General features: G+C 43.7%; 4 protein-coding genes across 11 annotated transcripts; 1 reads left to right on the plus strand and 3 right to left on the minus strand.

The window, feature by feature from the left end:
- The first annotated feature begins 21518 nt into the window (after nucleotides 1-21518).
- On the plus strand, nucleotides 21519-36900 carry golga7 (golgin A7). Of its 2 annotated transcripts, none has more exons than XM_080003430.1 (6): nucleotides 21519-21579; nucleotides 23294-23419; nucleotides 27428-27580; nucleotides 31683-31784; nucleotides 33632-33684; nucleotides 35858-36900. In XM_080003430.1, exons 1-5 carry the CDS (start codon nucleotides 21571-21573, stop codon nucleotides 33671-33673), a joined length of 432 nt encoding a protein of 143 aa, XP_079859556.1. In that variant the 5' UTR covers nucleotides 21519-21570; the 3' UTR covers nucleotides 33674-33684; nucleotides 35858-36900. The 2 variants fall into 2 exon arrangements, with proteins under 2 accessions (XP_079859556.1, XP_079859555.1); XM_080003429.1 differs by having other exon boundaries at nucleotides 35861-36900.
- Nucleotides 36901-39459: 2559 nt separating this feature from the next.
- loxl2b (lysyl oxidase-like 2b) lies at nucleotides 39460-81097 on the minus strand. Of its 3 annotated transcripts, none has more exons than XM_080004010.1 (14): nucleotides 80937-81097; nucleotides 79200-79554; nucleotides 78380-78555; nucleotides 66078-66289; nucleotides 62962-63178; nucleotides 60847-61030; nucleotides 58658-58809; nucleotides 57792-57959; nucleotides 50344-50509; nucleotides 47927-48167; nucleotides 45300-45415; nucleotides 42304-42440; nucleotides 42098-42209; nucleotides 39460-41139 (listed from the first exon to the last, which is right to left on the minus strand). In XM_080004010.1, the coding sequence occupies exons 1-14, from the start codon at nucleotides 81078-81080 to the stop codon at nucleotides 41069-41071; spliced, it is 2451 nt and encodes an 816-aa protein (XP_079860136.1). In that variant the 5' UTR covers nucleotides 81081-81097; the 3' UTR covers nucleotides 39460-41068. The 3 variants fall into 3 exon arrangements, with proteins under 3 accessions (XP_079860136.1, XP_079860137.1, XP_079860138.1); XM_080004011.1 differs by having other exon boundaries at nucleotides 79200-79534; nucleotides 80937-81071; XM_080004012.1 differs by lacking the exon at nucleotides 80937-81097 and adding an exon at nucleotides 80055-80087.
- A 1782-nt stretch (nucleotides 81098-82879) lies between these two features.
- Nucleotides 82880-87002, minus strand: cyb561a3a (cytochrome b561 family, member A3a). Of its 2 annotated transcripts, none has more exons than XM_080004523.1 (8): nucleotides 86891-87002; nucleotides 86555-86669; nucleotides 85759-85869; nucleotides 84938-85142; nucleotides 83959-84167; nucleotides 83656-83810; nucleotides 83352-83520; nucleotides 82880-83256 (listed from the first exon to the last, which is right to left on the minus strand). In XM_080004523.1, exons 2-8 carry the CDS (start codon nucleotides 86585-86587, stop codon nucleotides 83230-83232), a joined length of 909 nt encoding a protein of 302 aa, XP_079860649.1. In that variant the 5' UTR covers nucleotides 86588-86669; nucleotides 86891-87002; the 3' UTR covers nucleotides 82880-83229. The 2 variants fall into 2 exon arrangements, with proteins under 2 accessions (XP_079860649.1, XP_079860650.1); XM_080004524.1 differs by having other exon boundaries at nucleotides 83634-83810.
- A 4985-nt stretch (nucleotides 87003-91987) lies between these two features.
- On the minus strand, nucleotides 91988-104188 carry hdr (hematopoietic death receptor). Of its 4 annotated transcripts, none has more exons than XM_080004619.1 (10): nucleotides 104103-104188; nucleotides 101896-102046; nucleotides 101527-101655; nucleotides 101266-101377; nucleotides 100856-100947; nucleotides 98152-98247; nucleotides 96706-96746; nucleotides 95811-96083; nucleotides 94931-94967; nucleotides 91988-94205 (listed from the first exon to the last, which is right to left on the minus strand). In XM_080004619.1, exons 1-10 carry the CDS (start codon nucleotides 104121-104123, stop codon nucleotides 93910-93912), a joined length of 1248 nt encoding a protein of 415 aa, XP_079860745.1. In that variant the 5' UTR covers nucleotides 104124-104188; the 3' UTR covers nucleotides 91988-93909. The 4 variants fall into 4 exon arrangements, with proteins under 4 accessions (XP_079860745.1, XP_079860746.1, XP_079860744.1 ...); XM_080004620.1 differs by having other exon boundaries at nucleotides 95841-96083; nucleotides 98152-98250; XM_080004618.1 differs by having other exon boundaries at nucleotides 98152-98250.
- Nucleotides 104189-107767: the final 3579 nt, after the last annotated feature.

A 107767-nucleotide genomic window follows, 5' to 3' on the forward strand; every position in this document is an offset into this window, starting at 1 on the left:
TGCAAAGAGAAGTCAATTACAATATGAATTGTGCCAAAGGCCTTGGTCTTCTTTATTTAGCTTTGGATGTGATTATTTTCAGGTTGCCCCTCGATTCCCTAGTCATTTCAAATATTTGTTCGCTATGAACAAATTGTTTGCGATTCTTGCATCTAACTCTATTTATTTATACATTATTATACATGCTTCTGACGTGTATAATAATGTGTCTCTACCAATCGTTTCAGTCGTTTTCCATCTGTCCTACATGACAGTGAGGAATGCATGGATAACGATATGACAAATTCAATATTTGTCAGCTAAAACTGAAAACAAAAACCTGCCTTCCCAACATGTCGATCTTGAGTTGTTCAGGGTTCTGCATTGTCAAAGCAATGTGGTTTCCGCCTTTTCAAATGGAATTATCAAATACAAAATATGTAGACGTTTTAGCATGACTGTCAATGGGATTACAAGGCAGGTTTCTCCCCATTGTTCAATTTTCCAAAACACAAAAATAAACACCATATTAAAAATCAAAAATCAGGAAAATGGTAGGGTTGTGTAACATGTGTGCACTGAGAAGGAAACGGGCTAAAACTCAATTTGTCATCAGTATGGTCCTTTAAGACATCTATCTATCTTAAAGATCAGTTTCATTGATGCAATATATTGAAATAACACCGTGGTAATAACTTAGTAAGTACATAGTAATACTTTATAATTTATACCCTATACCTATACCAATAATTTATCCAATGCATAGAATCGCATTAGGTATATTCTATATACATATTTTGGTATTTATCTATTTCTGTTCTGCATTTTTGACTATTTGTAGATATTTGCTATTGTTTTTTTTGTTTATTTTATGTTTTCAGAATGGTAAGTTTCTTTAAAATCGACTTGGCGAAATAACCTCGTACTGATTCTAACTCTGTGATTTCATGTCATCTTTGACTACTATGATTGTCGGATTGCAGAAAGGACTGCAGGGCTAGATAAGAAGAGACACAGATTTCAGCATTTGTGCTGGCCTGAATATGATTTTGCAGCTTGTTTTGGGAAGGAAAGATTTGGCTATCGGTAGTGCCAGGAATGGAATGCATTGCTATGACAATTCCCTCCTCCCTGTTGAGCTAAACATTAGTAGGGGGGGGCAAGCCTTGAGTGAGCAGTAGAGTTATGCGGGTTATAAGCGCTCTAACACACGAGGCTATAAAACTGTCCTGGTTTAACGGAATGATTAATGCCTCTCAGACGGCAGAACAAAATATGAGGTAATCTGACTCCGAATCCCAGTCAAAACATGCCCAATATGAGGGCAACGCACACGGCATTAGTATAGATTGGTAGCTTTGGTTATGCTGCTACCTTTGTTGATTTTTTAAAAGCAGAAGGGATTCACATTTTCTATTAAGATGCTGCTTACTGCACATACATATAACCTCATTTGTGTATGTACTTTTGGAATCAACTTTAAAGTCCTTCTTTATAAGGCTCTAAATCTCTTAGGTCCAAACTACATTGTAGAGTTTCAATTACCATACATTCATGCAAGAACACTTAGGTCCCCAAATGTTGATTTACTAGCAGTTCAACATCACAGTGCAGAAAAAGACAGGAGATGCAGCTCTCTGTAGCTATGCCCCAAAATGACACCAGAGATCGAACACGCAAGCTCAGTGGATTCCTTTAAGCGCCATGAGAAAACATACTTTTTAAACTTACAGTAGCTTTTAAAAATCCAGTGTAGGTAAATTCCTTCCACAACTGCTGTTTTATATATTATTTTTTTACATGATTTCCTTTGAAATTATTATTATTATTATTATTATTATTATTATTATTATTATTATTATTATTATTATTATTATTAATAATAACAATAATAATAATAATAATAATAATAATAATAGTTGTTATTTTTATTGTTTTTATTGTAATTGTGTTATTTTGGTGTTTATTGTTATTGTTACTGGTTTATTATTATTATTATTATTATTATTATTATTATTATTATTATTATTACTATAATAATAATAATAATAATAATAATAATAATAATAATAGCGGCAGGCAGCAATACACAGGGTCCAGTTTATTCGTTTTAGGTACATATTACAATTTCTTGGTTTCTGTAAAATGCATCACAAGTTACAAACATCAAACATTGTGGAGTTACGTGATGGAGTAACTGCCATAGTATTTTTTTTTTATATTGTGACTGACCTTGAGAACTGGATTTTTGGACAAGGGCTTCTTTATTGTCTTCGAGTTTTAGCTATTTTTCGGTATCTGGAACAATAACAAAAACAAACTTTGTTAATTACATTTCATAACAATAACAATAAATACATTTTATTTTATAAATATAAAAGGTAATTGTTAGTACTTAGTAAGTAGTAGTAAGTAGTAGTAAGTAGTACTTCATTGTATTTTTTCTATGAACAATCTACAATTGGAAAATTCAGTTAAATAGATTACTTGTCTATATTGTAATGCAGACAACATTTATGAAACTTTAACATTAATTTGTCATTAGAATAATTATGAAAGAACTTGTCAATACTTAACACTTTCTGTCTTTTCATTTAAATCTGCTATGTTCAGCTGTAGGAAACTATTTATACATGACGTTTCATTAAAACAGCTGTTTTAATTTTTTTCTTTAAACCAAACTTTGTCATTTTTATAACATACCTTGTTGTATGTAATTGAGATTAAATGCTCTGTGATTATATGCAATGACGTTTGGAGCAGACTGAGGGACTCTTTCTGATCGTGACAGATCAGATGTCATTGTAAACCGCTGATTCTTTCTTAAATCACTCCTCAATTGAGGGGGCTGGGCCAGCTCAGGTTGGGAAGAGGGTGAGTTCAAGTTCTAGTTGTTGTTTGAGATAGACCCACCGCATCGGCTCCCGGGGCCTAATCCCCGCTGTGCGCTGCCGAACCGGAGAGCGAAAGAAGCTCCTGCTGTACGATTGGCTGTTCATGTTGTGTTGTTGTAGGTACAGGAAAACGGTACTCTGGAACGAACTGTATCAAAAACAAATTAAGAAATAACTCAGAAATTTATCATCGTTATCGGAAAGATTTTATTGTGAAAATTATCTACATTGTTTAATCACCCAGCCCGACCATGAAATACCAACAACATGGTATTTCTGTGATTAATAACCATCGCACGGCTTTTTTTTTTTCCGATACCTTGCTGGATCTTGAACGCACCACTCAGTCCCACATTCCAGTGGATTTTACAAGTTTTTGTCGGTTACCTTTTATTCTATTTTTCATTAATCTGGCAAAGTAATGTGGGCCACGGATTTAAAATATCAATCAAACAGATCTACTGACATCTACCAGGTAATGTCAGTAGATCACACGTCATACACACGTCAGTCGATAGTTTGGTAACATCTAAACACTACAGAGTGACAGAGTCCACGCCACACACTGGACATGGTCCAACTGGACATTCTCAATCGGAATCTGTACATTAATAGTAAATAATATGATGACGTCATAAAGGGTCTTACTGTAATCACATATTGTTTATTTTAGAACTAGACGTGTGACTTGTCAGTTAACCAATACCAACTGAATATTTTGAGTCAAAGTTGTTCAGTTTTTCACTTATATCTGCACCGTATGTGAATCGATTTGGATTAAATTTAAACCAGGAGATCCTTATTATACAGCGGTTAAACCACACTTCACCGCATCTGTAGGTTATGCCGAAGTATGTCTTCCAGATAGTCTTATCTGGGTTGGACATATTTCGCCGTCAAATGCATTGGCTCGTCTCTGTAATATCAATCTAAATTTGGTCAGTTTTTCACTATCTGCTTGAATCGATTTGGATGAAACTTCAATCACAAGGTCCTTGTGACAACACAATTCCAATAAGATGTCAACTTTGTTCATGTGCCATGCTGAAGTTGGTGTTCCAGATAGTTTATTAATAATAATAATAATAATAATAATAATAATAATAATAATAATAATAATAAATAAAGCTGCAGGCAGCAATACACAGGTTCCAGTGTCGACAATAATTAAAATTTTTCGAGTTCTTACGGAACATAGCATCAGTTCATGCTGTCGCTCCTCTTTACATCGGCATTGCTACTATAACGTGTTACAATTTTCCAAATTTCCTTTGAACAACCCATCGGCTGATGTAATGATGTGGTGACGCAAGTTTTTTCCGAGTTCTGGTGACACGCAGAATTACTAAGACAAGCCGATACACTTGTGTATTGTATTGTGATATACGTGTTATTACTTTATCCTAAAAGTTAGAACATGGCTGTCTCCTACCTGTAGTCCACAGAGTCCTGCCTCACAGTGTGTCTGTGGAAGGAAATCACTCCGTGTGGAAGTTCCCAACAACACGGTTCCATTCAAACAGATTAAACACTGCATGTCCCTTACAGACATTTCATCAACTTTTTAAACCAAAATAAAACAGACACGATTGAGACCCGTTGTTCTGGAGCTGCAAGCGAACTTCATGTATAAGGACACTTCATGTATGAGTATTGGGCAGACTCGGGGGGCCTGGTCGAGCGGGCTCCGGAAGGTGAGGGGAAGTCAGCATGGTAGACTGACGCTCCCCGCCTCTGTGCCAGCTGTGGCCAGTAAGGAGAGGGAAGTGCTACGCGGCGTCCAGTGACTGTAGAGATACAGCGGAGGTGGCTGAAGGGGGCGGTGAGTGGGGAGCCTCCCCAAGGGGCTTCCCTGGCCCCGGTGTGTTTTCCTGAAGGGGACTTTCCCCTCAAACAGTCTCGAGATGACACTCTGTGCATCGTGTTCGAACGGGTAGCGAAGATTGATGGGCTGCCAGTGCGCCCAGGCGCCGTGCTCATGCACCCGTACTTTTAGATGATGAGGGACAGATTATATCGGGTGAGTTGCGACACTCAGTCAGGAGAGGAGCTCACCCAGTTGTTAGTACCAAAAAGCCGCCGGGAAATGCTTTGCCAGGCGGCTCACAGAAACCCGATGGCTGGTCACCTTGGACAGGAAAAAAACGCTGCAGAGGATAAAGGGACACTTTGACTGGTCAGGCATCTGGGCTGACGTGCGCAAGTGGTGCGCCGCCTGTCCAGAGTGTGAGCTGGTTAACCCGCCGGCCACGTCAAAAGCACCGTTGAGGCCCCTCCCCTTGGTGGAGGTCCCATTTGAAAGACTGGGTATGGATCTCATCTGGCCGTTAGACCCCAGTGCACGTGGCTATCGCTTTGTGTTTTTCCTGGTGGACTACGCAATCCGATACCCAGAATCAGTGCCGTTGCGCAATATTTCTGCAAAAAGTCTTGCACAAGCACTCTTCCAGGTCATCCTGACCGACCAAGGCATCCTTTATGTCATACACACTTCGGGAACTTTATGAGCTATTGGGTGTCCGCTTAATCTGGACCAGCATGTACCACCCCTAGACTGACGGCCTGGTGGCCGCACGCTGGGCCACCTGTCATGTGAGAATTGGCTCCAGGCCCAGGAACAGCAGCGGCTACTGTATGACTGAGGGACGTGACTGAGACAGTTTTGAGTGGGAGACGGGGTGCTGGTTTTACTCCGAACATCTAGCTCTAAATTACTACTCCAGGTGGCAAGGACCCTTCGTGGTCACACGGTGAGTCGGGATGTGGATTAAGAGGTCGAACGGCCTGACAGGCGAGGGACGACTCAGGTGTATCACGTTAACCTCTTAAAGGCGTGGAGGGAGGCATCTGTCTCACTGGCCACCTCGCGATCGGGACAGACAAGTTGAGTTTGCAAGTTCCAAAAGCTACCACTTTTGGACCCCGGCCCATTCACATGGCCAGCTCTTGCTGGGTCAGGCAGCAGATGTGGCCGCCTTACAGCAAAGGTTTGCTGATGTATTCTCTTCTCTGCCAGGCTGAACGTCTCTCGTACACCACAATGTAGAGACAACACAGGAGTGAAAATACGTACCCGGCCGTACCGACTGCCTGAGCACAAACGTAAAATTGTGCAGGCAGAATTGAAGGGCATGCTGGGAATGGGGGTAATAGAGGAGTCCACTTGTGACTGGTGTAGCCCCATCATGCTAGTTAACAAGCCCGATGGGACAGTCCGGACTAGAGTAGACTACTGGAAGGTGAACAACGTGTCAAAATTTGACGCCAACCCAATGACCCGGGTCGACGAGCTACTTGACCAGTTAGGCATGGCACGACAGCTGATGGCGGCACATGCAGCAGGTGGGGGCAGTACTCGAGTCCCTGAGGCAGGCGGGGCTTACTGCCAACCCTAACAAATGCTCGGTTGGGCAGAAGGAGATACAGTATCTGGGGTACCACTTTGGTGAGGGGCTGGTGCGGCCCCAAGAAGATAAGACTGCGGTGATTGCGGCCAGCACGAGACCCAAGTCAAAAAAGGAGGTAAAGAGGTTCTTGGGGCTGGCTGGTTACTCCCGGAGGTTCATCCCGGACTTCTCAAAGTTGATCACCCCTCTAACCGATTTAACTTGAAGGAGGGAGTCACAACTGGATCAGTGGACGGAGCAGTGTCAGCAAGCATTTGAGAGGATTAAGATGGCCCTCTGTGGGGCGCCAGTATTGCATACACCTGACTTTACTCTCCCTTTTTTGTCTCCAGACTGACGCGTCGGACAGCGGGCTAGGGGCAGTGTTGTCCCAGCAGGTGGAGGGGTCAACCACCCGGTCCTTTACATAAGCAGGAAACTTGCAAACCAGGAGACCAAATATAGCAGCGTGGAGAAGGAGTGCTGAGCCATCAAGTGGCCGGTCGGCACCCTCGGCTACAACCTCCTGAGGTGCCCTTTCACCCTCTGTTCGAACCACGCCCCGCTGCAGTGGCTCCTCTGCATAAAGAACACCAATGCGCGGATCACCCATTGGTACCTGGCTCTTCAGCCAATTAAGTTCAAGGTGATCCATAGGCAGGGGGCACAGATGGTGGTAGCTGAGTTCCTTTTGAGCTTGGGGGGGGGGTTGGCTCCCTGGCCTAAGTCGGGTGGTTGGGGTATGTGGCAGACTCCGGGGCGTGGTCGAGTGGACTGCGGGAGGCGAGGGGAAGTCAGCGTGGTAGACTGATGCTCCCCGCCTCCATGTCAGCTGTGGCCAATTGAATGACTGGCCAATCACAGCAGCTGAGGAGGTTTCTTATAAGTCTGTTTGTCTTGCAGTGGGGAGAGCAACGGCAGGGAAGGTGCGGGAGCGCTCTGGAGGAATCCAGACCGGAGCCAGTCCTTAAAGTGTTGTCCTCATTGAATGATCCACACTAGAGCATTTTCTGTCTAGGACTGTGAGCAATAAAATCCACCTTGCCGGCACTTCTGCAAGGAAGCTGGGTAGCTAACGCGCTCACCACTTGATGTAATTTTTTGGTGTGGGCCATCACACTCACCCCCATGTCTTTTAACTTTCCATGTAACCATAAGGTCATGTTATTTAGTCTCATAGCCAGTGCCTGGGCTTACATGCAGGTGCACACGATGTTCCCCGGAATTTCCTGACATAAGGATCTTTGTTGAATGTCACACTTGTGTCATAGAGCAATGTTCAGCTTTTACACTATCCACAGTAACTGCACCTTTGGTGACATCTGCGGTAAAGGCTACCACAGAGACAATAAAACCAACCACCTGTTCTAGAAGAGAGCCCCCAGAGATTGGGGCTCTCTTCTAGAACAGATCCCTGGTGCATGTTCTTAAGACTTTTTACCAGTACTCAATAAATACTCATCTTCTAATCACTGTCTTTGTCTCTCTCAGTCCAGCCGTCAAGTCCAAACTTACTAAATTAACCATCACACAGAATATGTTTTTGATTGTTTTCGACTGTCACAATGTGTTGGCTCGAATGCCTCAAAATAAGGAGGTACACGGCAACGGGTTAGATGCAAATAGCATGCGTTCATATTTACACAAAGGGTAATATAAAATAATAATAATACAGTATAAAATATCCAACGAAAAGACCCGTTAAAAGCCCCATCAAGTAGGTAAGGCGATACACACACATGCACACACACACACCCACACACACACACACACACACACACACACACACACTCCGAATGTGGTTCGATATGGATGAAACTTAAACCACAAGATGTCTGCCATGTCCCAGCTATAACAAGACCTCAACCATGTCCATAGATCCTGCAGTTGTTGTGTTCCACATGTTTAGCCAGAGAAATATAGAGGAGAAAATTAATAATAAAAATCCGAACAATAATTAGAGGGTTCCAGCCCTGCGGGCTAGACCCCTAATAATAATGACTTTAGGTGTCCAGTCGGCTGATGAACTCTGTGCCATGTTGGACAGGGACATGAAAATGTAATTTCTCGCTAATTTTCAGCTTGTATGTGTTGTCGAATTAAGTAGTGCAGTAGTTTGTTTGTTCGTGCTCCACACTCAAAGGTAGTAAAACAGGACAGTATGGGTTGTGGTCGGGGGGATGATTCACATTTTGGGGCATCAAGGCTAAAGGAGGCTAATCTAATTCAAGCGCGTCACAGTGGAGCAGTGCAGAGGACAGACACCTACAGGAAACGGTGACTTAACCAAGGGACTTTACGACACCAAACTGATAAAAGACACGCTAAACAGGATATTAAACAGCTAATAAATGTTAAAGAGGCATGTATTTTCTTCTCTTTAAATGCTTGCCAGGCGGCTCCAGGAGGAAGGGAGATTGTTTGAGTTTCCACAGGCTGCGCTGTGATCACTGCTGACGACCACATTTGTGACGCAGTGACTCACACGGAGGTGAGGTTATAATGGCACATCATTACATTGGTAATTTGGTGTGGTGTTGGGGGGTGGGACTCCTGAGTGCTGCACAACGGACGCAAACCACATGGGACTTATGCATCGTAAGTGAAGACGCACTCCCGCTGGAAATACGGCAATTCAGTGCATTTATGCATTGAATATGAAATTCTAATTAAATATCAATATCAAATTGCACTGAACTGCTAACTCAGTATTTGCAGCCTGACCCCAATCTGTAGTGTTCTGTGTTCAACAACATGTAATGAGAAAGTGCAAAGGGGGAGTTTAAGGGCAAATAGGACATAAGCAATTTCGGGCACAGGCGTATCACCTCAGCAGAAATTGCATATAGTTTGAAAATAACACGTCAATGTAACGCAGTTGTCCGATTCCTTTAATTCTCTTTTTAAAGTGCTATACAAACTCACTATATGTGCTCTTTAACTCCCTATAATGTGAAAATATTTTTATTTTATGTGAAGGAGAGACCCAAACACACAACACGGGGAGACGGGAGGCAGACAAAGGATGTTTATTAGCCCACACGGTGGAGCTGGCCGGAGCGACCTGGTCAGGTAGGGATGGAGCAGGGCTGGTCAGGGATGATGATGACCGGGAGGAGGGGTCCAGGATCCGGGTGGAGAGACGGGGAACCGGGCTGGATGGAGAAGGACGGACAGCATTGGTCGACGAGCGGAGACAAGCAGGTATACCAGGCTGGCTGGAGAGGGACGAACAGACTGGGTCGACAAGAGGAGACAAGCAGGTAAGGGGAAGACGAAACAAAGAGACATAGACTAGAGACTTTAAACAAGCCCTTGGAACTAGGAATGGAGCCAGTAGCTGTACAACTCGGGTAAGCTAGTTGACGGTCTGGCAAAGAATGACTGGGAAGCCGGAGACTAAATACTGTGTGGAGTGATGTAGGTAATTGATCCCAGGTGTGTGCAATTGGCTCAAGGGGGGAGCTGCAGATGAGGCAAGAGCGGCCTCTAGTGGTGCTGGGAGGCTGTGGGCCTAACAATATCGGCAGTTTACCGAATGCAGCTAGCTACGCTGGTTTATGAAATTCACCGTGGTGCCATTTGACTTCTTGTGTTTGCCCGATCTTTGCATTCTTTTAAGGCAATGCGGAACCTGCCACAAAACAATTTGAAAAAGGAGCACAAGCATAACACATACACGGTACATTGAATGGTTGTAAAGAGAGTCCTTGCTACGCTCTGGTGACCTCTGCTATCTGGTGATTGTATCGCTTAAACTACAGTACCTTAGATTCATTCACAATTTCTACAAACCATAGCTTCAATAGTTTAGTTTAATATACATTAGCTTTTGATTCCACTTGAATCAACTTGTTTAACTGTTTATTCGTGTTCGGGGCTCCCGAGCTTGTGTTTGTATCGAATACAGACCGGCGTTTGCCAGAATCTTCAATTTACAGTTATCTGCTAGTCATTTTCTTTCTTTTCTCCATCTCTCGCTTTTGGCTCTCGCGAATGTGTTGGTAAAGCTTCGCCAATCTCGGACTTCACCAGTGACAAGCTACACCTGCTGCAGGCTACACCGGCTATGAGCCACAGCAGCTAATGACTAGCAGCTAATGACTAGCAGCTAAGCGGCTACAAGCTACAAACAAACCGACACATTGCGTGCTGCTCTGACACAGCGGTGAGTATGGACTCGTGCTCCTTGTGCACCTGCTCCTTGAGAGGTTGTCCCTGCTGGAGGGACATGTCTGTCAGTTAGAGCAGAGTAATTTGATAACTTTAGGTATGACGGGCACCTCAGATAGCGTGGGTCAAACCGGACCGCTAGCCCGGCTCGTATTTGCTCTAAGAACTATTACTATTACTAAGAACAACTGAGGAGTGATCTCGGAGATGGGAGCATGCTGTGATCTTGCGAGAAGACAGAAGTGAATACAGATCCAACATGGCAGCGCCCTGCTGCTCTCACTAACAAACAAGACGATCTAATCCCGTGTGCTGTAAAGGTAAGTGTCTTGGATGAGATTAACAAGAAGCTGGACATGCTTGGTCCACTTCCGAGACATTACCGAGATCAAAGCCAGCCTTGATATCCTGCACCGCACAGTCGGCGAGATGCAAAAAGACAACGCAGATTTAAAAACCTCTGCAAAGCGTTTCACAAGAGGTGGAGGTTCTAAAGAAATAAAATATAATAATGAAAGAGACTCTCCTTGATATACAGTCCAGAAGTATGCTGGAGAACCTCATATTTTCTGGAATCCCAGAAAACACAGAGTCCCCAGAAAACATGGTGAAAGTTCATCCACATTCCCTATGGACACTGAAGCAGATCACCCTCCACTGGGTTCACCGACTGGGACACTGTGTGGGGAACCATCCCCAATCCATCATTGCCAAGTTGAAACACTTTAAGCACAAGGACCTGGTTAAAAGCAAAGGACGGGAGCTGAAAGGAACCACGCTTGGTATGAACGATCAATTCCCCCGGGAGATCACGATAGAAGGTGCTGTACCCCATCCTGAAGGATAACCGGAGAAGGGTAAACAAGTATCGCTGGTTGTTGATAAACTATATATAGACAATCTGTTATTTCAAGACTCCTCCACCACACCCTGGTTATTTTGATCATTATGTATGTATTCCAGTAATTATATACTGCGAGATGTAGAAATTAGCAGGCTATCCATGTCAGGATTTAAAATATTGCTCACTCTCATCATCTCACCCTCCTAATCCCCCCTCCCTACTTTGTAACGGGTGTGGTTAGGACCCAATTGCAGCACAAAGACAGGCAGGGATATTTGGTAATGTCTTTTATTTGTAGAGCAGACGGAAGACAGGCAGGGGGCAGGCAGGATACATCGTCGGGGACAGGCAGGTTCGATAATGAGGAGTGCAGACAGAAGACAGGCGGAGTGGCAGGCAGGATACTTGGTCGGAGCGAGGCAGAGTCGGTAGCAGGGAATCAGTCCGGAGAACGCTGGAGAGTTTGGTGCAAGCATTGAAGACAATCTGGCAATGGGTGACTGGTGAGAGAGGCATATATAGTGGTTAGATTGCAGATCTGGAACAGCTGTGTGCGCAGGTGAATAGAGTTGGGCTAATGGGACAGGTAAGGAGAGGGAGGGGAAAGTAGAAGAAGGCGGAGATCATGACAGAACCCCCCCCTCAAGGGACGGCTCCTGACGTACCAAACGAACAAGAAAGAAAAAAAATATATATAAAATGAAAATAACACCAAAAAGTCCATGCAGGGTGGGAAGTGGGGGTCCGGTGGAGGGCGAGTACTAGTCGGAAACCTCGTCCATCTCCACGTCCTCCGCTAAATGGGCCAGCCTCCCGATGAGGGTGTGGTCCAGAATGTGCCTCGCAGGGACCCAGGACCTCTCCTCCAGGCCGTAACCCTCTAAAATCCACCAGGTACTGCAGGCATCTCCCACGCCGGCGAGAACGTAGGAGAAGGCGGTCAGAGAAGGCAGGACCCCCGTCAATGAAGTGCGGAGGAGGCGCCAAGGGGACCAGAGCACTCTCCCGGACTGGCTTGACCTTGGACACGTGGAAGGTGGGATGGACGCGCATGGACCTGGGGAGCGTGAGCCGCACTGCCACTGGGTTGACGACCTTCTCGATCTTGAATGGGCCGATGAACCAAAGAGCCAGCTTCTTAGAGTCCACCTTCAGGGGGAGGTCCCGGGTGGAGAGCCCGACCTTCTGGCCCGGCTGGTACTCCGGGGCCTGGGAGCAGCGACAGTGGCGTTGCGGCCAGCGGCTCGGAGGAGGGCGGCCTGGGCCCGGGTCCTGCGGCAGCGGCGAATGAAGGCCTGGACGGACGGGCAGGAAGCCTCCTTCTCAAGGGCCGGGAACAGAGGCGGTTGGAAGCCGTAGGCGCACTGGAAGGGGGAGAGGCCTGTGTCCGAACTGGTCAGGGTGTTGTGGGCATATTCCACCCACAAAAGCTGCTCGGACCAGGACGACGGGTGGTGTGATGTCATGCAGCGAAGGGCCGTCTCCATCTCCTTGTTCTTCTGCTCCGTTTGGCCGTTGGACTGGGGGTGGTACCCTGAAGAGAGGCTGACGGTGGCCCCCAGGAGCGCACAGAACTCCCTCCAGAAGACAGAGGTGAACTGGGGACCCCGGTCGGATACAACATCTACCGGGATGCCGTGGAGGCGGACGACGTGGTACAATAATAGCTTGGCGGTGCCCTTGGCCGACGGGAGCTTCGGTAGAGGCTCCCGTGAGCCATCTTGCTGAACCGGTCCACCACGGTCAGGATGGTAGTGTTGGCGCTAGACGGTGGCAGACCGGTAACGAAGTCCACGGAGATGTGAGACCAGGGGCGATGAGGAACCGGCAGTGGGTGTAGGAGACCAGCAGGAGCAAGAAGAGAGGGTTTGTGCTGGTTACAGGTGGGGCAGGCATTGACGAACCCTCGGACGTCCTCACCCAGGGAGGGCCACCAAAAGCGACGCTGGACGACCTCCATTGTCCGCTGGATCCCCAGGTGGCAGGTGAGTCGGGAGTTGTGGGCCCACTGGAGAACCTCGGAGGTCAGGCAGGACGAACAGACGGTCGGGCGGACATGCGCTGGATCCAGGTTGGTCCTGGGCGGCGGCTCTGACCTTCTCTTCCACCTCCCAGGTGAGTGTGGCAACTAGACGGGAGGACGGTAGAATGGTGTCAGGGTCAGCAGCGTCTTCCTCCTCCTCCTGGACCTGCCGAGACAGGGCGTCAGGTTTGATATTGCCTGAGCCCAGCCGATAGGAGAGGGGGAAATTGAACCTTGTTAGGAAGAACGCCCAACGGGCCTGACGGGAGTTCAGTCTCCTGGCGGACTGGATATACTCAAGGTTCTTGTGGTCGGTCCACACCAGGAACGGCAGCTGGGTTCCCTCTAGCCAGTGTCGCCACTTCTCCAGGGCCAATTTAACGGCGAGAGCTCCCTATTCCCGATGTCGTAGTTCCTCACGTCCGGGGTTAAACGCCTGGAGAAGAAGGCGCAGGGATGAAGCTTCTGGTAGGAGACGGTTCTCTGGGACAGAACAGCTCCGACTCCCACGTCAGAGGCGTCCACTTCAACCACGAACTGCCGTTCGGGGTCAGGCAATACCAGAATTGGGGCTGAAGTGAACCGTGCCTTCAAGGCCAGGAAGGCATCGTTGGTGGCGGCGGACCGTGCTGTAGCCTCGGATGAACCTCCGATAGAAGTTGGCAAACCGAGGAAGCGCTGGAGTTGTTTGCGGGTTTCCGGGGCGGGCCAGGTGGTGACGGCAGAGACCTTAGTGGAGTCCATCTGGATGGTCCCCCTCCCTACGACGTACCCCAGGAAGGAGACGGACGGGACATGAAACTCACACCTCTCCGCCTTCACAAAGAGTGAGTTCTCCAGGAGGCACTGCAGGACCGTCTGGACGTGGTGGAAGTGCTCAGCTTGGGATCGGGAGAAAATCAGGATGTCGTCGAGGTACACGAAGACGAATTTGTTGAGCACGTCATTGACCAGGGCCTGGAAGATGGCGGGGGCGTTGGTGAGACCAAAGGGCATCACCAGATATTCGTAGTGACCGGAGGGAGTGTTGAACGCCGTCTTCCATTCGTCCCCCTCTCGAACCCGGACCAGATGGTAGGCGTTGCGTAGGTCGAGCTTGGTGAACACCGTGGCCCCCTCCAGGAGTTCGAAGGCTGAAGAGATGAGGGGCAGGGGATAGCGATTCTTGACCGTAATGTCGTTGAGACCGCAATAGTCAATACAGGGGCGAAGCGACTTGTCCTTCTTCTCCACGAAGAAGAAGCCCGCCCCCGCCAGGGATGAGGAGGGACGGATGATGCCCGCCGCCAGGGCATCATTAATATAGGTGTCCATGGCCTCTCTCTCCGGGGCGGACAGGGAGTACAGGCGGCCTCTGGGAGGGGTGGAGCCGGGCTGGAGGTTGATGGCGATATCGTACGGCCTGTGCGGGGAAAGGGATGTTGCCTTGGCCTTGCTGAAGACCTCACTGAAGTCGAGGTACTCGGCGGGGACCCCCAACATGTCGGGTGCGGAGCTGGAGCTGTTGGGTGGCTGAGGTGCGGTGGCTTGCTTCAGGCAGACCTGATGGCACGCAGGACTCCATCCCAGAATAGCCCCTGTGGTCCAGTCACCCCAGGAGGAGAGGGTGACGAGGTGAGTGCAGGATGCAGAACTGTATCGTCTCGAGGTGGTTGCCGGACAGGAGCATGCGGATGGGCACTGTCTGATGGGTGACTGTCCCCAGGAGGCGGCCATCCAGGGTAGTGGCAGGTACCGGAGAAGGCAGGAGAACGCGACCAACGCCCAGCTGCCGTGCTAGGTTATCGTCGATGATGTTAACATCGGAACCAGAGTCAATAAGTATGGCGAGGGAATGTGAGCCTTGGGGCAGGAGCAGCCGAGTCTGGCAGAGGGGGCGTAGGTTGGAGGGGGATTTGGAGGTGTGGCTCACCTGGACCTCCTCCCTCACTGGTGAGCCCGGCCCTTTTACCGGACACCCGGAAATGTAGTGTCCAGCTAGACCGCAGTAGAGGCAAAGGTTCCCCACCCGGCGTCTTTCTTTCTCCTCTGGGGTGAGGCTGGACCGGCCAACCCGCATGGGAGAGGCCTCACTCGTTGGTTGACGGGCTGGAAGAGCTGGCGGCCCGGAGGAACCTGGAAGACGGGTTGCTGGGCGGCGCTCCACTTGCCTCTGACGCCTCTCTCGCTGCCGGGCCTGGATGCGTCGCTCAATACGGGAAGCAAGCTCAATGATGCCATCGAGAGAGGTGGGCAGGTCGTGGAAAACTAGCTCATCCTTCACGTACTCTGCTAATCCCATCAGGAACGCGTCAATCTGGGCTGCCGGGTTCCACTCGCTCAGTCGAGCCTTGGTGCGGAAGTCGATCGCGTAATCGACCACGGAGCGGGACCCTTGACTGAGACCCAGGAGACCACCAGCAGCATCGGGACCTCGTGATGTCACCCCGAACACCTTGCGGAGCTCGGCGGCGAAGGCGTGGAAGGAGGAGCAGGCTGGTGTGCGTTGTTCCCACTCGGCCGTTCCCCATAGCCGAGCGCGGCTCGTCAGGTGATTTACGATGAACGCCACCCTGGCTTCCTCGGAGGCGAAGGTGTGGGGCTGCAGAGCGAAGAGGATGGAACGGTTCGTAATGAATGGACTACAACCGTCCAGGGAGTACCCAGGCTGGGCTGGTGCAGGTGGGTCCAGGGAAGCAGGCGGCGGGATGAACTGACCAAGAGCGATGGCGAGCTGCTGGACCTGGGCAGCTAGCGTGGTGAGCCCTTGCTCCTGGCTAGCCGCTGGTAGCCGAACGTCCGCTGAGGTGGAGGCTCGGACAGCCTCCTGGTGTTGGAGCTGTGACTCCACCCTTCCCAGGCGTACCAGCAACTCGGGGTTGTGTGCTGGGTCCATTGTTGCCCGGCCAGATTGTACTGTAACGGGTGTGGTTAGGCATCGAAGACAATCTGGCAATGGGTGACTGGTGAGAGAGGCATATATAGTGGTTAGATTGCAGATCTGGAACAGCTGTGTGCGCAGGTGAATAGAGTTGGGCTAATGGGACAGGTAAGGAGAGGGAGGGGAAAGTAGAAGAAGGCGGAGATCATGACATACTTCTCTCATCATCTCAACTCCCTAATCCCTCCCTCCCTACTTCTCCCATCACTCTCGCTCTATTCCATTTCTCACTATATGTATGTCTAACTCTGCAATGTTTTATGTTTATCTTTGTCTATTTGTCATTTGTTTGTGGAGATATGTATCCCTACAAACTTCCTGCAATACTAGAACAATAAAAAGGAATCTAAAGGAGGAAATCCCAGATTTATCTATGGGAAAGCATGGGAACGGTAGTATAGCTATTGCCTTGGATGCACTGAGCTATCACCCTCTTGCTAACTTCAATGACACCCATTTTGTTTGTTAGTTGGAATGTGAGAGGCTTGGGCTCACCTGCTAAATGTAGCAAAATCCTAAGTTACCTCACCAGGATGAACCCCATCTTCTGTCCACTGCAAGAAACTCACCTCAAACTCAAAGCAAAATGGGTTAATCAGCTGTTTTCTGCATCATACAACTCAAAAAAATAGACGTTTCTATACTGATCAATAAAAGTATCCCATATCAAAATAAAACCACAATATCAGACCCAGGAGGGCGTTACATAATGATAAATGGAATTTTAGGTAACATCAAATTAACCATAGCTAATATGTATGGTCCCAATGAGAACCACCCAAATTTCTTTCACAATATATTTTCAAAAATCTAAGAATTCTCTGACTCAATTATCATATTGGGAGGAGACTTCAACACAGTACTGGATCCAAGTTAAGACCGTTCTCAAACCAGAAATAATCCCAAATCCTGGCGCTCCACACTATAAAACAATATATGAGTGAGCTTGCTCTTGGCGATTGTTGGCGATCAAATAACCCACATTCTAGAGAATACACATATTATCATGGGCCGATTAGTTTCAACATCATAAATGAAACCAACCGCAACACAGTGGCACGGTGTTCCGGTTGACACATTGCACTGCTGCCTCACAGCAAGAAGGTTCTGGGTTGGATTCCCGCCTGGGGCGCTGTTGGTACCGTGCTCCGGCGGGTTATCTCCCAAATAGGAGCCTTTCTGTGTGGAGTTTGCATGTTCTCCCCGTGCTCACATGGGGTTTCCTCCACGTCAGTAAGGACCCCCACCTAAAACATGCACACATCATCGTCTGACCAGCGATGGACACTCATCACCTGGTCCCCGGGCGCGTCCACGTATGCTGCCCACTGCTCCTGGCTGTGGCCCCGGAGGAAGGACAAGCCAGGATGGGTTAAATGCAGAGGAACCATTTCACCGGCCACCATCCAAAGCATGTGCGTATGTGTATGCAAGCATGTGTTGTAGTGTTGTGTGACAAATAAAGACTGTTTCTTCTTTCTTTCACTCCCAGCAGGTGGTGGTCTCAAGCCTCACTTTTGACAGATAAAGAATTTAACCTTTTCTTTTGACAGAGCAGGCTACCATATTAGATCAACCACTTACTCTATAAGAACTCAGGAAGGCTCTTTTCTCTAAGCCCAACAATACATCACCTGGATCAGATGGCTACCCAGTGGAATTCTAGAAACACTTCTGGCCACTTATATCCCCATTATTCATCAGAATGGTTGCAGAGATTAAGTCAACCTCCACCATGCCTCTGCACATGAATACCACTTTCACTTTGGTTTTGCTCAAACACAATAAGGACCCAACCCTCACCTCCAGTTATAGACCCATAAGCGTTATTAATTGCGACATTAAGATTATTAATAAAACCCTAACCAACAGAATAGAAAAAGTAATTCCATTTATAATTCACCCAGACCAAACAGGCTTTGTCAAAGGCAAACCCTCATCCAGCAATATGTGTCATTTATTCAGTCTGATCAGCATATCTCAAAGGAACAACTTAAATACTGTTTTTGCTTCTTTAGATGGCGAAAAAGCATTTGACAGAGTTAATTAGACATGTCTCTTTTCAATCCTCAACACATTTGGCACACACCTGCTTCGAATGCACCCCAGCACCCTCCTGATTGAATCCCTCTCCTTTCCTCCCTCATTTACTGCCATAACTATGACAGGAAGAGGCCACATGCCCAATTGTAGTTCTAGTTTTCCTGGACCTAATTAACTGTTTTTCAATAGATGTTGTTGTCCAATGTTTATGTTTTAGTGTAAATGTGGTTTGGTTCAATGTTTAATTGTCTCACCCGTGGTGGTTCTCCCCCTCTTGGAGTAGTGATCTGTTGTTTATAGACCCAAACATGAAAAATAGTTCTCCAAAGGGGGGGGTTGGTGGTGGTTCTCTATAACCAGTAACTGTGATCTTGTCATTCTACAGGTCATTCACAGGACAGAGTTATTGCAGCAGTTCTTGATGACTTAAGAATTAATAAAGAGTGCATTGCAGGTTGAGAACTTGAACTCCACTTGCAGACTGACTCTGTCCTGGGTGCAATGGCATACAAATACTCTGTGTTGTATGCCCAGCATGCTGACTGCACAGGTTGAAAAATAAATAAAAATAAAAATAAATACAAGCCCTATTAAATACTACACAGCCTAGCATGTCATTATCTCACTGACTTAGTGGTACATTATGTACCATCTTGAGCCTTAAGCTCACAACATGCTGGTCTTTTATTGATACCAAGAGTTAAAAAGAACTCTGCAGGCTCCAGAGCATTTTCACTCCGGGCCCCGGTACTCTGGAACGCCCTACCTGCACAAATCAGGGCTTCTACTTCTGTAGAAATGTTTAAATCAAGACTTAAGACTAATTTTTACAGTCTTGCATTTGGTAAACCACACCCATCCTGTTAGCTTGCCTCTCACCCTGCACCCTGAAGTGCCAGTTCTTATGAAGTGCCATCAAAATAAAGTATCAAATATGGGATTTTTCCCCTCAAATAATGTTACCACTTTAATAATTAAACGCCATTGATTATTTCTCAGGGTGCGTTGTCAGCACTGTTAATAAGACTGTTAAGACTGTAAACAAAGCAAGTGTAGTCAGTTAAAAAAAAGTAAGTAGACTTATGTGGAGCTAACGATTCTATGCAGTCAAAGGTTCTACAAAACTTCCACAGATGTAGTCATTGAGTCATGGAGCCAAGATCCCCAAAAATAATAAATAAATAAAATAAAATAAGGACCCCTTGAAAGTACGCTGACCAGTGAAAGCCAAATTTGACATCATGAGTCCAGCCTGTGCATTTCAAATAGAGAGGAGCACCGTCTGGCCTTGTGGCGGGGGTGAGGGGTTTAACTAACAATTTACGCAGCTTAAAGAAAGTCCGGTGTTATAATATGAAAAAAAAAGAAAGAAGCCGAAATGTTCTCTGCCAAAGCAAAGGGTGAAAGTGCCCCCGCAGCCTCTTAGGGACATCATCGCTACAGTAAGAACTTAAGCAAAGTCAAAAGGGATTTTCACGGCCTCTAGCGAGCTGCCATTCAATTTGGTGGTCCGGGTGACTCGCCTGTGAGGAATTCCATTTCACAGCCACCGCATACATCACGCGGTCTGGGCCTGGCTTTCAGGATGTATTAAAGCAGATCTGTGTAGAAAAGATGTTTAAAAAAAAAAATCCTCTGCAGGTTTTGTTTGTCTCCTGGCAAGAACAGAGGGTTTTTGCGCTGTCCGATGGCCGGCCTGGGAGAGACCGCTAATGAGCACCATTTGGGCCCTTTATTTACAACACATGCTGGTTAATAGCCCGCGACAATGGTTTTACGGTTACTCAGGCCCTCATGCCGAAGTGGGTCCTAAATGGCAACGCTATACGTCCTCCCTAGATGACCACTTTGGCCCCAATCTGCTATTTAGAACCTGTAAGTGCAGCTGGATTTGCACCCGGCTTGGTTAATGTCCCTCTTAGTGAGAGTATTTACAGCACTCTGCACCTTTATTGTGGTATTTACGTTGAGGAGGTCAAAAATTTACTTACACACCTTGGTAAAGTACGGTGCAAATAAGCCTGGTGCTGCCTGGGACGACTGGTGTATCACTACTGCATACAATTTTGGGGAAAATTATGATAGGGATGGCCTCATTGTGGAAAAAGGAAAAAACTTGCAGGAAAACCACCGAGTCTAATTGAAAGAATATATAGCTTGATTTTCCTTAAAGGATCAGTTTTATGGCGCTATTAGTGGAGATTGGAGAATTGCTTTTGTAAATGTATACTGGCCTTATTCTGGGCTATTTGTTATTTAGAGAAGGTTTTAGTGGTGCATCGAAAGGACATTAAAAAAACACTGATGCATTAAAATGGCATAAATTTAATTGTATTGTAACTAATGGCACTTGCTTCATTTTTATTTTCTTTATTATGTCTGTTAAGCGTGGATAATTTTTTCAGTGGAATTGGATGGCTTAATAGTTGGATATTTTTCAGCTAATTAACATATAATTTAATTAAATTTATATAATCGTAATCATGGCATTAAATATTAGCAACATTATAATAGTTTTTCTTTCACCCATTCGACTGAGCAACCGTGTGGATGGAATAGAAATGCCCATGGGATGGTAAGCACATCACATCCGAACTACACTGCTCAACATTAAGTCACATCTATTCATTGACACAGTAGAATAGTTAATGGCTAACTGATATTCAAAAGCAGCTTTCCTACGATACACTCTAACAATGGTTAAAGTTTAACTGCAGCATTTCCCGTGTGCTACTTATATTTTTCTATAACCTGTGAACTGGAAGGCTTTGCTTTTGCTTCTCCCGTAGGACTTTTATTATTACGAAACGCAGGAATGGTATGGCATCTGCGAATGAGGAAAATGGAATCGAGAAATTAACGGAATAAACCATTTGATCAAAAATACATTGCACCATACACATCCATGGCTCTTATTTAATATCAAAGCCGTCTTGAGAGGAGAAATGAAGTGTATAATAAATATAATATATTATATTATATTATATTATATTATATTATATTATTTTAGATCACATCACATCACATCACATCACATCACATCACATCACATGTTATTATATTATATTATATTATATTATATTATATTATTTTATATCACATCACATCACATCACATCACATGTTATTATATTATATCATATTATATCATATTATATTATATTATATTATATATTTTAACGTCGATTTGTCGTTGTAGTAATCTTTTACACCCCGGACTAACAAATAAAAACATGTGTTCCCCCGGACGGTTTACAGAGTAGCACAAGCTAAAAGCTATTAGCGGAAGATAAACAGAACACTGTCAACATGGCAGAGGTAAACTAACGAATACAAATGTGTTTAGTTATTTTGTTTATATTTTTGCGAAAGGGTAGGCTGTGTACGTTCCACGGCTGATGTATTTGTTTCTGTGTTTGTGCTTTTGTGGGTTTTACATCGAAAGAAAGGCGAGAGTATTGAAAAATCTAGCTTTAGCATGGGTAGCTTGGCCGGTAACGTCTATCTATCTGACGTACTTTTACTACTGGTTGACTAACACCGGCTAAAACAAACATTTACGTTAGGCATCTAGTCAGCGATTTAGTTGGTCGCCTTTTCAAATAACGTAACTACCAGACTTTTTGCGAAATAATTATCTATTAAATAATTTCCCTGGCCTCATACGCTTAGCTCACCGGGAAAATTACGTCACGATCAGTATTTTGTACTGAAAATAAAGGTATTACAGGTGTAGGCGTACTGTATAATACTATACTATACTATGCTGATATTAGTGTTTCACAACCTGTTTTCTGCCAAGCTGCACCTTTCACAGTGAAATAATCCCACGGCACACCACGTTAACCACTGTTAACGTCACAAACACTATAACTGTGCTTATTATTAAGGGCCTACTAAGTTCTACAAATAGCAGTCACTTTCTGTGTGAAACTTGTTCTGATGAACACAGCTGGTATCCTGGCTGGAACTGTTGAATTAGTACATCCTGGCCATTTTGATATTGCAATATATTTGAAGTGGAATTTGTAAAATATATTGTGTGTGTCCACCACCAACCCCCTCTTCAAGGGACAACCTTACCATATTTTGATCGACTACACAACTTATCATCATTGCTTCTACAAGAGGAGGATAATGGCCACAAGTTAAACATAGAAACGAACAACAAGCTTAACAACACACAATTGAAGCGACAAAAATCTGATTATTCTGCTATGATTAGTGATAGTTGATCAGACATGATGTTGACCGTGATCATCATCGTCACCACATCTGTAAGATCAGAACCGAACAGAGACGTGACAACACTTTGGTGATGGCGACTGCTAGGATGGAACAAAATAGGCAGGATGTGGCTGGTCTACACAGCGTTACGAAAATGTATATTTTCTAATTTCAGTGGAGCTGATACATGGCACAATTTTCAAATACAATAAGCAATAGCAGCCCTTGTTAAAAAAAAAGTATTTTTCAATGGAAATCAAAATTCCGACGAACAAATAAAATGAATCTACCTTGGCCAGAAGCAAATTTCCAATCATGGAATGATTGTCCGGACTGTCACTTCCGATGAAAATAAACCACAATTGGTCTTGCTGAGTAGGAATGTGTTTTAAAGATAGTAGTAGCCTGCAGACAGCAACACAGCAGTGATTATGTGTCCTACTTATTACAATGGCTGGATTATTCTATCCCCAGCCTTGAAAAATAACAGCCTTTGGTGAAATACTGAAATGGAATTCAGTTGGTGGAAATTGTATTTATTTATTTATTTAAAATAACGTTAATTTGCACATGGTGAAAATAAAACAGCCTTAAATTACATTTGGGAATGACACAGCTCAGTATTTTAATTGTCTTTTGGTGTAATCCTACCTGTCTGAGCTGTTGCTGGAAGAGATTTGTAACAGCTGCCTCCCTTGCACACGAAAATATTGCATATTGAGTGGTTATTTTTTTGTGCAAATCAATTGTAGCCTCTTTCTTTCTTTCTCTGTAAATTTATGGTTATTACTGCCTATTTTCACAGACGCACAGCTTGCAGGACATACGTCAGCAGGCGGCAGTCGCTGCCAAAGTGTTCATCCAGAGGGACTACAGCAACGGCACTGTCTGTCAGTTCCAAACGAAGTTCCCCTCTGAGCTTGAGACCAGGGTAAGATGGCTCAATGAGTTGCTCAAAATGAGTGCGTCTCAATCCTTGCCTGAACAGATTTGTTTAATTTGTGCTGTTGGTGCTATGAATGCGCAGTATTTTACTCGGTTGTGTCGGTGGTTCATACCCGCCGCTGAGCCTGATTTGGGGATTTTTGGAGCATTGCGATACATGGTTGTGCCGGTCCCACGGCCCATATATCATGGTCTTGGTCGAGGGAACATTTCTTCAAATTCTATTTTTTGATATGGAAGCATGACGTTTTTCTGTTTGACCTGAAACTGAGTTGAGAAATGTACCAATGCGTTTTCCCACCAGACTCAAATTTAGTTACACTGAGCAATTTCGTTAGCATTTGGTGAACCTTGTCTTAAGAAGAAGATCATTTTTATGCTATGATGTGGCAAGTCAGCATTTTTTCCTCTCCATGCTGATATGAGTAATTTTTCTCTGACCTAATTTTGCTCATTTGGTCATTGTTGGTTAGTTTGGTAAAAGCTTTCCCCAGTGTATGTGGTTATAAGCTTCAAAAAACCCAGCCTCCATATCCAGTCAAATGCAATAAGGCATTCAATAATAAGACTCCTAAGGCTGATGTTGAGTTGGATAGGAATGAATAGAAATAGAGCTGATGGTGTCTAAAACACATGCAGCGTCCATTGTAGAAAGGAATTTTGAATGAGCAACTTATTCAATTAAAACACACACAAATTAATGTTAATGTTTGGTTATCGAGACAAATTGGTTCAATCATCTGGATATTGATTTGTGCTCGTAATTGTCTTATTTCTCTTGAAAACACCCAAAGATATTCTTGCACGTTTTACACAGTAGGCTATTCTATTGAAGATGTGTGTGTGTGTGTGTGTGTGTGTGTGTGTGTGTGTGTGTGTGTGTGTGTGTGTGTGTGTGTGTGTGTGTGTGTGTGTGTGTGTGTGTGTGTGTGTGTGTGTGTGTGTGTGTGTGTGTGTGTGTGTGTGTGGGGGGGGGGGGTGTTTATTGACCAAGTTTTAATAGCCAGGACTTCTACTCTGTGAGGTAAGTGCTGGAGGTACGTATGTTCAGGTAAGTTTCATTTAGGAGGATTTAAATGTATATGTAATACAACACAGTCAATTAATTCTGTTATATAATTCTCGAACCCAGAATTGCGATTGTGGTGCCTCCCCTTGCAGCTGCCTGCGCGAGCACCTTGTGTCAGTTACGCACATTTTGGTATTTATTTTAGTATTTTTAGAGCTTATTGTGCGTAATCACCGGGTGTCATGACATTTCACTGAATATATGTATGACCGTATGTATATGTATGTGACAAATAATCTCTTGAACTTGAAAATGTGTGCAAATACGGTACCAAAACCTGGTGCTTCAAAGCATCAGACTAAGCACGGTTAGACCCTGTCCTCATTTGAACCTCCACTGCTGGGAGCACACTCCGGTAATCGGCGGGAGGGGGAGCCATGGAGGAGCGTGCCCCAGAGATCCAACAGGCTCCAGGCCACCTTAAAAAACATGCCAGCTGAACAGTTCAGAGTTCACAGGACAGAAAAGTAGAACTTGTGCAATGCACGCACCACATGAAAGTGGCAGCCGCCCAAGCACCAAAGCCTAGCGGTTTTCATGGCACTTCCCCCTTGGTTGGGTGCGCTCTCTCTCTCTCACTCTCTCACTCTCTCACTCTCTCTCTCTCTCTCTCTCTCTCTCTCTCTCTCTCTCTCTCTCTCTCTCTCGGACTCTTGTTGTTTTCTTGTCGCACACACCACCGCCACACAGTCATAACAGCTGGACAAATCTAGCATACCTTCCCTCTGGGAGCTAACAGCTTCAATGCCCTATCGTAAACCCTTTCTCTTTTTATTATAGCTTTAAGCAAAGTATATCAAATATGCAGTGTGTACTGCCAAGATGTTAGTTGGGTCTGTTTTTGTGGGAAGTAATTGACGTCACTTTGTGGGAATGCTTGCAAATGCAGCAGGAACAAAATATTTAATTTGATTTTCAAAAAAAAATAATATATATATATATATATATATATATATATATATATATATATATATATAAATAAATAAATATAAGTAAATCTGCATTTATGTTCAGCATCTGATTTTCCGTGATGCTATCTTTATCTTTGCCCTGTTCTCTCTGTCAGAGAAGCACAGCTCAGCAGATGTTTGTCTGCAGTTGTCGGATTATCATCAGTAGCTGTTTCCTGTTAAGTCACTGAAACAAATTTGGCTATTGTGTTGAATATAAAAAAGGCAGTCGAAGTGAGCGGTTGGCGATGAGCATAATTTTATTTCGTTTTTCGTTTTTTCTTCCGGTTCTTTTTCTACTTTATATACTAGATTATGGTTAAAATATGCAGTTGTGTAATCGGCCTATGGCTCATATTATATTTGATTACTCTTAACATCCACATAATATCCCCCATTTTAGTGTTTCCCAATCCAGTCCTTCTGTAACCCCCCCCCACACACACACATCCTGTAAGTTTTTGCGCCAACTCTACTCTTGAAGGCCTGATTCAATCAAGGGCCATGACAATGTATGGCCCTTTTGAATCGTTGAATTTGGCGCTAAAACCTGGAGGACAAGGGGTATTGGAACAGCACTCGGAGGACTGCGTCAGATGTAATGGAGAAAGGAAAGAATTGGGGAGTTAGTGGCACACAAAGGCTCTTGACAATGGCTGCCTAGCACGCCTCAGACCACCGATGTTTTCCTGGAGCTCGTTGCTGCATTCCTCAAGCACATGGGAGCAGAACTTGGATTTCGGAGGGTGCTCAGAGGCCTGTGTGTGTGTGTGTGTGTGTGTGTGTGTGTGTGTGTGTGTGTGTGTGTGTGTGTGTGTGTGTGTGTGTGTGTGTGTGTGTGTGTGTGTGTGTGTGTGTGTGTGTGTGTGTGTGTGTGTGTGTGTGTGTGAAGGGGGGCCTGGCTGGACGGCTGGTTCCTCATCTTGCTAAAGTCCGGGCTCCAGTCCCACCGCCGTTGTCTCGCTCTCTCTTCCTCGCCAAACTATGATTAGCCGGGGGGGGAGTCAGAGGGTCTGAACGCAGAGACCAGAATGGAGACTGCCGACACCCGAGTGCCGGGAGGGGCAGCCTCCTCGAAAAAAAAATATTTAATCCATTCAGCCAAAAAAAGAAGGCCTCATATCAAATGGATTGCTTCTGATAATATATATTTTAAAATGTGGTTACCTACTGTATATTAAATTCGGAAGAAGGACTTGGAGAATGTTTGTGGTCCCCAGGACTAGGGAAAACAAAATGTAAAAAGTTTAAATGCCATTTAGGTTCAGAAGAGACTAGATTTTGGATCACAATCAACATTAAAAAAAGTCTGCACATAAAAAATGTATAATAATGATAATAATTATAAATGAATTAATTGCTTCATGTGGTTAATAAAGTTACATTTGATAAGTATTGTCGAAAAATCCTCTCTTTCTCTGTATGGCTTTAATTCGGCAGTGGGATTTCGAGTGAATCTCATACCAAAATTCCCTTCGGTTACCAGTACTATCGGTAGCACCCCCCTCGTGAGAAAAAAGGAAAACGTATCAATCAAAAGATTCACTGCTGGACTTCCCGTTCTGCGATGAGTATTAAATGAAAACATGCGCTGGGGATTTGGCCAAGGCATTTCAGGAGAATTCTGTTTGTTGTTTTTTTTGTTTTTTGTTTTTTTTTTCTCCCTCAAATACGGGAACGGAGCCCGACATCCCCTTGATGAATTACATGTCCGGAAAAATTCTCCCACTCGTTTATCTTGCGATTCAGAGAACGGTGGTGGAGTTGGTGGTAGTGGTAGTGGTGGGGGAAGCTACTTTGAATAACATGTGGAACGTTTTACATTTGTTTTTTTATTTAACTTTTTCCGAATGAGGACGACAACACGTACGAGCTGCTCCTACTTTAGGCGCTGCCAGCTCTGGTATCTGATTGAAAGTTGTCGAACCATTTCTAATTTTCACCCGCTTCCTCTTTTTTTGTGCTCTCGTTACAGATTGACAAGCAGCAGTTTGAGGAGACGGTACGCACGCTTAACAACCTGTACGCAGAGGCAGAGAAGCTAGGCGGGCAATCGTATCTGGAGGGGTGCCTGGCCTGCCTTACGGCCTACACCATCTTCCTGTGCATGGAGACCCACTACGAAAAGGTCAGTTGCTGGTCACCTGGTCATGTGTTGTGTGATCGATAGGGAGATAGATGGGTACGTTATTCATCAACATTGTTTCAACAACGCACATGAAAACAGTGCGCAAAAAGTAATAAAGCAAAACACTAAAAATACGAAAAAGAAAATGGAAAATTGGAAAATGTACAATAAACCTGACAGCTGTACACAAAAAAATATGGCAATAGTACAATACACTGTACCTACCATGATAAACAAGAAACATAACCTACAAATAGCAGAAAAACAATAAGAAATCAAATATATAAATGAAAGCCATAAAAATGTCTAAAAATGAAACATACAGTCCCTTACAATAACTTATGAAATGAACAGTCACCAGAAAGATGAACTTGATGGAAATGTTGATGTTCAATGTCACACTACTAGGAGGCCGGGCGAGTTAGTTCGCTTTCGGTGCTTTAATAACGACCTAGAGCTAAAATCGGACAGAGACAATTAAGCGCTCAATTCCAATTTGTCGTTCAGATCCATTATATTTTATATTTTTACAATTATTTTGCTTTTCATGTGCTTATGTGGCTCAAAAAAAGTGTACTTATTTTTATTATTATTTTTTTTTTAACACAGAAATCCGAAAATGCATGCGACAGGGGGACCCTGCCCCCTAGTGGTCGTCGGGAACTGTGAACTGTGTTTTTTGTGCCTGTTTTTGCAACTTTCCTTTATTCTGTTTTTCCAAAACGTGCCTTTGACATTTTCACTGAATGACAGGCCACAAAGGCCATTGAATCGACCTCGGTCCCCTTACTGATCGCCAAACTCCCTTATTCTGTCACTACTGAAGTTTATTAAAAGTGGGTTGGAGTTGCTGTTTGGGGTGGGGAGACCGCGTAGCTCTTGCTGTAAATCAACATCTTTATGGCCTCTCAAAAAACTCGCAAAAACTCAAATGATTTACGCATGCCCCCACCGTGGGCCCAGTCCGTATGGAATGGAAGCAGTCCAGTGTGTTGTCGGGGGGACCGTTCATGTGCCTGCCCGTGTTTATAGTGGACGGCAGTAATCCAAGATGAGAAACATTTTTGTGAAGTTTAACCTCTTTTACGAGCGCTCGTAAAACGTCCCGCGTCGTGGAACGAGCTACATCGCGATATCATTTGAGGATTGCAGTAGATGTCCTTATAGGAAACTGGTTACAAATATGTACAATTGTTCAGCAAAATAAACCTGTGCCCTATCAAGCAGCTGGTCAGATGCTCAAAAGTTCTCTTAATTGTCTCCTGTATCTGAAAAGAGAGCGAAGTAGCGCGTAACGTGGAGGTGAAAACCCGATCTGAGGGATCGTCACAACTGAAAACGCTTCTGACTTCTGTCTGCCTCATTGATTTATTTCCAAGAGGACATTTATCTGGGTTTTTAGTAGGGTTATTATAAATAAAATAATTGTAGTTAAACAACTGTAAACTTTTATATTTTATTTAAAAAAATAAATCTAAACGTGTAATAATCAAATTGCAATTTTTTACTTTAGATTAAAGGCATTGTCTGGTAAAAAATGATTTCTGCTGGACGCTTAATTAAAGCAAACTAACTACATGTTGTTTGCTCACTGCTTCCATTCATGGGCTCCTGGCCAATTTATTTGTCATCCACGTCAAAGCTAATATGCAGGAAATTAGGTGACATCTGTTAACAACACACAAAAAAAGAGTTGTCTTTATTTGTCCTTATTTGTTAAATTAGCTATTTATGTATTCACGTTAATTTTGAAGCAACCAGGAGAACAGAGTCTGCCTGCCAGACGGCTGTTTAGAAAGAAAGAAAAGAAACGGTCTTTATTTGTCACGCAACACCACACTACAACACATGCTTGCACACACACACATGCACATGCTTTGATGGTGGCCGGTGAAATGGCTCCTCTGCTTTTGACCCATCCTGGCTTGTCCTTCCTCTGGGGGCACAGCCAGGAGCAGTGGGCAGCATACGTGGACGCGCCCGGGGAGCAGGTGATGAGTGTCCATCGCTGGTCAGACGATGATGTCTGCATGTTTTTGGTGGGGGTCCTTACTGACGTGAGGTGGAGGAAACCCCATGTGAGCACGGGGAGAACATGCAAACTCCACACAGAAAGGCTCCTATTTGAGAGATAAGGAGCCTTTCTGTGTGGAGTTTGCATGTTCTCCCCGTTTAAGTCACGAGTCGGTTTTATTGTAATTTTATTTTTATGTATTTAATAAGAGATTATAAGCTAATTATTAGAAATATTGCAACAAATAAAATATCAACTGGATGCGTTTCCATCAATTGAGTTGAGCTAAATTGACTGTCTAGCCACATGTTTATGTTCAACTGTTCAATGTCAATAAATGGCTCTTTTTCACAAGGTGTATTATTACACTATTATAGGCGGTGGTGTCGGGGTGGAGTGGTTTGAGCGTCCACACCTGTCTTGGGTCTAGGTAATTGGGCCCAGGCCCACGAGCCTGTTGCTCGTAAGAGTTATCGACGAGCAACAGGTAAAAGCCCCCCCCCCCCCCTCTCCTCCGGGCTTGTTCCACCTAGCCTACTCGCTTCAGTAAAACTGGTACTTTTCAACTCCATTGTCTGCGACTCCGTGTCGGAGGGCCCTGAAAACACCACTCGGCTGCCGTGTCAGGCGGAACTGCCACACGGCCTGTACTATGATGAGTTATACGAAAAAATAGAGTAATAGGTATAGAAAGGGAGAGAGTAGAGAGAGATTATTTGCAATTATTTGAATGACAATCGTCAACTAAAACTTGAGCTTAGCAGTTTTGATAGAAAATGTTTGGGAGTGACAAAGTCAAATCTACTTTTCCATCCAAATGGGCCAAGATTATAAAGCACAAAATGGAGGTCGGCAAACAAAGAGGCGGTTAACTATAAATTCAAGTGGGTGCTCTTCATCTCATCCCTTTGCTTTTTCCTTGGAACTTGCCTCGGCTTCTGCAGTTTGTGTTCAAATGTGATTCTCATGTGTCAGAATCACTTACTTTAAATGTTCGACCTCTTGGCTGTGTCCAGATCTTTAGAAAACTGCTTTCATTCTGCTCTGCGGCAATGACCCCGGGCCTGCTTACTGCGTGAGAACATTCTAGGATGTCTGACAAATTGAATCCAGTTGGTGCTTGTCCATCCTGCTTGTCTTCCAGCCCTCATCCCTCCATCCCGCCCTCCTTTATCACCCACACGTCATTTTGAAAGGCTTTGCGAGTAATCGAATATGTAAAATTAGTTTTGATAATGTTTGGATGGCACAGCGTGTGTGGATGCAGTACCTCATCCAGACGTCGGTGGAGAAGGGGGGAGAGATGTTCCTTGGCACTAAACTAGATTTAAGGTGCAGTGTGTAGGATTCAGCGGCATCTCACGGTGGGTGAGGTTGTAGATTGTAACCAACTGAATACCCCTTCCCCTCACTCTCCCCTTCCAAGCGTGTAGGAGAGCCTACGGTGGCTGCAAAACTCGCCAAAAAATGCAAAAAGCCCTCTCTAGAGCCAGTGTTTGGTTTGTCCATTCTGGGCTACTCTAGAAACATGGTGATATCCAACATGGCGGCCTCCGTGGAAGGGTACCCACTCTGTGTAGATGTAAACGGCACATTTTGAGGTAATGAAAACAAGATTCTTATTTTCATGGATTATACACTAATTAAAACATACTTTATGCATATGCAACATAATGAATATTGTATTCCATTTCTGCTAAGTCTGTTACACTCGATACCGCTAACATTTTGGAGATAACTTCATTTTGGGATACATGCAGTTTGCGTACAATTATTTTGGCAAAATATTTTCTTTACTCTAGTTTTTCAAGCCAGTTTGGGGATCTCTTTTCCAGATGGGATTGGACCCAGGTTTGTCAGGCGAAAGATTAATATTAATAGCGGTGAAGGGAAGATCAGGCAAAAACATTTGGATTTTGGAAGAAAAGTAAGTAATCACACGTTCTGCATCTCTAGAAGATCCAGGAGTTTTGGTCATATTTCCTTTGGATCCGTATCCACGGGAAATATGATAATGGTTGAAACAGAAAAAAACATTTATGTGTGTGTCCGTGTGTGTTTCTAATTCCTGGGTTCTTTGCGTTCCAGGTCCTGAAGAAGATCGCCAAGTATATCCAGGAGCAGAATGACAAGATCTATGCTCCACGGGGCCTGCTGCTCACCGATCCCATCGAGAGAGGTCTGCGAGTCGTATCCTGCAATCCCTATGGTCATTAAGTTCAGAATGGATGCGATCTTTGAACAATTGGTCTGTCTTTCTTCAACCCGTACCTAATTTAACTTTTTCAGTGCTATTGAATTTTTTGTAATAAAAAAACATTTTACCCCACAAGGTCACCGGTAATAGATACAACCAGGGATTACAGAGGCAGGATAGACTGTTCTCTGAATGGAAATGTAAGCGTAAGACTATGAATAGTCACTATAATAACAAAAAAAAAACACAGACCAGATATTACATGCTACTCTTATATTACGGTATTCCCTCCATTGGCGGTCAATGGCTTGGAATCAACGCTCGCTAACATGAGCTACCATCCAAACGTTGATTCATCTCATTTTACATTAATGGACTCATACGCGGAACTAAACTTTTGACAGAGGGCGAACGGCACACAAACACATTCGCTCGGCCATTGCAATATTGAATCTCCTCTCATTAGCATAAATTCCCAAGAACCTGCAGAACCGGAAGCATGAAGTTAGACCTCCATCAGTTTTTTACTACCACTGGCAAGAGGCTTGCCAGATATGCTGTGAACATTTTTTAAATCCATTTAAAAAGAGAAACAATCAAAAATAGCCTTTGTTTTGCATTACCAAAGTTGCAAAGCTGTACTTATTCATCTAATTCATCACTTCCAGCCTGAATAACATCTCTGTTCATCAGAACAAGTTTCACTCTGAAAGTGAGAACTATACATTGTGATGAAATGTTTGACTCTTTTGTTGAGATTCGGTCCTCGGACTTGCGTTTAATGAACTAACTATAATATTGGTGAAATGCAAAGAATAAAATATTAAATATGAATTGTGCTAAACTTGGCCTTGGCCTATTTTTTGCCTTGGTCTTAGTCCTCAGTGATTATTTTCAGTTTGCGAATAGAGGATTCACTCGCTCGCCCACTCTTTCTGACTCCATGTACACTTGGTAATAAAATGCAGGTGGGGCGCTTTCTCCATGACCGGCCGGAGGGAAATTCAAATCGATTTTTTTTCAGAGCTTCAGGTAAACCCACTACACACACACACCTGGTGGCGCTGCTGGTTGGTTAGAATGGTGAGCTGCAGACCGCTTTACAGGAAAGCCAGCCTTGTGTAGGGATACCCTGTAATAACACAGGATAAAAAGGTATTTTATGTAATCCATTGCATCTGCTTGGAATCAGCAGGCGCTGTGTGTGTGTGTGTGTGTGTGTGTGTGTGTGTGTGTGTGTGTGTGTGTGTGTGTGTGTGTGTGTGTGTGTGTGTGTGTGTGTGTGTGTGTGTGTGTGTGTGTGTGTGTGTGTGTGTGTGTGTGTGTGTGTGTGTGGTTGCGTGCGGTTGCGTGCGGTTGTAAGGGGTATTGAGTCAACATCCCAATTAGATGTAACTGGGCGGCAATAGCGGGCAGGACCGAAATTGTTTGCAGTTGAGATGCCCTCTTACCCTTTGGAGTATTCCTTTATCGAGGTGATTGGTGACCTGGAATATTTCTCTGGCACTGACTCCCTGTGCCGTTCTATGCTGTGCCGACTTTGGCACAAGAGCAGCGCAGACTTGACAGGAATGTCACACCTGCCATGTTGTTTTTTGGTCCCCACACCCACACTGCTCAGCTCACACCAGAACAATCCACGGTTTGACATCTGAAATTTGAGCGCCAGAATTCTTAATTCCTAGGTGACCCGCGTGGCGCAATACTTATATCCTTATAGTGTTATAGACTTATCAGACTTCACCTATTTTTCAGCGGCATGAAGTCTGAGGATATCTTGCCGGTTTCTTGTGTATAAAATATGTTGTTCAATTATTTTCCTTAATGAGAGCCGTTACAGGTCGAGGTTACCATCTTTGAAGACCGCAGCCTGGGGAGGTAAAAGCCACCATGGTGAGTGTTTTCCATGAGCTTCCATCCATATTCTAGTTGCTTTCATACTAATTTTGAGCCTGGAAATAATTCTGGTTTTATTTATTAGATGTGCTTTGGAAAAACGGCATAGGTGGACCGTGGCAGCCAATCTAAAGGCAGCTGAACCACATGTAGTTTCACATTGTCATATGTTTATTGTTTGTTTTGCTTCATGTCATAAAAATATACAGTATATAAAACATACAAAATATACTGTACATGTTCTTGTAATAATTTCTTGGGGCACAGTACTCCAAACCAAAGGCCAAAAAGCCAGCGCTCATCGCCAAATCCTCCATCTTGCTGGATGTTAAAAGACCACTTTTACCCCAATTTTGCGTCGGAGGCCTTGTTGCCCCAGCAGAACGCAAGACTCCTGCTCCTATCAAGCCATGGTACCTGTGAGAAACATTCTTGCCGCTGCTCAAGTAATTCTGGCTCTTCCGAACCATCTGCTGGCGCCTGCGTACATGATTTATCAGCGGCTCGCCTACATTCCCATCTCAAACACCCGCTCCACCGCCCTTACCCCTATTCCCGTTTTGGACGCCGCTGCTCGTCCCGTCCCGTAAGCTTGTTTACGTTGGAAAGCGTCTACCAAAATATAAGAGGTGATCTTAGTTTATTTTGGGCCGGGAGGCATTTGAAAGAGGAACCACCCCCCACCCTTCTTTATTTAATGCATTTTAAACTCCTATCAATAAATCACTCGCGGCTCGTCTGCCTCCACACCAGTTAATTACCTTCCTGCAGCGTGCGTTTCACTTTATTAACCGAGTCGTGAGTCCTCCAGTTGGCTGCTGATGGATTTATTCATCTAGACCGTTATTGCTCCTGGCGGCCCCCGCTTCGCCTTGCGGTTTGATCCCCGATCGCGCCTGTGTATCTGTCCCGAACCCCACCCCCACTCCACCGGTCAATTAATCGTATTCACGGAACTTTACTCGCGTTATCGAATGCGGCGCTCAAAGCATAACTCGCTAAAAGGAGTTGAGCAGAGTTTTGGTGAGGTCAGCTGAGTTTTTCAGTTAATAAATATTTTACCTACGAGGGGGGAATGTTGTCTTTGGCAGCAAAGACCAGCAAATCCTCCTGCCCCACCATAACCGGGATTAATCCCTGCCCGCTGCATATACATGTCCCGAGTGTGGGGGTTAGAGGGTCAGGTGGAGCCTTTATAAGTAGCTGTTGAGAGAGGAGAACATCTCGAGCGTGGACGCGGTCCAAGCCAGGGTGAAGGGGTGGGGGGGTCCATCTCCTCTCACAGGCGTTTTGAAACCGCTTCGTCCTGCTTGAACCTCTACTCTCTCAGCCCCCCTCCAACCACGTCCTCCTCCATTTACACTTCCTACTCCACCGCCCCCGCCCAACTGGCCAAAGGCCCCGCTTGGCTCTCCCTCGCAGCCTTTCTCCTCCCGGGATGTCTCCCGAGGCGGAAGGGCTGCGGAGCGTGATGGATCAGCCTCCAGTGGAATGACTCCACCAGTTTGGAAAAACAGACCTGCGATGTCCTCGCTAAGAGGAGGAAGAAGTGGGGAAAAAATAGCAGTGAAACACGGTGCCAAGTCCAAGCCTTCCAGCCCTCTTCGCTTCCCCACACCCCATCCTCCGCCCCATACCAAATTGCCGCCTGACTCTGCCGCACACGGCGCGGCATCTTACAAAGTAGGTTGGAAAGTGGGAAACGTCCGATGCCAACGCCGCCGTTGGAGATGTTTTATGACCCATAAAGTCAGTCGGGAGGCCCCAAGGTCGTCCCGTAGCGCACAGCACCGTGATGTACGATGCCGGCGGCTCATACCGGATTACCGCAGGTATGCCGCAGGATGTGCCAATTCACAGCAGTGCCCTGGCGACGGCACCCATGAGTCGGAGCAGATTGGTGCAGACGTTGACAGCCGGCAGCGGCCTGGAGAGTTGAGGCCCCGCAAATGGAGAGAGACAATTTGGCCAAGTAGAAGTTCAGACCTATTCTCCATCGGGCATACGCTGACATGAACTTGAAATGTTGACTTGAGCATTCCTCCTCCATTTTGCCCCGCCCACTTATCGCAAAGGCGACCCATTTATTTCTGTGAATAGTGTCAAGGTGTGGATGCAGCTGCAGCCCCCCCGTGCGCCGAGCTCCAACTAATATTACCGTTTGCTTTAGCAGATGCCAAACTGAGGGGGGCAGCTGGGGGGCGGTGACTGCTCCTGAGGTCTGACTCTGTGCTCAGTGCACAGCAACCGGTGCCCAGAGACCACCCCAGAAGTCCGCCCTGGGGATCCACCACCACAACTCTCTTTTTACTACTGCGTATCAACAATCTCACCCTATAAGCTCCCCCACCCCAGCCCCCACACTAACTAACTCATGTATGTACAGTATGATTACTATCTCTATGTTTTGTTTTGTTTTCATATACAGTACATGGATTAACTGAGGTCTTTAACTTTTTGGCCTGTACAGAGATTGTTGTTTTTTCTTTTCCTAGAAAACAAACAAAAACAAAACAGAAAACACAGTGGCCCAGCCTTCTGCTTTCTATGTATTCTATTGTGCATGTCATGTATCAGTGCTTTCCCCACCACCAGTGGTTGTTTTCAACATCCATGCCATGACGTAGTGTTTGGTGATTGTTGTTTTTGTTTTTCTTTCTAACCATGCTATCATCATTGTACGATACACCTATGTTTGCCTTGGACTGAAGTAGAAAAAGTGCTCTTGATAAGTGGGCAGTGCCTGCGATGGCTTTGAATGTCGCCGTTGTTCAGTCCCAGAGTGCCAGCCGCTGCGCTAGCTTTTCCGATGACTTTCGACTGTATCTTGGTTGGTTTGTTGTGTGTAGGCCCAGCTAGGAACCATCTCCGATATCAGTCGAATGTGGTCTTCTTGACAGAAGTCATTTAACGATGTCATTGACAGTATGTGCGCAGGCAGAGATTTCATCCAAACACCTCAGTTAATAATTAAAAATCCATTAAAAATCCACTGATAAAAGCATTCACGTAAACCCTCCCACCTTTTTAATTATGTAAATATATATTTTTTATTTATTTTAATATTTTTTTGTCCTTTTGAATGGGGTTAGCTGAATGATTGAGTTCCACCTTTTTTTTTTTAATAGCTATCCGTGTAGTTATAGATGGTGGTATTGTTTTCTTTCTTTTTTTTCAAAACCGTATGGTTAATAAACATATGTACATCTTTTACACTGTAGTGATTTTGTTTTTTCCTTTTCCAGTTCATTATGTTGCTGTACCTGAAATTGAGAGGTCACGTTGAGACCTCAATGTGACGGCTACTAATTCACAGTAACAAACACCCCCTTCAAGTTGGGTTGGGTTCACAGGTAGTATTTTCTCCTGTCTGCTAGAGTTGTGTACTGAAAGATGTGTTCCTAAGTCCTAAAATTCAGCAAAGCCGTTGTATTTTTTCCCGCTTGAGTTTCAACTGAAAAGGCCTTGCGTTCTTTTCTCTCACAGGGGGCCAAAGGAGTCCCTCAAAAGACATCTTCAAATGGCATCTCCACTCGCATACCTGGCTTTACAAAACTCCTCATCAATCAAACTAAATCTGCTCTCTACTTTGTGCTCCTTTTCAACTTCCCATCCCTATAACATCATCAATCAACCTTGGTGATTGCTTTACTATTGAGAAACGTACTTTTGCTGCATGTTCTCACTGTGCATACATGCAGTGCAATGGGGCAAATGTTTAAGCCTTAAAAAAAAAAATGAAATGTCCTTTTCAAAAAGCCTTTTTGAACATCATTTGAATAACAGTTGAATCACATATTAATAAAATACTTTTTGCAATTGCTGCACTGCATGCAAAGCCTAACTTTGGTTACAGTCGGTTGCCAGTTGGAAGTGGCGCAGCTTTGCGTTTCTAATCTTTCTAGTCTTACTGCAGAGAAATTTGATTTTGTGGTGTGAAAGATGAAACCCTGAAAATGTTGAAAATCCAGGGTTTGCACCAGGACACTCCTATTTTGTGACCTTCCCGTTTTGGAAAAGGAAATTATACTGCTTAAAAGTTTGTCCCGTTGGACTGCATTTAAGAACAATGAGAAGCTGTAGCAGAGTGGTATGTTTCCCAATAAAGCCTTCACTATACTTGAACTTTGAACAGTTTAGAATGGGATACGATGGGAACTCCTTCAAATACAGTTGGGTTGTGGCAATATTCCATGATAAAAAGTGTGTAATCACTGCTATCCAGGATCGCACATTGTATTGTGAGTTCAGTTCGAAACTTCAGTTGTCATATACTTGCAAGTGTTTTTAATGACATTAAGATTTATATGAGCAGATCAGGCAAGGCTCGTTGATCTGGCAAGCTCATCCTAAAATTGTCACAAACTGAAAGCCATCATTCTGGAGATTCCTTCAGTAGAGCTTATTGATGTATATTTATATATTAGTAAATGGAATATCATTAAATACCACAAGGGACATGACCGCAGTCACTAAGCTCGAGTACAAGTGTGTCGTTTGTGCACCGCCAGGTGGACACTTCACCCAGTCTCCTTCCCTTTGACAGGATGATGAAGGAAAAGCGGTTTTGTGTCCTATAAATATATCCTAGTATGACAGACCTCATAGGAGAGGGCATGGCTCTCATTAAATGTATATGGGAACAGGATTTGGAGGGCACTTTTGACAATGATCAATGAAAGAGCAGTGGTTTCCCAAACTGGGGGGCCCGACCCCCACAGGGGTTCACCACCGATCGCAGGGACGGGTCACGAGGCCTTGGATGGTTTGAGGCATATGTCTTTTCATTGGTCAAATATGGGATGAGAAAACCACTTCAGTGGGGGGATTTTTTTGGAAATGAGCCCCAATTTTTTTTTTTCATTTAATAACCAACATAGAGGCTTGAAGATGAGCTCAATGCTGTCAATAAGGTATGATATTATTCACATTCATTAATAAGGTATGAACTCGATACACTCCTGAGAGACTGCATGGATTTCTAAAGAAACCACAGCACTGTACCAGATGCCTGGCATTTTATTACAGCAAGACCTTCTGCTTCTTGCCCGAGTTGGTGTCGGCTAATCCCGCACCCTCGCATCGCATCTTGCCTAATATTAGATCAATACCGGAACGGAAAGGAAATTCAACTTCGCTATTGCAGAAGATTAAAAATGTAAAACTCCCCCCCGGACCCGAGATCTATCTTGTCGGGTGGGTGATGAATCTGCCAGCAACAATGAAGATGCGTGAATATTGGATATCTCAAGAGAACTGCTGCAAATAAATTTACTGTAGGTTTGCTGTGGAAGTTGCTATGAACCATCAAAAAAATCAATAATTGTCCTCATATGTGTACTGGTAACTTGGGGGAAAAAAAACCAACCCTATTATGGGAAAGGTTGCAACCGTTGGATTTCATATGTGAGTGGAACCCGGTAAAATCAACTTGAGGGTCCTGGTGACTGGAATGATTTAAAAACTTTTCAAGAGTTGAATTTCAAGCAAATACAGTACGTACATATTACACTGCGCATCCCCAGGGAGGGGGAAGAACATGTCGTGTGCGTGTCGGGCCAGCAGGGGGCGGTCTTGCAGCTCTTTAAGTGCGTCAAAGAACTACAAGACCGCTCTGCGTGGAACAGCCGCTCCTCAGGTGTTGGTTCGGAAATCCTGCCATTGGTTTCTTTTTTATTACTATTTGATAAACCAATGGGTCCCCATATATTTCACGGCAAAACAAAAAATTAAAGAGTTGGGCGTCACAAGCGCCCATAACTCAACTTTCAGTTGCTTCATAACTCAGGCCTTTATTTTAGTTGACACACAAAAGCACAATGTTTTTATAATACACTCAGTTCAAGTATACCGTTAGTATACAATAACACGGCTCGGCCGACCAACACGTACTGTGTCCTCAGAAAACAGAGGAGCAGTTTGATAGCACCATTATATAAAAAAACGTACAATAAAATAGGATTCACACACATTATCGTACAAATGTTTGTTTTCTTTTTTTGCTTTTTCTTTTAAAAAGGACAACACTTCTAAAATCCCTGACTTTTCAACAACAATAAGTTACTAATATGGTGTTGGTTGGAAATGTACAAGAGCGTTGAAACTATTTGGTCGTAAGGCATCCTGGGGAAAATTACACCAAGAGGCAATATTTGTAGCTATAGCCGTGTAAATTGTGAAGAAAATAACATGTTAGAAGATATGTTATCGCCAACTACACCGTATGAATTACTGTATTGTGGCAGAGCAGAGAACTTAAGGCTGGGTAGTTAGTCTCATTTCTGTACAACGCATTCGGAAAGACGGCCTAGTTTAATAGCAATTGCCAAAAATAAAAAATACAATTAAATATAATTAAACACTGGTTATGAAAAAGAGCACCAAAGAAAAACTCAATAACATAAGTCAGATGAGGGACTTGGGCACGTGGGCATTATTGCAAAGGTAAAATTCAAATTAGGTATAAAAAAAAAAAAAAAAGACAAGTCGAGTGCCAGAGCGAAACGATTCTGCGACACGGTTTTATAAAAAAAGAAAAAAGAAAAAAGGAAAACCTCAGGAAAAGACTCAGGCGATGGAAGTTAATTATTGATCTTCGGTCGTCTCCAATGAGCCGTTTAGTCGCGCAGCCGTTTTATTGTTATTCAAAAAGAATACGAATGAAGAAAAAACACTTAATCTAGTGGAACCAATGAATATTGTAAGGATACCGCCGAGGGAACGTGCAACCACTTTGACGCGTAGAGCCAGGCCGCTGGCTCTCTCTCTTTTTGGGACAGACAGTTCCTTTTGTAAAACCCTGGTGATCCGGGGCGGCGCGTCGGCGTGATCTGTCGAACGCAAGCGCCCCCCTTTATTCAGAGGGGAGAGAGAAAGTCAAAATGTCGGAGGTTTCCCTTGTAACTAAAGCTCTTCAAAGGAGATGACCTCGCTGGTCGCTGGACCTGCTGCTAGCTGCTGGAGGGGAGGGGGCACCGCTTGGCGAAAAGATTAAGGGGGGGGGGGGGGGGGGGGAAGGCTCTTGGTGGACGCTCCCTTGAATCTGAGCCAGGATCGCTGTAGCCATGTTTGGCCAAAACTCTGCCGTAGCTGCCTCTGGTTCGGACGCGACCCTCCCTTGGGATGTTGGAATTGACGGCGATGAAAGCTTCCGAAGAGATACTTTATAGTCTTGTGGTTTGGTCGGATTTGGGGGAGGGGACTTTTTTTTTTTTTTTTCCCCCAGGGGTCCTTTCCCGGGAGCTCGCTTCCTCGTCGCTGCCCGTGCGGCATCTTCAGTCTCTCTGTAGGGAGAATTTAAAAAAAGAACAAAAAAAAGAAAAGAAAAACGGAGCAGCCAGGTTCGGCTTCTTCCATGCAGATGCTTAGTTCTGCCGTCCTCCTATCGGTGGGTGACCTGGTTGTTGAGGAGGCCGGGAAAAGTTTGTTCGCCTTCGGTGCTTAAAGAACCGCCTAGAAGGAGAACCGGACAGGGAGACAGTTAGTTGGGCTTATTAGTGCTCAAATCGATTTGTCGCCCAGATCCGATCTTTGCCTTTTTATTATGTGGCTGTTCACCTTCATGTTCTAATGTGGCCCAAATCTGATTCCAGTGTGAAGCAATCGCTCTCCTAAAGCCTAAAGCCTGATTTACACTGAATACAAAACACATCCGACGGTGAGACCCTGCCCCCTAGTGGGCATTGGGTGAACTGTGTTTAGGTTTCGCAAAAAGCCCGTTCAACTCTGCACCTGTGCTTGAAACGAGTTCGAAAAGCTATTAACATTATATATATATATATAAATTGTTCTTTTATATACATAAAATGCATACATAAATTTGCAGATTTATTAATGGTGAATATGGCAACAACCAACGCAATATGTATGACCGTATGTATATGTATGTGACAAATAATTTCTTGAACTTGAACTTGAATTCTATCTACATATATAAAGTGTATATACACTTTATGTAATTTGTTTAAACTCTCCACAGGAATGAATGGACCTTCATTAGTTCAGTATATTTTGGCTATAATGTATATTTGGCAATATTATTGAATATTGAATTGTTATATTTCATTTTTTAACTTACTGTTAAGGTTTTTTTTTCATGGTAATTGTCTGTAGAGAAACACACTAATCCACACAAAGACCGAACACACAGTCCTCTTTTATGAAAATGCACATCGCGGAATAAACTCATTCTGTGTCATCTTTTTCAAATCCAGCACCTGAACCTCCTAAAGGTGCGGTAAGAGCGTGAAGTGAAGCTAAAGTACGAGAGGCAAACAAAAAGACAGCGTGCAAGGTCACTGGCGTTGGCAGGTCGTCCAGCTCTCCCTCCTTCAGGAGTGAACTGCCTCGTGGAGGACGGTGGGAAACAACTGAGGATCTCGCGCCTTAATTCCAAACCCGGACGCATTACCGTTGTGGCAGCTGTACATCCACACGCGGTGTCCGTCGTATCGACATCTGCACTTCATGATGTTGTTGGAGTAATCCGACTCGGGCACCTCGTAGTTTGGATTGATGGCAACCTGCGTGACCATATCATGTTACACGATGTGATGCTCTCTTCATTCCATTTGAGGACAAAAGCACGGAAAAACAAAAAGACAAAAGAGAGCCCACCTGGAAAATGTAGTCTCCGGGTTTGATGTCGGTGATGTCGATCCACTGGCAGTCAATGTCATGCCGGTAGGTATCCCAGCAGCCCACGGTGATGCCCTGCTCGCCGAAGTTGGCGCATTCATATTTCTTTTCGACACCTGCGCAGGAAGCAGAAGATGGATTGGAGGTTCCCGTTTAATGAACGGGTAGCTTAACGTCAGTGCAATGACAGGACTCAATGAGTCTTAACACAGGGGTCTCAAACTGACGGCCCGCAGGCCATTCCCGGCCCCCCTCCCACAAATTTCTCTCATTTACTTTATTGTTCTTTCTAGTTCCATACAAATTTAAACGACCCCTTCATATACAATTGAAAAAATAAAATAAACGATTACATAAAAAAAAAAAAATTGTAAGTAATTTGTTTGCCGCAAAATAACGGCAAAGGTCAAAAGCTGCCCGCAAATGCGGGAGCAGTTTTTGATTTGAAGTATTTTTTGCGGAGTTTACCAGAAATGCTACCTGCCTGATATGCAAGGAAAAAGTCGCCGTTCTAAAGGAATACCATCCCGAGCGACATCACTCGACTAAACACGGAGAGCAGTATGAGAAGTACGGGGGAGATGAGGGGGGAACAGCAAGCCACGCAGCCACCAGGGCTGACGTCTCAGCGACGATGCTGCAGTTGAAGCAAGTTGAGTGGCCAGTGAGTTAATCGCCAACGCAGGAAGCCATGCACCCAAGTGCAGTTTCTGAAGGATTGCATGCTGCGAGCCGCTGATATTCTATGTCCAGAAAAGAAGAGCTTGTTCAACGATATTTCTCTATCGCCAAACACAGTGGCAGAGCGGCTTAGCGAGGCATCAAGCCACGTCTATGATCAGTTATGAAAAAGTACCGTTTTCACTGCCTACGCTCTCTGCTTGACCAAAGCACAGACAAAACAGACAATGCTCAGCTCGTCGTTTTCCTGATGGGTATTAATGACCAATTCGAAGTTACGGAAGAGTTGCTGAGTTTGTGTCCAATGCACAACACGCCAAGGATATATTTCAGCTGCTGTGCGATGTCGTGGAACAGACCGGTAGACATTACTACTGATGGAGCCCTGTCCATGACAGGCAAAAATAAATGTAAAAAAGCACAATCATCGCTGGTACAAAGAAAGTTAGAGGAGGATGCAGATCCAGCAGTTGCTCTGCATCCAACAGCCACACCAACAGGCAGCGTGCAGAAAATGCTTGAAATATGAAGATGTCATGTCTGTAGTTGACAGCACCGCCAGTGCCGCGCCTTTTTTCTTTTTTTTTTCCTCAAAGAAATTGAGTCAACAAATTGTGATGTACTTTACTGAGGCGCGCTGGCTCAGCAGGGGAAATGCCCTGAAGAGATCATTTGGGTGAAGGGCAGACGTGAAGAGATTCATGGAAGACGGCCGAATGAATGTTCCTGGATTTGATTTCCAAACTGGGCCACGGACCTCGCATTCCGAGTGGACATTACGCAGGAGCTGAACATCCTTAACCTGAAGCTCCAGGGCCCTGGTCAGCTCATCACTCTGCAGCTTATGAAAGTGTGAAAGCCTTCTCCACAAAACTGAGATTGTGGGAAACTCAGCTTTCTGCAAAAAAAAACCCTCAGTCATTTCACAGCATGCAGATCTCCTGTGGAGGAGGGCAAAGCGCTCCGTGGTGATGAATATGCCTCTGCTATTAAAAACCTGCTGCAGGAATTTGACCAGCGTTTTGCTGACTTCAAGGCGCCGTGACGCTTTCCAGCCGTTAACAGACCCCTTCTCAGCTGATATGGAGAGTGTCCCAACTGTGTCGCAAATGGAACTTATTGACTTTCAGCGCAACGGTGATCTTAAAACTAAATTCAGGGAGGCATAGGCAAAAGCAGACATGACTGGACAATTTCTGAGAGAATTACCTCCATCCTTCCCAGAGCTGGCCAAAGTGTTCAGTCGGGTAATGTGCCTTTTTGGAAGCACGTATCTGGGCGAAACCTTTCTCGACTATGAACTTTAATAAATGCAAGTACAGGTCCAGGCTTAGTGATGCCCGTCTTGAAGCTGTACGCAGGGTTTCGACTGTGATCTCCATCAGGGCAAATGTGTCAGCTGTGTGAGCGGAAGCGCTGCCAGGTGTCTGGCAAGAAAGAATAAAGTACAAATGTATTCAGGGATTGCATTTGTTAGTTCAGTGCAAGGTTTCAAAAAGTTATTAAAGATAAAATAAAGTGAGGCAAAAAGATTTGCACTAACTCTCATAAACGTATGAATAGAAAAGTATATAGAAAATGCTGTTTTCATTTTTTGGTTAAGTATGACGAAAAAAGTTAATGGAAAAAAAAAAAAAAAAGGACATTTTCAGAAATATCGCGCTTTCCTGTAGTACTTGAACGTTGAAGCGGTCCTCCTACGTATAAGCCAGTTTTAGTTTGAGACCCCTGGTTGAACAGGATATTCAATTATCTCTTAAAAACGGTTTTAATTGTGAATATAATTGTTAAAGGATAGGTTTTGCCATTTTTCAACCCAGGCCAGACCAACCCATGACAAAATATTGGTAACCATCACGTTTAAGCCTTAAAAGAACATTGAATATACAATATTGTCACAGTCTTTGCATGTCATAGCGAAGAAAAATGAAAAATGCATATTATCAGGTTTTTCAGGGTTCTATTGACTCTTTTGCACCTCTTCAAATCAGGTATTTTGGCGCCATACACGAGAGACTAGAAACAGAAAGCTGCGCCACTTCATGTGAGACACGACACACGAGACTGTAATACAAGTTTCTCCGTTTCAAGGTGGAGATTCAACGTTTGTGTGATTCTTAAACGTTTGCCCCATTGGACGAGTACTTTTCTCAGTAGTAAAGCGTTCGGCGAGTTAGTGCTATGGACAGGTAGAGATGATGGGAAGGGAACCAGCGTTTTAATAAGGGCCGGGTTGAAAAATATGCTTTAAGAAGGAGAAATCAGGGTGTATGGGGAAAAAAGCTGGTCCTCACCCTCATCGCACTCGGAGTCTTCCAGACAAAAGCTCGCTTTGTGTCCCTCCGCCACCTTGCTTCCATTGAGACTGAACAGGTCGTAGTGGGTGAACACCTCCATGCTGTGATAATGTCTGCACACACACACACACACACACACACACACACATACAAATGACTTTAGGTTCAAAGACCAAAACCAAATATCTTCAAACTAGCAGCTTTGTGGAATTCAGAAATACTCGCGTGCTTCCAAGAAGAAACTCTTGACACCAAAGCAATGCTACGTGTGCGTAATCCAAGATGTTTTGGGGGTTTTTTCAGAGCCGCTTCGATTGGCGCCTCGGAGCAGCCGGGGGCAGGATTCTGAAGAGCGGTGACGAGGTGCCAGAGGAGGGATGTGTGGAAAGCTGGTAACCACCAGACACTGCCAAGGCCCGCGCGCCGGGCTTTCAGCGCCCAAGCCACAAATAGACGGTTAATTACTGGGCAGCCGACTGCATGACACAGAAAAATGATGATTCCGGAGGAAGCGGCCCGGGTCGACCGCGGGTTTAAATAACGCTCTCCGCCTCGAGCGAACTCCAAAATCAGCAAACGTTTTCGTTTCGTCTGGCGACGCCTTCAGCGAAGCACGAGGGTCCCTCCCTCCCTCCCAGTGAACACAAGTTCAGATTTAGCAATCAGTGCCATTGAAGTGCTGCGCGCGGCTCTAATGGGGTTATCTCAAGGGCGCCTGTGATCAAATCAAAACCAAAAGTGGTGATTAATCTTTCTTGAAAATTGGATTAAAGAAGAGATGGAAAGCAATGAAAATTGGCTTAAGCGCAGTATTTTCATATTCTATAACGCAAACTCCTCGTGAACCTTGGAGGAAACCAAAGGGTGGACACATGAAGCCTCGTACGTCAACATGACTTGTGCTTCTCAAGTGCTCTCAGACAAACTGAGGTTGGGTTTTGGGTTTGAAATGAGCATTAATCTGGCGAGTCATTTCATTTGAGAGCACAGAAAAAGGTAAAACCTGCAGTTCTCATGATCACTGTTGAACCGAATCTTTCCTAAACATTCAGAAATGGTCCAATAAAAAACAGCATTTTCCAAAGGTATAATAATAATAATAAATATATTTACAGCAATCCACGGTTCCAGATTAGTCATGTTAGGTACGAATTACAGGTTTCCCAGGTTCCGTAGTCCTAGGTTCCTGAATCTGCGTTCTGTGATTATATGCGGGGATATTTGGAGCGGACCGAGGGACTGTTTCCAGCCGTGTCAGACTTTTAATCCCTCTCCTTTTGCGGGGACGGGGGCCACGCCGGGCTGGGGTTGGGAGGAGGGTGATTTCGAGTTCATATTGGTGTTCGAGGAGCACCCGCCGCGTCAGCTCCAGGAGGCCTTGTCCCCGCCGCGTACTGCCCGTCAGAGAGTGCCACGGCTGGAGAGAGCGGAGGAAGCACCAGCGCTCCTGCTGTACGATTGGCTGTTCGTGTCACGTGGTTGTTTCTCTGCTCCGTGCGATTGGCTGTTTGTGTCACTTGTTTTGTAAAACGGAGTTTCCTTTAAACGCAGCCCCTGCTCAAGCTGTCTGTGCTGGTGTCGCAAGCGGAAGTGGCTGGAGGGGAATGACTTCCAAAGGACGACGCTTGGACTTATGTTACTTCGGGGAATGATGTCACAAAGCCGCCCGCACCTGAAGCTAATGAAATGATGACTCAGTAATTTCTGCTCCAAATGTAGATCGATATTGATCGATCGAACGACAAGACATCTGAAACGTCACGGTTCTAACAAGACCTCAACTATGTCTGTGTGTACTGCCTTTGTCGGTTTTCAGATACTTTTAGCCTGAAAAACGCCAAGATTAAAAGTAAAAACACACAGAACAATAACAATAGGGATGATAATAATAAAAATAATATATGAAAATAAATGTAAAATAAAAAAATTGGATCTATTAAATTATTACATTTCAATTGAATAAATTGATCAAAAATATTGACAAATGAATAATGAAAAGAAAACCAAAGAGTTATCTCTTATTTATTTTAAATTATTTTATAACTAGTATTCCTACCGCAGCAGCGCACGCAGCTACAGTGTACCGCTTCCACTACGTAGCTTCCGATGGAAACATTGCCTGCAACAATGTACAATAGCTAACACTGTCACAAGGAAGCAAACTATTGGCCATACAAAATGAACGAAGCTAAAACATATTAACTATTGATTTATTATTTATTATTGTGAAATTCAACTTCCTCTTCAGTTATTATTAAAAACATTCCACAGAGCCCACTCATGAATATGTGCTGTATGAGTATGGACATGCAGAAGTCTATTTTAGTGGGTGGACACAACAACAATCGACTAAAATTAAAAAAATAAAAATACAAAAATAAACCCCCAAAAAATCACTACATAACTAACATATAAAAATAGCACTAAATTACATCAAATAGACAACTTCAAAGCAACCGCTTCGCCTAAATAAAACAGACACAATAAGGCTCAAAACAGCGTTCTCAGAGGGTCAATATCGGACGGAAAAGGAAAACTGTAGCATAGACTTATGTTACTTATCCACGCTTAACTCTTTTGGCTGTAGGCGCGGAAGGCGGGGGGTTAGGGGGTACGCCACTGACCTGTGACAGTCGTGCCACACCCAGGAGTGGCGGCCGGCCTTGGGGCGGAAGTCGGACTGCCCGTTGTTGTGGATTTGGGAGGAGAAGCGCAGCAGGCGGCGGTAGGAATTGGCCGGGGCCTGGTTGGAGGTCGTGGACAGGCAGTTCTCCTCGAAGGCGCACTGCAGCATGAACATGGGCCGGTCCTCCATGTAGGTGGTCTGCTCCACCGCCTGGGGGTTCAGCACCAGGTCAGGGGCGGCTGGAAGGAGGGAGAAAGAGAAGCATGAAGCAGTTTCATAGAAATGCACCCAACCAGCGATGCAATGCAACAAGCAATCAGGATCTCCCTGCCTCAATCTCCATGTAACAGTAATTGATGGGTTGGTTGATCAAATGTCCGTTCTGCTGGTTTTGGGAAAACAAAAACATCTTTTTTTTAAATTCTTATTAAGCTTGTCTCTGGAGGAAGGGTATAAGGCTGGGGACAAGGTGCGTCTCCTTGGCACTGTGCGTAACGCTGCCCACTAAGAAAAAAAAATCACAGATGAAACGTGAAAAAATATTATCTGTGACTGACTGAGTGACTAATGAAATGACGTTTTTTTTTGTTTGGGGCTGGGTTTTGTCTTGCAGTGGGCGTTTGTTATCTTAATCTAATATGGGAAACAGCCTGGACCGAAATGATGGATGCGCATCTCTCTCATAATGCGTGTCGTGCGAAGGACATTTGGGGTTTGAGGTGCGTCTCGCCACAGCCCTCAGAGCTGCAGCTTGTACAGCAATGTCAATGACTTTTTAAGTGCAGATGAAAACCTGTTCTGGTGTGACCGCCGTGAAATAATGATTTGCTTGAACTCGATGCCTGGCAACGTTCTTGTGGATCTGGAGAGCTTCATTGCAACGTGCCAAATGTTAAAATAATCCAATCTTCAAAGTTCACATTTGGTTTGCTTTGCACAACCTCACACCTCCAGTTTTTTCTTTTTTAATATTTGCTTTCCCCCGTGTGGTCATGCAGCCGGCTTCTGAAAACTTGTTTTATTCATAAGTGGGGCTTAAATGGAATAACGCAATGATTGAAAGCCTTTGGAGCAATTAAAACGACGAGGCGTTTGAGGTGATTTTTCATGTGACATGGAAAAAAACCATTTAATGATCGTTAATTTTGGATGCACAGGGGAAATCAAACCAGAGCAATTTAGATTTCAGTTCTAATTTCTCAACGTTGTGAGTTTTTTTCCTTCTTCCTCCTCCTTAATACGCACGTGCGTGTAAGCTGTCGCGTGTATGCACATATCCAGGGCATCCGGGGCTGAAAATACGTTCTTGTGCCCATGCTGCCTGTGGTGTGGGGATGGTGTGGTTTGAGCAGCCACACCTGTCCTGGGTCTAGGTAATTGGGGCCCAGGATCAGTGTGGCTGTGCCCATGTTGCTCGTTGATTGGTCTAATAGGCAACAGGTACACACAGATCACATGCTGTCCATCTGCTCCAGGGCTTGTTCCAACAAGCCCACTCTCTACAATAAACATGTGTTTTCCAACCCGTCGTCTGTGTCTCTGTGCCGGAGGGCCCTGAAAACGCCACTTGGGTGGCGTGTGGCAGGCGCAAATGCCACAGTTGCACCTGAAAAAGGGACTCTCAGGCACGGGGAAGGGACACAGCAGTATCCTTCTCCCGACTGGAAGCAGCAGCACCCAGGTTGTCTGGTGGAGGACCGGGGGAGAAGCAGCCGCAGCAACCACCACAGGTAACCGCTGGCAGCTAGCTACTCTGCCCAGCAGCCACCACCCGGACCATGCAGCAGCCCTGCATCCAGGGCACCCCTCCAAGCAGCCCTGCAACAGCCAAGTCACAGCAGCCCAAGGCCCCACGCTGGGGTCCTGAAAACACCACTCGGATGGCGGATGGTAGACAAAAACTGCCATCTGAAGAGCAGCTGGCCAACGGGGAGACACCGGCTCTGCTTCTTGGGCCAAAAATAACTACTAAATCTGTGTTTGAGTTATGGCTGATTACGCAACAGAAATATAATCCTCAATATTTTCAGCATTTAACTCTGTTATCGAAGAACACTTATCATTAGAAAGGTTTGTGTTTGAATTCAGTATGTCCATATGTATCGAAAAATATAATGAACAAAATATTTGCTCCACATTTCAAAAATGCTATTAAAATTAAAATGATTGTACTATAGCTTTTCATATGTATGACCATATTTTTTCAAAAAACAATACATTATTTTCAAATATATTTGAAATACACCAGAATAATAAAATAGATTATGCAGTCATTTATTGTGTATATAGTTTATAATAAAATGTTAATATACTTGTTGTTACCCTTATCTTTAAAATATACCTGGGAATAATAGAAAAATAAATTGTATAGTCATATTTTTTATAATATGTTCCTGAAGAAAAACTCGCTCTCACTCTCTGAGCAGGAGACCCCAGCGGCGTTGCGTCCCCCTCCCTTGGGGCAGGTGAGGTGGGTGCCGTGGTGCAGGCAGTGCGACAGCGACATCTCAGTGCCGGAGCAGCGGACTCCACTCATCACCACCGGGTCGGCGCTCACCTCCCCGAGCCAGTACCACGTCTCCTGTGGAGGTGAGGGACAGAGCCTGGGGTTAGAAGAAGGAATTAAGATTCCTTTTCTCGTTCAAAAACTCTACTGGACAGGTGGTTTGAATGATGAATGATATGGAACTTGCTGATGATTTATGTCTTTTAACAACATTGGTTATATATGTAATACAATAAAACAAGAGGTACGAGCATAATGTGTATGTAATTACCCACGCTGACCAGACGGGGGCAGTACATCCTCTCCGTTTGCATCGCCTCGAGAGTGATATATGTTATTAAAATGTCCATTAAAGCTGTACTCAAAACGTGATCAGCGATCAAGTGGCTGCTTTACATTGCTTTCCTCACTTGCAAATGTTAAAAGACAGAATTGCCATAACACAGACATTAATATTTACGTTGCATATTTTAGGGATTCAGCTGGCAGCGGTGGATTCAAATTACAATTTTAGGATGAGGTTTCGTTTGCAACGCTGCCAACATCCATTCAAACAGCGAATAGTTAGAATACCAAAAACATAGACTGTATCTGTAACAGATGAGGTTCTCTAAAATATTCACGTCGAACCGAACATTTAAGGGGAGAAATAGGAGTCGGGTGGAGCTTTTTCCCCCGCAATAATATAGCGCTGAAAAGGCCAAAGAAAAACTGTAAAATAATAAACGGCTGAAACAAAACCACTTAAATGCAGAGTGCCCAGCACTTCTCTGTTGGTGGGGAGGGTCCCGCAGGTTTAATGTTTCACAGGTGTGACCAGTTAACCCAGGTGGCCGGCCTTCGAACTCGAACAAGTGTTTTGTCAGTGATGGCAACCGTGTCTGCATAGCAACGCGGAACAGGGCTCAGAGGGGCCGCAAAACACTGTCGTCTTTATTTTATTCTAAAAGATGTACAATTCCTTGTCACTCAAACATGTACAACAGATTAGAACACTACCCTGTAAACCACTAAAAATGTCAGAAGCATGTGCTTGTTATTGTGACCTACTAATAGTGGTGCAAGACTCACGATGCAAGACTCACTCACAAACAAATCTTTCAAATGACCCAGGAGTCCCGGAGTCAGGCAAAGGAGCAAATCTTCAATTCTCAAACTGGAAATAATTAAGCCTCGTTCATCGTCCTCCCTCGCTCACCGTGTGTTACACCAACTGAATCAAGTGAACAAAGAGTTGGAAAATTGAACGGCGCGTTTTGAGTGACTGGAACCAAATCCCAAAAATGAGTCAAACCTTTTATCACTACGTATGATGGTCACTTTCAGAGTGAAACTTGTTCTGAAGAACCCAGAGCTGCTATTCTGTCTGGAACTGAAGAATAAAATAAATAAAATTGTGCAGCCTTGCAATTTTGATCTTGCAACAGAAAAGCTAATTTCCATCCTTATAGTGGAATTTGAAACAAAATGTACACACACCTGGTCAGTTATTTTTTTACAAGTACTAGTACAAGTACACAGGCAGATTATCCAACCTAACACCAAATACAGGCATAAAAATTAAATATTGAAATTGACATTGTACTGTTTGAATTATGCATGCAGAGTAAAATCAATAAGTCATTGCGCTCATTACTCGTTCATAAATCACAACTAATGGGCAAGCGAGGTTCTGCTGCTGCTCTGCCGCACCCTAGCTGTTGGCCAGTGTTTCATTTTTAATGAAATATTATATTTTAATGACACAATTCCGAGGGGATTTTGGGGGGAAGCCTGACAAAAAAAAACAAATGAGAATTTCACATTTAAAAGAAAAGGCATAGCAGATAATTACCTGATTATAAAGATATTTTTTTACATAGCATACTCGGTATCCAAGCAACAGAAAAACTCCAAACCCACCAAAAAGCTTTGGGGCACCGCTTTGACTCAATGAAACACAAAGGGAGCTACAAACACCCCCCACTTAAAGAACCCAGCCAACTGGCTGCTAATCAAAGCCGGCAGAGGCGAGCCCTTTTGACGCACAACTTTGACACACACAAAAACTCACCATCGTTAGTGAGGTTGAGTATAAAGATTTTGTGAAATAAATATATTTAAAATGTAAAAAAAAAAAAATTATAATAATAATAGATAAATAAAGAAATAGAAAGGATTATTTTGCTATGCAATTTCTAGGATTTACCAATAGGGGGTTGCAGACCTCAGTTTGGGGACCCCGGCTTTGGGATATAGAAGTCATCAGTGTCCATAACATGAGGATCACAAGGGTCTGACGCTGGCCGAAGACAATAACATACAAAGATTATTGTGAGCTACCTTTTGTTTGTGATGGGATCCTATACAGGGCGCATTATGTGCATTATTGTGCCCATTGACTCACTCAGGGACGGACTGCCACTAAAAAATGGCACTGGGTTTTTTTACCCAGACCAACCCACCACAACCAGACTGCGGATACTCCACCAACCCCGCCCCATCAACGCACATACAAACACACCAGCCCTTGATACCGAGCCTACTGTAATAGTAAAACAGAGCTATTTTAAGAGCAAATGAAAGGTTTGTTGTCAGCAGGCCACCAGTGTTGGAAGTCAGTGTTTCATGAATGTTTATATTCGAACAGGCTCTATAATGTATGATCACTTTAACCTTGAAACTTGAAGGACTTACTCTTCAGGACAGGTCTATAAACAATAAATAATTCCGAACATCAGGTACTGACTGTACACATTTGTTCTTCTTAAGTGCAGTTAAACAATAAATAATATTAAAATAAAAAAAACTCTAAAAAATATCTCAAATTGAATATGTACATTTTCTGACCTGCTGCTAAGCTACAAACCATTACTCCTGGCCTGGGTATTGCTGGTCTATGAACAATACAATAATATTTAAATAAACAAACACCAGTTTGTATATATTTGTACTTGTGCTAGGGTATTGCTGGTCCATAAATGATAAATAATATTAAAATTGATATTTTCGATGCTTGAAGGCAGAACAATAGCATTTCCTACGGGCCTTGAATGGAGCGGTGCAACCTTTGAAAGGAATCCCTCACAACCTAAAATAACAAACGCTGTTGCACGCTGCCAGCAGTGTTGCTGCTGCAAGTGTTCACAAACAAATCACTTATCTTCATGCAAGTTGTAGCATCAGCTTAAAGTGATGAATATTTTTTTATCTCTAGCCTTTTCACCGCCGCCTTTCCTCTTTTTTAATGGGATTTTGGTTCATTTTGAGCGACTTGGTCATGAATCCACCTGTTCACACACTCCCGTTGACTGCAGACGCAGATCTCTAAGATCTCTCTCGCTCTTGTTTTTGTATAATGGGCTGCTCAGGCAGCCCACAGAGCGATCGGCACACCGGGATTTGTCCCAGTGCTCCCGATGGCCAGTCTGACAATGGACCCACTGAATCGAGATAGTTGTTTTTTTTTTGCCTAATTGTCACAACAAAAAAAAAGCCGATAGCTCCAAACAAAATGAAACGCGACTGGTTCAGAACACCATGACATGTTCATTTTCTGAAAGCTAGATTATTTCATAGTTATAATTATGATAAGTAATTTCATTACAGGATCTATGAGAAAATGTTTACCGGAATTACGCCAAAAAAACCGGGGAAGTTACGACCTAGCCTGGTTCCTCTCTGGTGTGATTCCGATAGAATGAGTTGGCTGTGTCTGCTCTTCATACAGGTCAGCTTATCTACCTGCTAACATATTGTACCAATCATAAAAGGAAGGAAGTCTCTAAACGTATATCGACATGTAAGCCCCCCAGGGGAACATGTGTTGTTATCTCTTTGCTGGAACCAGCGGAAAACAGAAATGTATAATTAAGTGATGATAAAGAAGAGGGGAAGACATGATGGTGAAGTGATGGACGAGTGCACGGGTGAGGAGGCGGGTGTGCTGTGCAGAAGAACAAAGTCAAAAATGATGAATATTGAATATGTAGATACATTAATACGTAATATAGATGGTACATTTTGTCAGTGGAATTGTTGAAGTCATATGAGAATTTGGTACTCATATATTCCTGTTTCTGGAGAAATACAGATCCTTGAGTGACAGCAGGTGGAATTCCACAGACCTCTCTGTCGTGGGCAAGAGCAGAGGCAGCGGACGAGACAGTAATCGATTAGGTGAGGGATGGACTCAATAACAGGTCGGGCCGTTAATTTGAACATGATTCTTGTGGGTGGACCGGAACATTTTTTTAAATGAAGGTTGTACAAGAATATACTCAACTACAAAGGCTGCTCAGTGTATTCCAATGCTTCTGTGTGTAAATTGGCTCGACAAAAGAAAATGAAAATGGCTTCGTAGAATATCCCGACAAAGGCAGTGGATTCATGGACCAGTGAGTTGCGTCTGCCGTGTCTTCTTCAGCAGCGATGGAGAGAGAAGGCATCCCTGAGGTGCTGCAGTGCTGATGTGAGGCCTTGTGAGATGTTCTTGCACACACGACAATGTGATCCACCAACAGATGGAGTCAGGAACAGTAAACTGGATAAGCATGTCCTGCAGGAAAAGATGGATTTGCTGAACGTGATGTGGGGCTGAATTTGGAATTGGGACAAGGTGCCCGACAAGGTTTTCATTCAGAGTCAACTGCTCTCTCGTCATGGAGTCCTGCAATTCTCTGGCATGGGCACCGAACTGTCCCATATAGTGGGCGACACACTGGAGGGGGGCAGGGGCGCAGGCGCACCATCACTGGTGTGCCGTGGGCACAGTTGGTACCATCAAAGAGGGAGCGATGGGGGCATAGTGCCGGCCCTGTGTGGTTATTTTAGATCGGGGGCTGCTCATAAAACATTTGGGGCTGCAGCCCGGACACCCACCCTTAGTAACGCCACTGTTGCCAACGTTCTATTACCGTAATACCTGAATGTGGGGGGACAAAAAATCCCCCTATTGCCCCTGCCCCTGTTCTCTAGGCTTTTCCCAGGACCATCGTGGGCTCCTATTACGAGGCAGCGCATGATAAGGGCTTGAATTTATAGACACTGGAGGCAGTAAGTCAGCAGGTTGACAGACGGAATGTGCCGCAAGCAGACAATTTACACGCGTTCCAAATTATTATGCAAATTGGATTTAAGTGTCCTAAACATTAAATCTTTTGTTTTTCGATTAAACTCATGGATGGAATTATTTCTCTTGGGGCTCTTTGGATCACTGAAATCAATCTCAGACACCTGTGATAATTAGTTTGCCAGGTGAGCCCAATTAAAGGAAAACTACTTAAGAAGGCCGTTCCACATTATTAAGCAGCCACAGGTTTCAAGCAATATAAGAAAGAAAAAGGATCTCTCTGCTGCCGAAAATCATCATAGTGCAATGCCTTGGACAAGGTATGAAAACATTAGATATTTCATGAAAACTTAAGTGTGATCATTGTACTGCGAAGAGATTTGTGGCTGATTCAGAGCACAGACGGGTTCGTGCAGATAAAGGCAGAATGAGGAAGGTTTCTGCCAGACAAATTCATGGGATGAAGAGAGCAGCTGCTAAAATGCCATTACAAAGCAGCAAACAGGTATTTGAAGCTGCTGGTGCCTCTGGAGTCCGGCCAACCTCAAGGTGTAGGATCCTCCAGAGGCTTTCAGTTGTGCATAAATCTTCTATTGGGCCACCCCTAACCAATGCTCACAAGCAGAAACGGTTGCAGTGGGCCCAGAAATACATGAAGACTCATTTTCAAACAGTCTTGTTTACTGACGAGTGCTGTGCAACCCTGGATGGTCCAGATGGATGGAGTAGAGAATGGTTGGTGGATGGCCACCATGTCCCAACAAGGCTGCGACATCAGCAAGGAGGTGGTGGAGTCATGTTTTGAGCCGGAATCAAGGGGAGAGAGCTGGGAGGCCCCTTTAGGGTCCCTGAAGCTGTGAAAATGACCTCAGCAAAGTATATAGAGTTTCTGGCTGACCACTTTCTTCCAGGGTACAAAAAGAAGAAGCGTTCCTTCCATAGAAAAATCATCTTCATGCATGACAATGCACCATCTCATGCTGCAAAGAATACCTCTGTGTCATTGGCTGCTATGGGCGTAAAAGGAGAGAAACTCATGGTGTGGCCCCCATCCTCCCCTGACCTCAACCCTATTGAGAACCTTTGGAGCATCCTCAACAAAAGATCTGAGGGTGGGAGGCAGTTTGCATCAAAACAGCAGCTCTGGGAGGCTATTCTGACATCCTGCAAAGAAATTCAAGCAGATACTCTCCAAAAACTCACAAGTTTGATTGAAATAGCTTTTGATTTCAGTAAATATGACCTCCTAATGCTGCAAATTCAACAAATGACCATTTTCAGTTCTTTACAACCTATAAAATGTTTTGAAACTCTGTTGTGCATAATAATTTGAATTTTTTATTTTTGAAAAATATACTGTTATCATCAGGAGGTTTGTTCAATAACATTTGAATTATACACTAACGGTTGGTGACTTGAAAATTATACTGACTGTCATTTGCATCGACTATTTAGGAAAATCTGAGAAAAATATAATTTGCATAATAATTTTGAACGCGGTGTATATCTCTGCTTAGAATGGAGAGATGTGTGGGATAGAGGAAGCCGGTCTAGAGGTGGATAACGTGAGCAGACGTGTCTGGTTATAGAGGTTAAGGGATGCTTTGGGGTGCTGGGGGGGTGGGTGAGGGATTGTACTATTGTACAGTCTAAGCTGACTGGGGGTGAAATGCAGGGAGATCTTGAGATCTTGAATAGGACACCAGTCCATCACATTCCCTCAAACATTGTTAAAACTCAAAAATATGTCTTTAACTATCTTACGCAGGAAAAAAAAGCTTACAGTAGAGATGTCTAGAGAACTGCAGACTGCTGATGCTCTGCACTCTTAAAGAATACATTTGAAGACATTTTTCCTTAATTTAAGAAGGCAACCATGACTGTTTTTAAGACTCTAGATTATTTCTCTTGTTTTAAAAAATGTCATCAAGAAAAATTGTCTCAGCCCTTTGGCATATCATGTTGCTTATTTCAAGCATTTTTTTCAGAATTTTGTTCATTTATTTGTTAGCAGCGTATTGCATATTTAAGGAGATTCATGACATTAAACTTTTGGAAATTTAAAGTACAATATTGGCCTGAAGCTCAAGGATTTTCAAATATCTCAAACACCATGTAGTGAGAAATTTCCGGTCCTGTCAACTCACCACCATTAAATTGGACTGCATAATTGTGTATTATGTGACAGGTGTATTATGTGGCAAAACACCAGAAAAAAATTAATAATATGGGACTAATGCCAAAGCTACAGATACTAGTAACTAATATCTGTAGCCACTCACAGTCAGAGCTGATGTGATCTCTTACCTGAAAGGCATTGCTGGCGAATCCCAGGCCAAGTTGCCTACAGACCACCATGGCCTCCATGGTTCCCCAGCCATCACTGCACACCGTACCCCACACCAGGGAGCCGTTTCTCTCTGCCAGCACCTCCACCCGCCCCTCGTAGGGGTTACGCCCCCCGCTCAGACGGAGCTAGGTGCGTACAACACAAAACAAAAGCATTAATTTAGGACAATCAACAGCGCTAGATCGACCCAGATCCCAGAGCGGCTACAACTACAGAATCACCTGTCAATCACTTTTCGGTACTTACAGGCTAGGTCGGCTATTTTGCAACCCAGGCATTCTTAAAATGTTGGTTGGTATTATTCATAACTGCTTGAAGCACAACCGTACAAAAGGAGAGAACCTGCAGCTGAGTGGTAAGTTTCTTAATAGTAAAGCCTTTAGCAAGGTTGTGAGATGAACATTTCCAATGTTCATATGGGGGGTCACTGTGAAATTGCTGTGAAGTAATCACCAACCTACACGTGTTTAATGTTACTCAATAAGCTAACCAAACATAACTTAACAAAATTAGACACCTAAATATTCTGTCGCGACAGAAGCCCCACCTCTTAACTCATCTGATTGGACATTTGGTGATAACAACAACTTGAAATACTTCCACTCAAAACGTGACTCACTCAGCGATGAAAAACACTCCTATCTGATGCGTTGTTAAGCAGCCCAAATTGTTACACGTCCTTGCTCTATTAAATAATAGACTTCCAGACAACGGTGATTTTTTTTCTTTTAACAATATTTTTGTTATTGGAGTTCTTTTGAGAAAACCAAACGTGAGGCGCAAAAATTATGAATGGTGGCGCGTCTTTATTTATAGGACTCACTCTCTCCTGGAAGCCCATGGCGGGGACGTTGCACCGGACGGCGGCGTCCTCCTCGTGGCTGCACCCGAGAGATTCCTTGTTGAAGAGGCACTCTGTGATGGACTTCTCGAAGCCGGAGCACTCCACCTCGTTCATGTGCACTGGCCCCATGCCTTGGGAGAAGCGACACGCAAAGGGGCTGGTGACTGGTGTTTTTATTTCTTTTTTTTGGGGGTGTGGGGGGCATCGCCGAGAAGTGACAGCGTCATGGAAGAAGCAGGTGTTTGAGAGCCGAGCCCATGCGGTTTTGAGCAAAATTGTTAATGATGAAGAGCCGGGGAATGCCGACAGCTCCAAACAGGCCGGGTGGCGGGGGTGGAATTCGTATGTGGTTATCTACATTATTAATGGCTGCTGTCTTAAAAAAAGAAAAATCTGGAATTTCTTCCCCTCGTTGCTAGTTGTTGCCATCGATGGAATGAGCCTTATTAGAGGGAAACAAGCCCTTTTCCGCAGTATATCCCGAAAACAGGTGAGCCCTCGCGTTTAAATGCCTTTAAAAACCCGAGTTACAATACTTTCGCTGAACGAGCAAGTTTCAAAGTGGGTCAGTGATACACACACCACCGGGGTGGAAAATGCATGCGTGTGTGTGTGTGTGTGTGTGTGTGAGTGCGTGTGCGTGTGTGTGTGTGCGCGTGTGTGTGTGTGTGTGTGTGCACTTTGCTTACTGTAAAAATCTCTATGGCCTCTATCTCTAACCCATTATATAAGCCCCGCCAGAAGCTGTCGGGTTAGGAAACCCCTCTGTCAAAGGACCACAAAAAGTGTGCATTGGGAACGAAGGGTTGTCATGGGGGAGGGGGGGTTGGAAGGGGAGAATCTTCAGTGGTGAGGACTTTTCAAAGTAATGTATGTCTTTGTTGGCAAAAAAAAACCCAAAAAACTTAGAGTACTACATACTTGAGCTTAGCTTTTTAGAGGGGTTGAGTAATGGACTATCTATCATGAATCTCTTCCAAACAAATGTCTCTGTACACAAGTCCCTGAACAGACTTGAGAACTTTATGGAGGTTTCCACGCGTCACATTCCTTGACCCTGATTCCGACGGACTTCATCCCACATCCGCTAACTGGTCCATGGGTTCATGCGTTCACTCAGGTGGGGCGCGGGCTGTGGGCTGAGGCAGAAGAGAGGGGCGGGCTGCCTCTAAAACGGCCATCTGCAAGATGTTTTAAATAGTTCTCTACCTGAACATTTGGTACGCAGATGCACAAGGGTTCTTCCCGGAGCCCTGCGTGCCTTGCACCGGAGCTGTATGGTAATGGTTCCGCTTTCCGTCTGAGCTGTTCGTCAATTACTTTTTTTAAAGGCATATTGGCGGTTTCGTCTGCACAACATTATTTTTTTTAGTAAAGCCATTTGCAAATCTACTTGTTTGACCGATGGAAAACACCTCATTGAACGATGAAGAGGCCCTCAGTTCAGTATTTCACCAACTTATTTTTTTTACAGTGACATAATCCCACAGCACAAAACATCAAACACCCATAGATCAGTTCTTAATAGTATGACCTACTGATAGCGATACAAGACTCGTGAACGATTTGTTTGTCAGAAGTCGGGAGTCACCGTGGAAAAAGAGTGGGCGAGCGAGTTAGTGTTCAACTCACAAACTGAAAATAATTACTGGAGACTATATAAAAAGTCCAAGGCAAAGTGAAAAGGTCTAGTCATTTGGCATAATTCATATTCCACCAAAAAGAATAGTTTTGACAGACTCGTGAATTCCATTCACGACTAAGAGCTGAACACTCTCTAACCCTAACCCTAACCCTTGCTCAGAGTACAGGAAGTCCTCCCTCTCTCACAGTGCATTACGAATGGCGCTTTACTCTTCACTGAGTGATTCTTCTATTGAGGAATCTCAAAAGGGTCAAACCTTTTATCAGTACTGATAGCTCTCACTTTCAGTGTGAAACTTCAGCTTGTTCTGATGAACACAGATCTGGTATCATGACTGGGACTGATGAATAAGTATAACCTTGCAATTTTGATCCTGCAACAATGGCAAGAGCTGGTTCGCATTATTTCTGTATTTCAAGTGGAATGGGACACTTGACAAGCTCTTACGGCCCAGCGCTTGAAAAACACCGCCTTGGAGAACGGATTACCTGTTCAGAATTAGAATTCAAGGTAAACAGCGCACCTTGTCCGAGCCGACCGCCGGATAGGGACTCCTTGGCGGTGCCGAAGCCCAGCTCTCGGCACACCACGGAGGCCGACAGGAGGTTCCAGTGATCGTCGCATATGGTGCCCCACTCGCCGTTTTTCAACACCTCCACTCTGCCCTCGCCCACGATGGTGCCGCCACGAAGACGGACCAACGGTTGCTAGGGTAGGAAAAAAAGCAAAGAGAGCGAGAGAGAGAAAGAGAGAGAGAGGGAGAGAGAGAGAGGGAGAGAGAGAGATAAAGAGAGGGATCAATTTGGAGGCTGAAATGTAACCGCACCATCGCTTCAACGGAGAAAGCCACGTATTTGGGTCAGGCTAGTTCAAGGAGGCTGTATTCCAAAAATAATACAGTCAAATGAGCGCCCTGTGACCTCAGTTTGGACTTTCTAGAAGCCTGCGAGGCATCAGACTGGGTGGCGCTGCGTTTGTAGTTCTCCCATCACACAGTTTAGACAAATCACAAATGTTTTATTCCGGGGCATGCCACATGCAGATGTCGTCTACGGTTCACTCTATTTATTAGACATTCACTGCAACGCCAAAACAAACAGTTCGAGAACAGTTGAGGAAAAAAATGGTTTACATTTTTTGATGTCAGTAACTTTAAAAAAGGATAATAGTTTTCAAGCAAGTTTATCTATCTATACTCACTCATGAAGTAAATTATTATTTTTTTACTGTTAATTAAAGTCCTTGAATTTGTTGAAAGATGCAACAGCCTGCCGCGAGAAGTATTTATGCTCCCAGAAAAAGGCATACTGCGTTTCTTAATATAGAGGAAGCTACAGTAGATATTTGGAAAAGAGGCCTTCGTAATGCTCCGGTCAGATTCCTTGTGAAAGATCTGGGAATGTTTTGAGAGGACTTAAGATGCCACAGGACATTGTTGCCGTTGTGAAAAGACACCTCACCTTCCATGACTCTCAGACCCAAAAACCTCGACAAAAAAATTTCTTTGTGGACTTGCTTTGTGCACAACAACAACAGTCAACAGTCACATCAAACATAGGAAGTAATTGGAGACGTGTCCTTCCTGAATGAATCCCACATCTCCATGAGAGATGTGGGATTAAGCCACAGCTATTGGCTTTGCAATGTGGCACGGAGCAGCGGACGTCGGTGCGAGCCGATGAGCCTGAGCAAAACGCTTTGTCACCCGCACCGCTGCACCAAAGTCACCGAACTGAAATGGAAGGGGAGGGGGACCTGTACGGTCATTTCCCATGGACGATACATTTTCCATGTCAGTTCTGTTTACCCGTGAGGCGGGCAGCGGAGATCATTTCACCCCTGTTGGCGCTAATGGATCACAGACTGACCTTGGTGAAAAATATGTAGACCCACACCGATCATTACCATGGGATATTGACCGGGCTGAGCATTGAATAATTCAGTAGGTGAGACTATTTACACCTCTCAGTGACAAACACCCTGGCGAAGTCAACATGAGCGATTGTGAGCTTAACCTTAAAACATGAATACGTGGAACACTGCAAGTTTGCAGGTGTTTAGTAGGCCGTGCATCACCTTGATATTTCCCATGCCTCTTATAACTTGTATACACCAAAGGACTTAAGTTAGGGTTTTTAGGGGTCCCAGACAAATATTGACATTCTTGAAAGAATCATAAGGAAAAGGTTATTGAGGATGCACTTCCATCACCATTTGAGTTATTTGATTTGAGATGGTCAGAAACCCTCACTAGTCTGGGATTCTTTTGAGAATATCAGGTTGGTTTGATATCTTGAGACTTAAGTCTTGGCTCCTGCAGTCAGGGTTAGGGTTAGGGTTAGGTGAAGCTAAAGGTGAAGTAGACGGGTCGTGGTATGTATTGGCCAACTTCTATCGCCTACAAGGTTAGGGTTACTGATTAGTCCGGTTTAGGGTCAAGGTTAGGTTTTGGGTCAGTGTGCGAGAATCCTAAAATTTTTGATGCCCTGGGATCACCCATCCTTTCCAAACCCTACAGTGTGTACACTACCAGGGAGGACAAAAGGTATTCAAATGTCTGATGCCTGACTTTTTGTATATCCCTTCCATAGTGTACCTATACGTCAGTCATTCAGTAACTGGAAGAAGAGGTACATACCTCTTGTCGGAAGGCCTTCCTGAAGCCACTGAGGGGAGTTGGGGCGAAGGCCCTGCCCGGGACGCAGCTCACCACCACGGGCAAGCCTCCGCTGCAGGTGCCGTTGGCCTTGGCCGAGCCCACCTGGCCTAGGTTACAGCTGGACAGGTGGGCCTCGTTGCCGGTGCAGTTGACGGCGTAGTCCCAGTACGAGGGCTTCTTCCTGCGAGCGAACATCCTGAGAGCGCCAGGGGTGAGCGGTACAGGTGGGTGAGCAAAAGCCTTCCTTTACGGATGAAAAAATCTGATTTGAACCGGGACGTAGTCAATATTGAGGAAATCAATTATCATTATATAATTTGGACGAATACCTCAATATCGATAATTTTACGTTATTTTGTGGATGATTATCGGTGCTTTCACAAGATATTCACCCAGAAAATCATTAGTAATGTGGATCTTATGATCAAGCAGGTAGAGGCACTGATTAGAGCAGCTGGAACAGCTATAAACGTCAGGAATTGCATTACTTCAATTTAAATTGAACTATATCATGATATCATGATAACCAAAATCCCAGATAATATCTAGTCTGATATTGAGATATTGATATTATCATGATGATTAGCATAATGGCCAATGCGGTTATTTGGTTGCTTTTTTTTCTTTCTATCTGGCATTTCAGACGAGCACTTTGAAACGCTCTGTGAACAAACTGTGGAGTTGAGATCAATAACCTGGGGACTGTGAAGCCCACACAGGGTCGGGAACAATGATGGTAGTATTTTAAAATCGATACCTGTGGCAGTTTAGGTCAGGTGAAAATAAGATCGGGCCTCAGACAAACATATGAACCCCATTTAGTCTAAATGTAACAAAGTGGGGTTAATTGTGTTCTTCCAGGCCCAATGGGGTGCTAATCTCTTCCTCTCCATTTAGTGGTGGGCCTATATTACATGTTTAATGAGCCTTGCTTGCAGAACGGCATGTCCTCCAGTCTTGTATCACATGGCTGAGGTGTACATGAAAAACAGATTTAAAGAAGGGGGGGACATACGGCATTTGCTTTTCATTTGGGACATGCAGATAGGAATGCTACTCACTGGAAACTGTCCAAGTCTCATGTGCGAAGCTATTAGCAGAGGGCTGACTGCCTAGCTTAGCATATAAGGCTTATCTCCAGAAATGTACTTTTAAAGCAGCTGTGGGACCATTCAACGCTGACCTATTCAATGACCTACCCCACTGGATTGTGGGTGTGGAATCTCCAAAGGTTACTCCCGTCGCTGCAGTCACTTCACACAAATAGAAATTAAACCTTTCCATGAGCCTCAAAGGCAGTCGTTTCAGTTTCTCCACTCATCTTCTTTTTGGAAAAATGCTCAGAAAGAGGGCGGGATCCTGCTGGCTGCGCATGGCCAGCGGGTCACAGGACACAGCCCTTGTCTATTGAACTGGCGTAAACCCTTAAATTGGTCATTCTCTGAGGTCCCCACCATAACACGGTTCGACAGCCCCGATCCCTGAGCGCGAAGTACTTGCCACTTGAAGAGTTGAGTGGACGTGTCTCTGAGCTTCAGGGGCGGGACCTAAAAAAATCAACTAACCAACGCGTCAGGATTTTAAGGATCAATGCTTTTGTCATATTACTCCACTCCCTCTTGCTGAATATACTGAGCGCACACACACACACACACACACACACACACACATTTGGAGCCCCTCTAAAATGAAAAATGGCATGTCCCTGTTTCAAAGCGGATAAACTAAAGGGTGCATGGGAGCTTCCAAGCAACAAGTGGTGAACTTGGGATTACGAAAGCCTTGCAGCAGAAGTTGGCCACATGCCGCGGCAGATTCAAAACGCCCGCCTGTAAAAACAGAACTGCACGTTTCACGGTTCTAGGGCTCAGGCAGCCAGGCACGTAGATGGAAAAAGTGGAGGAGCCGCTAAGCGCGGTGGGGAAAAGTCCAACGACTGTGAGACGAAATAGTTGGAACAAATCACCTCATTTGCTGGAAAGTCTAAGGGTTTTTCGTGGTGATTAATGCAACGCCTTTTCAGCCACAGGCTTCCACATATAGGTAGATATTTAGGGCCAGGCACTGACTCTGACTGAAGGGGACTGAAGGCACTGACTGAAAGGGGAGGAAGACGTGTTTCTATAAACAGAAAAACACTATAGTCTTTTCACCACCTGCAAACAGGGCTTGGTGGTGTGAAGAAGCCGAGCCCAAAAGACTCATGTGTGTCTCACAGTTTACGTGGGTATACACCTGGCCCGAGTTGACAAGGAGGTTCTAAGTCCAGGAGCCGGGTCTGGTTTGGAAGTATAATCCTTACGCTAACACATAAGGACATCTGTCCGTGAAGTCGGAGGTCAAGCTTCCACTTTAACTAGACATCCAACGGGATACACCGAAAGCAAGCTCCTGCCATGCAGACGCTGGATCCCAACCCTCACAAGTTAGATCAGGATCTCATGATTTGGCCTGGGATCAGTGTGGTCAAAAAGACATACTGAGCGGAACTGGGGTATAAGGAAGGCATCTGCACTCCATACATTACAACAATATGACCGGTTTAGCATGCGCTCTCACCCAAAAAAATCAATCAAATGGGAAAACATAATCAAAAACGGGCACCTCCTAAGTCAAGTCATGTTCTCCAAAATGCATGCAATGCTTAATTGTAATCTGTTAATACATCTGTTGGTCACACAGCCAGATCTGTCTCTCCTTTTTAGGATTCATGCTGTTTTCACGATGCAAGGCGAGAGGAAAGTCAGGCTAAAGAAGATCCAGAGCCAGAGATAACAGTTCATGGTATTTTTCTCATAGTCAATCGTCAACAAAAAAAGGAGGAAAGGGGATTAGTTCACTTGTAACACTGGTTGTAGGAAACTCAGCCATTGTGGTGTTGACTGAATCCCAGCCCCTCGGGATTAATTAAGTCTCATCTTATCTCATCTGTTGAGTCCCATTGTGTGGCATCTTTGAGCTGAACCCGTTCAGCAAATTCACAAATTAGCCCTGGTATACTACGAGATTGCGTAATGAAGCACTAGAGTTAATGCTAAGCTAAAGGGTTAATCTGGCTGGCGTGGGAATCAAAGCGGTGTCAGGGGCCTACTCACTTGTAGACCCTGGCGTTGTACTTCCTCTCGCTGGGGAAGCCGAACATGCCGCAGATGACACGGCTATTTTGCTGGCTCCAATAGCCGTTGCAGATCTGTTTCCACTTGCCGCCGTCCTTGACCTCCACATAGCCCTCGGTCACGGGGATGCGCTTGCGGTATGATGAGAGGATGGCGCGAATGCGCACGTCCTCCACCTGGATGTTGAGGTTCTGGGAAAAGTAAAATAAAAAAGAAATACAAATAAAAGTTGCTGGAACTTAGTATGAGTACACTCTGAGGTTGAAGAGAACAATAATAGCATAGAGATTTAGGCCCCGTCAAGCTGATCTAACACTTAATCTCGAAAATAAACTAGGCTGGATAGATTCACCTGATAATTTAACTAGCTCTGAGAAAATGTCTCCAATATGTTAAAGCATTCTACAGAGAGAAAGAAATAAAAAATACATCTAGGGAAGCAACAAAGAGACACCCTTGCCGATCTAGGAGATCTTTTCAATCCATAGCTTTTTGTCGCCCCCCCCCCCCCCCCATTTCACTTTTTATTTACATTTTTTCTTTTGGCTGCATAAGTGCAGCCAAAGCCAATGTAGACAGTGCGCCCCCTGCTTCTCACGCTCAAAACAAGCGGCTAAACAAACTATAGATCACATCTGTCTCGCATTTGCATTTCCTGCGTCATATAATGTTCAGGGCCTTCACCTCGCTGCCTGAACGCAGCATTTTCTTAAGCACCCTCGTAAATAGTCTCCAGTTTGTCCTAGTTTCCCCCTTATTCTCTTCTTTTTAACTTAATTGCCTTGTTAATGTTACACACCACGGCCATGTGCTCGGCAACTGTTGGGCTTCAGAATCAAAATGTGTGTTATTTCTCCTTTTTTTTTTTACAGTGGCTGTGTTTGCAGCCCACGTTTTTAGTGGGTGTCGGTAAATAACACTGTACAGACACGACTCTGTGGGCACACGTGCGGCAGTTGACTGCTACACCCCCGACCTTACTCTGTTTTCTTTTTCAGGTTAGCGGTTAAAAAAAGGCAGAATAAGCAGCTTTGATTTTGAATAATAATAATAATAATAATAATAATAATAATAATAATAATAATAATAAATATAGCTGCAAGAAGTAATACACAGTCCAGTTTAGTCATGTAAGGTAGGTATTACAGGTTTCCGAGGTTCCGTCGCACTGAAGAAAACCTGTGGTGATCGGGAGTCGCTCCGAGTCCGCCATGTCCATGTCGAGCTCAGGCGGACGGATGCTGTTTTATTTTATTTTTATTTTTTTACGTGGATTCAATGTTTTGGAAATAAATTTAGTATAAATAAAGACATGTATACTTTAGATAAAGCCTCTTATTTTTTTCGGTTATTGTTAACGTTTTAAACATGTTTTTAAGTACATCGGTTATTGGTGCTTCATTGGCTTATGTGTTCGACCAATCACCGTGCACCTACCACACTGATTTCCCTCAAGAACGGTGTTTCAACAATCATGCAGTGCGGACACAAAAGAAAGGGAACAGTTTCTCAGGAGGTTCTTAGAGCTTCCCGCGGTGCGAAAACGCCTTCTGTGACTGATTTTCTGGGTTTTGTGAAACGCAGCACGAGTTAGAGTTTGTCCACAGCATCAGCTTGGGTTTTCTGTCTACGTCAGTGGAACTGAACCTTTCCCAGCTCAGGGGCCACATTAACAAAAAATATTTTCGAAAGAGCCAAATTTCTGAAACGTCCCTTTCCTCCATCAAACCATTATGCATTTTAAAATAAGGATACTAGTAATATCTTAAGGAATAAAAAGCATGAGGTATGCGACAATTGCAATTTATTATTATTACTGCCATTACCATATTATTATTACCATTTTTTGATTACAAGCTTCTTGCTAAGATTGTTTCCCCAATGTTACACAGATTTCCTGGCACAGCGCAAACAGAGCACTAGAATAGGTTGCGATGCATTCACATGGATAATGGTAGATGGCAAACGGTCTGCTGTGCCTGCTGGGTTTTTGAGGTGCAGTGGTTGATGCCGTGTTGTCTGGGATTTCGCACTTAAATTAAGTTAAATGGCTTAGATAAAAACCATGGATTGATATAAAAGTTGTTTTTCTGTTTATATTTTGCTTGGAGGCTGGAAGCCGATGGAGGATTTGGACACGGTGGAATGGCTGGTCCGGTGATGAGTTGCGGCTCCAGGTAATAATATAATTAAATACAAATAATTAATAATAAAGTTGCCGGTGGAAACCACGTGATCAGCCATTGATCACTCAGTTAACAGATCATTGATCACTACCAGGAAACACATCTCTACAGATGTGCTTTCTCTCAAAGCCGTCATAGGTTGCATAGGTTGATGTGTCTAATGGGAAATTCAGTTTTGAATACTGCAGACAATGTCTCAGAAAAAAATAATTGAAATACGCTTTTAGAATTTTTTTTGTTTCATTTTAAATACCACTTTAAAGAGCCGCAACTAGTCATAAAAAAAAGCCACATGAGGCTCGGGAGCCGTAGGTTGAGGATCACTGGTCTAAACGTAGCAAACGCTATGCAGTCCACAGGGCACGGGTCACTGGATGCAAATGACTTCCGAGAGACAAAGCTTGGACTTTCCAAAAAATTGGTGCCGGTCAATGTGTCCTGGAAAATTTCATTTTAATTTCCCGGACAAATGGGAGAAAGAGAACTAACTGAACGTAAATATCCAACAAAAACGCCAAACTATGGATGAATGTGTCCCTGTCATCAACGACACATCATCTTTCTGCTTCTCTTCTGGAAGCTGTGCTTTGTCTCCGCTCCGTGTGTGTCAACACTGTTTACAAGCGCAACCTGTCCACAAGGGAGGGGGCGGGGCTTAGTTCTATATCGACAAACGTGATTGGTCAGAGGTGGAGCTTTCAGATCAGCGTTAGATCGTCCAAACTGATTGGCTTCCTGTTGCAACTTGCCGAAACAGATCTGACTTTTTTTATCGAAATGATCCACCCAGCACTAATTCAAATTGTGCTTAGAGGGAATTAATTTCCCAGGACATTATGACCGGAGAGATTTATATATGTCGGACTTCAACAGATTTTCCTGGTCAAAAAACAGCAATTACCGGATAACAGAAACGCTGATACACATTATCTATACATACTGTATATAAAAAAAAAAGAGAGAAATACAGTCACAATTTTGATGTAGGCAACTTAATTGGAAAGATAGAAAATAGAAAAATGGGACAATGATGGAACGGGCAGGACGCTGAAGGAGAGGGGCGTAAAAATCTGGTTTCAATGGCGCAAGGAGGGTCTTGGGCAGGAGCCGGATCAGTACCGGGCTCGGGTGCGTGTGAGGCTGTCAAAAAAACGGGACAGCGTTTCCCTCCCCTTGGCTCTTTGTAGGGATTAAATAAACAGTCTCTCTCTCTCTCTCTCTCTCTCTCGGTCACTCTTAGGCCATAGACCAAACCCACATTCTTGTGCTACGTGACAGAGCAAGTGGGGGTTGAGGAGGGAGGGTAGCAGCGCAGTGGGGAGCAGCGCTTTTGCTGAAATAAAAAAAAAAGTCCTACGGATCAAATAATGAGAAGGGAGGGTTCGCCAAATTAGTGAGAGGAAAGTGGAAATCAGCAGTCTTCTCTGTGCTGGACCGTCCTCTCGGCCATAACAAACCACACTAACCATCCTGAGTCGTAGGCAGAGTATGGAATGTAAAGGAAAAGCTGAGATCATGGCCATAATAATGACAGGACATGCGGTGATGTGGTGGTGGTCCCGTCTGGATGTCCATGGCCGGGTAGAAAATACACACACGGACATAAAAAATAGAAATAAAAGTTAATAATGCCCCAACCAAAAGTCTCCGGGGTATTTGTCGTATTCTTCCGACGCTAAAAAGCTGCTCCTTCGTCGGAATGTCTCGAAACGAGGAGGGACAGTGATACAGATGTTCGCCAGGGTTCGATATCCACTGGAGATTGAATGCCTGATAAGCGCATGGAAACTTTTCCCTTTTCCCATCGCACGGACTGACCTGACCCCAAATCCACGAGACACAAGCAACATCTACTTATGTACACAACATGCACTTTAATTAAATCTCCTTTTCGCAAACAGGAAGCTATCAATATAGACAGACAGTCTTTACATCTTATACCAAAAAAAGGTTTGGCAACCAGAAAGCTCTTTTGCGCTCCCGCAAATTAGCTCTTTCGGCTACATTAGCATATACAGGACTAGAAACAGGATGTCGCGGCACTTCCTTCTTGAAACCGAAGCCAAAGTTACACTTTGGATGTACTCCGATAATTCGAAATAAAAATGGTATATTACTGTTATTCAAAAGTTGCACAGAAAATTTTCCAAGACACCATGTGACTATCATGAGACTTTCCCGTTTTCGAAAAGGGGATCTTGTTTTTCAAGGCTTAAACCGAAACCGCACTGAAACACAGTCAGAAGCTGCAGCAGAGTAGAACAAAGTATCATCAGTATTTCGGGGGGTTGAATGACATTATACATATTAGAACAACTTTGACGTTTTTTTGACAGCTTCGCTCACGTGCCAAGTTGTCCCTGCCTCGTCCCCTTTCCCCACCGCTGCCAGGCGAGTGTTTTTTGTTTTTTTTTATCCAAATCCATTTCCTGTTTAGGTTTTCAGATGTTCTTCACATGTCTGTTTACCAGCAAACGATTTGAGAAAACGGCCAATTGACTGCCGCAGCAAGCCTGCATGAGAGAGCGGGTTCATCTGGCACGTGTCTTGTTGCCGTGGCACTCTGGGGAGCCGCCAGGGGTTTCCTGATTTGTTCGTCTATGGGAGCGCGGTGGTAGTGGTGGTAGGGAAAAGCCATTAGCGGGACGACATTTAGCGTAGAGGTGAAGCATGCACACAGACAGGTTCCAGCTCGTCTACCAGAAATTCCATTCTAAGGTCTCCTTGATTTCTTCACGGGATTTATCAGGGGGGCAGTAGATCAGGAGGTAAAGCATGTCATCTGGTGACTCAAAGGTCCCAGTTTGATCCCCAGCTCCTCCTGCTAGTGTGCTGTAATGTCCTTGACGTGACACCTAATTGCTCCAGATGGCTGTATGCATCGGTGTATGAATTGTAAGTCGCTTTGGACAAAAGCGTCTGCTAAATGTTGATGTTCAGGTAATATTAATAATTATCTGAAGATATCTTGGTTGGTGTTCCATATGACCTTTCCCAATTGGATGGGTTTTGTACAACTTTAGGGTTGACACAAAGTCCTTTGAATTTTTTCAACCTTTACAGACCAACCCGTGAACCCCATACGCCAGCGAGGCCAAGAGGTGCGAATGGAAAATCGATTCTTTTCGACGGAAAAGCACGCATGCTTAATGGATTAAGCAGTTAGAAATGACGGGAAAACCAGTGGATCCATAAAAGGATGAATGACATGACATGCTGTTTCAACAGGGAATAGGAATAGTCTGCCATGAGTTGACCTGGATGCACCACGGGGTTCAGACCAAGCGGTTGGGACACTGAAGCGATGAAGCTATTTGGAGCAGAACCAGAAGAGGATATCCTGTCCTGTCCAAACTGATAGCACTGAACCTGTTCTTCTGCGTGACTTCAGCAACATCCCAGATGAATTTAGTGTCGTTTTGCCCGGCCACCAAATCGCATTAACAGAACTCAATTCTACACTCGAGGACCGAGCATCTCTGATCACAAACCTACTGAACAGAACTTTCTCATACTTCTGTGTAGAGTAAGCGACATTCCTGACAACCAGCCCGTTGACGAGGAATAATGGGATTTTATCAACAAATCTAAGTGTGTTTGACAACCTGCTGAAATGCCACTGCCCCATATTAATGCCACCTCCCCAATGAATGTGTTCATGCAAACTACTGTTTGTATGAACACATGATTGATTATACATATGACTATATATCCAATACTATTGTTCCAAAGTGTAGCTTTATTCATTACAGCATTAATCAGAACATTTTATATGTATTATTTATGTATTTATTTTAATATAAAATATTAATATAATATTACATATTTTAAAAAATATGAATAAACACAAATAATAATAATAATAAATAATAAATAAACAATACCTGAACAAAAAACATAAAATATAATATAGAGATCAATATAAAATAAGCTACAGGATACAATGATAGAATATACAAAAGCCTGAAAGAGGCGACAGTGGCTCAGGAGGTAGAGGGAGTCGTCCAGTCACTAGAGAGTTCCTGGTTCAATCCCCTGCTCCTCCTAACAGAACATCAAAGTGTCCTTGAGCGAGACACCAAACCCCTAACTGCTCTCAATGAGCAGGAGTGTGCCTTGCACAGCTGCCGCCACCATCAATGTTAGAATGTGAAGTAAGCACTGTCAGACATATGACTAGGAAAGCACTCTATAAATGCACCCTATTTGAGGGATACAATACCATTTTTCACCTCACTTTACTATTGAGAAACAGTTTCAAAATGGGGGCAACATTTAAAAAAAAGCATTAAAAAGTTCTTTTCATACCTCTTTTCTGACTCAAACCACCGAACAACAACTCCAGAGCTAAAGGCTCAAAGTGTTCTCCTACTCGCCTAGAAGTCATTTTGAATGAGCACATAAATATTAAATGCCTGAACTGTCAATGTTTCTCATGTTTATAGAGCTAGAGGAGCCATAAGCTACTTTTTTTTTTATACAATTGGTCACAAGAAATTCACGGGATTTCTGGCCAGATTGTGACTTCATTACTCTTCAGCACAGCCGGCTTCAAAACTTGATCTCTGCCAGCAACAAGAAAGTACATGGCGCAAGTAACATATGGTTCCAATAGAGATCTTGAACAGTGCTCTTTTTCAGCAAAAAAACACAAAAACCCACAACACATAGAATCCTGGTGTAAAATCCTGAAAAACACACACTGAAAGTGTCAAACAGTGATACAGATAGGGTTAGATAGTTGTTTTACAGTAAATATGTCCTGAAACGCAGCTATTGACACCATTTTTCCAGCTGCCGCTCTCATTATAAATATTTGAGAACATGTTTCTTTATCACAGATTATGCCACAAACAAAAACCACCAACACAAAGGGATGATTATCTGTTTCCCCTGAGACATTGTTAACGGAATACTGTGAATGTCATGCGCCGAAAACCTTGTTTCCTTTGCACTCGTTCCTCCCCCCTTGAAGCCATTAAAAGGGCCTTTGTCAACAAATTAAAAACAGATGTTTTTCACAGTGCTGTTAACATGCACATTTAGACTTGCTTTGCAAGAGATTAAGACAAAGATTAAATGGGAATTAACTGTCTTTTTTATAAGGCGGGAGAGGTTTATGTTGCACCATAATAGCGTGTAACATGCAACGACAGAGGCTCGACAGTGGGGTGAATGAACCCAAGACGTTGTATGGCCACATTACAAAAACATGCATAATAAAGGAAGAAAATGTAAAATCAATTTTGAAAAAAAAAAGCGAAGTGATGGGGTGAGAATTTTTTTTCATTCATTGATTGTATAAGGGAAAATGGTATGAAAAGAGTGGAGAAAATAAAAGTTACATAGGCCTATGTCACTTAAAGTGGTAATCCATAAGATAATTTTGTTTAAAATACATCACATATTTGATTCTATTTTTAACTGGCACCTTATAAGAAACATCCATTCAATGTATTTTTCATGACGTACATGTTCCCCGATATGGTGCTTCCGTTGTTGGTGGTGGGGTCCGCCGAATGCAAGGACTAGACATAAAACCAGCGGAGTTGGTGAGGTCAGTAAACTGTCAGGATGAACATTCACAAAAAAAATACAGCAGCATTGGATGAAAAAATATCCCCACCACTTTAACGTTGCAGTTTTGAATGAATTCTGGGACTTGAAGTGTAACCCACAGACGACCTTATGGATAACCACTTTAAAGTGGTTATCCAAATATTTGCTCTTTTTTTCCATACAGAGACAGAGCCTCTATATATACTGTAGACAGAGCCTCTAGTCGCATATGCCACCGAGACTGATGGAGACCCATAACCAAACTTGCTGACGTGAATGTCCAACTCATTGGAAGTTATATGATGAATTTCCCCAACTGTGGTTAGACACAATAGACAGTTGCACACAGTGTGTACATTTTTGCTTGTATAGCGCCTGAAAATAACCCATACACAGACAGACACATTCACAATTCTAGCCTAAATAACAACCCCCTCAAAAAAAGAAAATCTCTGCGTGACTCACAGTGACAAAAAATCACAGTGTGAGTGAAGGTCGCCTCTCCCTACGAGCCAGACACTCCATACAAACCGGAGCTATATTTGTAGGGCATAATTGAATGGAATTCCAAATCCAGAGGGTAAACATCGTTGCGTGTTGTACACTGGGAATGTGGCGCTGCGCGGCGCTGCCGCGGCCGCGAGGTCATCTATCGGTTATTTAGTGAGACCTCATTTACGAGGAGACCGTTTGAGATATCTGCGCAGCCCTCGTATATTACGCTGGTGAGTTCACGGAGCTGCTGCCTTGACAGAGAAAATTCGCAACATCCAACACATACAATGACTCCGTCGGAGGTATTTTCTTTTTTTCCGAGGAGAAAGACGACGGTTTTTGTCCTTGAAGCTGGTTTTACACAGAATCCGACAAACAACAAAAAAAAAACAGAAGTCCGTTCATTCCTATGTCGGATTCCGCTCACGAAAAGCCCTGACGCACTGCAGTGTAGTCTAGACGCTATGACTGGAACTGACGTCTGTCAAGTTTTGTGTCGGACTGTCAGGTGCACTTTGTATTTGGTGTGAAGCCGGCTTTAGGTCGCACGGGGGGGAAAAAATGGCTGAACGGCATGAAAAAGAGCGTTGTTAAAACACAGCTTGGGGGGACTTTGTGGATCCTTGTAAAGTACTTAGGAGAGAGAGGATAAAAAAAAAAAAGAAAAGAACAGAAAAGAGGGGGGAAAAAAAGTATAAGTCTCCTTTGGGTGCAACAATCAAGCTTGTCTCAGCGTTGACGCCTGAGGTAACTCCTCTCAGAAAAAAAGAACGCCAACTTAGAGCAATAACTGCTTCAAAGTAGGGCAAGAGCTAGCTTGTAGCCATGTGTTATCAGCTTAAACATCTCTATGAAGGGGTTTAACTCTGAGCAAATTCTTCATGATTCGTCAGCTACAGTTACACCTGGGGGGTTGAGTTGGCTTTCCCTTTGCAATACACGCTCTAATGCCCACAATTTGATCGGTTAACCCATAGACCTATTGATCGCCTTTCTCGATAGGCATCCCCTGTCCCGATTGACTTCCAATACAAAAAAATACTCCAATTTACCTTAAGACTACCCAGAACCTTGAAATCCCCCTTTGGGAGGTTTAACATTTGAATATTTCCAAAATGACTTTTCCACTCCTTCAAAACCTTTTGTTCCCCAGTTAGCAGGGAGTCAATACGTCCCATAATTGGTCGACGACTGTTGAGGGTTTTCAAACAAATTTAACCATCCGGGCTCCTAGCGCAGGCCCCACTTCAATTTCACACTGTGACATTGCCTTTTTTTCGCAGACTTTGTGTTGACTTTAATTAATCGTTGATATTTTATAGAAGGCGTGGGTGAGTTGGGGGGGTTACGCTGAGCTGGTGTTTGCACAAAGTCTGCATTGATCCATGCAAAATTTCCGTACCCTGTCAAAAGCAGGGTACGGAAATGAGCCAAAGCCAAGACACACATTAAACAGACAGCGGGGGTATTTCTGAGTGTTGAAATAGGTTTGGTGATGGAATGCAATGAATGCGACCGATCACAGGGTGGACTTTCAGAATATTTTGACCTCCTTTTTGCCTACCTCGCCAAGGGCCGAAATGTTAAGGGCAGAAAAAACCCACAAACATTGGAAATATTCCCACTGAAGAAAAGTCAATGTTTCCCTCTGTGATGTTTGACCATCCAGTCGACTCAAAAGACAATGCTTAATATAACTGGAATCCATACACAAACCACCGAAGTACCACTTTGGCCTTCAAGGAACAACTTCTTTACTTCATCTGAGCCGTATATGCCTATGCCCCCCCCGCCCCGCCCTCTGTTCTTTTCCCCCAAAGTACCTTAAGAAGCCACATCTCTTTCATTTCAACCGAAACAGAGGAATCTGAACAAAGGTCAGTGACGGACGGTTGTCAGGGTTCACGTTTCACCTTCTTCTCAACTCTCAGTTGGCTCTCGGAGCATGATTACGATTGGGCCAATCGCTGCTGGGCCAAACTATGAGAGGAGCAATAATGCTACCCTATCAAAAAGCACTGAGACACTCACACAGGCCCCACTGCCTTACTGTACTGTGTGTAGAATACTGTACTGCATACTGTATCACTGTTCTGGGTTACTGCATACTGTACAGCATACTGTATCACTGTTCTGGGTTACTGCATACTGTACAGCATACTGTATCACTGTTCTGGGTTACTGCATACTGTACTGCATACTGTATCACTGTTCTGGGTTACTGCATACTACGCTGTATTGCTGTTCTGTGCGGTGTTACTGTATTGTTGTGTCGTACTGTTGTATACTGTACTGTATATCTCCATACTCACTTTATTCACATGCATTTTACTGCACATATCTGTATATACAAAGAGCCTATCCCTTATACATAACTCTATTCCCTTCATTTCTATTTTGTACAACCTCTCTGTATTATCTTTTGGAGTCTTGTTTTTTTTAATTTAATTGTATTTATATTATTCTATTCTATTCACTAACTGCATTACGTTTTAGGAATCAGGTAGGTAGGTAGGAAGTAGGTTAGCTATTATGTTCGGTTTAGTAACTACTGTGCATAATCTCCGGGTGCGTTGCAAAGACATTTCACCGCCTATATTTATGAACGTATGTACATGTACGTATATGACAAATAAAACTCTTGAATCTTGAATCTTGAACAGATGCTTATTTTCAGACACTTAAACGCTTAAAGACCCCCCACTCCAACCCCATCCCTTCTCACCAAACCCCATAGAGGAAACCCACACGACATTTCGTCATGCTGGCAATTGCAGAGGTTGAGTCACCAAGAATATACCATTTCCAGATGATAGGGGGGTGGTGGAGGTGGGGGTGGTGGAGGTGGTGGCACAGGCTCAGGAGTCTATGTGCCACTGCTCTAGGTGCATGGAAAAGTTTCTGTTCCAATCCCACTTTGAGACCTACACAAGGGCTACTCTTCTTTAAATTAGGGCAGAAACTAAAGCTGTATTTCTCTTCCCTTTAAAACTCATCAGCCACGACCTGAGCCCCCTTTGAGAGAAGATGTTCTTGGGAAATTGAGCACTATGATGATGTTTTTCAACTTTTCCATGTGTGGGGCCGGAGATGCCGAGTGTGAATGAGTTGAGAGATAGGGGCAGAGAGAAAGCAGGGGGGGGTGAAAGAGAATGAGAGAGTGAGAGTGAGACAGTGCTGGTCTGCCGTTCGCTCATAACATTGGAATGTGGCTTCATGAGGCCTACACAGTGAGCAGATAGATAACGTTCTGCCTGTGGTGGCAATTAGCTCTGGGCCCGTTGTCTGTGCCCGACCAAAGGGGGAGGGGCGGGCTTCTCAGGAGGCACGGCCTTTAAACATCCTCTGAAACGTCCACGGTGACAATTATGAGTGCAACACCTCACAATTACCCGCTTCACTTCACTTTCTCCGCCACGACACACGTCGGCGGCAGGCTGTTTACAAAGGGTTGTTATTAGGACGGATCGCCAGCGGGGTTCATGAGTTTTCAGCCGTCTGGTTGTGGGGTTGCCATTGTCAATAAAGCAAGTTTTATTTCAGGAAATATTAAAACATTACTTGATTCGTCCAAGTGTTACGGTTTAGGGTTTTTGGGTTAGGACAGGTCCTGATGGTAATTCATGGGACTACGCGAGAAACAGTTATTGGTACATTCATTTGGTTACAGACTTGCTATTGGTCCGCATACCTAATTCACTAAAAAGTAGAGATCAGGTATTAGCAAAGAAAATCAAACCCATTCCAGCAGGTGTTACTAGCTGGAGTTATCAAAGGAGACAACAGCTCTATCTATGTCAAAAGTCCACGGGTGCACTATGACCCTCAATGTCATACACAAAGGGCCATGGACCCCCCCATTTGATATGATTTTGTCTCTGAGACGATAATCTAAGTAGATTGTGGTGCTAGCTTTTCTAAATTAAATAATGGTGAATTTGAACTATTAATCATTTTGATGGGGACCTCCCTGGAACCTCTCAAAGGACCCCTGGGGGGTCCCCAGTGTTTAGAACGATTCATGTCCATGTTTTCACCTACCTCCACGTGGTTAGGCAGTGTGTTGATGAATTTAAACCCCGGGATCCTCTTGTCGCTGCACACCACCCCGACATCCTCCGTGTGCTTGCAGTCGGACACGCCAATCCCGTTGGAGTTGCAAAGGGCCAAGGTCTTCTCTTTGCCTGTGCACTGGACGTTGTCAAACCAGATGCGTCCTAGCAAAATAGAGGGCACATACTGGTTACTGCTCATGAGTCACGACTGCCACAAAGCAAGGGTGGTGATGACTAGCAAAGGCGGACGAGGGGACGAGGCAACAGTAAGCATGCTCATGGTGTTCAATGATGGTCATGAAGTCCAAAGTGGGTAATGGAAGAGGCCAAGGTACTTAGTCTCTTCCATTGCCTACAGAGCCATCAGGACGTGAAGCTCTGCATTTGAGGACAGTAGGTTTTTATGGAAGTTCCGTCTGCCACACACCACTCGAGTGGCATTTTCAGGGCCCTCCAACACAGAGACACAGGTGGAGATGTTGCAAACACACAAGTTTATTGTAGAGAGTGGGCAAGATGGAACAAGCCTGGAGCAGATGGAACATTTTCATGACAGAGGCTCTCCCCGTGTGTGTGGGGATGAGTGATTTACCTGTTGCTTGTTGATTGTTCTAATGAGAAACAGCCGTATAGCCACCCTGCGCACAATTACCTAGACCCAAGACAGGCGTGGCCGCTTAAACCACACCACCCCCACACCACAGTTTTCATCCTCCTTCACATTAAAATTCTCAGTGAATATCGCTTTGATGTAAAAATGTTAGAAGTGAATTACGGTCATGAAGATTCACTAAATGTCAAAGTACCTTCTCCCTTCCCGTATTTGGAGGACGGTGACCAAGAAACGGCCTCCATGTACCCCAGCTCGCGGCACACCACCTGGGCGGCATGAATGGAGAAATCGTCGTCGCAGACAGTGCCCCACTCTCCATTGAAGAACACCTCCACGCGGCCCTCGTTGTGCTTGCGCTTGTCGCCCGCCAATCGCAGTTGGATCCTGGGCGTGTCTGGTGACAGCTGTGGGGCCGTGTACTGCTCCTGCTCTTGGTCAGAGTAGCCCGGCGGGTAGCCCATGTGCTCGTACTGGGCCAGGGCCAGCTCCAACAGCACCAGCAGAACGTAGAGGGCGGCCGGCATGGCGCTGAAGTGAAGGGGCGAGATCTGTCGGAATTGTAATGGAAGCAGAACATAGACCAACATAAATTTAGCAGAGCCCGGAAAAATCGGCTACTCTTCTTAACAGATGGTGTAAATATAGCCAATATCTTATTTGATTGTTCCCCCTTGGGTTGAGACGATAAGTAAAACAACCCCAGCGTCTTGACAGGCTGTGTTGCTCAAAACCAAAACACCTTGGAAGTGATGTGACACCCTTAATCCTCAAAAGGAAAAACTTCTACAGGTGGCCAGACCACAATCCCCCCCCCCCCCCCCCCTTACTCCGCTTTCTCCCTTGAAGCCTTGAATGGAGAAGAATGAATCACAATGAAAGGTCAAAAGGCTACAACAGTCTGAAAGGTGGTGATGGCTGCAATCGGGGAACACTGTTCCCAAAAGGCATCCTACAGTTGACGTCATCTACTTTCAAAACTTAGGGACAACCGGATTGCACAGGGCACCGTCACATTATCAAATTAACCCTAACCCAGAGCCATTTTTACCGCTCCTCTCTGGTGGACTCCTCTCTCCAAGGGGACGGGGTCTCTCATCTCTCACTTCTAGGATCTCGCTGTAACGTGGCAGTGATTACACAAGCCTGAAAACATACATATTACAAAATGAACAGCCCTGCAGCTGGAACTTCCTACGCCCCGCGGACTACCAGTGTCATTACACTGAGGAAATCTGAAGAGGTTCTGTCCTTATGAACACATGGTGGATGTCAGCAGGACACAGAACACTCAACTGAAATAATAACATGTTGTTAGTATTTTGTACAGTCTTTTACCACAAGATTTTGTAGATTTCCACATGATGGGGTGTACCAAAAAATGGGTTTCTTTTGCAATGGTCCAATTTTTTTTTACCAATAAGTGAAGAAGAAAAACAATTATATTAAGAAACTTAACTGAATCAGATCCAGCTGAAATGTGAGACCTCCCTGCACTTTCTCTTTTGACTCATAAGAAAAACAGTTGGCAACAAATGCTGGATGAAATTGGAAGATCAAAATAGTTTGTTAACTTGATCTCAATGTCATTTTAGTCGGTAGACCATCTACTAAATAAAGATCTGCAGACCACAGAAATAAGTATTAACATGTTGATCTTCTGAGTAAATGCTTATAGAACCCCCCCCACACACACACACACACACACACACACAGAGAACACTCAGAAATAGAAACAATAAAAAAAAACTTTTTCAAAAGGTCTTTGGCCATAGGTCTCTGAGTCAAGCGCAATTCGCAAATAATCAATGGCCGCAATAGATGCGTTCCACTCCCTAAAAAGTCCCATTGAAACAGTGATGTAAAAGAATCATCCAGCCTCGATTCCTCCTAAAGGTTACAGATGAATACACATTATTGCATCGGAACTTACTTTGCTCTTCCCAGCTGAAGCGATGGACGAAGAGGAGCCCAACAATAAATCAAAAAAACAAACAAGAAAAACAAAGCCCAGATGCAGCTCTCCGACGGACTGTCCTCTAACTTCCACCTCTCTTCCCTTCCTCTCCCTCCCCATGCAATTCTAATGGAGGGTTTTCTGTCTGGGCTTTTTTTTTGACCGGAGTGGAGGAGGACCTGCCCCCTCACGCCCACCTTTCACAATGACCTCACTGGTGGTGGGCGAGCGGCTGGAAAATAGCGGATTGACTCTTTATTGTAAGGGTTAGTTAGGGTGGAGGATCATACTGCACCACTGATAACACAGACGGACAGACAGACAATAATAATTATCATTATTATGATAATAATACAGATAAATAATGAAAATAGAAAAAACATATAGGCAATACACAGTTAACCTTTTAAGATAACTAGAGGATGGGAAAATGTGAAAATATACAGTTAACCCCACCTAAATAAACCTAACGATAAACAAATAAATACAATCCTAAAAAGTAAGAAGAAAAAAAAAAAAAAAAAAAACAATAAAAATTACCCAAAGAGATTTTGAGAAAACATTTGGTCATCTCATATAATAAATAACGAAATGAAATTAACAATGAACCAGAAAAATGAACCTGCCGATAAACAATGAACAGTAACGATGTGGCGGTGCACTCTACTATAGACCTTATGGTACACATAAAAAAGATAAGCCCAAAATATGACAAAAATAAGTATGCAATTAGAACAGTAAACTACATGTTGGCAATAAACCTCAATAATTAACAGTAAACATCCGCCACACTCTGGAAGCTGTGTAACTTGTTAAGTTATTGCCATCTGGTGCACCCATCTATTCAATTTCAAACAAAAAAAGATATAAAGTAAAAAAAATGAATGGAAAAATGAAGACGTTGTAATGAGGTATTATAGTGTCGTAAGTAATGGAGTAAAAGGTGGAAGTTTAAAATGATATAAACTGACGAGTTAAGATAACCACAAAATGCATAGAACATTTTACTCATCGATGTTAAATATATTTGTAAATAACTATATAAGATTTCTTATCATTTTGTCTGTCTCTAGAGACTAAAGACCGTCTTAACTTGTGGCGCTATCATTCTTGTCAGTACCTGGGTATCTAATGCTCTCTTCCACCTCAATGCAAATTGTGTGGTTTAATGTCATTTCTGGCAATACTTAAATACTTCTGTGATGGTATTCAAGGCTGAGGCAAAGGCAATTCTTCCATATAACTTATATGCTGCGCTGTACCATAAAAGTACAATACTCCTCTAGGCCGGGGATTCCCAACCTTTAGACCCCCAAAATCAAACTTATATTCATGTATTTATAAGGCTGTTTATGTCTGAATCAGTTCTATTCCCAAGACGGCAAGCATTTGAGGGCATACATTATAACATATAGTCGTGGATTTTGTTATGCCTGAAACCGTCCAAACCCTTGCCCACCACCCTTGCAATCGCTGGTGACCCCCTGCTGGGGTCTAAAGTTTATATCAGAATATTTAGGGAGATGCCCTTGGTATTCGTTTTTTTTTCCCTTTACCTCCAAAAATCATCCCAGCATTTGAGCTGCACAAGGCAAACATCTTTATTTCCCATTTGTTACATTTCCAAAAAAAATACAATGAATAAATAAATAAATACAAAAAAACAGGCCCCCTCTGAACTCAGAACCCAGCGAAAACAGACAAGAACGGGCACCCGAGACGTCTGTTTTCATTAAAGTTTTGAGGTGTCAGATGAAAGGCCTTCACACAGGCTTGAACGCGGGCTGATCTCCAGCAGATGGTGCGCCTGCTTAGAAGAGAACATTTTGATGGCATCTTTTATGCCGACCTCACATGACTTATTCATCAAAGTGCATGCATAACCTGCCGCCAACAGATCACCATTGTGAGGGGGGGACTGTGGAGCCTGGCCGACAACGGGGACAGCGGATCGGAGAATTGTTTGTGAGAGAAGCCCCTCTACGAACATGAATTGCACCAGGTCCTTACTCAAACAGACCACACGCCACACGTCCCGCAAGTAGTTTCACAAAGAGGCATCTTTTATTTTGTTAGTGGTGGAAGGGAAAAACACACATAAATATTCATACATACACAGGAAACAATCTCTGACAATATCTAACAGCCGCTGTCCTGGCAGAGGCACTTTGGATGGTGCGTCTGATCCTGGGGCATGATTAAAGAAGAGCTTATCAAGCCACGATAGAATGAGTGATGGCATTTTAAAATTTGAATTTCTTCTTTTCCGTCATTCGTCCTCTTCTTGATGCAACGGCTGTGAGTCAGAGAGTGAAAAAAAAGCTGTTTACACTCTCCCAAATGATATGATTAAAAGATGGCTGTTCAGAATCGGCGTCTTGATGCTCTTACCCTGTAGGCCACGCCCTCTGTGTTTGGCTCTGGTCTTTGCCATTTGCTATTGGAGAGAATCCCCAAAACAGCCAATCCGAAGGCGACGATCAAAATTCCCAGGAAATTCCCAAACCGCGCCTCCGGCGGTAGCAGAGAGTAAGGCTGAGACCCGTTGACGCTTCCTTTCCTTAGGGTTATGGGGGGGCAACAACAACAACTTTAACAAATCTCTTGAACTTGAACTTAAACTTGAACAACGAGGGACTCGGCTGATTTGGTCACAAACGCAATGTTACTGACGCCATCAAGTTTGATACTCAACAGAACGAAAAAGAGTTTCTCGTTGATCCCGGAGATGCAGGCCACGATGCTGAGAGACAGGATGCTGGCTCCCATCCACACGTGGAAGGGCTTCAGCAGTTTACGCAGGGACATGGTGGAGCAGGGCAGGAGGAACACGACCAAACCCCCCAGCCACTGAATGAACGGACAGACAGATAGACGGACAGAAAAGACAGATAGTCATACAGTACAACTGAAGGACGTCTAAATAACCCTTAATCCCAGCCAATCGTATACAACCGGCAAGCCGATATCACAACCCTAAGCTCTAAAAATGCCACACCTGCATGGCAAAAAGTGCTGTTGTGGCAATTCCAATCCAGCTGTGCAGGGAGTAGAGATTGGGAATTTGCGCGGCGTTGTGGAAGTCGAAGACGGCACAGAGACCCAGGACGGAGAAGAGCAGGGCGAGCAGCATGACACCGGCGTGCAGCAGTTTCCAGGGGAGCTTGTTCTGACCCCAGGTAAGGGGGATGCGGTACAGCACCGCCCCTGCAGGTGAGAGGTAGTCACTGTCAAATTAATTCTACAGATTCAATGATGAATGTTTTCAGTCTACTTCTGTGAATTTGGCTTCCCTCTGCTTATAGGCCATGGTTCAGCAGGAAGCGGGGAACATTTGGAGTAGTAAAAGACAGTTACAAAAGCCTAAAATCAATATGAGTGGCGCCATCTATAGGTTGAACAGTGGTTAGTGCAAGTGCTAACCCCTAGTGTAAGTGCAACTCTTCAAGTAAAAGTGCAGATACACGGACACATAATGACTCCAGTGAAAGCAAAAGTACCAAGTTGACGTTTCTACTTAAGTAAAAGTATAAAAGTACTTGCTCTTTAATGTTCTTAATGTTTTAAAAGTAAAACTACTTTACTGATATAACAGAGCCTATAATACAAGTGAAAATGCTGCTATTCCTTTTTTTCTGCAGATGAGTGTGTATACGCATTACAAATTAAAAGAATAAAAATAGTGCAGGTAGTGTCATAGTAATTTTCAAGAATATGCACCAAATGAGTCATCGACGAGAAATCCTAAGTCAACAGTTTGAGAAAAAAACATGTTTTTAGTGTGACAAAAGTAACACAACTGTGATAGAAATGTAACATAGTAAAAACCCTAACCACTACCCATACTTGTACTTTCCACCACTGCCTTATACATTATACACATATCACATCGAACCTTTAAAACCACGGTTTCCCGCTAGTGCACAGGAACCGACTGACGTGTACCATGTGAGGGCGTGAGGGATTTAGGAGCTCACCATTTCCATACAGCACCAACAGGCCCGTGACCATCAGCACGGGGTGCCAGTTAAACTGGCGGGCCGAGCCGTCCCAGGCGAAACCGCCGCGCCACCGGCTGCACCACAGGCTGACGCAGGCCACGCAGGCCACGCCCAGGCACATACATGGGAGGTAGCACAGGTAGAAGGTCACCACCGACCGCATGCCGGGAAAATCTGCAGGCTGCGAGCAAAGAGATGTGAGTGAGAAGGACGAAGAAGACGTGGTGGAATTAAGAGGTTTGGCAAAACCAATTTTAGGAGTAGGTGGGGCTAGAGAGACGGACAGACAGACAGACAGACAGACAGACAGACAGACAGACAGACAGACAGATATGGCAACATGCAATTAACTTAATGATAAACAACAAATATAACCTTAAATGTAAAGTAGGTTAAAAAAAACTTCAACACATAGATCAAGATAGGCAATAACATGACTAATAAAATAACAAGAATACCAATATTTTAAAAAAGAACATGGCTAAATGCAGGGTTACTAATTTATTCTAATTGTCCATAGCAGAAATGTAATGAACGGTTCAATCTCATTGCCATGAGATTCACACAACACAAATAAGTAAACTAATTTACACCCGGATTAGGCACCAAATTAGGCCAGATTTGCCAAATTAGGCGGCAATTGAAAGACTAAACAGGAACTTACATTCATGGAGTCTCCGTCCGACTAATGTTACACCGACAGATGTGTATTTGACAATAGAACCCCGCTTCTACTCGGATTCCTACGTGAGTGCCTGCTTGTTGCTTCCAGTGTAAACAGGTGTATTCGCACTTACGGCCGGGATTGTTTTCACTTCTCGCTTCTGATTCTCAGCCAAGGTCTCACTTCTACATTCAGCGGTGTTGAGCCGGGTGAGGGGGAGGGGGCAGTCCGCTGCATCTGCTTGCTGGGGCACAGTCACATACACCATGTGGCGCATCGGACAACCCAGAAAACTCCGAATGTACAAAAAAAACAAAAAAACCTCACAAACATAGAATTGCGCTTATTATTGTGGCCCACTAATGGTTAATGATCTGGTTCTACTCAATCTTTCTCCTCGACCCAATTTTCCCAACAGGTTTGTTTACAATACTCGGGAGTTCCCACACGTCGAAGACGACTCTTTCATCCATATTAACAGTTTGATGACCAGCAAATAAATTGCAGGTTTATAAAAAATTATCACAGATTCATTTGCACCCTTTGCATTCTTGTCGGGAAAGGTGGACCACGCCACCCAGAGCACAACGCAATTACATGGAGTGGCTGTTTCTTCAAAAGTGCCAGCTATATAAAAAATGTATTAGATTGTATTAGATGTATTAGGGCTGTTTGTTTTGTTTGTTTGTTTGTTATCCGAAACAATCTTATGGAACCCCTTTAAGGTTACCAAACGAGTTCCCCGCAGTCAGATGGTAATTCGCAAACTGTGACCACGTTTATTTATCCTGATTTGATAATTCGGCTAAGAGAGGCTGTAGGATGGATTGATCTGAGAATGGGTGGACAACGGCGCTTTGTTTCGAGATCGAAGACACGTTCACCGACTCTTCCCTCCGTAAGAACACAAGCTTAATGTCGTCGTTTACCTTAATCACTTCCTTGTTGACGTTGCGCGGCATTGTGGGAGTTGTAGTCAGATTTGCCACCTGCGCCCGACGTGCTCCCCGGTCTACCAGAGAGATACTCAACTTCGTAGTCGGCCTGAAAAACGTATTTGATCCATTTTGTCAAATTTAGTCACCGCAAAAAAAAAAAAAACCATGAATCGAATAGATCTGCCTTTCGACGTCAGGCAGCAACAATGTCAGCAATGACGGTAACGCGGAAGTGTCCTCAACTGCATGTCAGCTAATGGCCACTAGATGCTGGCGTCCGAAACCCTGACCCGACGTCAGTCAACGGCAAAAGCAGAAGCGTCTCACCAGCAACACCGCGTCAGTAATTCATTTCCACACAAGGGCCGGAGGGGTTCTCTCTGTCAGCGGGCCTCTCTTGATCGGCGTCTGAGTCGTTATTTCAAAAAGGAAACTCCATGAAGAAGACCGCGCCCCCTGCGCACGTCCATAAACCTCTGCCACGATTGTTGCGAGCGCAGAGCCCATCCCGTGCTGGTGGCGCTGGTGTCTAGGGGAGCAGCCGCTAGTAAATGTGAATGTCTGAACACTACATATAAATGTAATACAATGAATACATTATAATATTCGAAAATTCTCTGCGGATGAACATGTGCTTTGGTGAACTGCAAAGTCAAAACACAGAATCCCTTAAAACCGGTTTTTTTTTTGGAAGTAAATTCACTAAATTTCGCGATCCTGCGAAATTTAGTGAATTTAGCTCGGTCCCACGTCCCGTCCGTTCAGTGTCCTCCACGTTGGGCTTGGAGTCATGGGGCTCCCATCGTCCATCCATCCGGTGCGTCCCGGAGCCGGATGGATGGACGATGGGTTGATGGATGGATGGATGTATGGTTGGATGGAAGGAGGGGTGGATCATTGCATGGAAGGATGTGCAGTATAGAAAGATGGATGAATGGAAGGATTGAAGGGTGTATGGAAAGATAGATGAATGGATGAGACAGCAGCGGTGCTGGCGTGGCCACGTGTGATCACAACCCGGCCCTGTTTGTAATTCTGCTCTGAGCTTTTTTTTCTCAAGTGAATGTATTAGGCTTCCGTGCAATTTAGTGTCTTTATTTCCAAAAACGGGTTTATATATATATATATATATATATATATATATATATATATATATATATATATATATAAAATATATGGGGGGGGGGGTAAGAGAGTGACTGACAAAGTGTTCCCGACACGCACGGTGCTTCTTTTGTTTTTGTTTTTGTGAATAAGAAACCAAATAAAACTGTTTTTTTTTTTGGTGGAACGGGGCACAGGGACACAATCTCTCCCTCTTTTAAAAAAAAAATGTGTATGTACAAATTACCAACACACCGTATGTACTGTATTTACAAAAAAACTTAAACTCGTGACTGATCTAATAATAAGGGACCATGCAAATCAAGGACAGCCTCTGGTACTGCAGGATGAAGTTTTTTTGTGCAATACATACAAATTTGACGAACCGGGCCCTAGATCGATTAATTACCTGTATGGATGGATGGAAGGATGGATGGAAAGATGGATGGATGGATGAAAGGAGGGATGGATTATTGGATGGAAGGATGTACAGTATAAAAAGATGTATGAATGGATGAGACAGCAGCGGTGCTGGCTTGGCCACATGTGATCACAACCCGGCTCTGTTTGTAATTCTGCTCTGAGCTTTTTTTTCCCAAGTGAATGTATTACGCTTCTGTGCAATTTTGTGTATTTACTTCCAAAAAAGGGTTTATTTTTTGTATGATTTTTATTATATTATAAAATAATAAATACATATTATATATATATATGGGGGGACGGGGTAAGAGAGGGACTGACAAAGTGTCCCCGACACGCACGGTGCTTCTTTTGGTTTTGTTTTGGTTTTTTTTCAATAAGGAAACTAAATAAAATACAATCCATCTTGAATACAAACACCGTTTTTAGTTGGTGTTCTTTTTTTGGTGGAACGAAGCACAGGGACACAATCACTCCCTCTTGTAAAACAATAATTTAAAAAACGTCAGTTATTTTGCACAGCAGCCCAAATTGTTTCACAAACGAGCCCAAATTTGTACTTGCCAAATGCAATTTTTTCCAGCCCGATGTGATCAAAAGTAGCCCAAATGTGCGGAAAGCGGCCCAGTCTGGCAACACTGAGCCCATGTGCCGTGTAAAGCATTTCTTAACAGATGGACGGGCTGAAGTTGAAAAAAATGTGTATGTACAAATTTCCAACACACCATATGTATTTACAAGTAAACTTAAACTTGTGACTAATGTGATAAAAAGGGACCACGCAAACCAAGGACAGCCTCTGATACTGTAGGATGAAGTTTTTTGTGCAATACATACAAATTTGAGGAAGCGGGCCCTTGATGAATTAATTACCTGTATATTTTCGGATGCTTCTCGACTCAATAACAAAGAGACCTGTTAACCGACAGGTCTGCGGGTTGTTTACACTTGCATAAATCACTCTCTGCGGAGATTATCATGGGAACATCTTGCCCACCAGATGTCCCAACATTCATATCATTAATCACAAGAACTATTTTGGGAACAAAGGTACAAATTATGCGCAGGACGGACGTGGACTATGACCCCGATTATTCGCTGCTCGACAATCGGTTCAAGGTCCCAGAATGTTAAAACGGATCTCCCAGGATTTTTTCGGTCCTACCACAGGTTTTATTTTTCGGGATTTGTCTCAAAGAGTGTCCGTTCCCGCAGGCGCTCCGACTCCTCACAAGAAGGACATTGTCAGCGGATACAAGATACAAGCCCGATGCTCATCAAAGTTCCACAGATATACGCTGCTTGAAACCGAACGGATCCCGGCAGCTGCTCTCTGGGTCCAGGCCCGCCGTGCGAACTTGAACCCCTGTGATTATCAGAGCGGGTGTTTTTATCCCCTTTGGTTTTTTGGTCAGAGTGACCCTGGTGCTTAGATGGCTGTCTTGCAGAGCGCGGATCTCCAGGCTCTCTGTGGGTAACCTTTGAGGTTATTTTTGCTTGGGCCCGGCCACCATCCCCATGAGCCCACCGTCCCTTGGGTGATTCCCGAAGCGTACCACTCCGCTCCACTTCAGCGATGGTGAAGGTCAGAGGCGGGCAGCGGTCTAATTTTTTTATCTTTATAAAAATTGGAATCGCAGCGGGGATCGCCGTCATTATAATTGTCCAAATGTCACAAAGTGCAGGATTATGGTATCACCATACCTCGTCGCCATTCACCAAGCCCTCGACATTGTCTAAACTAGTATGAAATCGGCAGAAGTAGTTGCTGCCGACCAGCAGTTCTGGAATGAGGTGAAATGCCATGAGGAGGTTTCTCCTTTTTTCAACAGAGAGCATCATTGAGAGCTGAAATACTGCTGCGTTTGCCTTTTGAGCACACAGAAGACTAGCAAGAGAGATATCTATCATAACAATCATCAGAAGCTTTGAAATTGTTCAAATCCAGACCTTTGTTTTAAACAACATCGTACCTTCGAGGCGTAAAGTACAAGATGGTGTGACTTAATTGAATCTCATCTGTTATACATTCACTGCAAATTTAAGATAACAGCTTTTTAATAGTACATTCATAAATGGTAGTTAGAGGGGACCGATAATGCACAACTCCATTTTTCAGTGATTGTGCATACAGTTCAGTACATGTGGGTCTCTGATGGGTGCACTTACACACAAACTGTGAAATAAGACAACCCAGTGAGTTTTTTTTGTGAGCGTTCTAATTCAGAAGACACGCCCTGAAACAAGCCGTTCAGTTTAGTTTCTCGGAACATGGAGACACATTGGAATTAGAACCGCCCTCCATCTGAGTAACTCCACCCACGGCTGGAGCGTGACCCAACCCACTAGCGTCAGATCATGGGGAGTGCTCTGTTGTTGGCTGCAGAGATCAGCACAAATCTTTTAAAAGAAAGAGGAATTAAAACCAACTGTCTGTGACAAAACTGCAGTTGAGGGAAATGTAAGTATTAAAAAAATAATTCTGCTGTGTAACAAAAAAAGCCCCAACGTATCCCGTGGTGCTCCAAGCTTCGCGCTGCTCCAGACACCGCGGTGAAAGTCGGAACTAACTTTTAAATGAGGCCTTGTATATCTAATATGAGTGAAGGTTCAGCAACAGGATTGATTATTTCTCCTCTCAAATTAGTTGAGAAACATATTTTGGTGGACTGATAAGGTGAAATCAGTTAAAGTTTAAAGAGAAATACAACGGAGAAGAAACAAACTAAAGCTGAAACCCCATTGGCTCACACAACTCGGAACATGTGCGCAAACCCCATTAGCTTACAGAACTAGGAGCCTCAGCCCCGCCCACTGAAACAGCCCGTTTACGCTTCACTATAGTTTTAAGGCATGTTACAACAGCTAAAGTGCATAATCTGAGTGTTATTAGCAATTTTATTAGTATTTTCAGAAAGAAACATCAAAAACATGTTTAGGGGACCTCAGAGACCATACAGTATATTTGATATATTTGTAACTTGTTGAAAAGGAGCATAATAAGTCCCCTTTAATGATTAATCGTTTAATGTGCGCCCTTCAAAGGCATGGGGGTAATGATGTCGATACAAACATGCCCAAGTGGTGCCTTCGAAGGGCCTTGGTTAAATGATTACATTGAGTCTTCCATCTGTCTTTGCTATGAAAATCAGAAGGGCTTCAAAAGAATGCTCACTTAACTGTTTTGCCTAATGCCACAAGTGAAAACAAACGCATCATTTTAACATTGAAAAATAAATGTGATTTTGTATCAGGTCAATCGAATCACCAGTTTAAATTGGGAGAATGGGGAAATTGCGCAACTCCTCAAATGTGTATCAATGTCAAAAATGAACACAAACACATTCCTGTGCCATCATTTTAAAAGTGTTGGGACAACAGGAAGATATCGTGAGAGGAATTGTCTTTTCTCAACATATTGGAATAAGCAGTTTCAAAAATCAGTTTACCTAACATTTTATCAAGGACAGGAAGTCCAAGGCGGGCGATGAGGAGATGCATTTTGTTCCGTCTCCTCCCCGCACTCTCGTGTCCTCCAAGGCCTTGCTTTTTTTTTTTTGTTTTTTCAAAATCCTTTCCTTGTTCTTCACCGTCCTCACCCGATTCAACCATTTTGAATCACGAAACCCACATAACTAAGCTGGCGTGACAAGCTCACGCAGTCTCACGTAGAAGGAATAAAATTCAAACCACCATTTACACGTAGCCATTTTCTTGAATGGTTGCAATTTATTTTTTTAAATGAATGTTGAATTAGATAATGAATCCTTTTAGAAATACATCACTGCCCAGCACAGCCTGCGTAGTGGCAGATTTCAGAGATCAATATCACATTCATTGTGGCTTAATTAAAAGCATACTTCTATGCCACTACTGACAGTATTCATGTTTACCCCCCCATTAATAACCTCTCAGTAGAAAACCTTTTGTGCATTATAATTACTACACAGCTTTGATTCCATTTTTCAGTAATGTCACTACGAGTGATCCGGTTGTCCGGTACAAATGTTTTCCGTTAATGACAAATATTTTTGGAGGCTATCTGAGCAAGAATTATTCTAACGAGTAACCCCCCTCCTTTTCAGGTTCATCATCATAGTAATTTATTGCTGTTTGAGGCAAGTTACAAAACAAGATTAAAAAAACAAAACAAAAAAAAAAAAAAGGAAGGCGAACCTGGTCTTTTTAAATTAGGAGAGACAAACTTCACTCGCTTTGACTAAGTTGGTCTTAAAATCATTATTGCAGACTAAAGACCTGTTACATTTCATTCAGCAGGGCGAACCAATCCACACTCTTGTGTTAATATTAACTCTTGTATTTCAAGGAAGTTGCAACTGGTTAACTAGAGTTTGGCAACATGGAATTATTTTATTGTGGAATCTTTCACAACATTGATGTCACAGCATTAATTCAAAATCCATTTGAAGGGAATACAACTGCAGTTCAAACTTCAAATGTCATGGTATTGTTGAGTAAATCAGACCAAAACACACTTTTGAGGTCGTAACTTATCACCATTAACTAAGCTACAAAGTTGTGAATCACTATATGAAGATGTCATCGTCTCAACATGAGCTACCCTTGAAAAGCGATAAACAATCTTGACTGATCTCTCCAGCAGTCAGTGCAGTTAGGAGATTAATGGCTCCATGTAGAGAATTCCAGCTTTCAATGGAAACGCAAAATACAACCTATTCTGTCACAACACAACGGCTTAATTTCAGTGATGCCGGTGATCGATCACCATCTACCTTCTTAACAGCTCCATACATACCCATGGCGTTGGACAATCGTTATTGCTCAACACCCATGTACCAATAGGCTAGGCTGGCACACGGCTTAAGAAATGACACAAAGGGAGCTTGTATTGTTCGTTGTGTAACTTTGTTACGGGAGACAGGGTCCAGAGGATACCCTCTCTGAGGCAGCGAAAGTTCAAAAACACAGAATCCAATAAGAGTTACATCACGTGAGTGCAATGAGTAAGACCCAGAGATTGAAAACGATATTCACAATCAACCCTTTTGTTTTTTTTTTTAATCAAAACGAAAAAGTTAAATATTCAAGTTAAATATTTTTCCTCATAAATTACATATCCAAAATAAATAACTTGATAAATACATGAAATGAGTATGGAGAGAGTGCAGGAAATTTCCTTGACATCCCAGCTTCTCACAGCATTTCTTTCTCTCACTGCTCGTTTGGTAACAGTAGTAAACCAGAAACCGACACAGAAAAACACACCCTACTCGTCACCCTTCTCAATCAGATACTAATTGAATGAGCATGACGTTTCATGGTAGAGATGGCTGGCTTAGCATGACATTATGTCAGAGGCTTGCCATTGGACCACACTCCTATGTGGGAGAATAAGGAATACATCTTATTCTCACTGCTCATTGGTAACTGTAGTAAACCAGAAACCAACACAGTAAAATAAGGTGTGTGTAAGGGAAAGAACCACCAAACACACCCTACTCGCGCGCCCTTCTCAATCAGATACTAATTGAATGAGCATGACGTTTCATGGTAGAGATGGCTGGCTTAGCATGACATTATGTCAGAGGCTTGCCATTGGACAACACTCCTATGTGGGAGAATAGGGAATATATCTCATTCTCACTGCTCATCGGTAACTATAGTAAACCAGAAACCAACACAGGAATAGGTGTGTGTGTGTAAGGGTAACATTCCCCAAACACACCCTACTCCTCGCCCTTCTCGATCAGATACCGATTGGACGAGCCTCAAGCTTCATTGTAGAGACGGCTGCCTGAGCACGATAGACTATATCTTAGATCTGTCCTACGTCAATACGTTTATTCTACCTCCTTGCGCTCGTAGAGACCATCGGTGACGGCTCTTTTCACAATGTTTTCCGCTGTTAGCCTTTGCTTGAAGGCGAGCAAAGCTTTCAGCAGGGTGTTGATGCTGGCCTCCTTGCCTTCCTTCTCCAACCAAATGCCCAGCAGTTCGTACAGCCTGTCCTCGTGCTGGTCCAAGTTTCGGATCATGTTGTCCTTCAGTCCCAGATGTCGGAAAAACCTCTTGTAGTAGTCGATGTTCAGTTCATCCTCAAAGTACTGAAAGCACTTCCTCAAACATTCCTCTTCACCTGAGCACATGTGTGAAAAGACACAGGTCAAGGGATTAGACAGGTACACAGAATTCCACTCAGGGATTGTAGAAGTAAAGTATATTATGTAATTTTAGTATACATGCATTAACACAAAAACTCAAACATTTATTTACAGATATTATTTATAGTAAAACAAAATCCAATAAATTGTGTTTTATGCTATAATTCAAATCCATAAAATCAGTTAAAGAGGCTGGTGAATGGGGCACGTTATGTATACAGTGGTACCTTGACTTACGACTGTAATTGGTTCTATAAGAACGGTCGTATGTTAAAACAGTCGTATGTTGAAGCAATTTTTCCCATATGAATTATGAAATCATGAAGGGTGAAAATAAACAAAATACACAGCACAAACACAGTTAATATGAAAAAAATATCGAAAAGCCACGAACTACGTGTACCCACGATGTAGGTCGCCCGCTGACTGACTGCTGACTGACTGCTGACTGGCTGCTGACTGGCTGCTGACTGGCTGCTGACTGCTGACTGACTGGCCGCCGACGTGCCAACTGCAAATTTCCACGGTCGTATCTTGGAGCAGTCGGTTGCAAGTCCATACAAATTTTCGCGTATCGCCACTCGTATCTTGGATTAGTTGTAAGTAGATGCAGTCGTAAGTCGAGGTACCACTGTAGGTCCATAGATGGAGAAAAATAGATATTTTTTTTCGAAGCAGAAATTAAGATTTTTGATCCTACCCTGAAGAGGGACCAGCGTCGGGAACTCTTCATGAGCCTAAAGAGATGAAAAACATCACGCCATCAAAAACAAAGTAAATGATATGCGGTAAATTGTTATGTTCCAGCGTAGTAAACTTCCCCAGACAACAGCTAGATGCTATATGCAACCTGTTAACTAAATGTTTTAGATCCAGTTTGACTGAATAAATACATGATAACTCTCCACATTGATTTGCCAAATAACCAGAGAATAATCAGCACAAAACTAAGATTTAACATGATAAGACACTACGCCACCAAAACACACACAGGATACAAGACCAGTACTTTGGATATAGACAGAGCATAGGCGTGCACTTGTGAAACAATAAAGTGGGTAAAACAAAAAAATAAAAAATAAAAAAAAGAGTAAGAGATAATAAGAGTTGGAGTTAAAAAGGACAGGCCCAAAAGTTCACCCAAACAAAGCTCAGAGTACCTGCTCTTCATGGAAAACCAAACAAACAGCGAAGTAAAGTAGGTGGATGGTAGGGATGTGCAAAAAATCTTTTATCTCGTAGTCGGCCAGTTGGTGACTGCTCTGAGCAAAAAGTACTAATCTGTGTATACAAACAGCTGCAATTTACCAGGCTTATTCAGGCTTCAGGGAACTACTGGTCAAGTAGCTTACGAAATCATTAATTCAAATACAAGGATAAATGTAATTGTAAAAAAAAAAAAAAAAAAAAAAAACAGCAACAATGGGCAATGTCAATTTGGAGAGCGCAAAACAACCACTAGGTCTAAATAATGGACCCGAGAAAGGTAAGAGGACGCTTAACCTTACAAACAATTAGCAAATTTTTATTTTGGCACATCCCGAGCATCGCTAGATAAGTAGGTTGGGAGAAAGGGCTACTTTGAGCACGGCCAGTAGTGTTGCTCTCACCCCAACACTGGGCCGCCAGGGGACCACAGGGCTGGGTTGGGGGGACGACGTGGGCAGGGTCTGAGTGGGGTGGCCTGAAAGGCTGCTCTGAGAGTTACAGCTGCTGTTGGCGAGGCTGCAGCCCAAACCCCGGTCCTCGTCCTCCTCGCTGGCTGAGGATTTGGGTCTCACTGCTTCTGGGAGCAAACACCGGCGGACCTCGACAGTCTGACCACCTTCGGGGGACCCGTTAGCCATGGCAACCTAGCCAAGACCAGGAACACGTAACTTTTGACACGTGGATTTGTGGCCTAGTCTAATGGCGAAACTGCTTTAGTTGTATTGACTTCGATATTGACGGGGCCTTTACATGTACGTTGGAGAGACCAAAATTAAGAGAGCCATCATTTTAGCCATAGTTATCGTTCTGTTTTACACTTATATTTAATTCTGCTCTACTCAAATATAAATTGTTGCAACAACACAGGCACAGTATGGTTTGGAGTCCAGTTTAGTATTTTACCATTTATAGTTGTGAGGTGGCTAGCATGTTATCCAACTATGAAGCTTTAAAAAACATCTTTAGTACCGCCTACAATTTTAGGTGTGAACAAAACCTAAGATACCCGCTAGCTGTAGGGGCCCACATGTTTGGCCTCTCTCTGTATGTTTTGCCATTATTTTCTGTATTAAATCTGAGACGGTTTTAACAACTACTCCAAGTGCATCAAGAAAAATAAACAATTGCATTTATTTAAGCACCTTTCCATAACAAGTTATAATGCACATAGTCAGGACAATCAAATTCATGGAAACCAGTTACTCTGGATATGAGTGCCAAATGCCTTAAAGGATAAGGCAAAATCAGAAGCAAAGTGTGACTCACCATTTCAACCTTCTCCCCAGGATTTGAATCTTTCTGGCAGCCTGTTAAGAGTATGTGCGGTATGAGTGAAAATATGAAAAAAAAGGTATTTACCATTTACAAGAAATCTTTTAAGAACCCCTTTTCTGTTATTTTTTAGTGGTATCTTGAAAAAAAAAAAATTACTGAAACTCAAACCAGCCTACACATTTGGCAATTTTAATAGCCAGGACTTCTACTCTGTGAGGTAAGTGCTGGAGGTACGTAAGTTCAGGGAAGTTTCATTTAGGAGGATTTAAATGTATATTTAATACAACACAGTCAATTAATTCTATCATATAATTCTAGAACCCAGAATCCGATTGTGGCGCCTCCCCTTGCGGCTGCCTGCGCGAGCACCTTGTGTCGATTACGCACATTTTGGTATTTTTTTGTATTTTTAGAGCTTATAGAGCTTATTGTGCTTAATCACCGGGTGTCATGACATTTCACTGCATATATGTCTGTGACAAATAATCTCTTGAACTTGAACATTTGAATTTGAAATAAGAATAAAAATTACGGGCAAGCTCAGCAATAAAAGCTAAAATTGCATGACGGCACCATTCATGAATTATTACAATCATCACTTATCTTCTCTGGTCGGAGGACTTCTGTTTTAGAAGGGTTTTCTTTTTTACATGTTTGCCCATCATATTCAGTGTTTCCCACAGAAAAAACAGAAATAGATTATATTTGTGGTGGTAACTAAACCGTGGAGGAGTGACTAAGACAGTGCCCCCGTTATGTACAGTGCTTTTTTTTCCCCGTTCAATAAGGCAATGGAGAAATAAAATACATCTAAAATAAAAATTATTTTATCATTATTTAGAGGGAAGGCTCCCTCTCCAATGTCTCTATTAGCATGGAGAGAGAGACAGCAGACACACAGGACCCAAAAAGTACTTGATCGGGTCATTGATAAACAGTGTATTATTTTCAAGGGCTCAATATGCGAAAATCAAAATGCGTACATGTATATGTATGGGAAACACTGGTATTTGAGTTCTGGGTTTTAGTGAATGAAAGTGAACATCTAAAAAGTCAGATTGAGATCTATCGAGTATAATGAGTATTCTCTGCAGACGCGTCAACCTAGTTTGTGTGTGCGCTTGTGTGCATGTGCAAGAAAGACGGAGAGGTAGAGAGAAAGTATGTTTTGTCACCAGTAAGACATGTCTGTGTCAATGCAGCATGCAAACTAAACAATATAATGAATCCTCAGTAGTAATATGCGCTGACCCTTCTCTCCCAAACCCTGAACTGAAAGCCTGAGTGTAATTTCGTACACTGAATACAAAACATCTACCAGGTCAACAACAACATAAGGTCTCTCCATTCCATAATTTATTCATTGTTACAACTGAGTATTTGAAACAAATAGTAAAATGTGATTTTCTTATTTCTAAACTTGATAATTAACCTTACCTGGCAAGGTCCCATTTTTCCACTTCCAGAAGACTACACCGATGGCAATCAAAACGATCAAAACGATGAAAGAGATTATTGGATACACCATCACGCCTGCTGATCAAAAGAAAAAGGATCAATCAAGGTCAATTCATAGCTTATGTTAATTTTTAACATGTTGAACATGAGTATTAGGGTTGGGCGATGCCTCAATTTTCCTACTGGCCACCGTCAGCCCAACCACTGGCGTTTGCCAATATAATTGCATGTTTTCAAAACATTCACACTGATCAGGCTCGAATACATCTCGTCGCCTCTGTCTGCAAAAATAATTGCCAATGCTGGTATAGAAAGTCTCCATCTCCACTTGCCCTTAAAGAATTATTCGCAACTATCGTGCAGAAAAACAACAAGCAAAACTTACGCTGATCTAAAGCGCAACACAATCCAAAAGCTGAACATGGCTTGAAGCCGATTGAATCCGTCCAAGAATCTCTCCGAGGATTGGCCACTCATTGTGACATCAAAGCTACGTGGGTTTGCCAAAAGGGAGGACCAGGCAACAAAACAAACAGCGTGCGTGATTTCACCAGGAAGTAAAGGACACAGAGGAGCAACGCATGTCATTGTTGGTGACGACACACTAGGTTTTAAAGACAGGTTAATTATTTGCCAAGTTTAATTCACGAGGAGACAGACCTTTAAATTAGCAAAATAAAAGGATAAAAACCCTAATGGGTATATCATTCATTATCAGTCAGACTTTAGAAAATGGAGACCAACAAGCAATTGCGGTGAGATTTAGATCTAGTACTTTAATTCTAGAACAATTAGCGGAAATCGAGGGACCATGGGATAATTATTCAGACCCTTTGCTGACAATCGCAATTGAGCTCAGATGCATCCTAATTCTATTGATCATCCTTGAGATGTTTTTACAATTTGATTGGAGTCGATCGGTGGTAAATTCAATTGATTGGGCATGAACTGGAACGTCATGCACCTGACTATATAAAGTCCAACGGTTGACAATGCGTGTCAGAGCAAAAAGCAAGCCATGAGGTCGAAAGAATTGTCCATAGACCTACGAGACAGGATTGTGTCGCCACATAACTTGAAACTTAACTTAAGCTGGACAAGCTTTAGCTCATCTTTTATTGTCACACACACACACGCACACACGAGTTTGGGGAGGGGAGAAAGCACACCGCTGTAAAGAAAAGGGGTATGCTGGATTCATAACACAAGACAAAACAAGACCGTCATTGCGAAACTGAATGTGGCACAATAATCGTTTTATCAAGATTATCTTGTTTTCATAATTGTTGGACGCCAAAATTGCAATTGAAAATAAAAATGTGATCATTCGCCCAGTTCTACTCCTGGGCGTTCAGAACCTCAAACAAGCTTGAACCCGATTGAACATCTCTGGTAAGACCTGAAAATAGCCGTGCAGTGACACTCCCCATCTAACTTGAGAAGATCTGCAGAGAAATTTTGCTTTGTCATTGTGGGGGATTGTCTTTTCTGAATGCACTGTACACTATATATAATATACTTTACTGCATCCACCGATCAGCCACAACATTAAAACCACTGACAGGTGAAGTGAATTTATTAGGCAGCAAGTGAACAGTCATTCTTGAAGTTGATGTGTTGGAAGCAGGAAAAATGGGCAAGTTTAAGGATCTGAGTGACTTTGACAAGGACCACATTGTGATGGCTAGACGACTGTGTCAGAGCATCTCCAAAACGACAGGTCTTATGGGGTGTTCCCGGTATGCAGTGGTTAGTACCTACCAAAAGTGGTCCAAGGAAGGACAACCAATGAACCAGTGACAGGGTCCTGTGCGCCCAAGCCTCATTGACGCACGTGTGGAGTGAAGTCTAGCCCGACTGGTCCGATCCAATCCCACAGAAGAGCAACTGTAGCACAGGTTGCTTGCGGCACATGGGGTCTGTGTAGCCGCAGCCTGGTCAGAGTGCTCATGCTGACCCCTGTCCACCACAGAAAGCGGCTAAAATGAGCATGTGAGCGTCAGAACTGGATTATGGAGCAATAGAAGAAGGTGGCCTGGTCTGATGAATCATGTTTTCTTCTACATCATGTGGATTGCCGGGTAAAGGGTCCGATCTGATCAAGCATCTGTGGGATGTGCTGGAACAACAAGCCCGATCCATGGGGACCCCGCCTCACAACTTACAGGACCTAAAGGATCTGCTGCCAACATCTTGGTGCTAAATACCACAGGACACCTTTAGAGGTCTTGTGGAGTCCATGCCTCCACGGGTCAGAGCTGTTTTGGCGGCACGAGGGAGCGCTACACAATATTAGCGGTTATTAGTGATGGTTTTAACGTTGTGGCTGATCAGTGATCAGTGATCAGTATATGACTTAAAGAACAATTCTACTTCATTCCTTTAATTTCAAAAATATTTTCAACATAACCGGGTCATAACACCACATCCCAATATGTGAAATTGCAGTAGTTCCCATCGTACAATACAGCAGATATAGAAGCTTTTATTTTATATCTGAGTATAAATTTCTGCTGATGGCTCCAATAGCAAATCAGTTCTCCAACTTCCAGTCCACAAACATGGAAATGTGGTTTCATGTTTGGAAGTGGTTTTATATTGAAAAAAACCCCCCAAAAAAACCAAGACATCTCCAAAATTGCTTTTATGTGGACCAGATATTAAGTTAGATTGTGCATCGTACCTGAGGCATTGCTGGAGGAGGAAACACCTTTTGAGCACTTTGTGTTGGCGACAGCCGTGCAGTTCCTCACCTTCTCTTCGCCATCCTTGCAGCTTGTTTGGGGAACCATTTAAAAAAGTGGATCAAAAGACCAAAAAGTAATCCGTAAAATGATCAAGCTATTAGTTGAACTTACAAGAGAAATAATGGGCATTTCAAATCCAAAACAACCTCTTTTAAAAATAAAAATACCAATGTCTACCTCTTATACATACATTCTATTTTCAAAGGGAAAAAACAGTAAAGTCGTAATTGATGTCAGGAAATATTGGCCTTTTAATTTCAGTCCCCCTTCAAGTCACGCTCCCAGTATTCACTTTCAACCAACCAAAGGTCGGACGCTTTGCGCGTTCCGCATCTTATTGGCTCACCTTGAACACTTTTTGCACACCTCACATGCTTGATCTGGAGTACAAAACATCCCTGGTTTGCACTGGCATTCTCTGTCCAGAGTGCCAGTGCATTCCCCTACAGCTTCCTGATCTGAAAGAGCAACATGGAAAATACCTCGTTAAGTTTGAGTTTATGCTCCAAGCGCTTTAAAAAGGTTGGCTATCGATCCTACCATCCCCTTTTTCTCATTCCTCCCTCCCTCTCCCGATCGATAGCGTAAAGCCATCAGGCAGAATTACCTGAGTGACACTTAGTGCACTTCAAACACTGGGGCAGGTGGTTGTCATGCGCGGTGTATGTCCCAAAGTCACACTCCACACACTCTCCTCTCTGCCGTGCGCTCGTGCACGGTGATTTCAGATATTTACCTGTTAGAAGAAAGAAAAATATGTTCCATTATATTTACAAAAGCCTTCAATTGCCCTCAGTGACACACACACACACACACACAAACTGGGTATATAACTGAGCACATCAATTTAGCTGGATGAGTTATAGGCCTTCATTATCGGGGCTCAACTTGCACCGTAGCTCTCATGATGGATTTGAGCTGGTGACAAAACTTTGGTCCCGGCGGACCACGGTGAGTGCGGCTCCATGTGGCTCACCAGCTGGACAATTTAAACAGCAGATGTTGCCTTCCAAGTACCCCTCTTCCCCGCAGGTGGCCCCGTGGACTCCCGCTCCAGCTCGCCCGACGCCAGAACGGACAGGCATTGCCTCCACGAGTTGGAGGGCCACGATTGCCACCACAACAACCTTGAGGAGATAAAAATGCACAAGTTTATTAAAAAAAGAAAACTAAAAAAACAGTGCAATTTGTCTGGGTTTTTCCATGCAGGAATTGGCTGTATATTGTTCTGTATTAGCCTCCTATTTTGTAATCAGGCTCATGGTTTTCTTTATACACACACACACACTCTTTCCTCCTGCCACTCTAACTTCATTTAGACCACGTGTCTTATATTTGCAAAATACCGAGACCCAATGAACATGAGGTTTTACGTTTTTCCCAAAGGCCCTGACAATGAGTGAATACCATTTGATGAGTCAGTTCCAAACTAAGTCACAAATATTATTTCCTCAAAATAACTTTGTTGTTGTTAATTTCTTAATCAGGAGTGACTCACCCCAACAGTGGTGTGACAAAAACTGATCACATTACTGTGTACCGAATTGTACACAACAGTTTTCCTGCTTTATAAATGAAAATCCCTCAGAGGAAAAGGGGGTTTCCTACATACACTAAACTTGCTGAAGCACTTTGACGTTAATTAACCTGGTGAGATTTATGGCTGGGACTGTGTCATACTGTTGAAGATTACTTTAAAAGCGTAGCTTTTGCAAAACTCCCGTGTTTTGGACCATACTGTCAGGATATTTAATTATGGTTTTTTTAAAAGTCGGAGTCAATTCTGACACGACAGGGGAATAAAATGGTCGCAAGCTGTATGCATATGATATTATTAGCAAATTGATAAAGACAACATCGGAGAGGGATGTTCCCACCGTTAAATGTTATGTGTCAGCGTGTGAGGATTTGAATGAGAATATGTTGGGAGAACGATTGAGGTGGGTGTTGTTACTTTAGTGAATATCATTGTTGAATTGTTTTGGTACGGTTATTGGTATTTGGTAAATTGTATACTGTTTTTCTTGCCCTCTCTCTTATATTATTTTCATTACTTTACCTCTTTTATTTTGCACAGCCTTTCAACCTGCCCTTGTATCATTCCACTGCACCATAACTGTATGTTGCATGTGAGAAAAGAATACCCTGAATATTAATATAAAAATTACAGTAAATATTTTCAGAAGAAAAAAACCTTTTTGACATTAAAAGCTGTTCATAACTAAGCCCCGTCTTAAGCCCCCTTGACTCACGCAGTCGAGTTGAAGCATGCCTTCACAGGAAATACCAAATAAGGCGTGGCCAGGTGGTCACACGACTGACCACGCCCTTCAATTTCATCACCTTACCTCACCTTCTGTGAATGAAACCAAGAAATGTTTTGTAGAAGCCGGTTTGTTGTTGTATGACGTCGGATTGGAAAAAAAACAACAAAAAAAAAAAAGTGGGCTACGCTTCTTTGTCTAAAAAACAAGTACCACGCTGACATTTGCCAGGTTAAGGGGCTTTTGAAATTACTTTTGTAAACTAAAAAGTATCTAAGGGCCACACACAGACAGACAGACACAGACAGACAGAGACAGACAGAGACAGAGACAGAGACACACACACACACACACACACACACAGACAGACAGACAGACAGACAGAGACAGACACAGAGACAGAGACACACACACACACACACACACAAACACACAGACAGACAGACAGACAGACAGACAGACAGACAGACAGACAGACAGACAGACAGACAGACAGAGACAGACACAGAGACAGAGACACACACACACACACACACACAAACACACAGACAGACAGACAGACAGACAGACAGACAGAGACACACACACACACACACACACACACACACACACACACACACACACACACACACACACACAGACAGACAGACAGACAGACAGACAGACAGACAGAGACACACACACACACAGACAGACAGACAGACAGACAGACAGACAGACAGACAGACAGACAGAGACACACACACACACAGACAGACAGACAGACAGACAGACAGACAGACAGACAGACAGACACGTAAAAAAACAAGCAGCCAATCCAAGTTTAATACATAGAAACGCGTCACGTGGGCCTAAACTTATGAGGTGTGAGCGCGCGCTGAGAACCCTAACCGACGCAAAGCCACAACTCAGCACTTACCAAGCAGCGTTTAGGTGCCATGCGAGGCCGGAGAGAGGGGCGACCCCGGCAGGACGCCTCAGTCACGGGACGAAGCAGACGCGACACCGGGCGTCTTCCCAGAGCTGGTCTGCCTGTCCGCCGGCCGCAGCGCGCAGGGAGGGGAGCCGCCAAGCCCCGCCCCTTCTGACGTCAGCCCGGGCGGCGCAGGTTGATCCTGTTTGTATTTTATTTGTCTCACTTTGTTGTTGCGTTTTCGTATTTTTACAATTTTATTTTTTTTCCTCCTGTAATGAACTGTATACTGATTATGATATAGCAGGACGTACAGTGCTCAGACTGAATGAATGAACCGTCTCGTTTGGAAATAGTCACCTGATTCAGTGAGTCACACAACTTCAAAACAAGTCCGGTGCTCATAGGCAGGTCCCTCCCCAAGGATGTCATAGAAATACGACAGGGACTGAACAGTTGAACGCCTTATTATAACCTTTAGCTTCGCTTTTTGTGTGACGAGTTTGAGGCAAATATGACAGGCAGCCTCTATACCCAGGAAAGGTTTGTTCGTTCGTTCTTTCTTTCTTTCTTTCTTTCTTTCTTCCTGATGAACAAGTCACGCCTTGGTGTTGCTGCATCCATGTGTTTGCCGTTGGCTTGAGTCACACAGTCCCGACTCAACGCCACCGTCCTTGTCTCCCATTCCCTCTTCCTTCCTGCCTTTCCTTCCCTCTCCTGCAACCTCCCTATGCAATACCTCTCTCCATCCCCACCACCGTCCCTCCATTCTCACTCTACGGCGTGCTCTTCATGAATAGATCATCGGCGGGCATTTAGGGTTGTTAGCTCATCTCTCCTCTCTTCACCCAGCACTCCACTCTAAAGCCCGCGCTGAAATCCAATCGTCTTCAAATCTCTAGAAGCCTCTCTTCTCACACGAGGCCCACCCCCCACCCAGGCCCAGACACACACACTTCCCTTTCTCTGCCAAAGACTTTGTCACCTACGTAAGGAAGAATGTGGACAAACAAACCTGGGGATCCACACACAAACACACGGGCACACACACACACACACACACACACAGATACACAAACACATACGTACACACACACACACACACACACACGCAAACACAAACACAAACACATACACACAAGCACACACACACACTCTTGCAGCCTCCTCACGACACCTCAGCTCGATATTCTGGGTAAAGGGTGCATCTTGTCGTGTTTCGTGGACATTTACAGTTCTATCCATGCCAGATGATTTCAACACAACCTTTTTATTTTCCCCCCACTCTTAGTTATAACCTTTGCAAGAATTATGGCATAAATTGGGAAGGAATTATTTGGTGGTGACATCTGGTGCCACTGCCAAGGTGGTTCCTGTGCTAACCTGTGTTTTATTTTATTTTTTTTACCTTCCTTGGCCTTCAGACTCTTCTTCCTAATAGGCTTTCTGGTAGAAAAGAAATATTGTCAATCTATGTATGATTCATGAATCTTTGGTAGGAGGTCAAAGAACGAAAGAAGAGTGTCTAATCAGGGAATGAAGTCGGATTAATCTCATCAGGATTGATTTTATTATTATACCCCTCATGAATATATGTATATATGTATATATGTATATATATATATATATATATATATATATATATATATATATATATATATATACATAATTATTATTTAAAGGGGCCTATTTCTTAAAAAGGTAAGCTAAAATATACAAACAAAATACATAAAAATTAAAAATTATACTGCTTCACTCAGCTATTTCATTATAGTTGTTATAATTATAGTTATTTAATATATTAAATATACTGTATAATGTAAATAAGAAATTGACCCGTTGAGAAGTTCTTCACAGACCGAATTACGGAAAATAAAGATATCGTGCAACGTCTCCCAAACCCCCCCGCATTAGTTTAATATTATCAGAAGCACAGTTGCCTGCAAGACAGAGATATCGTCAGACAGGAAAAAGAGCGGGTGGGGGCAAGGGTTAGAGGTGGAGATGGGAGTGGGACTGGTGTGACACTGGGTATCTTTAAAAAAAGTGTGGGGTGTTGAATTTTGTCTCACTTTAAAAGCATCCCAGATCCTTTCGCAGCACCGGACTCGGCTAAAACCGAAAAACCAAAGCAAAAACTCCTTAACTTCCTTCGTGACAAAACTGAAATTTGGGGTGAAATGGTACTCCCACCCTGCACCATTACATGTTACAGCAGCTGTAAACCCTTACGTACATGTCAGTGTTGCAGCAGGTTGTAATTTGTGCGCAATATTCTCGTGGTCAAGTTTTGTGACTCGTTGCAGACTAGTGAATTTCCACAGTGTTTACTGAGGCGCAAGTTATGCTTCTGGAGCAAAACTGTTTGTCTGTGATAAGGCGGCGCACTCAAGGGAAGGCGAGGGGGCTAAAGTCTACCAGCCACTTACTCCCAGATAAGGTGACCAGGTTTGCATTGCAGAGCCCATTGCATTGCTTTTCTGCTGGAGATCAAGTCTCATGATACTGGGCAGGAAAAATGTAGCTCGCTCTCTCTGTCTTTTTTTTGGGGGGGGGGGGGGGGGGGTTAGTTGTTTAGTTTGTTTGCTGTGTTCTAAATGCGCTCTTGGTCTATGCATGCAATATAGGAGGGAAAATACAATATCTCCAAGTACTACTACTAGGTAGAGCTACATCAGTGTCATACAGTACACCGCCAGTTCAGTGTCTGGTTGTGATTACCGATCACACGAATGTGAAAAATTCCACAGGTAGTCCGTACCCCTGTGCGGAGATATCTTTGTTTGTCCATGGGGTCGTTGTTTGCGTCACTTATATGGGTTTCAAGAGATCGCCATTTTCTGACCCTTTCCCGTCCGCGCGAAAGTGGTGGTTAGAAGGAAAATGCCAACCCTAACCCTAACTCTCACCCTTCCTCTTGAATTCCATTAATAGGCATCACAGAGTTCCCTGACAGAGTGAGAGTCTCCCGCCTCATGCCACATCCATATCTCTTCAAAAATATTACTCACCCTCAGATGTCTGGCATGAGTGATACGCACTTTGGTGTGAAACAACTTTGCGACTGAAGTTCAACCAGAGCTCCCATTTGGCGGAAGGATCCGTAACCACATTGGAGAAAAATGTATTGTAATGTTTGGTTAAGATAACACTGCAGTGAGGGGAATTCAGTCTCTTTGGATCGCCGAGGATTTACAGCAAGGGCTTTAAGTTAAAAATTAGCCGAATACTCCTTCACACTCCTTCACTGTAGCTCCCCCCATGAGACTCTATATGTAGCGTGTCTATATGATTTTCCCATATTATAGGGCAGTGTTTTTCAACCACTGTGCATAATGGCAACTAGCTCTTGTGTTTCAAGATCAAAATGGCATGGCTGTACTGATTCGTCCAATTCATCCCTTCCAGCCAGAATAGTATCTCTGTGTTCGTGAGAACAAGCTCAAGTTTCTCAATGAAGGTTTCGTGGGGGTGAAAGGTTTGACTGTTTTTTTTTTCAGATTCGGTTGGTGATGGGTCACTCGGGAAAATGAGTCGTTCAATTTTTGGACTCTTCGTTCGCGTGGTTCAGTTGGTGACGCATGGTGGTACGAGGGAGGACTTCAATTAATTCTGTCAAAATAGTTTATTTTGGTAAAACGCAAAGTGATAATTCACCCCATTCAATATGA

Source organism: Zeus faber, assembly GCF_960531495.2.
Source record: "Zeus faber genome assembly, chromosome: 7".
NCBI classification, from domain to species: Eukaryota; Metazoa; Chordata; class Actinopteri; order Zeiformes; family Zeidae; genus Zeus; species Zeus faber.

Excerpts from the sequence above, each read along its gene's own strand:
- golga7 (XM_080003430.1), top strand. Across the intron at positions 23,420-27,427 it reads CCTCTGAGCTTGAGACCAGG|ATTGACAAGCAGCAGTTTGA; the intron begins GTAAGATGGCTC and ends CTCTCGTTACAG. Across the intron at positions 27,581-31,682 it reads TGGAGACCCACTACGAAAAG|GTCCTGAAGAAGATCGCCAA; the intron begins GTCAGTTGCTGG and ends TTTGCGTTCCAG.
- hdr (XM_080004618.1), bottom strand. The coding sequence starts at position 104,123 with ATGGCACCTAAACGCTGCTTG. Across the intron at positions 102,047-104,102 it reads TGGCACCTAAACGCTGCTTG|GTTGTTGTGGTGGCAATCGT; the intron begins GTAAGTGCTGAG and ends TATCTCCTCAAG. Across the intron at positions 94,968-95,810 it reads CACTACTGGCCGTGCTCAAA|GCTCATGAAGAGTTCCCGAC; the intron begins GTAGCCCTTTCT and ends TCATCTCTTTAG.
- loxl2b (XM_080004010.1), bottom strand. The coding sequence starts at position 81,080 with ATGGGGAGGGAGAGGAAGGGAAGAGAGGTGGAAGTTAGAGGACAGTCC. Across the intron at positions 58,810-60,846 it reads CGGCGGTCGGCTCGGACAAG|GCATGGGGCCAGTGCACATG; the intron begins GTGCGCTGTTTA and ends GCTTCTCCCAAG. Across the intron at positions 45,416-47,926 it reads GTGTGGCACGACTGTCACAG|ACATTATCACAGCATGGAGG; the intron begins GTCAGTGGCGTA and ends GTGTGTGTGCAG.
- cyb561a3a (XM_080004523.1), bottom strand. The coding sequence starts at position 86,587 with ATGCCGCGCAACGTCAACAAGGAAGTGATTAAG. Across the intron at positions 85,143-85,758 it reads AAGTGAAAACAATCCCGGCC|CCTGCAGATTTTCCCGGCAT; the intron begins GTAAGTGCGAAT and ends CTTTGCTCGCAG. Across the intron at positions 83,257-83,351 it reads CAGAGGGCGTGGCCTACAGG|CCGTTGCATCAAGAAGAGGA; the intron begins GTAAGAGCATCA and ends TCTGACTCACAG.